This window comes from Hypanus sabinus, chromosome 3 (genome assembly GCF_030144855.1).
Source record: "Hypanus sabinus isolate sHypSab1 chromosome 3, sHypSab1.hap1, whole genome shotgun sequence".
NCBI lineage: Eukaryota > Metazoa > Chordata > Chondrichthyes > Myliobatiformes > Dasyatidae > Hypanus > Hypanus sabinus.
The window spans coordinates 50743573-50874458 of NC_082708.1; the positions used below are offsets into that span (position 1 = coordinate 50743573).

At 40.1% G+C, this 130886-nt stretch overlaps 3 protein-coding genes across 6 annotated transcripts in view; 1 reads left to right on the plus strand and 2 right to left on the minus strand.

Annotated features, from left to right (window-relative positions):
* Positions 1–49399: 49399 nt before the first annotated feature.
* aasdhppt (aminoadipate-semialdehyde dehydrogenase-phosphopantetheinyl transferase) lies at positions 49400–111680 on the minus strand. The gene is made up of 6 exons (XM_059964310.1): positions 111402–111680; positions 101818–102043; positions 81357–81478; positions 74583–74744; positions 58354–58431; positions 49400–57260 (listed from the first exon to the last, which is right to left on the minus strand). Exons 1-6 carry the CDS (start codon positions 111591–111593, stop codon positions 57102–57104), a joined length of 939 nt encoding a protein of 312 aa, XP_059820293.1. The 5' UTR covers positions 111594–111680; the 3' UTR covers positions 49400–57101.
* A 101-nt stretch (positions 111681–111781) lies between these two features.
* Positions 111782–121529, plus strand: msantd4 (Myb/SANT-like DNA-binding domain containing 4 with coiled-coils). Of its 3 annotated transcripts, none has more exons than XM_059964313.1 (3): positions 111782–111798; positions 113888–114353; positions 116175–121529. In XM_059964313.1, the coding sequence occupies exons 2-3, from the start codon at positions 113889–113891 to the stop codon at positions 116781–116783; spliced, it is 1074 nt and encodes a 357-aa protein (XP_059820296.1). In that variant the 5' UTR covers positions 111782–111798; position 113888; the 3' UTR covers positions 116784–121529. The 3 variants fall into 3 exon arrangements, with proteins under 3 accessions (XP_059820296.1, XP_059820295.1, XP_059820294.1); XM_059964312.1 differs by having other exon boundaries at positions 111795–111872; XM_059964311.1 differs by lacking the exon at positions 111782–111798 and adding an exon at positions 111887–112627.
* An 8312-nt stretch (positions 121530–129841) lies between these two features.
* Positions 129842–130886, minus strand: part of LOC132390758 (glutamate receptor 4) — a 232903-nt gene continuing 231858 nt past the window's right edge. For both annotated transcript variants that reach the window (XM_059963307.1, XM_059963308.1), the window contains exons 15-16: positions 130870–130886; positions 129842–130522 (exon numbers count right to left, since the gene is read on the minus strand). The exon at positions 130870–130886 is cut by the window's right edge and continues 118 nt beyond it. In XM_059963307.1, the coding sequence (XP_059819290.1) occupies positions 130358–130522; positions 130870–130886 (182 nt within the window). In that variant the 3' untranslated portion in view covers positions 129842–130357. The remainder of the gene's footprint in view (positions 130523–130869) is intronic.

Below are 130886 nucleotides of genomic sequence, written 5' to 3' on the forward strand. Positions count from 1 at the left end.
TATGGTGGTGAGGGGTTACTGCACAGGACCGAAGAAAGCTGCAGAGAGTTGTGAAATTAGTCAGTTCTATCATGGGTACTCGCCTCCATATTGTCCATGACATCGTCAAGGAGCGGTGCCTTAGAAAGGCAGCGTCCATCATTAAGGACCCCCATCACCCAGATCATGCCCTGTTCTCATTGCTACCATCAGGAAGGAGGTACAGAAGCCTGAAGGCACACACTCGGTGATTCAGGAACAGCTTCATCCCCTCTGTCATCTGATTTCTGAATGGCATTTTTCTGCAACTTACTAAATATACAATATACGCCTTTGATGGTGGGTAGACTGGTGCTGGTGATACACCGGGCAGGGAATGTTAACAAAATAACTAAGGTAGGCAATTTGGCTTCTAATGTGGACAGCAAGCTCCCAGAGACAGAATGAACGCAGAAAATATCTTTTTTGGGACAAATGTTGGTAATGAAGAGAATGCTTGCAGCTTTTCCTCCAAGTGATGCCTTCTCATCCACCCGGCTGGCAGACGGGGCCTTGGCTTAACAAAGATGGTGGTGATGACAGGGATGGGCTCCCCACGTCAGCCCACGGCCTAAGCTCGAACCTCTGGAGTGGGAATTGAAGCCGCAACCAAGCTTTGGACGTGAGTGCGCCCCCTTCCTGACTAAAGGTGGGCGATGGTGGGGCTTTGAGGCCAAGGCCGATGGCCAGTGGGACCTGGCTCCCTGTTGGAAGTGATGGGAGTGGCCATTTGCAACAGGAAGGTTTGCCCTCCATTCGTCCTACAGAGCCTGCAGCTGATATTTATGTAACCAGAAGATCTATGGTTACTGCTGGGGTATGAGGTTGCCCATGGCCTGAGCGAACGGTGCACCAGACACAAGGGGATGAGCTGCCTGTTTCTGCTTATTATGTTCCCTATGCTAAATTTTCAGCTTCTTTCTCCACATTTTCTTCTGATACAGGAGTCCATTCAGCCTGTCAGGTCTCTGCTAGCTCACAGAACATCCCATTCCTCACAAGTTTTCCCTGTAATCTATTCTCTCCCAGATTCCACCACTACGCTACACACTAGGGGTAATATCCAGCATCTAAATACCCCATCAAAGGTCCACAATAACCTTTATCCTCCTTGGTCAAGTAATGCAGTTCCCACCCCCTGAAATTCAATGGCACTACCACTACGGAATCCCCCACTATCAATCAGGCGCCAGGTTAGAATCAGGGACGAGAAAACCAGCAGACACTGGAAATACAAGCAACGCATGCAAAGTGCTGGAGGAACTGGGCATTTCCATAGACGCTGCCTGGCCTGCTGAGTCCCTCCAGCATTTTGTGCGTGTCGCCAGGGTAGCGTAGCAGCTGGTGTGACGCTATTACAGCTCGGACTCATCCTGGGAGTGCAGAGTTCAGTTCTGGTGCCATTTTGTAAGGAGCCTCTGCATGGCCTGCCTGTGGAATGCGAGGGTTTCCCCCGGGTGCTGTGGTTCCCTCCCACAGTCAAAGACATACCGGGCATGTTATTGGTCATTGTATGTTCTTCTGGGATTAGGCTGGGGTTAGGGTTGCGGGGGCAACATGCCTCGAAGGGCCTGAAGGGCCTACTTCACGCTCGGTCACTAAATTAAACAAATAAGTACAATAACAATCCTCTTGGGGGCTCCCTGGATTAGACATACAGAGTGTTGCTGCAGGGACAGGACATAGCCTGGGAACCCTGTGGGGATTAACCCACTTCCGATTTCCCCAAAGCCTGCCTTCCGTCTTCAAGGGCCAAGGCGTGATTGTGATGGAGCACCCCCCACTCACCTGGGACCTAGCAGCCCACCTGACGGGCACGCCACCCATAACTACTCACTCCCTCCCACCACCACTGAACCCACCCAGTGCTTTACACCATCTGCAGCAACTTGCCAGACCTCCTTAGACAACAACTTCCAAACCTTCTACCCCTACCAGCCCAGACAAGGGCAGCAGGAGCACGAGGAACGCCACCACCTGGAAGTCGCCCACCATCCTGACCTGGAAATTTATCACCGTTCCTCTATCGTCCCTGGGCCAGTCTTTAAAGTTGGAAGTAAATTTTATTATCAAATAACATATATGTCACCATATACAACCCTGAGGTTTATTTTCTCGTGGTCATAATCAATCTGTGGAATAATGACCACAACAGAATCAGTGAAAGACCGCACCACCTTGGGCACATAGAGTGCAGACGACAACAAACTGCAGATACAAGAAGAAAGAAATGATGATAGTAAATTAATAGGCAATAAATATTGAGAACATGATATGAAGAGTCCTTGAAAGTGAGTCCTTTGGTTGTGGGAACATTTCAAAGGTGGGGCAAATGAAGTTGAGAGGAGAGCCTGATGGTTGAGGGGTAGTAACTGTTCTTAAACTGGTGATGTCATAGACCATACAGTCATAGTCATAGACCACTACCGCACAGACAGGGAGTCTTTGGCCTCTCTACTCCATGCCAGCCTTGACTGAGTTGCCTAGTTTCATCTCCCTGAACCTGGACCATATCCTTTTTTGCCTATCCAAACTTTTCTTAAAGTTTACAATTGAACAAGCATCCACCAGCTCTGCTGGCAGTTCATTCCGCTCCATTACCGACGACTGAGTGAAGCAGTCCCCCCTCAGATTCCTGTTAAGCATTTTCCCTTTCCTTCTAAACCTATGGACGCTAGTTCTAGTCTCACCTGAAGTATATAGAACATAGAATTTATAGAATTTACAGCACAAATCTGGCCCTTCTGTCTACAAGGTTGTGTTGACTTTTTAACTCACTCCAAGGTCAGTCTAGTCCCACGTAGCCCTTCTTTACTCCATGTATCTATCTAAAAGTCTTTAAATGTCCCCCCCCCCCCCCCGTGTATCTCTCTCTACGATTACTCCGGCAGTACATTCACACACCTTCTGCTCTCCACGTGAGAAAAAACTTCCTCTGCCATCTCCCAAAAAGTGCAGAAATTCTCCCTAAAAGTATTGTGGACTTTCTGGAAAGATTGAGTGAGCTAGGGTTTTTCTCTTTGGAAAGGAGGAGGATCAGATGTGACTTGATAGAAGTGTTCAAGACAATGTGAGGGACAGATAGCATGGAGAGCTTGCAGCTCCATCCCAGGGTGGAACTGGCTAACATGAGAGGGTATAATTTTAAGGTGATTAGAGGGAATGATAGAGGGGATATCAGGGAGAGTGGTGGGTGTGAGTATATCACGCTGCCAGATGTGGAGGTAGAAACTCCACTTTTTTTTCCCCACTCAGAGAGTGGTTAGTGCATGGAACGCACTGCCTGAGTCAGTGGTGGAGGCAGATACACTAGTGAAGTTTAAGAGACTACTAGACAGGTATATGGAGGAATTTAAGGCGGGGGGTTATAAGGGAGGCAGGGTTCAAGGGTTGGCACAACATTGTGGGCCAAAGGGCCTGTACTGTGCTGTATTGTTCAATGTTCTAAAAAGGTCCATTAAGGACACTTAGAAGCAACATCCTCTCCAATTTTTTAAATCTTTATTTATTTATTTATTTATTTATTTTTTAACAGCTGCACAAACCAACCATTGCTTTGAACTGTATCCCAGCAGACCAATCCCAGCACATCAAGCCCACCACACCTGGGACTCTGGGTGCAAGGCCAAGACAATGCAGATGAACACTTTCCCCGCAATACTAACAAGAGCGATGCTATGGTAGTTGTTACAATCACTATGGTCACCCTTGTTTCTGTACAGTGTGACAATGTTGGCATCTTGCATGTCTTTGGGGGGGGGGGGGCATGGCCTTTCTCCCAGCAAAGAAACAGAAGCCGGTGCAGGTGATGCAGCAAAGCAGGTTTCCCGCTCTTCCGTTGGGAATTCCATCTTTCCCTGGGGCTTTCCCACCGGTGAGAACAGTCGATGGTTTTGCTGAGCTCCTCCATCAATGGCAATGCATCAAGCTCTTCCAGGACTGGCAAGTCAGGCAGTGCCTCCGGGGAGCGTCGGCCACCACATTCCAGGTTGCATACCACTTCAGCTCTACCCAATGTTCAAGCTGCTTGCTCTGCTCCACTTCAATGGGGCTGTCTTGATGGCTGAAGGGCCAATTGCTGACTTGATGCTGCCAAACATCCCTCTTCTATTCCTGCTGTTGGCAGCTGATTGGATTTTGCTACATATTCAGCCAGTAGCTGTTTGCACAACGTCGGGAAGTTTGCTGTACCTTGTTTCTAACAGTCCGACCTTGAGCAGGCAACGCTGAAAAAGGTATCACAGGTGCATAAGTTCATTGACTGTCATAAAGCAAGGTACATGAGTACATGAGTTGGGATGTTATGTTGAAGTTGTATAAGACATCGGTGAGGACTAATTTTGAGTATTTTGTGCAGATTAGCTCACCCCCTGCAGGAAGCTTATGAATAAGCTTGGAAAAGTGCAGAGAAAATTAACAAGGATGTTGCTGGCACTTAAGAGACTGAGTTATAGGGAAAGGTTAGGAATTCATTCCCTGGAGTGTAGGAGAATGATGGGGGAGTTGATAGAGGTACACAAAAGTATGAGGGGTATAGATAGGGTAAATACCAACAGGTTTTTCCACTGAGGTGGGGTGAGACCAGAATGAGAGGTCATAGGTTAAGTGTAAAAGGTGAAATATTTAAGGGGAATCTGATGAGGAGCTTCTTCACTCAGAGGATGGTGTGAATGTGGAATGAACTGCCCCTGGAAATGATGGATGCAGGTTTAGTTGCAACATTGAGTAGAAGTTTGAATAAGTATGTGGGTAGCAAGGGTACAGAGGGCTACGATCCAGCAGCTGGTCAATGGGACTAGGTAGAATAACAGTTTGGCACAGACTAGATGGGCAGAAGGGCTCAGATAAGATCTTCCCCCATTCTACTCCATTCCTGGAATTCCTATTCACTCCAGAAAATGATGAGGGGTATAGATGAGGTGAATGCCTCCTCTTACCTACCCCTTGAAAAGTCCCCTCTCAGGTGCATCAGGACATTGACTCCGCACCATCACCAACCTCATCAACTCTGGATATCTCCCATCCACTGCCACCAACGTGATGGTTCCCTTACCCCATTTCTACCTCCTACCAAAGATCCACAAGCCTGACTGTCCAGGTAGGCCCATTGTCTCCTGCTCCACTGAACCCATGGCTGCATGCCTCAAATAAGTATTGTCCCCTATGGTTCAGTCCCATCCCACCTACATCCATGACTCTCCACACTTCACATGAATAGATCTCAGTGATCTCTTCAACAATGTTGTTTCCTGGCCCTGATGACCTCATTCTCACTTAGGATGATCAGTCCCTGTATACATCAATCCGCATCAGGAAGGCCTTAAAGATTTTCGCTTCTTTCTAGGCAACAAACTCAGACAGTTCCCCTCCACCACCACCCTCTTCCATCAGGAATAATTGGTGCTGACACTCAACAATTCCTCTTTCAGCTGTTCCTATTTCTTCCAAACTCAGGGTGTAGCCATGGGGACCCAGCTATGCCTGCTTTTTCATTGGCTACGTGGAGCAGTCCATATTCCAAGCCTACACTGGTAATTGTCCCCCATTCTTTCTCCTCTACATTGATGACTACATTGGTGCTGCTTCATGCACCCATGCAAGAGCTCAATAATTTCTTCACCTTTGCCTCCAGCTTCCACCCTGCCCTTAACTTCGCTTGGTCCCCTTCTGACAATTTTCTCCCTTTTCTCAATATCACTGTCTCCATCTCCAGGGACAGATTGTTATCTTTTATTGACCCTTGGACAATCTACAAGCGTGTACATGTGTGAAAACAGCTACTTTTTAAACAGGGCGGCAATCGAGTTTTTGAAGGCAGAGTTTTGTGGCAGTTTTTCTGATTTGAAGAGTGACTAATTAGCCTGTAGCAGTGCATATAAAGAGCTACCTTTCAGTCAGGTCTACGTTCAAGATTTAAAAAGCAGAGCGTGTGAAAAGAATTACTTTTATTCAGGGCGGCGATAAGGATTTTGAAGGCAGAGTTTCGTGATAGGTTTTCTAACTTGAGAGAGATGGATTCATTAGAAAGGACCAATAAGAATAATTCAAGTGCAAGCAGGGTAGCCATTGTTTTGAAGTGCCAGTTTTTAAGAGAGGCTTTTGGTCATTGGGTTTAGGTCAGATCAGGTCTGGGTGAGGTAAATCGAGTAAGTCACTCTCCCTCTGTCTTTATTTGTTCGTTATCTGCTAGGGCATAGTAGATTAATGAGAATGGCTCCATGGTCAGTGTTTTTACTCTGTGTGCTGCGAGGGATGTGGGAAGTCTGGGAGATCTCCAGTCTCCCAAATAAACACACCTGTATCAACTGCACCATTGCAGCTCCAGAGAGAACGTATTAAGGAACTGGAGCTGTAGCTCAATGACCTTCAACTCATATAGGAGAATGAGGAGGTGATAAACAGGAGCTACAGGGAGATAGTCACCCCTAGGCCGATGGAGACAAATAACTTGGAGACCGTCAAGAGAAGGAACAGAAATGCATAGTCATAGATTACACCTGTGGACCTTCCCCTCAATAATAAGGATACAACTTTAGATACTATTGAGGGGGACAACCTAATGGGGGGAGCCACAGTGACCAGGTCTCTGGCACTGAGTCTGGTGCTGTGGCTAAGAAGAGCAGAGAGGTGAAGAGGACTGTAGTGTTGATAGGAGATTGCTTAGTCAGAGGAACAGAGACAAGGTTCTGTGTGCACGATAGAGACACCCAGATGGTATGTCACCTCCTTGGTGCCAGGATGTCGGATCAGGTCCATGGCATTCTCAAGAGTGGGGGTGAGCAGCCAGAAGTCTCTGTGCATATTGGCACTAATAACATTGGTAGACAAGGTGAGATGATCCTGAAGAGAGATTTTAGGAAGCTAGGTTAGAAAGCTGAGAAACAGGACCTCCGGGGTGGTAATCTGTGGATTGCTGTCTGTGAGACATGCCAGTGAGGGTAAGAATAGAATGATTTAGCAGTGAATGCGTGGCTGAGGAACTGGTGCAGGGGGTGTGGGTTCAGATTTATGGATCATTGGGATTTCTTCTGGGGAAGGTATGACCTGTATAAAAGGGATGGGCTACACTGGAACCTAAGGGGGTCCAATATCCTGGTGGGAGATTGGCTAGAGTTGTTTGGATAGGTTTAAACTAACATGGCAGGGGGATAGGAGCCTGAGTGATAGCGCTGAAGATGAGATAGTTAATTTACAGACAGGGTCAGTATGTAGTGAGACTCCAAGCAAGGAAAGGCTGTTGATAGGGCAAAATTGCAGTTAACAGGATGAGTTGCAATGTAAAAGGTGGATGAAATCGAACTGGGTGAATACAGGACTGAAGGTGTTGTATTTGAATGAGCTCAATATATGGAATAAGGTAGATGAACTTGTAAAACAGTTACAGGTTGGCATGCATGTATGATGTTGTAGGTGTCACTGAATCATGGCTGAAAGAAGATTATAGCTGGAAGCTTAATGACCAACGATGCACATTGTATCAAAAGGATAGGCAGGAAGGTAGAGGGCGTGGCATTGCTCTGTTGGTAAAAAAAATACTGAAATCAAATCATTAGAAACAGGTGACAAAAAGCCGGAAGGTGTTGAAACATTATGGATAGAGCTAAGGATCTGCAAGGGTAAAAGGACACAGATAGGAGATATATAAAGATCCCCTACCAGTAGTAAGGATGGGGGAAAATCAAGTTGGTGCTTGATTCCAGAAGGGGGAATTTCTTGACTGCCTACGAGATGGCTTTTAAGAGCAGCTTGTGTTTGAGCCCACTAGTAGATCAGCTGCTCTGGATTGGGTGTTGTTCAATCATCTAGAATTGATCAGAGAGCTTAAGGTACAGGAACCCTCAGGGGATGCGATCATAGTATCATTGAATTCACCCTGAATTTTGAGAAGGAGCACCTAAAGTCAGATGTACTGTTGTTACAGTGGAGTAAAGGGAGTGACAGAGGCATGAGAGAGAATGGCCAGAATTGATAGGAAGAGAACACTGGCAGGGATGGCACAGAGAAGCAATTTGGAAGGATATATACTTCCCAAAGAGGAAGAAGTATTCTAAAGGCAAGATGACACAACTGTGACTAAGAAGAGAAATCAAAGCCAACATAAAAGCTATAGAGTGGGCATATAATAGAGTAAATATTAGTAGGAAGTTAGATGAAGCTTTCAAATACCAAAGGAAGGCAACTAAAAAAGTCATTAAGTTAAAGATGGCATTAATACCATTAAAGAGGATACCAAAAGTTTCTTCAGACCCATAAAGTGTAAAAGAGAGACAAGAGTGGATATCGGACTGGTGGAAAACAATGCTGACAAGGTAGTAATGGGGGAGAAAGAAATGGCAGATGAACTGAATACATATTTTGCATCTTCTTCACTGTGGAAGACACTAGTAGTATGGAAGAAATTCCAGATGTCCAGGGTCATGGAGTATATGAAGTCCCTTTACTAGGGAGAAGGTTCTTGTGAAGCAAAAAGGTCTGAAGGTAGATAAGTCACCTGGACAAGATGGTGTACACCCCAGGGTTCTAAAAGCGGTGGCTGAAGAAATTGTAGAGGTGTTAGTCAGGACCTTTCAAGAATCTGGAATAGTTCTGGAAGACTGGAAATTGCAAAAATCACTCCACTCTTCAAAAAGGGAGAGAGCAGAAAGTTATACACCAGTTTGTCTGATTGGAGAGATTGGCAAGACGTTGGGAGTTGATCGTTAAGAATGTGGTTTCAGTGTATTTTGGAGGCACCTGATAAAATAGGCCACAGTCAGTATGGTTTCCTCAAGGGAAAATCTTGCATGATTAATTTGTTGGAATTCTTTGAAGAAATAGCAAACAGGATAGATGAAGGAGAATTGGTAGATGTTGTGTATTTGGATTTTCAGGAGGCCTTTGACAAGGTGCCATGCATAAGGTTACCTAAGGTTACCTAACAAGTTATGAGCCTGTGATATTATAGGGAAGACTCTGGATCGAATAAAGCAGTAGCTGACTGTCAGGTGGCAAAAAGTGGGAATAAAGAGAGCCTTTTCTGGTTGGTTGACGTGGTGTTCCACAGGGATCTGTGTTGGATCTAGTTCTTTTTACGTAATACGTTAATGATTTGGTTGATGGATTTGATGGCTTTGCTGCAAAGTTTGCATTGGAGATGAAGATAGGTGGAGGGGCAGGTAGTTTTGAGAAGGTAAAGAGGCTACAGAATGAGACAAATTAGGAAAATGGGCTAAGTAGCAGCTAATGGAATACAGTGTTTGGAAAGGCATGGTCATGCATTTTGGTAGAAGAAATTAAGGAGTTGACTATCTTCTAAATGGAGAGAAATACGAAAAAACTGAAGCACAAAGGAAGTTGTGAGTGCTTGTACAGGATTCCCTAAAGGTTACTTTGCAGGTTGAGTCTGTGGTGAGGAAGGCAGAGGCAATGTTCACATTCATTTCAAGAGGCTTAGAATATAAAGGCTAGGATGCAATGTTGAGACTTTATAAAGTGCTGGTGAGACCTCACTTGGTGTATTGTGAGCAGTTTTGGGCATCTTTTCTTAGAAAGGATATGCTGCAATTGGAGATGGTTCAAAGGAGGTTCATGAAAATGATTCCACTTTTGAATGGCTTGTCGTATGAAAAGCACTTGATGGTTCTGGGCCTGTATTCAGTGAAATTAGTAATGACCTTAATGAAACCTATGGAATGGTGAACATCTTTGAAAGAATGGATGCTGAGAGGATGTTTCCATTGGTGGGAGATTCTAAAACCAGAGGACGCAGCCTAAGAATGGAGGGGTGTCCTTTTAGAATGGAGATTTCTTTAACCAGAGAGTGGTGAATCTGTGCAATTCATTGCCACAGGCAGCTGTGGAGGCCAAGTCTTTGTATGCATTTAAGGTAGAGGTTGATAGACCTTTGACTGGTCAGGATATGAAGGGATACAGAGAGAAGGCAGGAGACTGGAACTGAGCAAAAAAATTGATTAGCCATGATGAAATTGCAGCGCAAGCACAATGGGCCAAATGGTCCAATCCTGCTCCTATGTCTTATGGTGTTATGGGCTCTCACAGCTTGCTGACTCTTGTCTCCTCTCAGCCTGTCATTTGTAAAAATGTCATTCCCTTTTCTCAGTTCCTCCATCTCCGTCGCATCTGTTCTCAGGATTAGGCTTTCCCTTCCGGAATGTCTGAGATGTCCTCCTTCTTCAAAGAACATGCTGTCCGAACCTGCTTTCCCTCCATGTCACAGACCCACACTCAACCCCATCTTCCCATTGCCATAACAGTTATTAAACTCCTCTTATTCCTGCCTACCTCCTATCCCTCCAGTATAACGTGTAACCTTGGACGTTCAGCTCCCAACTACAATCATCCTTCAACCATGATTCAGTGATGGCCACAACATCATACCTGACAATCTGTAATAGCGCAACAAGATCATCCACTTAATTTCTTATACTACGCACATTTAGGTACAACACCTTGAGTACCGTATTTGCTATCCTTTCTGATTCTGCATCCCTAATGTTTTGATACTCAGCCTGTTGGCTGCAACTAAGTCCCATCACCTGCCTGCCCTTCCTGACAGTCTGACCGCACGCTATCTTTTTTACCATCTGTTCTAGCCTGATTCCCTTCACTCCGGTTCCTATCTCCTGCCAGGTTAGTTTAAACCCTTCTCAACAGCTCTAACACATCTGCCCGCAAGAATATTGGGTTCAGGTGCAACTCGTCACTTTTGAACAGATCATACCTGCCCCAGAAGAGATCCCAATGATCCAAGAACCTGAAGTTTTGCCCCCTACACCAACTTCTCAGCCACATATTTATCTGCCAAATCATCCTGTTTCTACCCTCACTGGCATGTAACATGGGCAAAATTCCTGAAATTACTACCCATGAGGTCCTGCTTCTCAGCTTTCTACCTAGCTCTCTAAATTCTCTTTTCAGGACCTCTTTGCTTTTCCTTCCTATGTCACTGGTGCCACTATGTACCAAGACATCTGGCTGCTCCCCCTCCCTCTCCAAAAGGCTATGGATGCAATCTGAGACATCCCTGACCTTGGCACCTGGGAGGCAACACACCAGCCGGGTGTCCCGTTGATGTCCACAGAATCTCCTGTCTTGTTCCCTTCACTATCGAGTCCCCTATCACTACTGCTCCCTTCTTCTCTATTTTTCCCTTCTGCATCACATACCCTTGCTCAGGGCCTGTACCCCTTCACCATGCAATTCCCCCAGGAGGTCATCCCCCAACAAAAGTATCCAAAGCGGTATACTGGTTTTTGAGGGGAATGGCCACGGGTGTGCTCTGCTCTAATTGCCTATTTACATTTCCATTGCTCCTGACAGTCACCCAGTGACTCGCCTCCTGCAACCTTGGAGTGACTACTTCCCTGTAGCTTTGATCAATTATCTCCTCACTCTCCCGTAGAAGCCAAAGGTCATCTAGTTGCTGCTTCAGATCCCGAACACAGTCTTCAAGGAGCTGCAGCCGGATGCACTTCACGCAGATGGAGTTCCCTGGGAGACTCTGGGTCTCCCAGTTCTCCAACATCCAGCACGAAGAACACAGAACCACCATTTAAATGGCGATGACAAGGATGAATCTGTGGCATTTATTACCACAGGCAGCTGTGCAGGCCAAGTCATTGGGTATATTTAAGGCAGAGGTTGATAGGTACTTGATTAGTCAGTGCACAAAGGGATACGGGGAGAAGGCAGGAAATTTGGGCTGAGAGGGGAAAATGGATCAGACAAAAATCGAGCAGACTCTGGGCCAAGTGGCTTAATTATGCTCCTATATTTTAAGGTCTTATGTTCTGTTTTAACATTCCCTCATCAGTATTCACTGAGAGTTTATTAGTGAAATGTTGGCTCTTGATAGGTAATTTAATTGAGATTTACAGAATTTTATATTTTGCTGTGAGACAGTATCTTTAGAAGAGGAATAAAAGAAATTATAACAACATCAGAGAAAGATTCTCTGGAGCAAAGAGAAACTTTTGCTCTCAAACAATTAGTAGCAGCTTTTTATTGCAACTCCAGTTGGGACAAAGAAAAGTTTGATATTTCTAAGGAGACAGAAACCAACCCCTTTTTATTGGGCAATAAAATAATATAATATCCTATATTAGCCATATAGGATATGGCTAATCCTATTTGCCAAATTAGTTATGTAAGTTTATATCCTAGTGACTGGTTAAATTTTCTTAAATATATTGAGTGTAACAGACTCCACCACCAGGTAACAAATTTCAAATATCAACCATTCTTGTTAATCTTACTTGCTTCTCCATCCTTCTTCACTATCTATCTACAAGTACATCAGTTTTCATACTGTCTACAAACTTGTTAATCATAGCCCCTATATTTTCATCTAATTCAATTATACAGACTGATACACCATCAATAACTCACTCTGAGACGCAAGGCGAGATATCGGCTTTTATTGACTGGAAGAAGGAACAAGCAGTGAGTGACCACCATACTACATCCTGGAGACTGAGAGGCCGGGCTCAGGCCTTGATCACCTTTATTCAGGGGTCTGTGGGAGGAGCCACAGGAGCAGTCAGCAGGGGGTGTGTCCAGACAGGTGTATGTAGTTCACCACACAGACATTATAAACAACAGTGGTTCCAGAACAAATCCCTCTGTTTACTACTTGTTACAGATCTCCAATCAGCTGAAAACCCATCCACCAATAGACTTTGCCTCCTTTTACCCATCCAATTTTGGATCCAGTTTGCTAATGTCATTGAGAATCATTGTGCCTTAAACTTTAGGACCATCTTACTCTGTGAGACCTTGTCAGAACCCTTACTAAGTTTCATGTAAACCATGTCTCTGCCCTCATCTATTATACTAATCAAAAAGACTGTCAGATTTAGACATAATCTGTTCTGCATACACATCAAAACCCAATTCACCCCTTTCCACATGAACTTAAGTGCTGTCCTTCTGCAACAACCTCTCAAGTACAAGTAGAATTGTCATTTAACTATACAGGAATACCCATGAATACAGCCAAATGAAACAGCATTATTCCGGGTCTAAAGTGCAAAACACAGTAATTTACACATCATGAGGCATATATAGCACATATAAGATAGCAGTAAAATACAGTCACACAAAATATGTAGTCCAAATCCCCGAGTCCAAAAATGGTGCAGCAGTCTGCAGTCGAACGCAGTACGGCTTGCCTTCTGCCTAGCAAACACTGAGGCGCAGCACCGACTCCAGCTTGGACACCACACCACACCTCCTCCGGTGAAGCAATGGACTCTGACTCCTCTCTCCTGGGCAGCTGTAAACAGGTGATACACTGTGGCTTAAGACCTAGTTGTCACTACAACAGTGACCATGCAGGCCCTCCACCAATAAACAGTGAATCAGACTTGTAGCATTCCACACTAACAATATCTAACAGGGTCTTGCGATCACAAGTAACTAAGATGATCATTCACTGTTAGACTGCATATCTTCTTGGTGCTCTGAGCCGATGGTTTAGCCCTGCAGTACTTCCAGGTTTTAATGTCCAGCTAGATCTCGTGATCATAAAACAAAGTTTAAAAACCACCTTTGGTTGCCCCATAGAAACTGCTGTGTCTGAGTTCACTGCCATCTTACCCAAGGTCTAGTACTCCCTACTACTGACATTCGGCTCACTAGCCTGTAGTTTCCATGCTAACCTCTACTTGTAACAAGGGGACTACATCAGCAATTTTCCAGTATTCTGATATCTCACATGTGGCTAACATCAGAGCCCTAGCTAAGTCCTCAGATGCTTCCATTAGCAGCCTGGAATAGATCTTGTCAGGCCTCAGGGATTGATCCACCCTAATATGCTCCAATATTTCTAGTACTTTATCCTTCCTGATACAGACCAGCTTCAAACTGACATTATACCTCTCCCTTAGCTCAGCAGTCTCTACATCATTCTTCCTGGTGAATAATGATGTGAAATATCAGTTTAGCATTTCACTCATGTCACCGGGCTCTGTAAGAAGATAGTAAGAATGAGAGGATTAATCTACAGTATATACACAAGCTTTAACTGACAGTGCTCTTGGGGGAAATTCAGAAACTTGAAGCCTCCTGACTGAACTGCACTTTCCCTGAACACTGTAAACATATAGCGTGAATTTTATATATTCGCAACATGCTCTAAACTGTCAAGGTTCCTTTGGTATTTCTCTGGCAGCTGGTATGGATTGGATGGACCAGGTGGCCTTCCACACTCCAAGAAATTAATGAAAGTGTGAAGTAAATAATTACCTTTTTGTGAACTACTGGCCTTGTAGTTCCCTTTAAGGAAGTCACCTCTGCTTTTATTGTCAAGATCTCTAGATACAATTTTGTATCTTGCCCTGTTGCTTTGTCATTGCTATTTTTATTCCTTGTAAAAATGTGTCCCTGAAAAACAGCAAGCTGATAGAACCTGGTTTTGCTGAGGAAATCATCTTTGAAAGCACACTGACATTGGAATAAATATCTACAGAACTATCCCTGCCCGGTACCTTCAGAATCTGGGTTAAAGCAGAAAGCTCTGGTTGAAATGCATATTGTGATGAGGAAGTTACAGGAAGGCATGTGGTAATCTTTGTTTTGTCTGATCAAAGGGTCTATGGAGCCAGAGCATAGTACACAAGTATCAGTCGCAATGTGGTATGTTTTATAAATGCTATAGGAAATGTAAATGCAAGTCTTGATAGATCCAGTTCTTCAGCAGTACAGTTAATGACTACTCCAGAAGTAATGATTTTGTGTTAAATGTATAATGATTTAATTTAGTACACAATAAGTAATTAAATTATTAAAGCAGAAAGTTCACTGACTTTTACTAGAATTCTAGTGTTTTAAAGAAAGTATAATTATGACATTAAGAATACAAATTCAAAGATTCACACACCCTAAACTAATGTTCCATGAGTTTGTATATCTACACATAATCATAATTTCAGCTCTTGATTTCATTGTACTGAAATTTCTCTCACCTTTATTTTGTTCCACAGCTCGAGCTATTGGAGCGATTTGAACATATTTTAATTAATTTTACACCTCAATGTAATGCCTCTCGGTACTTTGTATTAGTTCCGGATTCTACAAGAATGTAAGTAACTGCTGTATATTAATAACACAAGGTATTAAGTCTTGAAGCAATTTTTTTTATTGTACCCATTTGAGACTAAAAAAAAATCAATCCTTTGATGCAATCTCTCTGACAATTTTCCTGAGTCCATTACAGAAGCACAAACAAAGGAACACATGGACTCAAAGATACCATTATTTTTCACATAGCTACAGCGAGTACATTTAGCATGCCAAATTGTAGATCTTTGGGATGTGTGAGGAAGTTGGAGTATCTAGCAGAAATTAGTCAACGAGGGAACATGTACATTTCAAACAGGTAATTTCAGAGATCAGGTCTCAACCCAGTTGCTGGAGTTATGAGGCAGCAGCTCTACTAACTGTACCATTCTGCTGTCCCAAGGATGTCCCCAGCCATTTGCATTACCTTCAAATCTCTTCATAACCTTGGCTAGCAAAAATCTGATACAAATTTATAACGATTAATTAGCACTATTGCCTTTGTATGGGACTAATTTTTTATGGTGTGTGTGAAGAAATGTTTCCAAACTTTGGAAGCATATGATTGTTAATGTTACTTCACTGCCCTTGACAGCTGCTCACCAGATCAACAACCCTCTGCCTGTGCTAATTATTCATTTCAAAATGCTCCCTGCCTTCTAACATCCAACTAATTGCAATAATTTGCATTCAGTTCCACAGGCTTTACTTTTACTTCTTAGGAAGAACTTCATCAAATTTGTTCTTGAATGCATGAACCTTTCTCACTTTACAACTTTAGTTTGGGTTAGCACGTTCTTCTAGGCACTGGTATAATTGAAGCACTTGAAGCAGATGGGTACCTCATACTGCCCAATCGAGAGGTTAAAGATAACAGTGAATACTCCTGCCAGTTGATCAGCACAGGTTTTAAGCACTCAGCCAGGTACCCCATCTGGGCTGGAAGCTTCTCTTCTGAAAGATGCTCTCACGTCAGCCTCAGAGACTGAAATCACGGAATCACTGGGGGCTGCAGGAGTTTGTGAAGGTTGCTCCATGTTTTGATGGTCAAAGCAAGCATAAAGGGCATTGAGCTCATCTGAAAGCAAAGTCTTGTTGTCACCCATGTTGCTTGGTTTCACTTTGCAGGAGGTGATAGCATTCAAGCCCTGTCACAGCTGTTGAGCATCATTTGATCTGGTATTGCCACTTCGCATACAAATGGCTTCCAGAGGTCATACCTGGACCTCTTGTCCAGGTATGAATCTATACGCCCATTCATTGTATTCATCCATTGAGTTGCATTGAATTAACTTTATTACTTACATCCTTCATATACGTGAGGAGTAAAAATCTTTACATCTCCGTCTAAATGTGCAATGTACAATTTATAGTAATCTATAATAATTAGTATGTACACCAGGGCAGTCAATATAACACAGAAATACAGTTGAGTCAGCACGAGTTAATCAGTCTGATGGCCTGGTGGAAGAAGCTGTCCCAGAGCGTATTGGTCCTGGCTTTTATGCTGCGGTACTGTTTTCCGGATGGTACCAGCTGGAACAGTTTGTGGTTGGTGTGACTCGGCTTTCAAATGATCCTTTGGGCCCTTTTTACACACCTGTGTTTGTAAATGTCCTGAATAGTGGGAAGTTCACATCTACAGAGGTGCTGGGCTGTCTGCACCACTCTCTGCAGAGTTCTTATATTGAGGGAAGTACAGTTCCCATACCAGGCAGTGATGCAGCCAGGCAGGATGCTCTCAATTGTGCCCCTGTAGAAACAGCAAAAGGATAACTAGGAAGAGGATAGGAACACTTGAGAATAAAGGAAGGAATGTGTAATTGAAGACGGAGGGTCTGGGTAAGATCCTAAGTGAGTACTTTGAGTCAGTGCTTATCGAGGAGAAGGACATGGTGGGTAATGACATCAGTGGGGAGCTTTGTAATATAAGGCTCCTTAATTTGGGATTAAGAGACCCTGCCTCCTTTATGAACTTTAAGGTGGAAAAATCCCAAGGGCCTGACAGGATAAGTCCCAGGTTATTGAAAGAGGCATGAGATTACTGGAATTTTGACCAAGATCTTACTAGCCTCTTTAGGTGAGGTCCTGAGGACTGGTGAATAACCCATGTTGTTCTGTTGTTCCTGAGGGGAATTGGAGATAATCCTGGAAACTCTAGACCAATGAGTCTTTGCCAGCTTTCAGAGAGGTTCCTCTAAGATTTATTTGCATTTGGAAATCCATGTCCTAAGTAGGGACAATTAGCATAGCCTTGGGTGGGGCAAGTCATTGTTATACTAACTTGATCGAGATTGTCGAGGTGATTGAAGGTAGAGCTGTGGATTTTAGTAAGAGGTTTAACAAGGCCATAGAATAATACAGTACAGAGTCAGACACTTGGCTCAATTATTCCACGTCAACCACCGTATTCTCCATGCTAGGTCTAATTGCCCATGTTCAGCCCATAACCCTTCAAGTCACCCCCTCCCCTCCAGGTACCTACTCAAGTACCTCTTGCATGTTGCCATTGTACCCACTTTGACTATGTGCTCTGGCAGCTCATTCCAGTTTATTACCTGTTGTGTATAGATGTTACTTCTCAGAACTCTTTATATCTCTCCACCCCTGTATCTGTGCCCTCCAATTTTGGACTCCCAAAATATGGGGAAAGGTCTATGACTGTTCAGCTTATCCATACACCTCATGATTTCATAAACTTCTGTGAGGTCACCCCTTATTCTCCTGTGCTCCGGGGAATAAAGAATTGGCATGGCCAACCTTTCCCCATAACTCAGATCTTCTAATCTAGGCAACTTTCTCATAAATTTCTTTTGCATTCTCTCTAGCTTGGAAGTGTCTTTTCTATAATTGAACAAAACTGTCTGCAATACTGTAAGTCTGGCATCACCAACAACTTGTATAAGTGTAACCTAATGTTCTTACCCTAAACTCAATGCTCTGTCTGATAAATGCCACCATGTTACATTTCCACCACCATGTCTACATATGCGGCCTTTTAAGTGAACCTGTCTACCTGTACTTCCAACTCCCTCTGTTTCACAACATTCAACTGTGTCCAACCATTTATTGCATAGGTATCAACTGGGTCTGACTGCTCAAAAGAGTATTGATTCATGCTGTTTGTCATTCCTCAGTCTATCTCTTAACTGATCAATATCTCTTTGTAATTCATTGTGAAGCGCTTCAGTATCAATATGGTAGGCTTATGCAGAAATGAAGATGCATGGGATTCATGATAACTTGGCTATTTGGAGTCGGAATTGCTTTGTGCATAGAAGACAAATTGTAGTGGTGGATGGATCTTATTGTGGCTCAAGGTCCAAAACCAGTGGTGTCCAGCAGGGATCTGTACTAATACCTCTGTATTTTGTGATACTTAAAAATAAGCTGGGTGAAAATGTAGATGGGTGGCTTTGTAATTTTGCAGATGATAAAAAGCTCAATATTGTGGTAACATAGAAGATTTTGCAAAGGATACAGCAGAATATTGATCAGTTGGAGATTTGGGCAGAGAAATGGAATATGGAGTTTAATCTGGCCAACTGTGATTCGATGCACTTTGGGAAATTTGTACTGTTAATGGCAGGACTCTTAGGAACTTCGATGGCCAATCACAAACCTCTGAGACTGGCTGCACAGGTCAATAGGATGTCCAAAAAAAAAAGGCATATGCCTTGCTTGCTTTTATTAGTCAAGGATCAAGTTTAAGAGTTTGGGAGTTATGTTGCTGAGTTATAGAACTTTAGTTAGGCAACATAGGGAGCATTGCATTCAGTTCTCATACCCTGTCATAGGGAGGATTGGATGCAGAAGAGGCTTAGCAGAATGCTGCCTGGATTAGAAGGTATAACCATAAAGGAGAAGCTGGAGCAACTTGGGTTGTTTTCTTTGGAATGGCGGAGGCTGATTGGAGACATTAATAAGATTAGGAAGCATGGATAGGATGGACAGTTAGTATCTCTTTCCCTGGATTGGAATACCCTAATACTAGAGGATATGATTTAAGTTGTAGGGGTTGAGCAGATGTGTGGGACATGTTTTTTTTGTTAATACAGAGAGGTGGGTGCTGAGTATCTGCTGCTAGGGGTGGTGGTAGGTGCAGATACTGAAGTGGTGTTTAAGAGGGTTTTTAGATAGGCACAGGAGGCAGGACTTCTTTTCAGAGCGGGCAGCGTCAAGCGGGCAGCGGAGTCCGTGGAAGCAGAGTCCTGGGCTTTGGCTAAGTGGGCTTCGGCATAAGGGGACTTCGGCATAAGGGGACTTCGGTAAGCTTGTGTGATTGCTCGCTGAGGGGAAGAAGGTAAGGTCGCTCGGTGCTTTTTAGACATTCTATTAATCCAGTTCAGGTATGGGGGAGACAGTCAGAGCAGTGGTGTGCTCCGTATGCAGTATGCGGGAAGTCAGGGTCAACACAGTTGTCCCTGATGACCACACCTGCAGAAGGTGCGTCCAGCTGCAGCTCCTATCAGACCGAGTTAGGGAGTTAGGGAGTTGGAGCAGGAGCTGGATGAACTACGGATCATTCGGGAGGTGGAGGCAGAGATAGATAGGAGTTATCAGGAGGTAGTCACACCAAAAAACCAAGAAGTAGGCAGATGGGTGACGGTCCAGAGAGACAGGGGGAGCAGGCAGAGAGAGCAGAGCACCCCTGCGGCCATTCCCATTAACAATAAGTATACCGTACTGGATACTGTTGATGGGGATGACCTACCAGGAATGAGTTGTAGTGGTCCTGCCTCTGGCACAGAGGTTGAACCCTCAACTAGAAAGGGGAGGAGGGAAGAGAAGCGAGCGATAGTTTTAGGGGACTCTATAGTTAGGGGGGCAGATAGGAGATTTTGTGGGGCAGATCGGGAGTCTCGGATGGTATGTTGCCTCCCTGGTGCCAGGGTCCGGGACATCTCAGATCGGGTGCAGGCTATTCTTGAGAGTGAGGGCATGAACCCAGATGTAGTGGTCCATGTAGGGACCAATGATGTAGGTAAGGTGAGTGAGGGGGTCCTGCTTAGAGAGTTCAGGGAGTTAGGAGTGAAGCTGAAAGGCAGGACCTCCAGGGTGACAATCTCGGGATTGCTACCTGTGCCACGTGCGAGTGAGGTGAAGAATAGAATGATTATGCACATTAATACGAGGCTGAGAGCATGGTGCAGGAAGGAAAGGTTCAGGTTTTTGGATAATTGGTCTTTGTTCCAGGGACATTGGGATCTGTTTCGAAGGGATGGTCTACATCTGAACCGGAGGGGTACTAACATTCTTGCAGGAGTATTTGCCAGTGCTGCTCGGGGGGGTTTAAACTAGATGTGCAGGGGGCAGGGATCCAGATCCAGAGGGTTGGTCAGAAGGTGCATGGGGTTAAATGTGTACAAGGTTTGGGTGATCTTGAGAAGGTCATCAAAATTCAGGGTGCAATTTGCCCGATGGAAGTTCAAGGAGCTGGGTTAGGTACAGTAGACAGTGTTTTAAGCAAAGAGAGGAGGAATGGGCTAAGAATTCTATACTTGAATGTGCGTAGTGTCAGAAATAAGACAGATGAGCTTGAAGCTCAGATGAAAATGGGGAACTACGATATTGTTGGGATAACGGAGACATGGCTGCAAGGGGATCAGGCCTGGGAATTGAGTGTACCAGGGTATACGTGCTATCGTAGAGACAGAAATATGGGAAGAGGGGGTGGGGTGGCCCTGTTGGTGAGGAATGAGATTCAGTCCTTAGCAAGAGGTGACTTGGGAACAGGGGAAGTAGAGTCTGTGTGGATTGAGCTGAGGAACAGTAAGGGTAAAAAGACCCTAATGGGTGTTGTGTACAGGCCCCCAAACAGTAGCATGGATATTGGGTACAAGTTGATTAGGGAGTTAACATTGGCATGTGCTAAAGGTAATGCAGCCGTTATGGGAGATTTCAACATGCAGGTGGACTGGGAGAATCAGGTAGGTGCTGGACCCCAGGATAGGGAGTTTGTGGAGTGTCTAAGGGATGTATTTTTGGAACAGCTTGTGCTTGAGTCAACCAGGAATGAGGCTATTTTGGACTTGGTGATGTGTAATGAACAGGAATTGATAAGTGATCTTGAAGTAAAGGAGCCATTAGGAAGTAGTGATCATAACATGACAAGTTTTTATCTACAATTTGAGAGGGATAGGGGCAGATCAGAGGTGTCAGTGTTGCAATTAAATAAAGGAGACTACGGAGCCATGAGGGATGAGCTGGCCAAAGTTAAATGGGCAGATGCCCTGGCAGGAAAGACAGTGGATCAGCAGTGGCAGATATTCTTGGGCATAATACAAAAGATGCAAATGCAGTTCATTCCAATGAGAAGGAAGGATTCAAAGAGGGGGAAGGGGCCACAGTGGTTGACAAAGGAAGTCAGAGATTGTATAGCATTAAAGAAAAAGAAGTATGACAGGGCTAAGATGAGTGGGAATACAGATGATTGGGAAAGTTTTAAGGAACAGCAGATCTTAACTAAAAAAGCAATACGGAGAGAAAAAAATCAGGTATGAGCTCAGTCTAGCCAGGAATATAAAAGGGGATAGCAAAAGCTTTTTTAGCTATGTGAAGAGAAAGAAGATAGTTAAGAACAATGTTGGCCCCTTGAAGAATGAATTGGGAGAAATTGTTATGGGAAACAGGGAAATGGCAACAGAATTTAATGCATACTTTAGATCTGTCTTCACCAGGGAGGACACAAGCAATCTCCCAGATGTATGGATGGGCCAGGGTCATAAGATATCAGAGGAATTGAGACAGATTGACATTAGGAAAGAAACTGTGATGAGTAGACTGGTAGGACTGAAGGCTAATAAATCCCCGGGTCCAGATGGTCTGCATCCGAGGGTTCTAAAAGAGGTGGCTCAGGAAATTGCTGATATATTGGTAATCATTTTCCAATGTTCCTTAGATTCAGGATCAGTTCCTGAAGATTGGAGAGTGGCTAATGTTGTCCCACTTTTCAAGAAGGGAGGGAAGGAGAAAACGGAGAACTATCACCCTGTTAGCCTAACGTCAGTCGTGGGGAAGATGCTTGAGTCCATTAGTAAGGACGAAATAGTGGCACATCTAGATGGCAGAAACAGGATTAGGCCGAGCCAGCATGGATTTACCAAGGGCAAATCATGCTTGACTAATCTGTTGGAGTTTTTTGAGGGTGTAACAAGGATGTTAGACGAGGGTAAGCCAGTAGATGTTGTGTATCTAGATTTTCAGAAGGCATTCGATAAGGTGCCACATAGGAGATTGGTGAGTAAAATCAGAGCTCATGGCATTGGGGGCAGGGTTTCAACATGGATAGAAAACTGGTTGGCAGATAGAAAGCAAAGGGTAGCAGTGAATGGGTGTTTCTCAGACTGGCTGGAGGTGACTAGTGGGGTACCACAGGGCTCTGTATTGGGACCACAGCTCTTTACGATTTATGTCAATGATTTAGATGAGGGCATTGAAAACTATATCAGCAAGTTTGCTGACGATACTAAACTGGGTGGCAGTGTGACATGCGAAGAGGACGTTAGGAGAATACAGGGAGACTTGGATAGGCTGAGTGCGTGGGCAGATACTTGGCAGATGTCATTCAATGTGAAGTTATCCACTTTGGAAGCAGGAACAAGAGGGCAGAGTATTGTCTGAACGGTGTCGAGTTAGGTAAGGGAGAAATGCAAAGAGACCTAGGAGTCCTAGTTCACCAGTCAATGAAGGTGAATGAGCAAGTGAAACAGGCAGTGAAGAGGGCAAATGGAATGTTGGCCTTTGTTACAAGGGGAATTGAATACAAGAGCAAGGATGTTCTTTTGCATTTGTACAGGGCCCTGGTGAGACCACACCTGGAATATTGTGTACAGTTTTGGTCTCCAGGTTTAAGGAAGGACATTCTGGCAATTGAGGAAGTGCAGCGTAGATTCACTAGGTTGATTCCTGGGATGGCAGGGCTGTCTTACGCAGAGAGATTGGAGAGATTGGGCTTGTACACGCTGGAATTGAGGAGATTGAGAGGGGATCTGATTGAAACGTTTAAGATAATTAAAGGATTTGATAGGATCGAGGCAGGAAATATGTTCCAGATGTTGGGAGAGTCCAGTACCAGAGGGCATGGATTGAGAATAAGAGGTCAGTTATTTAAAACAGAGTTGAGGAAGAGCTTCTTCTCTCAGAGTTGTGGAGGTGTGGAATGCACTGCCTCGGAAGACGGTGGAGGCCAATTCTCTGGATGCTTTCAAGAAGGAGCTGGATAGATATCTGATGGATAGGGGAATCAAGGGATATGGGGACAAGGCAGGGACTGGGTATTGATAGTGAATGATCAGCCATGATCTCAGAATGGCGGTGCAGACTCGAGGGGTCGAATGGTCTACTTCTGCACCTATTGTCTATTGTCTATTGAGGTACAAAGATTGGAGGGAGATGTACGTTGTGTTGGCAGGAAGGGTTAGTTCAGCACAACATTATGGACCAAAGGGCTATTCCTCTGCAGTACTCTTCTGTGTTCTATGGAAGAACTTCAGAACTAAGTCATTGAGGTTTTGGCTACGTGTAATGCAAAAAGTGAAAACTCTTCCTCTTTTTACTTTGACCTCAAGGATTTTATTATAAAATTAGTACATTAGTTGAAGAAAATGTTCATGTTTACTGGGGCCTGACACCTCTCCTGAAGCAGCCATACGCAAAGGTTATCGTCAGTACTCGTATAATCTTTAACAATCGCTTCTGCACTCTACCTGGGGCCTTGTACATATTCTGCCCTGGGCCTCCACACAGCTGAAGACAGCTTGAACGACAGTGACATCAGGGTTGTTGGGACTGAGTGAGACCCTAGCCTAGGAGCAGCACTGCACATTTTTCACATCTTGTGAGGAAGTTCCTGCTGGTCATGCTGTGGGAGTGTTCCATCCACTTTATCAGCTTCTCCTTTACCTCTGTTTTAGAGTATAGGGTCATGTGCATTCTTTTAAAGGTTGCACAAAGTTTCCAGATGTTCAGTTACTTGAACCCATTCCATATCAGATCTATGCCAATGATTGCGAATGAAAATGAGCTGCCCAGGAGATCTGTATGTAGAGTGGTCTGTGAACCCTGTACATTTTCTCAATTTCTGCATAAATACGAGTAAAATGCAATCAGATCCTAAAAGTCCTAAAACTAGATAGAGCCCAAATAACTAACAGAAAAAAAGCTTGTTTATTTATTTGAGAAAAATATTACATGTATTTGTTGGAAAAAGCATGTGAACCTCTACAAAAGCTACTTGGAGTCAGAGGTTTCAATCAATGAGATGAGATTGGAGGAGTGGGTTGTAAAGATGCCCTGCCCTATAAAAAAAGACACACAAAATCAGTTTACTGACAGAGCCTGCTCTTCTCAAGAAAGAGCTGTTTATGTGTACCATGCCTCAATCAAAACAACTTGCAGAGGACCTTAGAAGAATTGTAGAGAAGCATGAAGCTGGAAAAGGCTACAAAAGCATTTTTAAAGACCCAAGTGTTCATCAATCCACAGTAAGAGAAATTGTCTACAAATGGAGGAAACTCAGTACCCTTGCTACTCTCCCCAGGAGTGGACATCCTGCAAAGATCACACCTAGAGCAGAACATGAAAGGAGGTGAAAAAGAACCCAAGGGGAACAGCAAAAGACTGGCAGAAATATTGAGAACTTGCTAAAGTCTTTGTTTATGTGTCCACTATGATAAAAACACTGAACAAGAATGGTGTTCATGGAAGGACACTACAGAGGAAACCACCGCTCTCCAAAAAAAAAACATTGTTGCACGTCTCAAGATTGCAAAATACCACCTGGATGTTCTACAATGCTTCTGGGACAATGTTCTATGAACATACGGGACAGAAGTTGAACTTTCTGGCAGAAATGCACATTGCTATATTTGGAGGTAAAAGGGCACTGCACACCAACACCAAAACCTCATGTCAACTGTAAAGCACGGTGGAAGGAGCATCATGGTTTGGGGCTGCTTTACTGCCTCAGAGCCTGGACAGGTTGCAATCATTGAGGGAACAATGAATTCAAAATTGTATCAAGACATTTTATAGGAGAATGTCAGGGTAGCAGTCCGTCACCTAAAGCTTAATAGAATTTGGATAATGCAACAAGACGATGGCCTGAAAGACAAGAGTAAATCAACAACAGAATGGTTTAAAAAGAAGAAATTTCAACTCTTGGAATCGTCAAGTCAAAGTCCTTACCTTAATCCTATAGAAATGTTGTGTAAAGACCTGAAGCAAGCAATCAATCCAAGGAAGCCCACCAACATCCCAGAGTTGAAGCAGTTTTGTAAGAAGGAACTAAAATTCCTCCAAGTTGATGTGCAGGACTGATCAACAGTTACCAAACACGTCTGGTTGAAGTTATTGCTGTATTATTGTTGTACATTAGGGTCACACAGCAGTTAACAAAAGCAAAGGTCCACAGACTTTTCCAAACAATACATGTAATATTGATAATTCTTCTCAATAAATAAACAAACAGGTATGGTTTTTTGTGTTATTTATGTCATTGGGTTCTCTTTATCTGGTTTTAGGACTCGTATGACGATCTGGTCATATTTATGCAGAAATAGAGAAAATTCTGCAGGATTCACAAACCTTCTAGCGTCACTGTATGTTCCCCTGTGAATCGTGAGCAAAAAGCATTTATTTTTTAAAAAGGAATCAGAGTCATTACTCATTTTGAAGAAGATCCTGGTTATTCTGAATTCACTGCCTCTACAATTAATATTTTGTTTTACCAATCGCTGATAAACATTCCCTAACTACTCTGTTAAGCAGCCCTCCATCCACATTCAATAATGCAATTACTTCCAGGCCATACAAATGTCTGATCTGAGCAGAACAATAACGGACTTTAACCCTCTGAGTATATTGTAGATATCAAAACCCAATCCCCAAAATAACCTAATATCGAATACAATCTACTTTTTTTTGAAAAACCTGCAGGTGTCCTCCCATTTTAAAGGTCTTGATTGTTTTTTAATTATTTGTTACCCTGATGCTACTGTTCATTTCCAGCTGGTGAAATGTTATTAAAGACATTTGTAGCACTTCAGTGGGAAGTTGCAGAATCTAAAGGTTAACATATATCCACAATGTAAAAAGGTCAGTTACAGTTCTCCCAACCCTGCACAGTTCTCCCAACCCTGCAAGGGTTGCTGTCAGTGCCAGCATTCATCAGCTGGCACAGTACTATGACAATAGCATAGATGATTTCCTTAACGTGCAACACACATTTGTTTGGAATATCATAGTGGTTAGCACGATCGCTAGTGCCAAGAATCAGCGATTGGGGTTCGACTCCCGGTGCTGACTATAATGAGTTTGAATGTTTTCCCCACGACCATGTGGGTTTCCTCCAGGTATTTCAATTTTTTGATTTCCTCTCACGTTTTAAGGATGTACAGTTAGGGTTAGTAAGTTCTGAGCATGCTGTGCTGACACTAGAAGCATGGTGACACAAGGGGGCTGGTCCCAGCACGATCTTCTCTGATTTGATGCAACGTTGACAGCTTACTGTAGGTTTTGATGTGCAAATAAAGCTAATTTTTAAGGGACTGCAGAGACTGGAATTGTGAGCAATGCAATCTGCTGAAGGAATTGAAGAACAGCTGTGAGAAGAAATTACTTATTGATGTTTATTAACATTTTAACATTTATTAAAAATACTTGAATTTTGTGACTCAATGAAACCTTAACATAATTTTAGACTGGAGAAAGTTAACACTGCTTGTCGAAGAGGGTTCTTATGATGTCTTCTGATGAACCTTTGTCTCTCCTTCCACAGATGGTGTCCGGCCTTGATATTTACAGTATTATATTCTTCTTCTTCCTCAAATGCCATTTAAATATCAGTTTAAATTGCATGATTCTTCTCTAGGCCATGTTTAAGAATCCAATAAGAAAGAAAGCATATTAGTCTGATCGATACTGAATCAACATGGCATTGGCTTTCCAAAGTTGTCATTTGTCCTGTCCATTGTCAAACAAAGGAAAAGGAAGGAAATGAAAAGTACTTTGATTTGCATTTTATTACCATCGTCGTGGCTTTCCCTTGAGGTAAAGGCTGATGGTCTTCGTTCCGTTGATCTATTTAGTGGCCCACAGAGCGAAGACACCTGTGCGTGTATTTGTTTAACGTGTATTTGATGTTGCACTCCAAGAAGCACACAATACTTCACAAATCAACTAACTGTTTCCAGTGGCATGGAAACCACGATGATTGGAGCTGATGGATTTGTTGCAGCCTTCATCCGTCTTTACAGCCGTTGAGCTCAAAGTAACTTCATCCGCCTGTTCCACCGTTGAGGTCTTGGTTGGACTGCTTTTTTTGTCAGGGACCTCACCCTCGACCTTATCACCATGGGTGACCCTACCAGGAGCATAGCTCCAGACGGCATCGCTCTCGGGATCTCAGGACCACGACAAGCTTCTCCACCACGCCAAGGTGACAATCCACGGAGAAGATTTTATTACCACACATCATGTGAACAGATTACATAGGAAAAAAATCTGTAAATGAGTTACCGACAGCTTAAAGAGATATCAGAATCCTGTGGCATTCCAAGATATTGAAGCATTATTTGCTTTGTTTGTTCACTATGTAGAAATCATTAATGCTAATAAAGAAATGTCTCTTTATTCTGACCTTAGAAAAATGGAAATGTATAGCTTCAGTTGTAAATTTAGATTTCACTACACTATTATGGAACTCTGAATTATTGCAATTCCATTTAGTTGATTAGTGCAAAGACAGAGAATTAATTAACAATGGTTGAACTTTTGATAACCTTGTAATATTGATGTTGGTGATATAAAACAGGTGATAAACTCAAAGGAGCTTCCTTTTGTTCCCTTTCTACTTGAATTTCATTATGTTAAGCAAATCGAATGCATAATTCTGTTTTGATGTCTGAGGATTGCAGGCATCATACTCTTCTGAAAAGTATGCTCAGTGAAGAATTGGTTTTCGCTCAGTAGTGATTCTCCCATTGCACTTTAGATGTGCTGACACCTGCGATGTCTTCAAATGTGGAATGATCTCCTGCAAAATTTGGAGTAGTGGAGGATTTTGTTTGCACTCTCGCTGGGGGGAGGGTGGTAGAAGTCATACTTTATCTTTCCAAGTGGATGAATTGCATGGAGTGGAAAAACATCAGGATCAATTTTCAGGCCTAGAATCAGCACAATGTAAATGATATTTCCCCAACCGTCTGGGCAAAACCAAGAAGTTAAATTAATGAAGAGCTCTCATTATTAATTTCCTACCTATGACAATCCAGATTGCAGCATTGTATATTATAATCTTAAATGTAGTGCTTAATATCCCAACAACAGTACTTCAAATCCTAAACTTTGTTTCAATACTTGCTCTTAAAATAATTCCAACAGTAAGTGCACAGCAGGTTTATATCTGTCACAGGTACCATATGTGAAACAAGGAGTTATCAACACGGACTTTCATCTCAGCAGCAAAGGGCAGTCAATCTCAGTCTTGCTGACCCTAAAGGAACACATCCATCAAGTGATTCAGTGGGCTTTATAGTGCTGATTTCCCTGTTTCCCAGCAAATCATTACCTGGCAAGACATTGAACTATAGCAACATAAATGTCATCCAACAGGCTGAGCTTTTAAACGAAGAATTCTGACATCCATATAACAAGAAAAATGTATTCATCATTTTAGAGTGAAATTTGAACTTGCTCAAACTGACCCTCCATAAACTTCAGAAATTGAAAGTTTAATTATTTTCAAACTCCTTGAAAGTGGGGACAGAGGTGGACAGGGTGTTGAAGGAGGAGTTTGGCACATTTGCCTCGATCAGTCAGAATGAGTGTAGATGTTGGGATATATTACACCTGTAGAAGATGTTGGTAAGGCTGAACTTTGAGTATTGTGTACAGTTCTGGGTGCCCAGGATATCATTGAATTAAGTGGAGAAGACAAGGATGTTACTGGGATTGGAGTGCTTGGGTTACAAGAGAAGTCTAGATGGGCCAGAATCTTTTCCCCTGTGTAGGAGGGATGTTGTAAGTGGAGTAAAAAATCATGAGGGGCATCGATGAGGAGAAAATAGCCAAAATTCTCCCCCCATCCCCGTGCAAGGAAGTCCAATGCTAGAGGACATCGGTTTACAGTGAGAGGGTACAGAATATAAGGAACCTGAGGGGCAACCTTTTGACACAGAGTATGGCAAAGATTTGGAACAAGGTGCCAGGGGAAATGGTAAAGGAGAGTTCAATGACTTTTAGATAGGTATATGGATAGGAAAGAGGGATATGGACCAAATATGACTAGCTCAATTAGCCAACTTGATCAGCATGGACAAGTTGGGCAGAAAGGCATGTTTCCTTGTGTTGGACTCTATGGTGATGATTCAAATTTTTCTCAGCAGATTTCTATGTACGTGTGTAAAGTTAACTTTTCATGATGTACAACATTTAAATGTTCAGCCGTAATGATGATGGTGCACTGAATTTAGAAGAAAAAAATAACTATACCTTTTTTTTGTGTACACAGAGAATGGTTCACAAAGAGTGAAAGTTTACCTTACATTTGTGCCATTTGCACCACCTATCACTACAAGATTACACCCCATGGGTGAGAATGGCTTCTCTATCTCTAACTAGCAGTAAGTTACTGCATTTAACTGTTAATGTGCAGATACCAGAATTTACCAGGTTCATTAGTGACAATGAATGTTCCACTCTCCATTAAAACTTCAACCTCCAGGCCATTAGTTCAGGTGGATGATTTATTAGCGTAAATGTATTTACTTGGAGATGCTGCATGGAAATAGGCCCTTGCGGCCCTTTGAGCTGCACTGCCCAGCAACCCCCCCCCCCCAACCCCCGATTTAACCCTAACCTAACCGTGGGACAATTTACAGTGACCAACTAACCTGCTAACCGGAACGTCTTTGGACTGTGGGAGTGACAATACCCGGAGAAATCCCACACATTCTACAGGGTGGATGTACAAACTCCTTACAGAGGACACTGGGTTTGAACACCGAACTCCCACGCCCTGATCTGTAAAAGCGTCACGCTAACCACTAATGGAAAATGTTAAAAATGTAGCATGTTTTAACAAAATAAAAGCTGGGAAAGAAGTGAAACACCTTTTACCAGCATTTCTAAAACCACGGCTCAATAGCCCCTTGCTAACAGCCACTGGACTCAGCAGTGAGAAAGCCATCTTTCTCTGACTCTACATCTGGGGTCGGTATGGCTTGGGTCCCACCAAATCTGGAAGGCCGCAACCGCTTTGCAAATACCACCCACATGCAATTAACCATTGGCAAGAAATAACAGATTGTACATTGCATACAATTATAAAGAAAGTATATTTACAAATTTCAGCTCTATCGAACAGCTAGTAGGAAAAAATAAATGACCCATTACAGTTCAAATCTGCACTTAAGTTGGAACTCATGTTGAAGTTGTCTTTAACTCACGTGCTGTGTGAAAGCACACACCACCTTCTGAACATCGCTCAAAATCCATCTCGAACAAACTGGCTCTCCTAAGGGAGTATTAGGCCTTCCTCCTTGAAGCCACTGTACCACCAGGATGGCATCCTCAGCCATCTTCTCCCAGCTCCCGCCAAAAAGACCTCAACCCGCACCAGTATCTGTCACAAAATCCCCTCTGCCCAGCTTCCTCTAGAACCTTCTTCCAATTCCACATCCTGATTGGCTGACCCGACATTGCCAATTTGAACATCACAGCCCCTTATCGTTAACTGAAGCCCAAACAATCAGCAGAACACACTGCTTCAACAGAAAACTATTAAATGGCATACCCTACAACATTAGCAGTAAAATCTTAACCAGGGTATTACAGAAGGAAGAACAAATGGAAGTCAGTGATTAAATAATATTTGGGAAAGATTAAATGATAAAAGGGATAATCATGCAAGGTAAAAGGCACTCTCAATTAAGCAAGTAAACCAAAAAACCTTGTGGAGCTAGAAATAACCGACAGCAGAACCATTATCAATAGCTGCAGTCTGAATATATTAAAAAAAGGAGTAAGGGCTAAGGTCTGAAAATGTAGTGATAAGGCCACAGTATGCCTAATTAGAAAAATGAGGCAGTGTTCCTCAGACCTTCATTGAGCTTTGTCACAGCAATATTAGAAATCAAAGGTCTTTCCATGACAATTCTAATTTGTCCGAGCTACATAATAAACTGAAGTTTTTGTGGATGACCAAGTGAATTTTAATAAGTTCCATCCCTTGTATCTTATCAATGACTTTAATAATTTATTCTCCTTGTGTAAGACTCCATTATGATGCTGCTGTTCAACCAGATGAAATGTCTGATTTATAAATGTTACTGCCCCATACGGACTGCTTTATCTAACAGCCTTTTCCAAACATGGACCAAAGTGCTGAATTCTAGAGGTGAGTCATGAGTGACGGCCCTTGAAGACCACGTGTGACTGAGGCTGGCAACAAGGGGCTCGTGCAAAACTGTGGTCAGAGAGCAACAAGGGTTTGGAGTCATACATTGCACAAAAAAATGGTTTTGATTATAGGAGGGCAACTAGTACAGCCCCAGTACATAACTGATGATACACAATTTATGTATAAACTACACTGCGACTGATTGGCCTAGGCTACTCTGACAGCATCCTCCCAAACCCACCACTGAATAGAAGGTCACCTATAGGAATGAACAAGAAGAAAGAAGAAAGCCTTAACTCTGGCAACACACACAAAATGCTGGTGGAATGCAGCAGGCCAGGGAGCATCTATAGGAAGAAACCCTCAGGGTCTCGGCCCGAAAATTCGATGGTGTTTCTCCCTATAGATGCTGCCTGGCCTGCTGCGTTCCACCAGCATTTCGTGTGTGTTGCTTGAATTTCCAGCATCTGCAGATTTCCTTGTGTTTGAGCCCTTAACTCCGAGTGGAGTCATCAGGATGCTGTTGTAACGGCGATTCTTTTAGCAGGCTTTCTTATTTTTACGAGGCCGAGTTGCTAGCTCAACGCTCAACCCAGCACGGATGGAAAGCGTGCAAGGGAGCCAGCTGGATTTGAACTCAGGAGCCTTTGCTCCGAAGTCTGGTGCTGATGCCACTATGCGACCAGCCAGCCAATAGGAATGATGCCTTCTGGATATCCCCCTCCTAGCTGCACACCAACTTGACTCAGTAATATTGCTTACACAAGAGATTCTGCAGATACTGGAAATCCAGAGCAACACACACAAAATGCTGGAAGAACACAATAGATGCAAGATCCTTCATCAGGAGGTGGAAAGGGTAAAGGGCTGCAGAAGAAGGAATCTGATAGACAGGAGGGTGGTCCATTCCTTTCTGGTGAGGCAACACTTCACCTGCAAATTTGTTGGGGTTGTCTACAGTATCCGGTGTTCCTGATGTGGCCTCATCTGTATCATGATTTTTCTTCCAATGATGGAAATTGGTCCCACCACATATTTTCTAATCCAGTAGCCCCCCAAAAAATGCAAAAACTGAGCAACTGAATATCTTGAGGGATTATTACAATGTAAAGCTATTTGAAATTGTGCAGCATTACAAGTTACTTGCAAGGAATTGAAGTGTAGGAGATGCAGGCAGCAAACATGACACTGCTTTTAATATTGACCCATCATTGCTGAATCCTTAAACTCTGTGCTGTAGCATAGATTTGTGCTGAACATAGATCAGTCCAAATTGGTAAGCATACAGAATATTGCACTTAATTTACAAAATTGTATGCTCAGTAAAATGGCTGAAATGTACTACAGAATTTCAACCATCAGCAGCGATAGATGTGACATTTCTTTAGTCAACAGACAATGGCAAAAAGCTCCATTCCTGAGATAATGTCCACATTACTTGGGTGTAAGCAGCTTAAACTTAAAATGATGGCCTACGAGACCAGAGATGTTCCTTTTGTCAGAAGAAAGGACATAAGACTATACCACAAAGGAGCTATATAAAGCAGTGACCTTGTCACAAACAGGAAATTTGGTTGAAAACAGAAACAGAATCTGCATAAAGTTGAACTCTGTTCAGATTGTGTAGCACTAGGTTTGGAGGGCATCTGCACAACCAAATGAGTACAACAATATTAAAAAATACAGTTAAGTTGGAAATTAGAAATGAACACACGTTTAGCAATAGATTAGGAAGTTTATTGGATTTAAAGGCAGCTGTGGAGTTGGTTTAAGGGAAATGTGAGATGTGCATCCCATGGATATAGGTGCAGTGGGAAACAAACTTGGTGGATTTTGGGGCGGTTGGAGGGGGAGCATTCTGAGTTACATAACATCAGGAGTGACAGGTACCATGCGTGTGGGGGCAAAAGGAGATGTGGGTTTAAATGCAGCCATACTCAAACTGAACTTGCAACCAGTGAGCTGATGGTCTGAGAAATGGGATACTGTGATTTTGTCATTTAAAGTAATATTGGATAGGTATATGGATGGGAAAGGAATGGAGGGTTATGGGCTGAATGCGGGCCAGTGGGACTAGGTGAGAGTAAGCGTCGGCACTGACTGGAAGGGCCGAGATGGCCTGTCTCTGTGCTGTGATTGTTATATCTGCCAACACGGTCAGTAATAGTTGATGGCTGGGTGAGAGCAGGCAGATGGAATGGGTGGGAGGGGAAGCCAGGGATGCAAGCGCGAAAGGACGAGAGTAGAGTCTGAGCCAGAAGTGGCTCACTGAAGGAAGGAAGTGAATGACTGATCTGTGCTAACACGCTGTGTGTGTGTGTGCAGTGGAACATGTACTCTAGTTGGACTCTTCACAGTGGATGTATTGTACTGGAGCATTGTGTACAGTTTTGGTCTCCAGGGTTAGGGAAGGACATCCTGGCTGTAGAGGAAGTGCAGTGTAGATTCACGAGGTTAATTCCTGGGATGTCTGGACTGTCTTACGCAGAGAGGTTAGAGAGACTGGACTTGTACATGCTGGAATTAAGGAGATTGAGAGGGGATCTGATTGAAACATATAAGATTATTAAGGGATTGGACAAGATAGAGGCAGGAAATATGTTCCAGATGCTGGGAGAGTCCAGTACCAGAGGGCATGGTTTGAGAATAAGGGGTAGGTCATTTAGGACAGAGTTAAGGAAAAACTTCTTGTCCCCGAGAGTTGCGGGGGTCTGGAATGCTCTGCCTCGGAGGGTAGTGGAGGCCAATTCTCTGGATGCTTTCAAGAAGGAGCTAGATAGGTATCTTATGGATAGGGGAATCAAGGGATATGGGGACAAGGCAGGAACCGGGTATTGATAGTAGATGATCAGCCATGATCTCAAAATGGCGGTGCAGGCTCGAAGGGCCGAATGGCCTACTTCTGCACCTATTGTCTATTGTCTATCAAGAATCCTCTCTATCAACCTATGTGGTAGTCAGTGATAACCCCACATTCAAAGGAAGCCACATAGTACTGAGTTTGGCAGGACAGGTGATGATATGATATGATTTATTTAAAGAGCAACATTATTTCTGGTAATTGGGATTTAACCTCCCTTCCACCCGGTTTTTGCTCTGCAGAATCACCAGGATAATTTCTCAGTACGTTGATTGTTTCCATGAGGCATCTAATTTTACTATCTTTCCCATGACGCTGGGCCACTGGGCTCCCCTTCCCCACCACTACTCCCCAACCCTAGGTCTCTCAGTCTCCCACCATTACCTCCACCTTCCTCCCACTCTATCTTTCCTGAACACCCCAACCCTCCCTCCCGTCTGACACCATCAACTTACTTCCTCCCTCTGTATTCAGCTCTAATCCCTGCTGTGTCTTCACCATTCCCTCTGACCTTCCTCTCTGTCCTCATAAAGGGCCTTACCTTTCTCTGTCTTTGCCCGCACCTCAGTGTGTTCTGCGCCTGCTATGACCTCTCTCCTCTTCGAACCTTACTCCCTCTGAACGCACAGCCATCCAACTCTCTCTGCATCAATCTCAACTTCACCATTATGCCCATAGACAAAGGAGGTGTTGTTGTAGTGTAACAGACTGACTTCCACCTTGTTGAGGCCCTGCAGCAACTCCCAGACACCTCCTCCTACTTTTCCCTTGTAAAGGACCACAATCGGGACCATCAGGCCATTGTCTCACGCACCAAGCTCATCAATTCTGGACTTCACCTATCCACTGCCACCAACCTTACCCCACGTTACTCATTTCTACCTCCTACCCAAGATTCACAAACCTGACTATCCATGTAGGCCTTTATTTCTGCCTGCCCCTACCCCACTGAATTCATGCCAACATCTCATATTCTGTTTGGGTAGCCTCCAACCTGATGGTATGAACATCGATTTCTCCAATTTCTCTATTTCCCTTCCCCTTCCCCACTCAGGCCCCCCTCTTACCTCTTCTCATCTGCTCATCACCTCCCGCTAGTGCTGCTCCTCCTTCCTTTTCTCCCACAGTCCACACTCCTCTCCTATCAGATTACTTCTTCTCCAGCCCATTACCTTTTCCACCTATTACCTCCCAGCTTCTTACTTCATCACGCCTTCCCCACCCACTTGGTTTCCTATCACCGAGCTTGTCCTCCTTCCCCTCCCCCCACCTCCTTATCCTGGCATCTTCCCCCTTCCTTTCCAATCTCGATGAAGGATCTCGGCCTGAAATGTCAACTGTTTATTCATTTCCACAGATGCTGCATTTTTCGGCATCTGGACAATCTCTTGCATGTATAATATTACTATACAGTAATTTCTGTTGGCAGAAAGACTCTCTCTCAATGTGAATATACTATGAAGTCATCCACTAAGGTGCATAAAACCAAGTTCAATGAAGCTTCAGATGGGAGGCTCTGTATTTATGCTAAAAGAACTGAAGGCCCAAGAATGGTCATAATTTTGTTTTTGGGTGATTTTATTTTCTTCTGCTTTACAGAGCAGATTAAAGAGAGTGGTTTGCCTGTGAATCCCAAACTGTTTCCAGTGGAACAGATGTCTTCAAGGGTGAGTCCAACCAGAAGACAATCTTCTTGCATATATTTAGAGCTTTTAATCAGTAATGAATTCCAACCCCCATTGGTCTTGCTGATGCTCCCATTGTGCTGGATCTGAAATCGAAGTATTTCTCTTATCACTGTGTCTCTAATGACCAACGTGGGGAATGGCAGTCATTTCGTATGCTCCTGGCTTGACTGACTATCTCCAGGTATTATGTCAAAGCACATAAAGATCAGAGTCCAGTTGCCCACAGCAGGACAGAAAAATGTAGATGTAGACAGCAAAACAACACAATGTAGATTTTATTTAAAGGTTTCAGTCAAAAAACATCAAAACATTGTGCAAATCACTTTATCAATAATGTTTTTGTTCTACTGTAAAAATATAGCTACAAGCTCAAAAACTGTGAGTTGCAATGTTTTTTTCATTCTGGTATCAGCTACACATTTGAATTTTTTTTTGTTTAGGTGCTATGAAAAATAACCCTCTAAAGACTAAATATATCTTGAATATTCAGAGGCAACGCATCATACCACAAGTGTCATGACAGAACCACCTTCGACCCCTGAATTTTTACTGCATTCTTGTTGCATATATAATCACCACCATTGGTCTAGCCTAGATGGGAGGAGAGTGTACCTATTTACCTCCACACCCACAATAGACTTGGGCACTTCTCTAAAAAAGGAGAGGCTCTAAATGTTCCTAGATCTTAAGCATATTTGGTTGGACAGTTCCTGCAAATCATGTGTTCTGGAGCCTGCTGTATGTAGTTTCCAAGTCATAGTCAAAGAAAAGTACAGAAACTGGCTCTTTGGCCCACCTGGTCCCTCAACACTAACTCCACAGCAAAGGAAGCCCAGCAGCGTCTCTACTTTCTGCAAAGACTGAGGAAAGTCCATCTCCCACCCCCCATCCTCATCACATTCTACAGGGGTTGTATTGAGAGCATCCTGAGCAGCTGCATCACTGCCTGGTTTGGAAATTGCACCATCTCAGATCGCAAGACCCTGCAGCGGCTAGTAAGATCAGCTGAGAAGATCATCGGGGTCTCTCTTCCCGCCATCACGGACATTTACACTACACGCTGCATCCACAAAGCCAACAGCCATTATGAAGGACCCCACGCACCCATCATACAATCTCTTCTCCTTCCTGCCGTCTGGGAAAAGGCACTGAAGCATTCTGGCTCTCACGACCAGACCATGTAGCAGTTTCTTCCTCCAAGCCATCAGACTCCTCAATACCCAGAGCCTAGACTGACACCAACCTACTGCCTTCTACTGTGCCTATTATTTATTGTACTGCCTGCACTGTTTTATGCACTTTATGCAGTCCTGTGTAGGCCTGTAGTCTAGTGTAGTTTTTGTGTTGTTTTACATAGTTTCAGTGTAGTTTTATATTGTTTCATGTAGCACCATGGTCCTGAAAAAAGCTGTCTCATTTTTACTGTGTACAGTACCAGCAGTTATGGTCGAAATGACAATAAAAAGTGACTTGACTTGAGTTGACTTGATCTGGTCCATACCAAACCATTGGAACTGCCTCGTCCCATTGAGCTGCACCCGCAACATAGCCATCCATATCTCTAAATCCGTGTACTGTACTGTACCTATTCGAACTTCTTTTAAATGTTAAAACTGAGCTTGCATGTACCACTTGCACTGACAGCTTGTGGCCTAGTAAACTTCAGAATCAGGTTTAATATCCCTGGCATATGTCATGAAATTTTAGTTTTGCAGCAGCAGTGCATTGCAATACATAATTAAAAACATAAATTACAGGAAGTATGTATAATATAAAAAAGAAAATTAAATTAAGTAAGTAAAGCAAAAAAGAGAGGGAAAATACTGAGGTGGTGTTCATGGATTCATTGTTCGTTTAGAAGTCTAATGGTAGAGGGGAAGATGTTTCTGAAACTTTGAGTGTGTGCCTTCAGGCTCTGATATCTCCTCCTTGATGGTAGCAGTGAGAAGAGGGCATGTCCTGGGTGATGGGGGTCTTAAATGATGGACACTGCTTTTGGAGGCTTTGCCTTTTAAAAATGTCTTGGATGCTGCAGAAGCTAGTGCCCATGATGGAGTTGGCTGAGTTTACACATTTCTGCAGCTTTCTCCAATTCTGTGCAGTGGCTTCCATACCAGAGAGTGGTGCAACCAGTTAGAATGGTCTCCATGGTACACTGCAGAAATTTTCAAGAGTCTTTGGTGACATACCAATTCTCCTCAAACTCTTTGTGTCTTTGTAATTGCATCAATATGTTGGGCTCAGGGTGGATCCTCAGAGATGTTGATGTCCAGGAATTTTAAACTGCTCATCCTTTCTACTGCTGATCCCTCGATGAGAATTGGTGAGTGTTCCCTTGGCTGCCTCTTCCTGAAATCTGCCATCATTGCTAGGTCATTGCTGCAACTCCGCTCCAACACATTGATGAATCTCGCACTTGTACGCCTCCACGTGACCATCTGAAATTCTGCCAACAATAGTTATGTCATTGGCAAATTTATAGATGTCATTTGAGCTGTGGCTAGCCACACCATTGTGGGTGTAGAGAGAGTAGAGCAGTGGGCTAAGCACACATCCTTGAGGTGCACCAGTGTTGGTTGTCAGCGCGGAGGAGATGTTATGTCTGCACAGACTGTGGTCTCCCAGTGAGGAAGTCAATGATCCTCACTGGAGGGAGGATCATTTTGGAGCTTGTTGATTAGAACTGAGGGTATGTTGAATGCTGAGCTGTAATCAATAAACAGCAGCTTAATGTAGGCATTGTTATTGTTAAGGCCAACTGGAGAGCTAGTGAGATTGTATCCACTATTTTGTGTGTGTGTGTGTGTGTGTGTGTGTGTGTGTGTGTGTGTGTGTGTGTGTGTGCGTGTGTGTGCATGCCCGTTAGTCTGATTTGCACCTTGGAAAGTTTCCAGGGTGCAAGGCCTGGGCAAGGTTGTATGGAAGACTAGCAGCTGCCCATGCTGCAAGTTTCCCCTCTCCATGTCACTGGTGTTGTCCAAGGGAAGGGCAGTAGGACCCATACAGCTTAGCACCGGTGTCTTTGCAGAGCAATGTGTGGTTAAGTGCCTTGCTCAAGGACACACACGCAGCCTCAGCCAAGGCTTGAACTAGCGACCTTCAGATCACTAGATGAATGCCTTAACCACTTGGCTACGTGCCAACACGTCCATTGTAGATCTATTGTAGCAATAGGAAAATTGTAGTGGGTCCAGGACCTTGCTTAGGAAGCTGATTCTAGCCATGACCAACCTTTCAAACACTTTATCATAGAAACATAGAAACACAGAAAATAGGTGCAGGAGTAGGCCATTCGGCCTTTCAAGCCTGCACCGCCTTTCAGTATGATTATGGCTGATCATCCAACTTAGAACCCTGTACCTGCTTTCTCTCCATACCCCCTGATCCCTTTAGCCACAAGGGCCACATCTAACTTCTTCTTAAATATAGCCAATGAACCGGCCTCAACTGTTTCCTGTGGCAGAGAATTCCACAGATTCACCACTCTCTGTGTGAAGAAGTTTTTCCTCATCTCAGTCCTAAAAGGCTTCCCTTTTATCAAACTGTGACCCCTTGTTCTGGACTTCCCCAACATCGGAAACAATCTTCCTGCATCTAGCCTGTCCAATCCCTTTAGAATTTTATACATTTCTATACGATCCCCCCTTAATCTTCTAAATTCCAGCGAGTACAAGCCTAGTCGATCCAGTCATTCTTCTTCATATGAAAGTCCTGCCATCCCAGGAATCAATCTGGTGAACCTTCTTTGTACTCCCTCTATGGCAAGAATGTCTTTCCTCAGATTAGGGGACCAAAACTGCACACAATACTCCAGCTGTGGTCTCACCAAGGCCTTGTACAACTGCAGTAAAACCTCCCTGCTCCTGTACTCGAATACTCTTGCTATGAATGCCAACACACCATTTGCCTTTTTCACAGCCTGCTCTACCTGCATGCCCACTGTCAATGACACCCAGGTCTTGTTGCACCTCCCCTTTTCCTAATCGGCCACCATTCAGATAATAATCTGTTTTCCTGTTCTTGCAAACAAAGTGGATAACCTCACATTTATCCACATTAAATTGCATCTGCCATGAATTTGCCCACTCAACTAACCTATCCAAGTCATCCTGTATTCTCTTAGCATCCTCCTCACAGCTAACACCACTGCCCAGCTTTGTGTCGTCTGCAAGCTAGGAGATGCTGCATTTAATTCCCTCATCTAAATCATTAATATATATTGTAAACAACGGAGGTCTCAGCACTGAGCCTTGCGGTACCCCACTAGTCACTGCCTGCCATTCTGAAAAGGTCCCGTTTATTCTTTGCTTTCTGTCTGCCAACCAGTTCTCTATCCACATCAATACCTACCCCCAATACCGTGTGCGTTAAGTTTGCACACTAATCTCCTGTGTGGGACCTTGTCAAAAGCCTTTTGAAAATCCAAATATACATCCACTGGTTCTCCCCTATCCACTCTACTAGTCACATCCTCAAAAAATTCTGTAAGATTCGTCAGACATGATTTTCCTTTCACAAATCCATGCTGACTTTGTCTGATGATTTCACCTCTTTCCAAATGTGCTGTTATCTCATCTTTGATAACCAACTCTAGCATTTTCCCCACCACCTATGTCAGGCTAACCGGTCTATAATTCCCCAGTTTCTCTCTCCCTCCTTTTTTAAAAAGTGGGGTTACATTAGCCACCCTCCAATCCTCAGGAACTAATCCAGAATCTAAGGAGTTTTGAAAAATTATCACTAATGCATCCATTATTTCTTGGGCTACTTCCTTAAGCACTCTGGGATGTAGACCATCTGGCCCTGGGGATTTATCTGCCTTTAATCCCTTCAATTTACCTAACACCACTTCCCTACTAACTTGTATTTCCCTCAGTTCCTCCATCTCACTAGACCCTCGGTCCCCTACTATTTCCGGAAGATTATTTATGTCCTCCTTAGTGAAGACAGAAACAAAGTAGTTATTCAATCAGTCTGCCATGTCCTTGTTCCCTATGATCAATTCACCTGTTTCTGACTGTAAGGGACCTACTTTTGTCTTAACCAATCTTTTTCTTTTCACATATCTATAAAAACTTTTACAGTCAGTTTTTATGTTCCCTGCCAGCTTTCTCTCATAATCTTTTTTCCCTTTCCTAATTAAGCCCTTTATCCTCCTCTGCTGCACTCTGAATTTCTCCCAGTCCTCAGGTGTGCCGCTTTTTCTGGCTAATTTGTATGTTTCTTCGTTGGAAGTGATACTATCCCTAATTTCTTGTCAGCCATCGGTGCATTACCTTCCCTGGTTTATTCTTTTGCCAAACTGGGATGAACATTTGTTGTAGTTCATCCATGCAATCTTTAAATGTTTGCCATTGCATATCCACCGTCAACCCTTTAAGTATCATTTGCCAGTCTATCTTAGCTAATTCACGTCTCATACCTTCAAAGTTACCCTTCTTTAAGTTCAGAACCTTTGTTTCTGAATTAACTATGTCACTTTCCATCTTAATGAAGAATTCCACCATAATATGGTCACTCTTACCTCAGGGGCCTTGCATGACAAGATTGCTAACTAACCCTTCCTCATTGCTCAATACCCATTCTAGAATGGCCTGCTCTCCAGTTGGTTCCTCGACATGTTGGTTCAGAAAACCATCCCGTATACATTCCAAGAAATCCTCTTCCTCAGCACCCTTACCAATTTGGTTTACCCAATCCATATGTAGATTGAAGTCACCCATTATAACTACTGTTCTTTTATTGCTAGCATTTCTAATTTCCTGTTTAATGCCATCTCCAACCTCACTACTACTGTTAGGTGGCCTGTACATAAATCCCACCAGCGTTTTCTGCTCCTTAGTGTTATGCAGCTCTACCCATATTGATTCCACATCCTGCAGGCTAGTAGATGTGAGTGCCACTGGGCAACAGTCATTGAGGCAGTTTACCCTGCTCTTCTAGTGCACTGGGAGTCATATGATTGTCGCCCATTTGAATCAAGTAGGAACCTCCAAATATAGCAGTGAAAGATTGAAGATGCCCTTCAGCACTCCAGCCAGTTGGGTTGCACAGGTTTTCAGAGCCTTACCAGGTATACCATTTGGCCCTGATGCCTTCTAAGGATTCACCCTCTTGAAAGATGTTCTAACATTGACCTCAATTTCTAAATTGGCACCAATACCCACTGGAATGGCTGCAGATATTCATTTTAAATAGATTGACAAAGTTCTATGAATAATAATCATTAATGATATATATGTAAGAAGATTCATTTAAAATTCCAGACATAAATTTAATTTGATATTTTGCATTAATTCCATTAAATGACCAAATTTGTTTAGTTTGCTTAGCTGAACATAGTATCCTGTCACTTTAATTTTCACTGGGGATTAGCACATACCCAAACTTATAAAAGAGCAAGAAGTATGCAATAAATAAATGAAGGAGCATTGAAATTGCTAAATAATTTATTTCTGCCTTTCAAGATGCATGTTTGTCCATCATTGTGTTGATTTGTTTCATAGCTCATGAGCTGATGTGGCTCAAATAAAATTAACGCTCTTGAAATACTCAGAAGGTCAGACAGCATCTGTGGGGGGTCGTGGATTTGTGTTTCAGACTAATGACCTTTTAACTACCTATATCTGTTCAGTCTTGTATTTTCTTCTTTTTATTACTTTTCAATTTTCATCATTAAGCTTCATTATTTCAGTGAAATATATTAGAAATGAACAAACACACAATGATGCATAGTGACAAATCAATTGAATTTTAACATGAGAATATAAAATCCTTTATTGAACAGTAGCTTTTGGGTAGAGTGACATTCCTTTGTGCATCTAAGGAGATGCAACAATTTTCTTCACTTTATGAGCACGAGGACCTTTGTTACTAATTCTAATTCATCCACTCATGATTTTGATTGTTGAATAATGACCTTAATAGGATATCTGTGGCCCTTTCTGTGACATGCCAATTCATAACATTGCCTTTTTGTCTTTCTGTGATTTTTTCTGCCATATAGTCTCTGTACTGGGGGCCAGAAAAGGCATTATAGTAATTTCTATTTGTGCAAGTTCCAAAACTTTTGCTGTCCACTTTTTAAATACTTCTTTACAAATGTTTGTTCTTGTATTCTTCATTATTGTATCCTAGTACCCATTAGTACTTCCTTCAACTAAATCTTCTTTTATCCTTCAACATTTCGTGTTCTAGCCCTTGAAAATATGAAGAAAACCTTAGCTGCAATAATCCTAATCTATGTTGTTACCAAAATATCCTTAGTATTATTTTTAGCCTTGAGTAATTCTGGTTATCTTGCAAAAACATCGGAACAAAATCCAATTATTTGGATGCTATTTTTTTACACCTCCAGCTTTCTGCTACTAACCCAAGAATCACATTAAAATACTGTTTGCAACTTCCCAGTGCTCCCCTAGTCAGTGCAATTCTGTAACTGAATAAATATCAGTTTAAGATAAAAAAGAATATCAAAGGTATGTCAATGTTTCCTGCTTTTTAAAAATTTTTTATTCAATTTTTTAGATAATTACATAGAATGAATGAATAATAGAATAATCATATGATATCAGCCCTCCCCCTCCCCTTAACCCCTCTCACCTTAACATCCCTATCTAAAAGAAAGAAAGAAAGAAAGAAGAAAGAATGCCTGGATATCTGAAGATCCCCACATGCTCCATGGAATTCAAAATAGCTTTTTAATATATGTATTTATTTCTTTCCCCAGATGACTAATAACTTGACCTTCAGAGCACCTATATATTTAATCCTATCTTTTGTAAGTAAGGGCGCCAAATTCTCAGAAATATGTTGTATTTAATCCAAGATGGCGGCATGACACAGCTTGCAGCGGCCACTCCAGAGCTGATTATCTGTTATTTGTGAAGCGGAGTGCCATGCGCAATCATAATTGGTTGAAAATGGACGTGGGAGCACAGAGGAACATCTGGAAATCTCCAGGAAGACCTTCTTCGTTGCTGCTGCTGCTGCTGTGAGGTCCGGGACTCTGCTGGGAAGAACAGGCCCCCAGTCCTCGGGGTTGCGTTGCCTATGGCCGTTGGCAGGGGCATCTTAATACGCACAGCAGAGGATGGTGCTCGGAGAAGCTGTGCCTAAGGGGATGATCGGAGGCTCGGAGGTTCGACGGACTCAGAGTCCGCTGCAGTCAGGTCGCTTTCACTGTGTGCTGTGCCTGCGAGGCTGGGTTCAACAGAGCTTTCATTGTGTGCTGTGTCTGCGAGGCTGAGTCGGGCAGTGCCGTGGAAGTCCATAGTGGGGGTATTCCCTTCTGCCGCTGGCGTGGGATGATGAGTCAAATCGGGACCCTGAGGACTTGTGGAATCTGTGTGGTGGTTTCTTTCGAACTTATAGTCTTTTAACATCTTTGGACTATTTTTACTGTGCCCATGGTCTGTTTTTTTTAATCAATTATGCTATTGTTTTGTCTGGTGGATTTGGTGTTCCTTTCCGGGAACGCGCTAAGATGATAGTGCGATATAAATACGCAGCAGCCTCTCTGGACTCTGAATTGGGGATTGCCAAATGTTATGTGGATTTTCTGGTGTAGTCTGTTTTGTCATGTGCTTTTGTGATATCATTCTGGAGGAACGTTGTCTCATTTTTTAACTGCATTGCATTTGTGGTTTCCAAATGACAATAAACTGAATCTGAATATTTATTTCTTATATTATAAGTAATTTTTTAAGAGGAATGCAGCTAAAAATTTCATTATTCCAATGATCCATACTTAAGTATGAATCTGATTTCCAACTAACTGCGATAGTCTTTTTGGCTACTGCCAATGCAATTTTTATTAATTCTTTCTGCTATTTGTTCAATTTAGGTTTCGGTTTTATCCCTTCGATATCACCTAGTAAAAATAATATTGGGTGATGTGGAAGTTGTGTTCCAATAATTTGTTCCAATAAAACTCTTAAATTTATCCAAATGGTTGAATTTCTGTTTAGTTCTCATAATTGCTTTTTCTGTTCGGTATGTCTGGAGCATATTATATTGAGGTTTCTTATTGACAAGTTGACTTTGTTTTTCTTCTGTCATATATCTTTGAGATTCTTTTTCTAATTTTGTAATCTCTTTTTCCAATTGATCTGTTTCTACCATACATTCCTTCTTAATTTTAGAAGTATAACTTATTATCTGGCCCCTCAAATATGCTTTCATCGCTTCCCATAATATAAATTTATCATCAACTGAATACGAGTTTGTATCCAAAAAAATTGAATGTTTTTCCATAAAATCACAAAAATCTTGTTGTTTTAATAATATTGAATTAAATCTCCATCTGTAAATCAGTTCCTCCTTATCCATCATCATCATTGTCATTATCAAAGGGGAATGATCTGACAGTATTCTTGCTTTATATTCCATACTTTTCACTCTATCCTGAATATTCATTGATAATAAAAAAACTATCCTTGAATAAGTTTTATATCTATTTGAATAAAATGAATAATCTCTTTCTCTTGAGTTAATTCTTCTCCATATATCAATCAAATTTAAATCTTTCATCAATGATAAAGTTAGTTTTACTACTTTTGATTTTATAATAGCCTTAGTTGACCTATCTAGAATTGGGTTTAGACAAAAGTTAAAGTCTCCACCTATTAATATTTTATCATGTGTGTTGGCCAAATTCAAAAAAGCTGCTTGTATAAATTTTGCACCATTTTCATTTGGTGCATAGATATTCATAAGAGCCCATAATTCTGAAAAGATTTGACAATGTATAATCACATATCTCCCTGCAGAATCAATTAATACATTTTGTATTTTAATTGGCAAGGTTTTATTAACCAAAATTGCAACTCCCCTCACCTTTGAATTAAATGAAGCTGCAATAACATTTCTCTTTAATTTCTGATGTTCTATCTCTGTTAAGTATGTTTCCTGCAAAAAGGCTATGCCTACTTTAATTTTCTTAATATATGTTAAAATTCTTTTTCTTTTCACCGGTCCATTAAACCCATTAACATTAAAACTTAAAAAATTCAGTAAATTAGTCATTGTTTTTAACAAGGTTACTCCAATCTATAACAGTACATAATATCTCAGCTCTCATAGTACCTTGGGGAATCTCTTTAAAATTCTCCATGTTGCTATGTGTCTCCCCCCCAATCATCCAGGCAAAGAAAGAAAAATAGAAAGATAGATTGTAAAGAAAAAGATAACAAAATACCCCCCTACTAATGTAAATGAAAAAAATCACATTACCCCCCTCCATTTTACGGGTCATGGCAATCGCCATGATTACACACGTGAATCCCGTAGCAATCGATCAGGAGCTCCCCCAGCTCCCCGTAACGAGAAAAATAATGTAAGAGAAGAAAAAAAAATAACATCACTACTCCTGACTAATAGTCCTCAAATTTTTACCTTCCTCCCCTTATAGCATATAATTAAAATATATTTGTATATCCTTCTACCCTTAAATATCCATCAAATCCGTTCCCTATCTCAGTCTTCATTTTTAATCCATTTCGCTTCCATAAATTCTTTGTTATGTCTAGTGAATATTTGAAAGTTCTTGTGCAAACTCCTCCACTTTCCGATAATCAGTAAAAATTCTTCTTTTTTTGTCATCCAAAAAAATTATCAGCATTGCCGGGTAGTGCAGTATAAATTTATAACCCTTTTCCCTTAAGACTTGTTTCACTGGGTTTCCTTCTGATGTCCAGGCAAGGATATTATTCTCCATCTTGTCCACTCTATCAATGGTGTCTCCCATTATTTCTTCCAGCTTTTTAATTTTCTTATCCATTTTCTCCTGTTTTTTTACAACCTTATCAAGCATAATCTTTATTGCTTTTAATTCATACATTATTTGTATCAGGACTTCTCTTATGTCTCCAGAAAGTCCTCCATTTTTAATTTCTTCCTGTTCTTCTTCTTCCTCTTTTTTCTCATCTGTGTTGTCCAGGGAATCTGATTCTGCTTCCGGTTCACTTTCACTTTCAGTTGCAGCTGGAACTTGTAGTTTGGATTGCACCTGTTTGCGCATGCCCAGTTCCTGCTGCTTCTTCTTAGAGACTGTTGATGTTGCCACAGTTTCCTGTTCTGCAAAGCCGGAGGCAAAGTGTACTTCGCCGAGAAGGGGTCCAACCTGAGTATAAGGTTCCGTCATAGTGGTTGGCCCTTTTTATTTCCCAACTCGTGCTGTCTTCAAAGTAGTAATTCTCTTCTGTTTCTGTTTAGGAGGCATACCTAAAGATAGTCCTGAGTAGTTTATAAGTAATTTTTAGAAAGTATTTACTAACTTTTCTTCACTTAAACATTATTTTGCTAGTTTTTTACGGGAGAGCTGGATTTCCACGTCTCGATCTTACGTCATCACGTGACGTCCCCCATAAGTTTCCTATTAAAATGAATACATGTACTGTGAAATTTAATAATATGATTGACATCATTAAGACTATTTCTGTCTTTTAGAATGAGAATAGCACAAACCAATGAAAGAAGGAAAGTGAATTAATTCTCAGTTAACATGACACTTAATCTGGAATAAGTATAATGTTACCTGTTCAGACCAAATAATTGATAGCTGTGCATCTAGGCATCTTTTATGACTTCTTGGGTGCTAATATTCTACTTTTAAAGCTTGCACTTGGGAAATAAAAACAGAAAATGCTGGAAGTGTTTGGCAGATCAGATAGCACCTCTGGAAAGAGAAACAGTTTATGTTTAAGTCAAAGGCTCTTCATCATAAATATTGTGTGTTTCCCTTTCCAAAGACACTGCCCTGACCTGTTGAGTAATTCCAGAATTTGTTATTTCAGATTTCTAGCATCTACAATTTTTTTTTAAAACTTCCACTGAATTTGGGGAAGTTCTTCACTACCCATCAGTACAAACCTTGTAGTGTGGAGGTACAGACCACAAGGCTATTTCAAAGTTTTTAAACATTCAGTTAAATAATAAATAATTCTCTTTAATCTGTTGTTGATTTCAATCTCTCATGAAATTCCATGAAATCACTGTAAAGTGAATTCCTTGATAATCAGGGTAAATTCTTACGTTTTTAAACATTTCTCTTCTGTAATACTATATCCATAGGAACCGAGGTATTTTTGTGAGTTCCAGTCCCAATCTCTTATTACAAGTTTTCAATTTGTCTTCTCTAGGACTTGTGTACTCTTTGTCCAGCATGCACATATGATTATTTTAGGGTGGGGGTATGTATATCATTTTGGTCTTACGACTATTATTGAACAACAACATTGGCTCTTTCTCCGTTTCAGGTACCGTTTAATCAAACTTAATAGGCAAAAATGAAATCTTGAGTTTAGAAAACAAATCTCCCCAGTTTTTAACACACCATTCTTTGTCTTCCATAATACTATTTTGTGACCTAAATTCGTATACCTTCAGTAGCCACTTTATTAAGTACAGGAGTGGAATAAGAACATAAGAAATAGGAGCAGGAGTAGGCCACCCGGCCCTTCAAACCTGCCCCACCATTCAGTAAGATCATGGCTGATCTGTCAGTAAACTCCGCTCCATCTACCTGCCTTTTCCCCATAACCCTGAATTCCCCCAATACGTAAAAATCCATCTTAACTGTATCTTAAATATATTTAGTGAAGTCAGTGTAGTCTTTTGCTGCTGTAGCTCATCCACTTCAAGATTCAACGTGTTGTGCATTCAGATGTTCTTCTGCACACCACTGTTATAACTTGTGGTTACTTGAGTTATTCTCACCTTCCTGTCAGTGTAAACCAGCCAGGCCATTCTCCTCTGGCCTTCGTCATTAACAAGGCATTTTTGCCCACAGAGATTCCACTCACTGATTGTTTCTGTCCTATTATCTGTAAACTCTAGGGGCTGAAAATCCCATTAGATCAGCACCCTGATCTCAAACCACTGTCTGGAATGTTTGAAAAACACAGTTAGACATTTAGATCACATTTCTTCCCCGTTCTGATGTTTGATCTGAACAACTGAACCTCTTGACCATGTCTGCATGCTTTTATGCACTGAGTTGCTGCCACATGATTGGCTGATTAGATATTTACAGTAACTAGCAGTTGTACCTAATAAAGTGGCTACTGAGTATGTTTTACCAGACTATTTCTGAAGCAATGTAGATTATTATTACATAATTAATCACTTTCTGATTGTCAATATTGTCCATGCCATGTTTTCAAGCAGATATGGAAAATACAGGACCATGTGCAATATTGAATACCAAACAAGAGAAAATCTGCAGATGCTGGAAATCCAAGCCACACACACAAAATGTTGGAGGAACTTAGCATGCCAGGCAGCATCGATGGAAAAAAGTAGAGTCAACATTTTGGGCTGAAACTCTTCGGCAGGACTCGAGGAAAAAAAACTGAGAAGTAGATTTAAAAAGTAGGGGTCGGGGGGGGGATCACTACCAAGTGATAGGTGAAACGTGGAGGGGGAGGGATGAAGTAAAGAGCTGGGAAGTTGATTGGTGAAAGAGAGAGAAAGCCATGGACAAAGAAAAACGGGGAATGGTGAGGGGGGAAAACTACCAGAGGGAGGCGACTGGGCAATGGGTAGCCAAGGAGATAAGGTAAGAGAGGAAAAAGGGGATGGGAAATTGTGAAGGGGGGAGGTGGGAACCATTACTAGAAATTTGAGAAATCGATGTTCCGCTGGGAGATCCCGCTTGTTCTGGCAAATAGTGCCAATCTATGCCGATATATAGGAGGCCGCACCGGGAGCACCAAACACAGTAAATGACCCCAACAGACTCACAGGTGAAGTGTTGCCTCACCTGGAAGGACTGTTCAGGGCCCTGAATGATAGAGAGGGAGGAGGTGTAGGGGCAGGTGAAGCACTTCTTCAGCTTGCAAGGGTAAGTGCCAAGGAGGAATTCAGTGCAGAGGGATGAACTGATCAAAGGATCCCTACAGAAAGCAGAAAGTGGGGGGGGGGGGGGGGAGGGAAAGATGTGCTTGATGGTGGGATCCCGTTGGAGGTGGCAGAGGTTTTGGAGAATTATGTGCTGAATGCAGAGGCTGGTGTGGTGGTAGGTGAGAACAAGAGGAACGCTATTACTGGTAGGGTGGTGGGAAGATGGGGTAAGAGCAAGCATGCGTGAAGTGGAAGAGATGAAGTTCAGGGCAGCATTGATGGTGGAGGAAGGGAAGCCCCTTTCTTAGAAAAAGGAGGACATCTCTAGCAGGGTGGGACGAGTTGTAGTTCAGGTAGTAAGTGTCCGTGGGGTTGTAATAGACATTGGTGGATAAGCTGTCTCTGGAGATAGAGACAGTGAGATCGAGAAAGGCAGGTGGCAGAAATGGACCAGGTGAATTTGCAGGTAGGGTGGAAGTTGGAGCAAAGTGCATGAAGTCGACGAGTTCAGCATGGGTGCAGTTATTGATGTAGCATAGAAAAGTGCAGGACGGTCGTCAGTGAAAGCTTGGAACACAGACTGTTTCACGTAGCTGACAAAAAGGCAGGCATAGCTGGGACCCATGTGAGTACCCATGGCTTGCCCCTTCGGTTTTAAGGAAGTGGGAGGAGCCAAAGGAGAAATTATTAGAGTGAGGACAAGTTCTGCTAGGCGGAAGAGTGTGGTGGTGGGGGGTACTGGTGTCCAGAAAAAACCTGAGAGCTTTGTGGCCTTCCTGGTGGGAGTTGGGAGTGCATAGAGACTGGACATCCATAGTAAAAATAAGATGATATGGGACAGGGATCTTGAAATCCTTGAAAAGATCAAGAGTGTGTGAGGTGACATGGATGTAGATAGGCAGGGAGTGATCTAGGGGGTATAAAACAGAGTAGAGGTATCCTGATGTGAGTTCAGTGGGGCAGGGACAAGCAGAAACAATGGGTCTACCTGGACAAGTGGATTTGTGGATCTTGGGTAGGAGGTAGAAATGGGAGGTGCCGGGTGCAGAAACTCTGAGGCTGGTGGTGGTGGATGGCAGATCACCAGTCAATAAGGTTGGTGATGGTGTGGGAGACAGTGGCCTGGTGTTCCTTGGTGGGGTCCTGTTCGAGGGGTAAGAGGTGGTGTCTGGTAGTTGGCACTGGGCCTCAGCAAGGTAGAGGTCAGTCTGCCAGACTACTACAGTACCCTCCACACTTACCTGCGTGTTTGATGGTAAGGTTAGGATTGGTGCGGAGGGAGCGGAGAACTGAGCGTTCAGAAAGAGTGAGGTTGGAATAGGAGAGATGAGTGTTAAAGTCTAGGCAGTTAATGTCCTGTTGGTGGTTAGCAATATTGACTTGCTCTGTTTTAATTTTTTTCTTGCTACTCATTGGGATTTCATCCAATTAGGGTGTTACCTCTGGAATTCTTCCCCAGAATAATTCCTCCTTCTAAATCTACAATTGATGAGGACATGCGTATCAAATTTGCTATTAAAATGCACAATAGCTAAATTATTTAAAAATATACAGTTGCAAGAAAGTTTGTGAACCCTTAGCAATTACCTCGTTTTTGGCATTAATTATTCATAAAATGTGGTCTGATCTTCATCTAAGGCACAATAATCAACAAACACAATCTGCCTGAACTAAGAACACACAGCAATTGTACTTTTCATGTCTTTATTGAAGATTGTTTCATCATTCACAGACCAGGCTGGAAAATGTATGTGAACAATTGTATTTAACTAGGAGAACCACCTTTAGCAGCAATAACTTCCATTAAACATTTCCTGTAACTGCTGATCAGATTTGCACAATGGCAAGGTGAAATTTTAGACCATTCCTCCATACAAAACTGTTTCAGTTGATCAATATTTCTGGGATAACTTGCACAAACATCCCTCTTCAGGTCATGCCACAGCATCTCAATTGGGTGAAGGTCTAGACCAGAGGTCGGCAACCTGTGGCTCCAGAGCCACATGCGGCTCTTTGATCTCTGTGATGCGGCTCCCCGTGGTTTGTTAGCTTTTGAAATGTAATTCGAAATTTGAAGATTATGGTGATCTTGTACTTTGCGGAGACACCGTTTCCTGGCACATCCGAACAATTAGCCACCGTTCCGACTAAGGGAGATAGCCTACGGGGGTTTGTGAGTACGTGTCTTTTGGAGCATCCGCGCCCATGGGGACGGGTTGAGGGAGGCTTTAAAGCAAGGCTGTTCGAATAAAGTTACCTTTGACTGCAGTCTTTATTTTAGCGCTGCGTGTAGCGCTACATCGCTACAACGTGTTTTTTATCGCTATTAATATACATCACAACTGCCAATGCCTGACACCCGCCAGTGCGCGCTTTCTTTTAATTCTTCGATCCAAGGTAGGCTACCTATGTAGTAACCTTCAACCCAACGTCTTTTTTTCGGAGTTCAAAATGTTTTTGTTGCATGCAGAAATGTAATTTCGTTTTCTCTGCAGGAGTTCATCAATTTCAAAAATGCAACACATTATAGTTTGTTTATACATAGCATAAAGGCAAAAAAAACCCGTTGTATGCAGTGTTATTTCGTTTTGTGGCTCCCAGTGTTTTCTTTTCTGTGGGAAATGGGTCCATATTGGCTCTTTTAGTGGTAAACGTTGCCGACCCCTGGTCTAGACTCTGACTTGTCCATTACAAAACACAAATTTTCTTCTTTTTAAACCATTCTGTTATTGATTTACTCTTGAATTTTGGATCATTGTCTTGTTGCATCATCCATCTTTTATTAAGCTTCAGGTGATAGACAGCTACCCTGACCTTTTACTGTAAAATGTCTTGATACAATTTTGAATTCATTGTTCCCTCAACAACTGCAAACTGAATAGGCCCCGAGGCATCAAAGCAGCCCCAAACCATGATGCACCTTCCACCATGCTTCACAGTTGGGATGAGGTTTTGATTTTGGTGTGCATTTCTGCCAAAAAGTTCAACTCTTATCTCATCTGTCCACAGAATATTGTCCCAGAAGCGTTGTGGAATATCCAGGTGGTCTTTTGCAAACTTGAGACATGCAGCAATATTTAGTTTTTGGATAATTGTTTCCTTTGTGATGTCCTTCCATGAACACCATTCTTGACCAGTGTTTTTCTTATAGTGGACACATGAACAGAAACTTTAGCAAGTTCTGGAGTTGTCTGCAGGTCTTTTGCTGTTGCCTTTGGCTTCTTGTTCACCTCTTTCAACATTGCATGTTGTGCTCTTGGTGTGATCTTTGCAAGATGCCCACTCCTAGAGATAGTAGTAAGTATTGAATGCCCTCCATTTGGAGGCAATTTCACTTATTGTGGATTGATGAACACTCATGTCTTTAGAAATGCTTTTGTAGCCTTTTCCAGCTTCATGCATCTCTACAATTCTTCTAAGGGACCCTGAAAGTTTTGATCGAGGCATGGTGCACAGAAACAGAACTTTCTTGAGAAGAGCAGTCTCTGTCTTTTTTTTTTATATAGGGTAGGGCACCTCTACAACCCACAGCTCCAATCTCATCTCATTGGAACACCTGACTCTAAATAGATTTTGTAGAAAGTGTTACTCCAGAGGTTAACATACCTTTTTTTTTAAAACTTAGACTGTTTGTTTAAATGTGTATTCAGTTCTGACGAGAAGTAGTACATTATTAGTTCAGGCAGATTGTGTTTGTCTATTAATGTGACTTAGATGAAGATCAGACCACATTATGAGTAACTAATGCAGAAAACCAGGTAACTGCAAAACATTCACAAACTTTTTCTTGCAACTAAATTATAAAACACAAGCCTAAATCCAAAATTTAGATTTTATATCCTGATATCAATCTGCGGTAGTATAAAATGAATGCTTTCAGACATTGTGGCTTACAATTCATGTGAATTTTTTTTCTCCAGTTACTGTTCACAAATAATTGCTTTGTGATTGTCACCAGCAGGAATGAACATGGCTTTAAAACAAGATGCTGACATCAATGCATGACATTACTTCAAGATTACAGCCGAGAAACACTCTAATAGTCTGCTTCAGGTCTACCTAAAGAGTGACAGCAGACTTTGTCAGATGCCATAACAATCTGAGTCAGAAAGCTGGATTTGGTAATTTGGGGCATAATGAAAGGTCACGTTGTGTCAGTCTGGAGTGATATTCATTTGACAGGTACAAGCTACAAAGAAGTTGCATCGTGGATGGTCACAACATTAATCATTTGTTACTGTGATATAGAGAAATGATAAAATGTTAGTAAAGTAACATGTTATTGGTGTTTTACTAAATCCCAATTTATTTAACTTAGTAGATATACTGATTATGCATTGGGATAATGCATACAAAGTGCAGATTTGGATAAAAAAATACAGTAAATCTTAGCAGTAATCTACCAGATGAATATATTGACCTTGATAATCACGCCTTAAGAGGAATGTGGTAGTACTAACTTTATTAAAGCACAATGTTTATGCACATTTGTGGTTATTTAAAATTAGCTAAGAAATCAAAGGCCACGAGAACATTTATTTGAGTGAGTTTCATTGGTTGCTTTGAAATTCCTGATGTTAGAGCTTACTAATTAAAGCAGAGATAAATAATTAAATTAAAATAACACTATGCTATACAGATTTTCTTCCACCTTGTCCATTTTATTTAATTTATCTGGTTCTGGGCTTCCCATAACTTAAATTATAAGATGGATAAGTAATGGATATCTGTAAAATACTTTTTTAAAATGTATTAATTTCTGTTTATGAATCATTTTTGCTCTGTAAGTAAACTGGAATTGTACTGGGGATATAGACCATTATTAAAAAGCAAGTTAACTGGGCATAAAGAGAAATAACTGATCAGCTTTGCAACTAAATAGTTGAACATATCAAGAATTTTGAATGCTTCTGAATATATAAATGTAGCTCAATTTCCTTGAGCGACTAGACTGCAGATGCTGGACTCTACAGCAACAACAATCTGCTGGAGGAACTGAATGGATTGAGCAGCATCTGTAGGTGGAAAGGTATGATGCTGGATTTCTATCCAAAACATCGACAATTCTCTTCCTCCCACAGGTGTAGTTTGACCCACTGAATTCCTCCAGTAGATTATATATTGCTTAAAACTTTAATTGCATTAAGTAAATATAAACTAAAAATTGTAAATTATTCATTAATTACCCTTGTCCCTGAGAGCCATTTGTCTTCAGTGAAATGAATATATTCACTATTCCTATATCAGAATTCATGTGGCACACACCCAGCTATTAGATTAGTCAGCTTTTATAGAAGGCAATCGCAGTAAGCATGCACTCCATAAACAGTCCACTTTTTTCATGGCTAGCAAGTTCACTTCAGAAGAGGGGACTGAACCTGGGGGCACATAGCCGTATAGCATAGAAACAGGCTCTTCAGCCCAACTCGTCCATGCTGACTGTGCTGCTCATTTGGCCCATAGCCCTCCAAACCTCCCCTATCCATTTACTCATCTATATGCTTTTTAAAAAAAATGTTTCTGACAGACCAACCTCAGTCACTAATTTTGGCTGCTCATTCCTTCATGTGAAGAAGCTGCCCCTCCCTTTTAAATTTTTCACCTCTGATCTTAAACCTATGTCCTCTCTTTTTAGTAAACCCTCCGTTGTGGAAAAAAAAGTTGTTGAGTTTGCCAATGTTTTGGCTAATGCATATGTAGGAGAAGAAAACTAAAATGTTAGTGGAAATTTCAATTACTCCAGTATATGGCTGAAGGAACAGCAGAAGCAGAACTAGTTACTGTCAGTGTAGGTAGGGCAGGATTTTGCCCCTATGTGATATTTATGAAACATTTAGAGGGTATTCAAAGGAAATTAAGTGGGCACTGTGTAAATGGCAGGGAAATGGTCAACTTTGAAGCAGTCAGTATTAAAGGGATAGTAAGAAAAAGAAAGTAAATATGAAAATTACCTGTCAGCTAAAAAGTTGGTTGGAATAAGATGTTCTGGATATCCTCTTACTCATTGTCCATAGATTCCTAGATTGGGATGTTGGTATAGTATTTAGCTTCCCTGGGAATAAGCATTACAATGAGGACTAAATCCACAACTGTTTCAAGGGTGAACAATGCAGAATGTTGCTATTGTCTTGTACAAAAGTTGCAGATGTACAGTCAGAATGATTAAAAGCAGTTTTCTTTCCCATAAGTGTAGTCCGTCCTTAAAAGGCTATTGGGCTGGACTTGGAGTAGGGCCTTGGACTTGGACTGCATTTGCTGCTTAGATGAGGAGCTGTGTCTTCCAGAAGCCCCTGACAAAATGTAAATTCAGGAAGATTCCGCAATGATTCTGAAAGGCATTTATAAACCACTGAAATGAAATAAAATTTAAAAAGGAAGGTAAGACACAAAAACTATAAGGACTCCAGAAATGGGAAATTGCTAGTTGAAGACTAGACAGTAAATTCAAAATTCATGTGGCAGTCCTTAAATTGTTGTATGGGATCTACCAGAACTTGAGAACAAGGACCTCATTACCCTGTATTTTGCATGTCCTTGTCTATTAATTTAACCACTCTCCCTGAAGCCTCTCTGCATTATCCCCACACTGCCACCTGGCTTTGTATCAGTACACATGGATACTTGTTTCATTCATCAAGTTTGGCACAACTTGGGTACCGATTCCTGTGGGACCCTGATGGTCACAGCCTTCCAACTTCAAAATAAGTCATTTACTTCTACTGCTTATTGTTTGTTAATCAGTTTTTTTGGCAGTATGTCATCCCTAATACCATGCTCTATTTAATAATCTTTCATGTGGCATCTTCTTATCAGTCATTTCTGCCTTTGATGTGCAATTCATAGAAGTTTCTAAGGAAGGGGAAGCCAACCTTTTTTGCGCCATGGACCAACACCATTAAGCAAGGGGTCTGGGGACCTCAGGCTGGGAACCCTTGTTCTAAGGAAACATTGGTTACCTGAAGTAAGTACACTTTAGAATACACCCCAGAATCTTAGAGGCATAATTAGTATTTTGAAATAATGTGGGTTCCTTCATGAATCATAATAAATTTTAGTTTACTTGTATGTATTTATTCTGTTGTTGTATACTTAATATTGATTGTAATACTGTAATATGTGCTTTACAAAAAGCTATTAACATATCATTATCATACATTTAGTCAGGAATCAGAATTTCAAACCCACCATCTTTGACAAAACCAGTAGGTTTCACACTACTACTTATAGTAATTAGTTATACTGGCATCTGGCGCTGGCGATTTGGTCTTTCTTTTTTGGCTTTAAAGTTGTTCCAGTACATAGGATCTTCTGGTGCCATTGTAATAGCTGATGACATTAGATCCTCATAAGTCAGAAGTATGAATTTGGATAGGTCCCCATTAATCTCTTGTACCTAAAGAAGCAAGAGTATTAACATTAAAGGTATGCACAGAAATTATATGATAAACTTCTAATATTAGTTGGTAAGTTGCATAGTATAAGATTTTCCCTCTCGTTTACAAAGGAGCTACATTTGCTCTGAATTGTTCAGCTGCACACGCATCAAAAGACCCTGTATGGAATGCACAAGCTGGGATAACACAGTAATTAATGAGCAAAAAAATGCAGAGAATGTGAGTTGTATTACCAGCCATCATCTTCCTTACAAAATACTAGTTACATTTAACAGAGCCCCATAATATGTATTGCACATGGATTTGTATTTTAAGTTCCTGGTGAAGGAACCCCCATTTATTAGATGATCCGTCCTTATCAATTAACTGTTGGATGCTACTTTTGGTAGAGACAATCCTTTCTTCACTTTCATAGTGATGAGAACTATTAAAATTTCAAAGTTTTATCATCACACAGCAGGTATGAGGGAATTTGAGGATAAAAAAGGTCTTATTCATTAATTTCTGCTTTATTTCATTTTCTAATTATCTGCCGACTCATTGCCTCATAGCAATGACTTCACTTGACTGCAAAGTTATCAGTGGAGATATTCCTCACCATTCTCATCAGGATCACTTCAGAGAGAGACCATTAAAATTTATAAAAATGTAGACTATTTTTAGATTTTTCCTCCTTTTTTTGCATTCGCTTTCCACTTATAACAACAGCTCTTGCCAGTACATTCTCACAATGACTCATTACCTGGAAAAGCAGAGGACCCTCAAAATATAATGAAAATTTAGAGTTCACAACTACTAATTTCAGACAGTTAAGTTTTGTGAGATGTGCTTATATTCCATTCCATCCCCTTTTGGTAATAAAAGTTAAACAGAATCAACAGCAGAATATACTTTGTTGCCTCAATTGCCAGCAAGCCTAATTCGCCATATAGAAAATTCTACAGAGAAGTCGAAGTGTAGTGCTCATTGTTAACTCTGATGCTTCTGGTACATAAAATTACATACATTTGTTAAATTACTTACTACTTGTAAATGTGTCAATATTAGGCAACATAGACACAATAGCCAAATAGCCTGTTGCATTATTATTACCTGCGCAGGGCATTTGCCAATGGAGTCTTCTTTGCCAAGTGCAACAGCAACATGATGATGATCATCCAGCATAGTTTCCTGGTTTAAAAAATACAGATCATGCTGTTAAGTGAGAAAAAGACATTAAAGTTAAAAGATTAATGTTGCTATTTTTCTGGACAAAAGGCATCTATCTCCTTGTAAGGTAGCCAATATAAGATCGCATTACATTTTTTATGTAACTACTCAAGCCTACAAATTGGACTGTTTGTGCCTGCTTTTATATGCAGATTGCAAGTTTTAACATGGTGACCATCAATATATGTGATACTGATCTCTGCCTAACCAGTAGAAAACAAAACAAAAATGTACAACATTTGGTCGTTAGTTTTGTAACAAAGAATGGACCATGCAGCATCAGCATTGAGACAGGAATTAAAGGAACCCAAACAGGATACTGAAACACAGCTGTCTACAGCTGCCTGTCTTCATTTCTAATGTTCTACAAACTTATTTATAACACAACATTGTTGGGTCTTAAAGAACTTACTGGAATTTAGAAGATTGAGGGGGGATCTTATTGAAACGTATAAAATTCTAAAGGGATTGGACAGGCTAGATGCAGGAAGATTGTTTCTGATGTTGGGGAAGTCCAGAACGAGGGGTCACAGTTTAAGAATAAAAGGGAAGCCTTTTAGGACTGAGATGAGGAAAAACTTCTTCACACAGAGAGTGGTGAATCTGTGGAATTCTCTGCCACAGGAAACAGTTGAGGCCAGTTCATTGGCTATATTTAAGAGGAAGTTAGATATGGCCCTTGTGGCTAAAGGGATCAGGGGGTATGGAGAGAAAGCAGGTACAGGGTTCTGAGTTGGATGATCAGCCATGATCATACTGAATGGTGATGCAGGCTCGAAGGGCTGAATGACCTACTTCTGCACCTATTTTCTATGTTTCTATGTGACTATGCCTAGCAGAGCCCCCTACTGCAGTCTCCACATTGTCATTAGCATAGGGCTCTGTGTGTCACTGATTTCAGAGATGAGGATAAAGCGGTGCTTTTTACAATGCTCTTCTGACAATTCCTTCAGGCTGAGAATTGCTTTTCATGATTTGGAATGGCAAATCTGAGCCAGTTCACATTTTAATACAATGACCAAGGTGAAAATTGCCCTAATCTATTTTTTAAACTTTTCCTAAATTTTTAATTAAAAAAAAAACTTTTGGAGGGATTCTGATTGGGCATTCATGCTGAATTGGTTCCACGCAATGCCCTTCAAACCCATATTGTCTCCACCAGCTGTGCTACCCGCTTCCCCTCTAACAGCACCCAACTCAGAACAATTGCAGCGGGAGCTCTGAGGTGCCACAGAATGTTACTGTAATGGGGATGAGGGTGTAGCAAACGATAGAATAGACAGAACAGGAAATTGTGATGTGTAGGCTTCTTTTACTTTGGGATACTGTGCTCGGTGGGAGGGGGATGCTTTAGTTGTTTAAAATCTACAGTAACAAGAGATGAAAGAACTGCATGTAACATACCCAAGCTTGACTTAAGTACAAAGATAAATCGAGGACACAGTCTGGGGACAAGCTGGGGTTGGAATTTAGATAGGTTGTAAAGGGGGACTAATGTAAAAAACAAAAGAATAACCCCCACTTTGGTTCAGAATAGAAATGCAGTGACTTATTCCGATGTTTATAGAGAAAACATATGTGAAGCACAAAGGTGGCACGCGGATGTAATTGGCTGAAATTGAATGCTAGCACTTAGTTTAATTGCTTGTGATTTGAACATATCCATCCCTAGAAGTGGTGCAGTAGAGGTCACTTGGAGGAAGGAATATCTATGAAGGAATACTGAAGAAAAATGAGGTGACCTCAATGAAATACAGTGGATCCTGGTTAACTGAGCAATTGATTGATCAGGGCAGCCACTTATTTGGGACAAATTGTAAAGACCAAAAACTAAGCAAGAAAATAGCTAGGATTCCCTTTGTTTATTTGGGACACTATACCCTTTAATTTGGACAGGAGACTTCTGTTTGTATGGCCGTTAGACACTGTGCTTAGAGCCAACAGGTTTTAAAATAGCATCTGTGGTGAGAAACAAACAACAGGACAATTCAGAACTGTTTTCCTCACTGTAGTTTCAAGCATTCAGGCTTGGAGATGTCAGAAACGGCTAGGAGCAAAAGTGAAACAATTTCACTACTTCAACAAATTAGGAATGAGAAAGAATTTGAAAGTATCAACAATCATCTTAAATGTTACAATGAAAATGAAGATCTGGAGGATTATGTGAAGACAGTCTATTATCTGCACTAGGGCAAAGAGACAATTTCAAATGAGGTTGGAGACAACATCGAATGTATGACAACTCTGACATTACTTCCAATAAAGCAAAACCCAATAGCATGAATGGCAGCGATGCTTCACCACCAGGTGAACTCAACGCCTTCTATGCCCACTTTGAAAGGGAGAACACAACTACAGCTGTGAAGATCCCTGCTGCACCTGATGACCCTGTGATCTCTGTCTCAGAGGCCAATGTTAGACTGTCTTTAAAGAGAGCGAACCCTTGCAAGGTAGAAGGTCCTGGTGGAGTACCTGGTAAGGCTCTGAAAACCTGTGCCAACCAACTAGCAGGAATATTCAAGGAGATTTTCAACCTCTCACTGCTATGGGCAGAAGTTCCCACTTGCTTCAAAAAGGCAACAATTATACCAGTGCCCAAGAAGAATAATGTGATCTGCCTTAATGACTATCGCCCGGTGGCACTCACATTGACAGTGATGAAATGCTTTGAGGGGTTGGTTATGACTAGACCAGAGGTCGGCAACCTGCGGCTCCGGAGCCACATGCGGCTCTTTGATCTCTGTGATGCGGCTCCCCGTGGTTTGTTAGCTTTTGAAATGTAATTCAAAATTTGAAGATTATGGTGATCTTGTACAATCTGAAAACTTTGCGGAGACACCGTTTCCTGGCACATCCGAACCGGCTCACAATTAGCCACCGTTCCGGCTAAGGGAGATAGCCTACGGGGGTTTGTGAGTACGTGTCTTTTGGAGCATCCGCGTCCACGGGGACGGGTTGAGGGAGGCTTTAAAGCAAGGCTGTTTAGTTCGAATAAAGTTACCTTTGACTGCAGTCTTTATTTTAGCGCTGCGTGTAGCACACCGCTACGTGTTTTTATCGCTATTAATATACATCACAACTGCCAATGCCTGACACCCGCCAGTGCGCGCATTCTTTTAATTCTTCGATCCAAGGTAGGCTACCTACGGAGTAACCTTCAACCCAACGTCTTTTTTTCAGAGTTCAAAATGTTTTTGTTGCATGCAGAAATGTAATTTCGTTTTCTCTGCAGGAGTTCATCAATTTCATAAATGCAACACATTATAGTTTGTTTATACATAGCATAAAGGCAAAAAAAACCCGTTGTATGCAGTGTTATTTCATTTTGTGGCTCCCAGTGTTTTCTTTTCTGTGGGAAATGGGTCCATATTGGCTCTTTCAGTGGTAAACGTTGCCGACCCCTGGACTAGACTGAACTTCTGCCTCAGCAAGGACCTGGACCCACTGCAATTTGCCTATCTCCACAATAGGTCAATGGCTCTCCACATGGCTTTAAACCACCTGAACAACAAAAATACCTATGTCAGGATGCTGTTCATCGACTATAGCTCAGCATTTAATACCATAATTCCCACAATCCTGATTGAGAAGTCGCAGAACCTGGGCCTCTGTACCTTCATCTGCAATTGGATCCTTGACTTCCTAACCGAAAGACCACAATCTGTGTGGATTGGTGATAACATATCCTCCTCATTGACAATTAACACTGGCGCAACTCAGGGGTGTGTGCTTGTCTCACTGCTCTACTCTCTATATACACATGACTATGTGGCTCGGCACTGATCAAATACCATCTATAAATTTGCTGATGATACAACCATTGTTGGTAGAATCTCAGGAGGTGACGAGGAGGCGTACAGGAGTGAAATATGCCAACTAGTGGAGTGGTGTTGCAGCAACAACCTGGCACTCAATGTCAATAAGACGAAAGAGCTGGTTGTGGGCTTGAGGAAGGGCAAGATGAAGGAACATACCAATCCTGAGGGATCAGAAGTCGAGAGGGTGAGCAGTTTCAAGTTCCTGGGTGTCAAAAATCTCTGAGGATCTAACCTAGTCCCAACATATTGACGTAGTTATAAAGAAGGCAAGACAGTGGCTATATTTCATTAGGAGTTTGAAGAGATTTGGCACGACAACAAATACACTCAAAAACTTCTTATAGATGTACCGTGGAGAGCATTCTGACAGGCTGCATCACTGTCTGGTATGGGGGAGGGCTACTGCACAGGACCGAAAGAAGCTGCAGAGGGTTGTAAGTCTAGTCAGCTCTATCTTGGGTATTAGCCTATAAAGTACTCAGGACATCTTCAGGCAGCGGTGTCCCAGAGAGGCAGCATCCATTATTAAGAACATCCAGCACCCAGGACATGCCCTTTTCTCACTGTTACCATCAGGCAGGAGGTACAGAAGCCTGAAGGCACACACTCAGCAATTCAGAAAGAGCTTCTTCCCTTCTGCAATCCAATTCCTAAATGGACATTGAACCCTTGGACACTACCTCACTTTTTTTTTTAATATAATCTATTCAATGCACATATACTGTAATTGAATTACTTACTTATTTATTACTTACATTTTATTTATTATCATTTTTCTCTTCTATATTATTAATCGCATTGAACCGCTACTGCTGAGTTAACAAATTTCACATTACATGCCGGTGATAATAAACCTGATTCTGATAGGTGTCTACGTTTATTTTGTTCATTTACATCAAAAGAACAGCAGTGTACAATGGATGGATTCTTCTGTCAACAGTTAATAAGAACGAATGTAGGTTTATAGCATTCTATATTTCATTTAAGTAGAGAATTTGTAACTCAGTTAAAGTGTATATTGTCTTTATTATACCTTTTTAACTATTTCCATGAAATTACAGTTAATTGCTGCTTAATTGAGCCAAAATGTATAGTCCTGATCATTTCCAATTTACAGGACAAAATGGAAACTTGACAAATTAGGTTCTGTGAGGATGCTTTACCTGGTGAGGATGTCGATATCCAGCCTTAGGATAAGGCATCACCTGACTTTAAGCAGATGAACAGGGATCTCTTTCATTACAAGGCTGTTGATCTTTTGAATTATTTATGACAGAAGATTTTGAATGGTGAACGACGAGATGAGAGGGAAAGTTTTGACTACAGCGGAAATTAAGGGTTATGGGGATTGGACGATAACACAAAGTTCACAGTAAATTTATTATCCAAGTACATGTGTCACCGTACACTACCCTGTGCTTCATCTTCTTGCAGGCATTCACAGTAAATACTAAGAAACACAATACAATCAATGAAAAACTGCACACAAGATGGCCGATCTATGTGCAAAAGACAAACTACAAAAACAGAAAAAATATTAAGTAAATAAGGAATAAATATCAAAAACATGAGATAAATCCTTGAAGGCGAGCCCATAAGTTGTGGGAACATTATAGTGATGGTGTGAGGGAAGTTGAGTGAGATTATCCCCTCTGGTTCAAGAGCCTGATGATCAAGGGGTAATAACTGCTCCTGAACCTGGTGAAGTTGGTCCTGAGGCTCCTGTACCTTCATCCTGACGGCAGTAGTGAGCAGAGCGGATGGCCTGGATGGTGCTTTCCTGCAACAAGACACCTCATAGATGTGCTCAATGGTAGGGAGGGCTTTTCCCATGATGGACTGGGCTGTGTCTACTACTTTTTGTAGGCTTTTCCATTCAAAGGCATTGGTGTTTCCATACCACACCGTGATGCAGCCAGTCAGTATACTCTCCACTGTGTATCAATGTAGCTTGTCAAAGATCTAGACGACATGCCAAACCTTTGCAAACCTCAGAGAGTAGAGGCACTGTGGTGCTTTCTTTGTAATGGCACTTATATGCTGGACCCAGGCCAGATCCTCTGAAATAGGTAACACCAAACAATCTAAAGTTGCTGACCCTCTCCACCTCTGATCTGCTGATGAGGACTGGCTCATGGACCTCTGGTTTCCTGCTCCTTTAGTCAATAATCAATTCTTTGGTTTTGCTGACATTGATTCAGATTCAGATTATTGTCATTTAGAAACCACAAATGCAATGCAGTTAAAAAATTGAGACAACATTCCCCCAGAATGATATCACAAAAGCATATGACAAAACAGTCTACACCAGAAAACCCACATAACGTTTGGCAATCCCCAATCCAGAGTTGGGAGAGGCTGCTGCGCATTAACATCTCGCTACCGTCTAGCGTGTTCCCCGGAAAGGAGCTCCAAATCCACCAGACAAAAATAAGACCAAAAACTAAAGCTACAAGACCTGCACAAAACTACATAATTACAACATATAGTTACAACAGTGCAAACAATAGCATAATTGATAAAAAAAAACGAGCACAGTAAAAGTAGTCCAAGATGCCAAAGGACCGCAAGTTCAAAAGAAATCAACCCAGTTTCCACAAGTCCCCAGGGTCCCAACAGACTTGCCATCCCACGCCGGCGGCAGAAGGGAGTACCCCCGCTATGGACTTCCCCGGCGCCACCCGACTCAGCCTTGCAGACACAACACACAATGGAAGCTCTGTCAAAACCAGCCTCGCAGACGCAGCACACATCGAAGGCGACCTGAGTCCGTCGAACCTCCAAGCCGACGACCATCCCCTCTGGCACTGCTTCCCCAAGCAGCATCCTCTGCCGAGCGTATTAAGACAGCCCTGCCAACGGCCATCGGCAACGCAACCCCGTGGACCGGGGGCCTGTTCTTCCCAGCAGAGTCCCGGACCTCACAGCAGCAGCAGCAACAAAGATTTCCACATCCGTTTTCAATCGATTATGATTGCGCACGGCACCCCACTTCACAAATAACAGATAACCAGTTCCAGAGTGGCCACTGCAAGCTGCGTCGCGCTGCCATCTTGGATTTCTATTCATTGAGAGGTTGTAGTAGCACTATTCAGCCAGATTTTCAATCTCCATCCTATACTCTGGTTTCAGATGGTGCTTCCAAGTGCATGCAACAGTTTACTGGTAGTTGGAAAGGCAAGAAGTTTGCTTGTAAGATTACGAATAAACACTTTTTCTGAAGAAAATTATGGTAAACTACCATTGCAAACGATGAAAAAGCAAGCAGAGGCGAAGCAGATTCGAAGGATGAGCCGTGCTGGTGCATCACAAAGCCAAAGCACACCATGTTCAAGATGAGGTTGCAGATGGAGTTGGTATCACTGTTGGGAGTGGGTGATTTTAAGAGGAGTCGATGCGGAAGAGTTTCGATGCATGTTCGCCTAACCCGGTGTGAGGTTAGATTGCTCAATGCGTAAGACAATTTGGTGAAATCGACAATGGCTTTGGGCATCTTTATGGACCTGTACTTCAAACACAGCAATTCTACTGATGTTACAAGAGACTGCAGATGCTGTAATCTGAAGCCAAAAGCACACTGCTGGGAAACTCAAAAGATCATGCAGCAAAAAGGATAGTCAACCTTTTTGACTGGGACCCTGAATCAGGAGTCTAATTGTCAAGCAATAGCAATGCTTTGAATTTCAAAATGATAGGGGATGACCACAAATGGTACTTGCTATGTATCAGACTATACTTAAACACTTAGGGTCTTGCTGCACGTAGGCATGCACTGCTTCATTTACCAAGGAGAAATCAATGGAACTGAACATTGCACAATTTTCAGCACTGATCTTATAAAAGGACAGGTCATTGATGAAACAGCTGATGATTGTGTGTGTGTTTTTGTTAAATAGTGATCTGCTTGAGGTCTGTCTTAAATCAATCAAGAGCTTTTCCTCCCTGATGCCTACGGACTCATTTTTCTAGAGACCTTGATGCCTGCCTTATTGGCAAAGTGTCATTTTCATCCTACCTCTGGAATTCTGCACTGTCAATTCCTGAATATTTCATCAATATCAAACACTGATCATCTCTCAGTCCAGTTCAACCTGGAATGGCAACGTGCTGTCCTTGACCAATCGAACTTACAAAGTGGTAAAGTCAGCTCAGTCATGAATCTTTCCAAACTAGTCTATTTTCTATCCTTGACTCCCTTTACTACATGGATAGCTCTGCATTTCAGCAATCCATGTTATTTAAGCCTCCCCTTCCCGTTATCCTCAAAAGCTTTCTAAACTAATAGCTCCTTTATACTTCTGCTCACTTTTTTGGACTTCTGTGATGAATCAATTTCTGTGTTAAAAGCATTATTGTTAATACACAAAAAATACCCTAAGTTCTGCATGTTGAATTAACCATTTTGCATATTTTGGAGAGATATGTGGATGTATTAAAGATCAAAGAATGGAACAAAAATCTATATTTAAATCTATCTAAAATTTATATCTATCTTTAAAAACTGATGACATTTTCAGCTTTTTCTCTTAATAGGTGCCCTTGACTAGTATGTCAACACTGGCTTACATGACTCACAGCTGACTTATTAGCCTTACAATTTTTTAAAATCTAATTTTTTAAAAACTATTGTTGTTATGCAATCAATGACCATGCTACTGAAAAATAATGCAATAAATGGTGCTTAAACATTTCCTTTTACAAGTTAACTGGGTCAGAAAAAGTCACAAACTTAGCTAGCTCCATCATGGGCACTTGCCTCTCCAGCATGGAAGACATCTTCTGAAGGTGATACCTCATAAAGATGGCATCCATCATTAATACCCCCCACCAGCCCATCACCCAAGACATGTCCTCTTCTAATTGTTATCATCAAGGTGGTGGTACAGGAGCCTGAAGACACACACTCAACATTTTAGGAACAGCTTCTTCCCCTCCGCCTTCAGATTTCAGAAAGGAAAGTAATCCCATGTACACTACCTCACTATGTTTTTTTTTCCCACTCTTTTTGCACTAATATATATACATTTCTTATTGCAATACATTAAAAACTAAATTGCAATGTACTACAGCCACAAAACAAATTTCACAACATACGCCAGTGATATTAAACCTGATTCTGAGAGTGTTTGTACTTGAAAACAATGATAAATTACACATCCATTCTACATCCAATTTCAGTCCTAAACACATCTCCCATGGCAGCTTCCTTAACCCTTATTTTCTCAAACTTCAGAAACTATTACTCCATTGTTTTTCACTACCATGGTCTCCTCCAGCCACAGAAAATACCCCTTCATTCCCAATTATGGCTTCTTTTCTTTTCCTCCGTGTTCAGCTCAGCAATATTGTTCATAAGCATTCAGCCACCATGACAAAATATTCCTAAGACTTTTTTTCTCTGTTCTTTAGACCCACATCTCTAACCACTCCTTTATTAATCTAGCTTGTATTTTTTCTTCTGTATGTATGTCTTTAACATGTACTTGGACAGTTTCTTGTGTTGAAAGTATTAAGTACAATCTCTTTTTGCTGTAGCCAATACTTAAATGTCAAAAAAAAATCAAGCACAGTTACGTGTTTTGCACCGGAAGTCTGAGACAAACAGGTGATTTATTTAGTTTCTTTAGGAATTATGAATTTTAGTAATTTCCTGCATTCAGTGGAGGGGAAGGGTTCAATATTTAAAATAACAAACTGTACATCAAAAATTACTAATCATTAGCTAGCCCCCAACTTCCTACTTCAGCTAATGCCTGTTCCATGTGCCTCCGTGCAACAAACTGTTGCTATGACAATTCTATTCCTTGTTTTGAACTAACCATTCCCTGACACTTGCATGGATTGAGTATACTTAGTCAAATTATTTGCATTGAAATTCAACTCAAATTATATGGTTGGATCGAACAACCACGACAATTGTTGATGTGCAGGGTAATGATTCCTGGAAGTTACCTTTTTGCCCCATACGAAAAAGACATAGGAGCAGAATTAGGCCACTCAGCCCATTGAATCTGGTCCAGCATTCCATCATGGCTGATTTATTATCCCTCTCAACCCTGTTCTCCTGCCTTCTCCCTGTAACCTTTGATACCCTAAATAATCAAGAACTTATCAACCTCCACTTTAAATATACCCAATGACTTGCCTTCAGACATCTCTGGAAATGAATTCTTAAAAATTCACTACCCACTGGGTCATCTCCTCGTCTCTTTTCAAAATGAATGTCCCTCTATTCTGAGTTTGTCCGCTCTGGTCCTAGATTCATCCACTGTAGGAAACATCCTCTCCACATCCACTCTACTTTGGCCTTTCAATATTCAATAGGTTTCAATGAGATCTGCTTCTAAACTCCAGCAACGACAGTATCAAACGCTCTACAAGTGCCCGCAACAGTCCGTACTGAGTGCATTCAACGCAACACCTTCTGTCCTGTATTCATCACCCCTACATTTTGTCCCCATACTACACTTCAACTCATCCCACTGTCATTTTGCCCTCTCACCTGCATGTCCTCACAGCCTCACCACACACATTGACTTGTCTACCAATTACCCCATCCTCAGCTCGATCACTCTGGTTCCCAACTGCCCTGCCAAATTAGTTTAAGCCCCCACCCTAAAAGCTCTAGCAAACTTGTCTCAAGAATATTGGCCCCCTTTAGGTTCAAGTGTAACCCACCCTTTTTGTACAGGGCATACTTTCCTCAAAAAAATCCCTTCAGGATCCCTTCCTTTTTTCTGCCTACATTGGTTGCACCCATATGTACCACAACTGTTCATCCTCCCCCTTTAGAATGCTGTGGACCTGATTTGAAACATCCCTGACCCTGGTACCTGGGAGGCAACATTATTTCAGGGCATCTCTTTCATGCCCATAGATGCTCCTCCAACAATGGAATCTCCTATCACTACTGCCTCTTCTCCCTCCTTCTCTTCTGAGCCACAGAGCTACATTCAATGCCAGAGACCCTGTCACTGTGGCTTTCCTCTCAGCAGTATCCAAAGCAGTAAACTTATTATTGAAAGGAAGGGCCACAGGGGTACAATGGCTACCTATTCCCTTCCCCCCTCCTGACAGCACCTAGGTACCCATCTCCTGCAGCTTAGGGCTGACAATCTCCCTGTAGCTTCCATCTATCTGCTTGCAATGATTGCAGTCCACCAAAAAGTTCCAAAAGGGTCTGAGCTCTTATTAAACTTCCCAATGGCTCCACGTAACAAGTGGCTACTTGTGGATATCTGGAAATTCAGCTGTTTTGTCCGTGTCGACCATGACTTTATCAAGGTAGGCGGCTTCTTGTCCTGCCAGAACCCGCAATGAGCAGTGATGAAGTTAATGACATCTCAGAGCAACACTGATGACACTTCTACCACAGCTAATGACTGAGAGTACAGTAATAGAAAAACAAGTGGACAGATTAGTCTTGCTTTTATTGGGCAATTTTTCACATTGCTGGGCAAATGTGAAAATTGTAGCTGCACTGGGTCAACAAACACACTGCTCTTTTTGTGTAGGTGTTTCCAAAATTACACAGCGTAAGCACCAGACACCAGTGGATTCTTGATTGAAATACCCCAAACATAAAAATTCTTAAGAGGATTATGGAGATCATTGTTGAAACACAAATAGGATTCATAACATTACATGTTGGGATTATGAAAGTTAAGTATGGAGAAGTTATTAAATTTTTACTAGTTACTGATTAGTCTGCAAACTATACACACCATCTAAAGGAGAATTATAATTCTGAAACTCGGACTTTTTTTTAGAAATATAAACCTACATAAAATCAACTTAATTGTGGTTTTGTGAGAATCATTTTAAAATATTGGCAGAGTAAATAGTATTTGTTCAATTTAATGGCAAATCAGTAATAGTAAACAGGTAATTTCTTAACACTGGAAGAATCAATTTAAGATCAGAATTTTTTTATCATGTATTTAAAATGTGGAATACACTGACCAATTGCTTTTAAGACAGATTTTACAACAGTTTATAAAATATAACTTATTACATTAATAGAATCAAATGACATGCAGGTAAAGTATTAAGTTTTTGAATTAGTTATCTTCAGTTGAACTGGACAATTGTCCCCCACCCACCCCATCCTAAAAATCTTGGGATTCTGTTTTATTAACTTTGTTACCAAAAGAATGGCAAATCTCCTAAATTGTTATCAATAGAGTGACATAAATGAATGGTGCGGGTGATGTACATTGGAAATATACTCCTATCTTCAGCAGATTCACTTTCATAAATTAGAGCTAGCAATATTTAGATATAGCAATAAAATCAATTAATTCCAAATTATTGAAGCACTATATTTAGTTACAACAGGCAAATGCCTTTCAATAGTACTAACACAGAATAACAAAGAAATTTCAGGCTTTCTTGCATTAGTTTATACTCATTAGTGATTGTTGAACAATGTTGCCTCCCAGTAAATCACAAACTCAGTCTCAAAATCCACATGTTTTCAGATCTCTTTGGCTTTGTTCCTTTCTCTAAACTCTTCTATCCTCATAACCCTGAATGACACCTAAATTCCTTCAACTCTAGATCACCCCCAAATTTAATTGCTGTACCAACACCTCCAAGTGCCAAGACTGGGAGTTATGGAGTTCACTCCCCAAATCTCTCCAACTGGTTTTCTTTTGTCCTTTGAAGTATTCCCCAAGAGCTATCTTTTAGTTAACATAGAAACATAGAAAACCTACAGCACAATACAGGCCCTCCGGCCCACAAAAGTTGTGCTGAACATGTCCCTACTTAGAAATTACTAGGGTAACCCATAGCCCTCTATTTTTCTAAGCTCCATGTGCCTATCCATCTTAAAAGACCCTATCGTACCCGCCTCCACCACCGTTGCCGGCAGCCCATTCCACGCACTCACCACTCTCTGCGTAAAAAACTTACCCCTGACATCTCCGATGCATTCAACAGCAATAATTTCTGTTGAACTCTAATGTTATATAAATGTTTCTGTGCACTGTCTTGAGGCATTTCACAAAAATAAAGTGTTTCTACAAATAACAAGCTGTTTTTATTTGTTACTGATCAACAAGGTGATTGGCTGATAAGAAGCAGCTTAGAATCTGCTTCACATTTACACTTGATGGATCTACTTGAAAGCTTGTGTATTTTTTAAAACCACTTCTCAAGAACTACAGCAGCTAATATTAACTGACATTTAACATTAAATTAATCTTAATTTAATGCTTTCACCTTTGGAAATTCTTTTAAAAAAGCATCATATTTGCAGTGGTGTTCATGGTGAATAAGATTAATGACTAGTCTTTGAAAATAGTGCAATAGCATTTTCAAATTGCTTGAAAAGTCATGGACATGCCTTTGAAATACTCAAGTTACTAAATAAAGCTTACACCTACAAAAATATTAAAACACCAAATAGGACACAAAAATTCAAATAAATTATTTTACTTGTAGTGAACATTCTAAATGTGATTTTAAATTATCTGATTTTCTTATAATTACATCAAATAAATCAAAGACAATTTCTCAACCTAATATGATTATCATAGCCAGAAGACAGAAAATGTCCACAGATGCGAAGTAAAACCTTTTGGTGAATATTTGATGCCTTGTACATTTGTTCCATGGAAATATCAGTCAATTTGGCTCCTAAAGTGTTCTACATCAGTGTAGTGAATTTACTTTAAAAGAACCACTGTTCAAATGGATTGGAGTCATTTAGGGATGGCTGATATTGAAATTTTTATTTTGCTTTATTTTCCTTGTACACTTAAGGCATTTTTGTTTGGTTGCAAATTTTCCTTGTGCCCGACAGCTGAAATTAAGTTCTGGCCCTACTGTAATATCTGCAACAAAAGCAAGATGGGCTTTCAGCTATTAACCTTTAATAACAATTTAACCAAATGTTACATTTCCAAGCTTGTGGATGATATCAAACTATGGGCTTGAGTTTGGAGAAGGATATAGAAGGGATTTCAGTGGTTGCACTAAACAAGCAGAGTATTTCCTGTAAATTATGTAAAGATTTCTTGTAAATTATGTAAAGATTTTGTAATGTTGATGTTTAAAGGGACCAAATTGACCTTGTACTTGATTAATTGACAGTCAACAAGTAGATACAGGAAAGTGAATAGTCTGTTGGATTTGATAATGAGGTTATAGCAATTATGGAGGCCTTGATGAGACTGCCGCTCGATTACACTGCACTATTTTTGTCTCCAAATTTCATCTAACAGCCAAATTGTTATAGAAAATTCAAATATTCTCAATCCTTTTAAAAATATGAAAGAAAGAAATTACTGGTAACTTGTATTCATGTAGCTAATCACTGGAAATGATTACTTATGAGGATGGTTTTAAGATCCATTTCTATGCGTTACACAAAGGAATTTTCCAATTTGTGCTCAATTTAACACTGAGGATATGTTCCTTAGAGGTGGAGTGCTATACGGGGCCATTATAACATTACGTAAATGGACATGTGTGCCTGATTTATAAAAAAAAATCGAAGCCAAGATATATATTATTTTATGTATGCACAGTAATTCGTGGAGTGACAAACAGGCAAATAGACCTAACCTGTACGTCAGTGGGGCAGTAACCCATCACAGCAGCAGCGGAGGGAAGTAGGTATTGGTTACACCCTAGAGGAGGGACCAGGCTGTGGGTTCTCCTCTAACTCTGGCTTCTTCTTCATGTAGGTGTCGATATTTGACTGCCCTTTCTTAAGTTTCCTTTCATGAAGCAGTTTTCAGAGGCAGGAAATCATGCCCAGAACACCTCTCTTTGCCTTATTGCTTCGCTCCCAGTCAGGGTCATTATCGATGAACAGGTCCATGATTTGTGTTGCTGTTACTAGGAACTTTGTGGCAAAGTTTCTTTCTTGTGTTTTCTCTTCCCCATCATTGTCCTCAGATTCACCCAGGATGCGTTGCTCTGCCAAACCTTGAAGCTCTTTGATATTAAGGGTCTTGCTGTCTGCACTAGCTGCTTCACCAGAGATACATATGCCATGGAGGTTACTGCGCTGTTTAAATCTATCAACCAACCTCTGCTTGCTGTGAATATTACTGATGCTTGTTGTCTTTTCCATTATTATCAGCATCAGGAAAATGTTTGATTGAGTTTGATCATCCATCCATCCATATATTTAGCCTATTTTCCATTTTTTTCAAGCAAATGGTTCCTTGAGTGAGTCACCTTCGTTTATGATAGCTGTGAGGTCATCGCTTTAGAAGTTTTTATCTTGTCTGCATTTTTTACATAATTGTTCTGATTGTCGATGTAGCCAATTTCAAATAGGCACCAACATCAATGTGACACTCACCAGCTTTCAAATGTCATATCACTTGCAGTTTCACGTACATGCTAATACTTTTTCTAGACATCACAGATGTACTACCCTCAATGGAAGTTGCAGACTGTTTTCCAGACAATATGGATGAAAAAAATAGAATGACCTGGCGAGGGAGCAAGAACATTTACACACGCAGGGGAGGCAGAGTGTGATTAGTTGTGAGTGGCTCAGAGCATATGTAAAGTGCTCTCATTGGCTGATTGAATGTTTACTGTAATGGCAGTCTTAAGTGTTGTTTAGAATGAGTTTACTATTTAAAAAGTTTTAATAACAAATGAAATAACCGTTGTAGCAAATCAGCACTAGGCTGGGGCGCGTTATGCAGTGTCCGAGTATGCTGTACTACTTTAACGACAACTTGCACTTATAAAATGTCTGTGATATAAAGTTAGGAACATTTTCTATAGGAAGTTTCAGGGAAAGAATGACTGTCAATGATGTGGTAATAAGAGAGGTAACTGAAATCTTTTACAATGTGGGACATTTGTATGCAGTTTTGAACGTGCAGGCTTAAAGGAGGAGTTTGTAATGTTTAGGTTCAGGATGAGTAAAACACAATTTCCTTTTGCCTCAGAAATGACAGAACAGAAGTGAGCAGAGCAAAGTAGTGAATTGTAGGAGGAGATAAAGATCACTTGCATTGGGCAAGAAGAAACTAGGAGGAAAACAGGACTCAATAGGCTTGGTGAGTACAGTGAATTGGGTGCAAGATGTAGAATAGGATATAGACAGCAAGGTTTGGATGAAATAAATTTACACTTATTTCTACAGCTGATGGTAGCTGCATGGCTGCAGATAGTAAAGAAAGAAAGTATAGTTTAGAAGTATCACTTATAAACTATTGAATAAACAGTGCATGAGGGAGAAGAAAAATCGAGCTAGCAGACACAAATAGTGAGCATTTTTAACTAATATTGATTACTACTAAAGTTATGTTATTTTACCTCAAACACCCAGTCTTCTTCCTGCTCTCCATCCAAAAACATTACTGTCTCCTTATAAATCTGGCCTTCTTCCAAATGTAATGGTGAGACATGGAACTCAATCCTCTGTAGATCAAAAGCAACTCCAACTCCGATTGCTTTTATAAAGCTTTCTTTCAAAGTCTGAAAATGAATTGAAACTATCAGATTGCATTTTAATTTGATTTGTTTCAAACTTAGAAAATAAATTCAATAGTCGCCAAACTTGGTGCAAAAGTGCAAAACAACTTCTTATAGTAATAATTATAAAGTAACCATTATAACATTGAGACCAAATTCTTTGATAATTATGTCATATTACACGAGAGAAAAAGCTGAACCAGAGAATCTATAGTATAGAACATCCCACTGTCAGAAATTCACCTCCATACAAAACCGTCGGCATACATGCCTTCCTCTAACTCCATTAGTCTGTTCTTCTGGTGTTTTATTGTCACATACTCATCTAGCTTTTCCTTTTAATGCATCAATGCTTTTCATCTCAACTACTCATTTTTTATGGCAGATTCCTGTTCTTTCCCCTGAATTCTTTAATGCCATTAGCACCCTTTATTTTACTTTCTCCAACAAATACCCATCGATCCTTTCATAATTTTAAAGACCCTCCACAGCATTCAATTACCTAAACATTGAGCTTGTTCAGGGTTTCTTGATAAATGTACACCATCTGTTCCGATAGTATGCTTTGCAGAACCAGTGGAAAAGGTGTTTAAAAATAAAATATTCTTCTCATAATAGAGGACAGAGATATGGACACCATTCCTGGTGTGGCATCCAAGTTCAACGTTTTTAATGCACAGGATGCAGCAGGAGGCTAGGGGTACTTATCATTATTTGCCATGTTTTATGATGTGGGTGATCAGTCTTTGAACATAATTGATCTTGGCAGGGGTACATATAGCACAAGGGAATCAATAAACATTTTACTATTAGTCTGGTGTAGAACAGGACCGCTCTCCTCCCAAATGTGACTGTCTTTCACTGTCGCTGAAGAGCTGTAACATTACCCTAATCAAAAAAAGGGCAAATGAATAAAAGTGACTAATTAATTAAATGTCAACTGAGGAAACTCAAATTTAAGTTTGAATGGTGATAATATACTTTATAAATCATACTTTAATCAAGGATAGCAGAGTAACTATGATTGTCAGCCATTTTGAGGAAATGAATAACTTGATATAGATTTTGCAGATCTATGGAATAATTTTCAGAAGGCACATGACAAGAAAAAGTACATAAAAATAAATGTAGTAATACAGGCCAAAAATTGCTTAAGGGGTGTGAAATGATAGGGATTGATGTATGTTTGACTTGGAAAAGAATGGCAAGTGGAGAAGCAGAGAGATTAGTGTTGATTTCCAAAATAAATTATTCTGAGCTTGATTTGGTTGTGAATATAGCAAAGCAAGAATCAAAATTTGCTGCAAGAAGTTGGCAAACACACTTGTCTGCATTGAATTCCTCTGCCGTTTTTCAGACTATTTTTCTAGCTGATGCCAATCCCTCTGCAAGCCATGATAACCTTCCTCACTGCCCACTACACCCCAATCTTGGTGTCATTCACAAATGTGTTGATCCAGTTGACCACATCATCATCAAAATCACTGATTATAGATGACAAACAACAAAGGACAGCATGAATCCCTGTGGCACACCACTAGTCACAGGTTTCCAGTCAGAGAGGCAACCCTCTAACTACCACTCTCTGGCTTCTCCCACAAAGACAATGTCTAATCCAATTTACTATTTTACCCTGAATGCAGAGCGACTGAACCTTCTTGACCAGCCTCCCACGTGGGGCTTTGTCAAATTGTCAAACGCCTTTCTGAAGTCCGTGTAGACATTCACTGCCTTGCCTTCATCCACTTTTCTGGTAACTTCCTCAACATGACCTACCATACACGAAGCCATGTTAACTATCCTTAATCATTCCATGTCCAATCTATTCAAATACTTATACATCTGGTCCCTTAAAATACATTCCAATAACTTTCCCACAAGTGATGTCACACTCACTGGGCTATGATTTCTTGGTTTCTGTTTAGTATTTTTTTAAATCAGTGAGACAACATCAGCTATCCTCCAATTCTCTGGCACCTCTCCTGTCACTAAGGATGTTTTAAATATCTCTGCCAGGTCTCGGTAATTTCTACACTTGGCTTCCACAGGGTCTGAGGGAATACTTTGTCAGGCCTTGGGGATTTTTTCACCCTAATTTGCCTCAAGGCTGAAAACATCTCCTCTTCCTTAATCTGTATAGGGTCCATGACCTCGCTGCAGCTTTGTCTCACTTTTATAAAATCTGTGTCCGACTCCCGAGTAAATACAGATGCAAAAAAATCCATTCAAGATCTCCCTCTTCTTTTTTGGCTCCATGCATAGACCATCATTCTAATCTTGCAGAGGACCAACTTTGTCCCCTGCGATCCTTTTGCTCTTAATGTATCTGCAGAATCCCTTCGGATTCTCCTCCACTTTGTTTCCTCGGGAAACTGCATGTCTTCCTGATTTCTCCCAAGTGTTCCCTTAAATTTCTTATTCTCATTTGTTCCTCCCTGCCTACATCTACGATGCACCTCTTTTTCTTACCCAGGGTCTCAATATCTCTTGGAAACTAAGGTTCCCTAAACATGTTATAAAACTTTTATTCTATACAGGCTTTATACTATCAAACTTACACTTTTGAAGACGTCCCACTTACCAACTACACCTTTGCCAGAAAACAATCCACACTTGCCCAATCTTTTCTGATACCATCAAAATAGCCTTTCTCCAATTTAGAATCTCAACCCACAAATCAGACCTACTGCATCTATTTGTATACTTACTTTGAAACTAATGGCACTGTGATGATAGCTGCAAGTCTTCCCCCACATAAACTTCTGGCATCTGTCCTGTCTCATTCCCTAACAGCACGTCAAGTATTGCACACTGTCTATCTGGGACTTCTACATATTGATTAAGGAAACTTTCCTGAACACAGTTGACAAACTCTATCCCATTTACAGTATGGGATTTCCAATCATATGTGGAAATTAAAATACACTGAAAGTAAACAGTAACAAACTAAACCAATATTTGGTGTGACCACTCTTGGCCTTTAAAACTGCATCAATTATTTTAAGTACACTGTTGTGCAGTTTTATAAACTGGTAGGTTGTTCCAAGCTTCTTGGAGAACTTGCCACAGTTCTTCTGCAGACTCCGCTGCCTCACTTGTTTCTGTCTCTCCAGGTAATCCCAAACAGCCTCAATGATGATGAGATCAGGGCTCTGTGGAGGCCATTCCATCTGTTGCAGAACTCATCGCTCTTTTCGCTGAACATAGTTCTTTACGACCCTGGCCATGTGTTTGGTGTCATTGTTCTGCTGCAGAATGAAGTTGGGACCAATCAAACATCTCCCTGGTGGTATTGCATGATGGATAACAATCTGCTTCTACTTCTCAGCGTCAAGGATTTCATTAACTCTGATCAGATCACCAATTCCATTTGCAGAAATGCAGCCCCAAGCCTACAGGGAACCTCTGCAGACATTCAACCATGCCTAACTGTTGTCTGCAGACACTCAACCATGTAGTATTCTCCAGCTTTTCTACAGACCAACTGTTTCTCGTTTGAGCTAAAAATTTCAAATTTTGACTCTTCAATCTAGAGCACCTGCTGCCATTTTGAAGGAATGGCTTTTTGACAGCAACTGTTCTACGAAAACCACTTTTGACAAGACTTCTCCAGATTCCAGAGTGTCTTCTATGAGCTTAGAGCTGATAGCAGTGCTAGACTTATTCTGATTTAGAAGGGGTGTCAGTCTAATGTTCGTCTTGTGTGCTGTACTCAGTTTCCATGGGCAGTCACTGTTTAATGTCCTCTTTCTTTTTTCTTTTTCAATCTTTTTATTGATTTTCATATATACACAAAAAAATAACATAGTAATAAGTAAGTTGTGAAAACAATAGACTTGAAATCACATTGATAATAAGATAACAATATCCTACTAAACATCAACAGAAGAGAATACCTTAATCAATCAAGTCCACATGATTATATGAAAAAAAAAACAAAAATAACCATTAAAAAAGAAAAAAATATATTAAAAATATGTGAAAAAAAATATATAAAAAAAACACTAAACTAAACTAGCCTGGGCAATAATAACAGTTTACAAGTATATGATAGTGTCAAAGAACTCCGGAACTCCATACCTGAACATGAATAAGCAGAGAAAAGGTCTGGAAAAGGCCAAATTAATTCATATGAAAATGTCTAATAAATGGTCTCCAAGTTTCTTCAAATTTAATTGATGAGTCAAAGATAGTGCTTCTAATTTTTTCCAAGCTCAGATAAGAAATAGTTTGAGAAAGCCATTGAAATGTGGTAGGAGGATTTACTTCTTTCCAATTTTGTAATATAGACCTTCTGGCCATTAATGTTACAAAAGCAATCATTCGTCTGATTGAAGGGGAAAACTGATTACCATCTTCATTTGGTATGCCAAAAATTGCAGTAATAGAATGAGGTTGTAAATCTATATTCCAAATTGAGGAAATAGTAGTAAATATGTCCTTCCAATAATTATGTAAAGTGGGACATGACCAGAACATATGGGTCAATGAGGCCACTTCTGAATGACATCTGTCACATTGAGGGTTAATATGAGAATAGAATCGAGCAAGTTTATCTTTAGACATATGAGCTCTATGTACAATTTTAAATTGTATTAAAGCATGTTTAGCACATATAGAAGAATTAACCATCTGCAAAATTTTTCCCCATTTATCTGTTGATATGTTATATTGAAGTTCTTTTTCCCATTCTTGTTTAATTCTAACTGATATTTCTGGTTGTATCTTCATAATCATATTATAAATAAAAGCTACTAATCCCTTTTGACAAGGATTTAAGGTAAAGATCAAATCTGTAATGTCCACCAAAGTTGAATTAGGAAAAGATGGTAAAACTTTATGCAAGAAATTTCTAATTTGTAAATATCTGAAAAAATTAGATTTAGGTAATTCAAATTTGTTGGAAAGTTGATCAAATGACATCAAAGTATCTTCAAAAAAAAGATCACGAAAACATTTTATACCTTTCCTTTTCCATATGTTAAAAGCTTGATCTGTCCAGGAAGGTTTGAAAAAGAAATTAAATAAGTCTGTTTAATGTCCTCAATGTTGTACCTTTCCTTGTGCTTCTTCAGAAGAGCTGGGACAGCACATCTTGAAACTCCTGTCTACCATGAAATTTGAGAATCAGGTTTATCATCACCAGAATGCTGGAGGAACTTTGGCACGACCCGAAGAGTCATGGCCCGAAATGTCAACTGTATGTTTTTCCATAGATGCTGCCTGGCCTGCTGAGTTCCTCCAGCATTTTGTGTGTGTTACTTGGATTTCCAGCATCTGCAGATTTTCTTGTTTATTATCACCTGTGTGTTGTGAAATTTGTTAACTTAGCAGCAGCAGTACAATACAGAATATATAAAGAAAAAGTAGTTAATCAAAGTATATTAAATAGATTAAAAAGTGCAAAACTGAAATAATATAAAAAAAAACGTGAGGTTGTGTTTATGGGTTCAATGTCCATTTAGGAGCCGGATGGCAGAGAGGAAGAAGCTGTTCCTGAATTGCTGAGCGTGTGCCTTCAGGCTTCTGTACCTCCCTCCTGATGGTAACAATGAGAAGAGGGCATGTCTTTGGTGATGGAGGTCCTTAATAATGGACGCCACCTTTTTGAGTCACTGCTCCTTGAAGATGTCTTGGGTCCAACAAAGGCTAGTACTGAAGATGGAGCTGACTAATTTAACAATTTTTGTAGCTTCTTTCAGTCCTGTGCAGTAGCCCCTCCCCCCATACCAGACAGTGATGCAGCCTGTCAGAATACTCTCCACAGTACATCTATAGTTTGAGTTTTTTTTTTAGGTGAGAAACCAAATTTCCTCAAACTCCTAATGAAATATAGCTACTACCTTGCCTTCCTTTTAGCTGCATCGATAGGTTGGGTCCAAGTTAGATCCTCTGAGATTTTGACACCAAGGGACTTGAAACTGCTTGCTCTCTCCACTTCTGATTCCTCTATGAGGATTGGTTCGTGTTCCCTCATCTTACCCTTCCTGGTCCACAATCAGCTCATTCGTCTTACTGACACTGATTGTAAGGTTGTTGCTGCGACATCACTCAACTAGCTAGTAATTTCGCTCCTGTCCGCCCTCTCATTTCCATCTGCTCACTCTTGCGCAGGTGTAAGATTTGATGATTTGAAGGCTAAACTGACAAATCTACCACACCTTCAGCTTTTACTTTGGTTGTCCTTCATCCCGCTGATTCCTTCTACACTAGTCCGTTTCAGTTCAGTTCATTCAATGTGATTTGTCATTGATCATTAGTACCTGTTTGCAGTCTTTGTTTAGTTGTGTAATGGGCTGCATAACAACAAGGTAAGTAACGATCAGTTTATTTGAAAACTGGTCTATTAATTACTGTGTTACTTTAACAAAATACAAAAGTTTCCCTGTATCATTTGAATTCGGAAAATGAATGTTTGAGAATTTAAAATTTGCACTTTTCTACTGACGCCCTAATGCGGAAGACAAAAATAAACATCTAAAATAAATTTAAAAATATAGAGTGCCCAAGCCTTTTGCAGAGTACTGTACATGGTATAATCACTGCAAAATGTGGAAACATATTTTCATTTATTTGTGTTGAAATTGGCTATTTTGTTACTTAAATGAAACATACCCAGTATCTGTGAAACATGTCCAGTTGTGACCATTCATCACCTGCCATATTGATGGTATTCCATTCGTGAACTGTGAACTGTCTATTCATAATTCGGAAAAACTCTGCCACAGAGCTGCTACCTAACAAAAGAGAATCCTCCAATCATTTCACCATATTTTTAGCAGAGGCAAAAACAACCTAAAGAAACTTCTGGTGGAATGCAGCAGGCCAGGCAGCATCTATAGGAAGAAGCGCTGTTGATGTTTCGGGCCGAGACCCTTCGTCAGGACTAACTGAAAAGAAAGATAGTAAGATCTGAAAGTAGGAGGGGGAAGGGGGAAAATGCAAAATGATCTGCAAATTTCCTCGTGTTTGCTAAAGAAACTTCTAATGATTTTCCCCTGTGTGAACTTTTTTGATTTCCTTTCTCATTCCTCATAACAGCACATTAAATGCTGAATTAAAAGGTGTGATGTTATTCCAAAATAACATAAAATTCTTACCATATTATATAGTTCACAATATGGTAGATATAAAGAACAATTCATTTATACAGTAGAGATTACTGAATTTATCTATGAACTGAAATATTAGTCCAAAAGATTAGGGATGTCAATGGGATATTTGTTTTGTTAAGTAATCTACACAAAGCAGGATGGTCCAGGTAAATGGGCTTCTATTGCCTCAGTGTGAAAAGTAACTGGTATCTGCAACATGTCTACTGTGCAAACTTTTCTGTTACGTTTTTGTTCCTTGTAACAACACTTAATACTAAGTCATGAAAAAGTTAATTCCATTCTAAAGTTATAATCAATTTTATGGTTAGTTTGTAACTCAACTTCACTTGCCCCATCACTGAAATGTTCCCACAATCTAAGGACTCACCTCGTACTCTATATACTTATTGCTTATCTATTAATATTTTCCTTTTTGTATTTGCAGTTTATCATCTCCTGCAATCCAGTTGAATGCCCAAGTTGGTGCGGGCTTTGAATGATTCTATTTGGTTATTATTTTATTATCAATCTTTTGCGTGTGGCAACAATAAGGTTAATCTCAGGGTTGTATATGGTGACATACATGTACTTTGATAAAATAAATTTACTTTGAACTTTGATTTCTATCATTTAAATTGGATTTCAAGTCTTCACTTTTCTCTTTTTAAGCCATATGATTATTTGTTTATACAAATCAATATTTAGAGGTACTAAAGCTGGAGTAAAGAAAACTTTAAAATATTAAACCACACCAATTTTTTCATGTTTTAGTCTAAACCTACAGTATATACACAAAATACCAAGGTGCAAACAAGAGTTTTGAAAGTGAGAATATCCGTTTTGATGACACCAACTTTCAGATATCTGTTATCCAAGATGGCTGAACAGGAGGGAAATATATAACATTATTAAATGGACTAGCAGTGATCTGCAGATTGAAAATGACTCCATTCACTGGGCTTGATGTAAAGGATAAAATTAAAGAGAAACCTTATACTGAACATCAAAGTACAAACAACATAAAATCTGAAGGTACTTCATCTTCCAAAGAGGGACATTGATTTGCTAATGATTGTAGCATTTTCTACAAGCACCCTTCATATACAACACCAAGCTGCTTTGTGTTTGTCAAGATGATCTCCCAAAACCCTGACATATGATTTTTGGTATCATGTACAAAGAACTTTCTGGCTAAAGGTTAATATGCTAAAGTCAAATAATACCAAGGTGAAAGTAAAGGAGTGAAAAAAAAAACTCCAAGATCTAGAACATCCTATCCGCTTCACTTAAAAAGTTATCTACTATTAATTTCAAAAACTGTATAAAGAATGTGCATTTGAATACATAGCCTGAAAGCATAATAAAGCACAATAATCTCTTAGTAAAACTTGCATTACCACAGAATATAAACCTGTTCAAAGATGCAGGAGATGAGTAACAATCACATTTTCAATGCTTACAATCATGTACTTAGAGTTCTTAGGTCTAATTATTTAGCACCAATTGCTTGCAGATTTCTGAGGAGCTTTAGTTAGTCAGAGTTAGAAAGCACAGAAACAGGCGAATTTGTGCCCACGTTAAGACTCCATTTATTCTAATCCCACTGTATACTCATGTTCACGACAATTCCCACTAGATTCTGTTTTGCTACTTGCCTTTAGGGGCAATTTACAGGCGTTTGAATGTGGGAGGAAACCAGATTGCACAGGGCACACCCACATGGTCACAGGGAAAACGGAGGATGAGCGGTGACCTGATAGAGGTGTACAAAATATTGAGAGGCACTGATTGTGTGGATAGTCCGAGGCTTTTCCTCAGGGCTGAAATAGCTAGCACGAGAGGGCATAGTTTTAAGGTGCTTGGAAGTAGGTACAGAGATGTCAGGGGTAAGTTGTGTTATTTTAAAAAACGCAGAAAGTGTTGAGTGCGTGGAATGGGCTGCCGGTAGCAGGGTGCCGGGGGATACGATAGGGTCTTCTATGCTTTTAAAATGTGTAAACTCCACAGAGACATCACCAGAGGTCAGGACTGAACCCAAGTTCCTGACCTCATGAGGCACTTCTACTGCCTACACCATTAATTAGCAGCTTGTTTGATTGCAAAGTTTGTTTACCAAATCTGAACATATTTGTAGAAACACTTAAATGAAAATTTCAGCATGCTGATATTACATATAACTTCTTAGATTACTGGCTTAAAATGTACAATGTTCCAAATTTAGCGAATTGCAAGAATGTGTGATTATTTTATGTCTGAGGATCATTAGAAATTGTATTTACCCAAAGTGAAATCGGCAAACACAGAAATATTCCAATAACTTTTAGACTTTCAGAAATTACAGTACATCTTCAATAAATTGCAGCCCCAAAATTCCAGTTAGCTGTTTAAGTTGAATGTTAGCTTCATAGTTGGAAACTGTATTTTCCACTTCCTATAGGGCAAGTGGAAGTTGAATGAATAGACATTCTGCATTTCTGTAAGCACAGCAGCTTGAGTAATTGTGAAATGAATAGCATCAAATAAAATGAAATAGTCTAATCAAGTTATAATTCTAAATTCAATATCATTTGACACAGAAGGGATAGCAAGTTTGATGTTGGCGGATAAAAGAAAAAAAAGCAGAAGTGATAAAAGTCTGCACTTTTTAAATCCCCAACAACCAAATCCAAAAGAATAAAATATTATATTCGTAGGAGTTATTTGTCACTGCCAAAAGGACTGGCTGACAACAGATAACAACTGTCAACTTAAAACACTTTAAATGATTTGGTTTAAAGTGGCAAGTTCATTTTGTATTGTGACACATGATGCAGCTGATGGGGGTGTTTGAGAAGTTATTAGTGCAGCAGTTCACCTTTGACAACAGCTTTGCAATTAATGGCCCAAGCTGTTGCATTCGCAGGCAAATAACTACGCTTTAAGTGACTTAGCTACTTTTAGAACAATTTTTGACCTTAGGAAATAATTAGTTCCCAGAATCCTATCATAATTATATAGAGGATTGGGAGAGTATGTATATTGTCAGGAATTGGCCATCAGAAAACAGTCAGAGTAGCTGGTAACAGAAGGGGTACTATGGAGATCAGTGCTGGGGCTTTAATTACTTACTACCTGTACTGTAGCCAAATTTACAGATAGATCCATTAGCACATTGCAAGGAGTCTCCAAAAGTGATATTAAAAAAAAGTTGAGTGGTCAAGAAATTGGCAAATTGAGTAGTTTGTGAGAAAATGTGAAATTATTCATGGTACATGGAAGAATGAAAAGCAAATTATTTAAATTGACATGATAAAAACACTGGATGTTCTACGAGTCGGTGGTGGCCAGTGCTATCATGTTTGCTGTTGTGTGCTGGAGCAGCAGGCTGAGGGTAGCAGACACCAACAGAATCAACAAACTCATACGCAAGGCCAGTGATGTGGGGGTGGAACTGGACTCTCTGACGATGGTGTCTGAAAAGAGGATGCTGTCCAAGTTGCATGCCATCTTGGACAATGACTCCCATCTACTCCATAATGTACTGGTTAGGCACAGGAGTACATTCAGCCAGAGGCTCATTCCGCCGAGATGAAACACTGAGTGGCATAAATCGTCATTCCTACCTGTGGCCATCAAACTTTACAACTCCTCCCTCGGAATGTCAGACACCCTGAGCCAATAGGCTGGTCCTGGACTTATTTCCACTTGGCATGATAAACTTATTATTATTTAATTATTTATGGTTTTATATTGCTATATTTCTTCACTATTCTTGGTGCAGTTGTAATGAAACCTAATTTCCCTCAGGATCAATAAAGTATGTCTGTCTGTCTGGAGTACCAAGGGATCTGGGGATACTAGCACCTGAAACAAAATAAAAATTAGCATATATATGCAACAGGTAATTAGGAAAATGAATGGCATATTGGCAATTATTGCAAGGAATGCAGAGTATTAAAGTAGGGAAACTTTGATGCAATTTTTCAATATATTGGTGAGACCTAGCTGGAGTACTTGGACTCCAAATTTAAGGTGGGATATACAAGAAAGTAAGAGATGGGAGCAGTAAGCTATCTGGCCCATTGAGCATGCTCTGCCATTCAATATGGTAGATCTGGCTGTAGACTCAGCTCCACCTCTGCCTTTTCCTCATAACCCTTAACTGCCCTAACACACAAAAAACAATCCGTGTCTTAAATATACTTGATGAAGTAGCCTATACTAATTCCTTGGGCTGTGAAAAATTTTCTCCTCCCCTCCATTCTAAACCTGCACTGCAAAATCTTGATCCATGTCCACTAGTTCTAGACTCACTTATCAGTGGAAACAACTTTCCTACCTCTATCTTATCTATCCCTTTCATAATGTTATACGTTTCTATAAAATCCCCTTTCATTCTTCTGTATTCCAGTGAATACAGTGTCAGGAAACTCAACCTCCCCTCAAAGGGCAAACCTCTCATCTATGGAATCAGCCTAGTAAACCTCCTCTGTACTGACAACAAAGCCTGTACCGTATATTCCATTAATTGTGCCATTGGTTAACTGGGACAGCTGTTTACTTGGGCCAACTCTTAAAGTACATAGCTAATGGAGAAAATAGCTGGGATTCCCTTTGTTTATTTAGGACACTGTACCACTTAATTGGGACAGGAGACTTTTGCCAAACTTTCTAACTAGCACCAGATATGTGCACTTCTGGCTTCAAGCATTCAGGTTTGGAGATGCCAGAAACGGCTGGAGGCGAAAATGAAATGATTTCACTACTTCAAGTTAGTGACTACGAAAAAATTGAAGGTATCAACAATTATCTTGAATGTTACAACAAAAAAAAAGTGTTGGGGGATGTAATCATCAACAGCATTGTATGAAGGTAACCCGTTACCTGCACGAGGTGCCTGCACTGATTTTGTTCATTTATAGTCAAAACAGCAAGACATGGATGAATTCCTCCACTGATAAGTACTAGGAATGAATACAGTTTTATAGTACTGTAGTATTGGTAGTTTCCAACTTGTTCTGTATTTCATTTAAGTACATAATTTGCTATTCAATTTGTTTTTTTAAATATCTTTTTAACTATTTCTATGAAACTTTGGCATATTGGGACAGCCAATTAATTGAACCAAAATCCACTGATCCCAACGTGTCCCAATTAACTAGAATCCACTGCATATTTTTTCTCAAGGAGACCAGAACTGCACAAAGTCCTCCAGATGCAGCATAGCCTTCCTGCTCTAAAATGCAATCCCTCTGGCAACGAAGGCCACCATTCCATTTGCTTTCTTGATTGTTGCAAACTAACATTTTGCGGTTCAGACACCAGTACTCCCAAACATCTGCAAAACAGCATGCTGCTACCTTTTGCTATTTAAGTTATAAATTTGCATTGAGCTATGACTGCTGAGGGTCATAACTCTAGAATTGTCTAGGCCATACATCTACATGTTCAGTTGTTTTAGGTGGACCATTAGACATAGAAGCATAAATAGGCCATTCAGCCATTGCGTCTGTTCCACCATTCGGTCCTATTGATTTATTTTCCCACTTGACCTGATTCTGCTGCCTTCTCCCCATAACCTTTAATGCCCTTACTAAAGAAAATGTGGAGGAGACAGAACACAGAACAGTGCAACCCCTTCAGTGCGTGATATTGTGCTGAACTAATTATACAATGTCCATATCCCTTCATTCTCTGCATATTCATGTGTCCATCTAAGAAACTTCTAAACTCCTGTTGTATTTGCCTCCACTACCAAGACCTACATATACACACACAAACATATACATACACACAGACACACGCAGTGTGGCCACTTGATTTGATATGTCTGCTAGTTAATGCAAGTATCTAATCAGCCAATTACGTGGCAGCAACTCAATGCATAAAAGGATGCAGACATATTCAAGAGTTTCAGTTGTTCAGGTGGGGAAGAAATGTGATCTAAGAGACTGGTTTGGAATTATTGTTGGTGCCAGACAGGGTGGTTTCAGTATCTCAAACTGATCTTCTGGATTTTCAAGCACACTGCTGTTTACTTAGAATGGTGCAAAAACTGAAAAAAACAACATTTGGTGAGAGACAGTTCTGTGGGCAAAAATGCCTTGTTAATGAAAGCAGTCAGGGGAGAATGGCCAGACTGGCTCAAGCTGACAGGAGGGCAACAGTAACTCAAATAACAACAGTGCGCAGAAGAGCATCTGAGTGGACAACACACCGAACCCCGAAGTGGATGGGCTGCAGCAAAGTGGCCACTTTAATATGTACAGATAGCTCTCAGTCTTAGAACTTCTATCAGATCACCCCTCAGCCTTCACTGCCACAGAGAAAACAACCTGAGTTTGTTCAGCCTCTTCTCTAATCCAGGCAACATTTCACAAATCTCTTCTGCACCCTCTCCAAATCCATGACATTTTTCTTATAATACGGTGACTGAAATTTAATCAAATTGAATTCAATACTCTAGAAGCAGCCTAACATTAATCTGATAAAGGTGCAACGTAACTTCCCAGCTGAACCTCAGAACCTGGCAGGCATGTCATAAGCATTTTTACGCCCCATCTACTATGCAGCCTCTTTCAGTGAGATGTGGACTGGAACACCAAATACCTTTGTATGTCAGCACTGTTAACAGTCTTGTGTACTGTCCCCTTACATTTGATCCCCTCATCACCTCACACTTGGTTAGACTAAGCTCCATCTGCCATTTCTCTGCCGATCGGTGGCCACTTAGGCCACTGACTATGTTTGTGGTTTTACACTGCCGTAGCTTATCCACTTCAAGGTTCAATGTGTTCTGCACACTACTGTTGTAACTAATGGTTATTTGAGTTGCTGTTGCCTTGAGTTAACCTGACCATTCATTAACAATGAATTTTTGCTCACAGAGGTATCACTCCCCATCTTGTTTTTTTGCACCATTCTCTATAACTCTGGAGACTATTTGTGTGTGAAAATCCCAAGAGATCCGCAGTTTCTGAGATACTCAAACAACCCTGTACGACACCCACAATTACTCCATGGTCAAAGTCACTTAGATCAAAGTTATTATCAAAATACATACATCACCATATATAATCCTGTGATTCATTTTCTTGTGGGAATTCACAGTAAATACAAGAAACACAATAGAATGAAAGACAGCATCCCACGGGACAGACAATCAAAGTGCAAAGACAACAAACTTTGCAAATACAAAATGAAAAAAAGTATAATAAAAATAAAACAAATAGAGAACAAGAAACAAAGAGTCCATAGGTTGTGGGAACAGATCAATGATGGAGTGAGTAAATCTGAGTGAAGTTATCCCTCTGGTTTAAGTGCCTGATAGCGGTAGGGTAATAACAGTTTCTGAACCTGGTGGTGTAGGTCCTGAGGCTCCTGGACCTTCATCCTAATGGCAGCAGTGAGCAGAGAGCATGGCCTGGATGGTGAATTCCTCGATGATGAATGCTGCTTTCCTGTGACAGATCTCCTTGTAGATGTGTTCAATGGCGGGGAGAGCTTTGCTCGTGATGGACTGGGTCGTATTCACCTTACTTCTTGCAGGCTTTTCTGTTCAAGGGCATTGGCACATGCCAGGCTATGATGCAACCAGTCAATATACTTTCCATCTCACATCTATAAAAGTTTGTCAAAATTTTAGCTAGCATGCCAAATCTGCACAAACTTCTAAGAAAGTAGAGATACTGCCATATCTTCTTCATAACGGCACTCAAGTGATAGACCCGGGACAGGTAACACTGAGGAATTTCAAGTTGCTGACCCTGTCACACGTTTCTTCCCCATTCTGATGTTTGTCCTGAAACACTCAAGCTCTTGACCATGTCTGCATGCTTTTATACATTAAGTTGCTGCCACATGATTTGTGATTAGATATTTACATTATTGTGGAGGTATATCTAATGAAGTAGCGCGCATGCATGCATGTATACCTCATATGTGGCTAGAGGGACAAAATTATCTTAGTTAAGTCGCCAGTAAATCCCATGCCTCTCAGTAACCTGTGGTATACCCCCTCAGGCTTGATGGACTAATCCACTTTAACATCCTACACTATTCCCTTTATCTCAAAATGCCCTAGTATATGAGCACACTTCACACTGATCCCACTATCTTCCACATCCTTCTGCTTAGTAAATTACAAAGAAAAGTACTCATTTTGGACCATCCTCAAAACATCTGCCTCCACACAAATGTTCCCTCCTCCTTGCTCTTGATGAACAGAATGCCTAGTGAATTTGAATTAAAATGGAGTAGAGAGAAAAGTAGTGTGGAGACCATATACAGTGTGGATCAGCCATCATCATAAAGAGCGCTGGAGCAGATTCTTTCTTCTCTTTCTGCATGTTTGAAGCCACATAATCGCTATTACATATTCACTGTTAAGTGAACTATTCACCACACTAGAAATTTCTACAGACGGAACGAAAGCACAGTTTGTGTTGAACAATAGTAGATTTGTGGTATTGAAATAATTGGAAATTAAGATAATAAGTATCAGACCCATTGGACTCTTAAAGGCTCAAAATGGGGAGCAGGAGGGTTTATACAGTGAGTCACTTCTCAATCATCCATACCAAAAGTGGTTTTCCTCTCCCTTGATGTCACGTGGAACAATGCTAATTGTGAGCTATCTGCCTTGCTTTCTGACATTACATCAGTCATTGCATGTCAAAAATAATTCAGTTGTGAGGCCCCGCAGTATCTCAAAAAGTACCACGTAAGCAAGTCTGCAAAAAGAAAAAAAAAATCAGTTATACTTTTATTTCAATTACCTACATATTTTAAATGTTACTTCAGAGGAAATATTGTAGAATTCAATCCACAAATCAACTTCAAAACAGAAGGCAATTTCAGTTCATGTTGTTTAATCAGGATCCTGACTTATTCTGCAGATTAATTAAAGCTGCCTTCCATGATTGCATCAGCTTCAGTATATTGTAATAAGAAACAGTTTGACTGCAGCTCTGCTGTCTACAATTCAGTCAGGCAATAAAGATTTGAATAAGTTACTACATCCTGCAATTAAACCTCACCAAGATTTATTGCCCTTCAAATAGCTAACAATGTATTTACTGACCAGCATAAAATATTCTTTGGAAGAATAGCTTGACACCAATATTGTTTTGCCTACAACTGTGTGCCAAGCTACTGAACCACCCGTGGGTATCTTTGGGGAATGCATGCACATATTTCTCTAAGATGAGGTAAACACCTAAATAAAGTGAGAGGGAGGAACATTAATAAGAACCTGAGAGACAACATTTTCCACACAGGTGGCCCATACAGCTTATGGAATAAGCTGCCAACGGAAGTGCTTAAGGCAGGTACAACAACACCACTTAAAATCTTTTTGGACAGGTAAATGGATATAAAAGGTTGAGAGGGTTATGGGTCAAAACTGGGTGAATGTTACTTGTTTAGATGAGCATGTTGGCTGACACAGATGAGATGGACCAAATGATCATTTTCATCCTTCCATAAAAAAACATCCATAAGGCATAGGAGCAGTATTAGGCCATTCAAGCCCATTAAGTCTGTTCCACCATTCCATCATGGCCGATCCCAGATCCCACTCAACCCCACACACCTGCCTTCTTGTCATATCCTTTGTTGCTCTGACCAATCAGGAAATGATCAACTTCCACTTTAAATATACCCAAGGACTTGCCCTCCACTGCAGTCCGTGGCAGAGCATTCCACAAATTTACTACTCTCTGGCTAAAATAAGAATCCTTATGTCTGTTCTAAAAGGTCACCCCTCAATTTTGAGACTGTACCCACTAATTCTGGATACCTCCACCATAGGAAACATCCTCTCCACATCTACCCTATCTAGTCCTTTCAACATTCGGTAGGTTTCAATGAAATCCCTACCCCCCTTTTTTACTAAATTCCAGCAAGCCCAGGCCCAACGCTCCTCATATATCAACCCTTTAATTCCCAGAATAATCCTCATTAACCTCCTCTGCACTCTCTCCAATGACAACACTTCAAGTCAAGTCACTTTTATTGTCAGTTCAACCATAACTGCTGGTATAGTACACCATAAAAACGAAACATTCCGTAAATGTTTTGAGATATGGGGCTCAAAACTGTTGACAATACTCCAAGCGCAGCCTGACTGTTGTCTTATAAAGGCTCAGCATTATCTCCTTGCTTTTATATTCTATACCCCTTGAAATAAATGCCAACATTGCATTTGCCCTCTTTACCACAGACTCAACCTGTAAATTAACCTTCCTGGAGTCTTGCACAAGGATTCCCAAGAACCCCTGCACCTCTAATCTTTGAACTTTCTCCCCACTTAGATAACAGTCTGCACTACTGCTCCTTCTAACAAAATGCATTGTTATATATTTCCCAGCACTGAATTCCACTTGCCTCTTTTTCTTGCCCATTCTCCCAATTTGTCCAAGTCCTGTTGCAATCATATTGCTTCCTCAGCACGCCTACCCCTCCACCCATCTTCGTATCATCCGCAAACACTGCCACAAAGCCATCAATTTCATTATACAAATCATTGACAAACAATGTGAAAAGTAGCGGTCCCAAAACTGACCTGAGGAACACCACTAATCACTGGCAAGCAACAAGCAAAGGCCTCTTTTATTTCCACTCACTGCCTCCTGCCTGTCAGCCATTCAGCTATCCATGCCAGTATCTTTCCTGTAATACCATAGCATTTTATGTTAAGCAGCCTCATAAGGCACCTTATCAAATGCCTTCTGAAAATCCAAGTAAATGACATTCACTGCCTCTCCTTTGCCCACCCTGCTTGTTACTTCTTCATTGAACTCTTAACAGAACTCTTAACAGGTGTCACATACCCTGTGACCGGGTTAAAGAATCAGCAGAAATGGAAAACGCATTGGAGTCTGGTATTGCTATAAACTAATAGCGTTTATTAGTAAACTACGCAATACTGTATTATAAATGCAAATATCTTTAACAGGTTAGCAATGATATATCTGTACATAAGTGTGGAAATAGGAAAACCAAGCTTCTTTAAGTCTACGGGTAAATGAATACAGTCTTATGATAGTGAGTAAAGTTTAGTTCAGTTCGTGGTATTGAGTTTAGTAGAGTTGGAGAGAGAGAGAGATAGATAGATTTGTAATCCAAGGGCGTATGTTGTGAGAAGGCAATTATGTAGATATTCCAAAATATAAATATAAAAATAGATATTTTATCCTCAAAGTTGTTCCACTCCACACACGAACATCACCGACAGTGATCTTCAACGAATATCCTTTCAACACAAGTAGTACCACACCCGAATTCAGCTACAGGTCATCCCAAAGTGGTGGCCACAGGATACTGGAACAAAATCCACGTACGGACTATCACCAACAGTAGCTAATCACTGAGGTACTATCTTCAAGTGATAAAACTACCAACCCAGACTAGAGTTATCACACGCAGGTAGATTCCACAAGGTTACCCCAAACACACAACTGTGATGGTCACTTATCCAGTTCCACGACATACGAAATAACTCCCAACGGTGAGTTGCCACAGGGGTGCCTGTCTACAGTGAACTACCACACCCAAATAAGGGTAACACACAAATGGTAATCACAAAGGTTTCCCCCTCACCAGAGAACCCACTCCTGTGGATTAACTACGTGACAGTCACACCTTCGTATTCGAATGGAACTCAAACTCACCCTTACGGGCTACTTAGGACAGAGTCCAAACAATGATCTCTTTGTCACTAGGTTTCTTCTGTTTCAAACCTTCCTCTCCCCTCTTCTCTTCCTTTAAAGTCAGCAACTGTGACCATAAAACATAGGCGACCGTTCTTCCGTGGTGGAATTATCAACCCAGGCCAGAGTTGCATAAACAAATTAACTCCCCATCGGTCACATCTTTTCTGCACTGCAAGAGCCACTGATCAATTTCTCCGAATCAATCTTCCACAAACCCACCTTCTTGTGGGCACAACAAACTCATCCAGTGTCCGAAACTGTGTGTCTGTCTGTGCGTGAGCAGAGCTGGTTTTTATCTCATGTTGGACAACCGCAGTCCATCAACCTGCTCCGCCCTCCCCTCTCTGCGGAAACTTTAACAAGCAGACAAGTGTCCTTGCAGAAAGGTAAACAACTTTCAGAGAAACCATAATTTCAATCTTTCGAACAGTTTCAGTCTCCCTCTCTCTCTCACTGCGTTGGACACCTCCCTCTCTCTCTTTGTAACAGCTCAAATAGTGTCCAAAAGCCAGTCTCATTCTCCCAACATTTTAAAGTTATTGTCCACAGAAAATATGAACCCTAGGGGTACGTAACACAGGCAAGATCTCCCTTTACAGAAACAATGTTGACTTTGACTTATTTTATCATTAGTCTCCAAGTTCTCCAAAACCTCATCCTTAATAATGGACTCCAACACTTTCCCAACCACTGAAGTTAGGCTAACTGGCCTATAATTTTCCTTCCATTTGCCTTCCTCCCTTCTTAAAGAGTGAGTGGCATTTGCAATCTTCCAGGACCAGGCCAGAACCAAGTGATTCTTGAAAGATCATGAGCAATGCATACATTATCTTTTCAGTCACCTCTCCCAGGACTCTGGAATGCAGTCCATCTGGTCCAGGTGACTTATCCACCGTAAGACCTTTGAGTTTGCCTAGCACTTCCCCTTTGCAATAGCAATGGCACTCACTCCTACTTCCAAACACTCAATGACCTCTAGCACACTGCTAGTTTCTTCAACAGTGAAGATTGATGTAAAGTATCCATTAAGTTCATCTGTAATTTCTTTATCCCCATTACTACCTCAACAGCATCACTTTCCAGTTGTCCAATATCAACTCTCACCTCAGTTTTACTCTTTATATAACTAAAAAAAACACTTTTGGTATCCTGCTTTATTTGGTTGGCTAGTTTGCCCTCATATTTCATCTTTTCCCTTCTTATAGCTTTTTTAGTTGCCTTTTGTTGGGTTTTTAAAGCTTCTCAATCATCCAACTTCCCACTTGCTTTTGCTACCTTATATACTCTTTCCTTGGCTTTTATGAAGTCCTTAACTTCCTTTGTCAGCTACGATTGCCTACCCCTGCCATTTGAGAACTTCTTCCTCTGTGGAACACATTTATCCTGCACCTTGTGAACTATCCCAGAAACTTCAGCCATGTGGGCTCTCATATCCTTATACTAACAGATTTTACAAATCCAACCCATCAACCAATCATGTTGAATACTATTTGTACCTGACTTTCCATTACCATCTCTGATAAATAACTCTGAAGAATAACAGTCAACTGAAAAAGAGATAAAATATCTGATTTAGGCCTTCCAAGATGGACCATGGATCAGATTCAAAATAGGGCTTGGCCACCGTGGCCTTCAATTTGCCAATGGAAAAAAAGACTGCACTAGCCCTGACTGAATTCTACATAATGTCCTTTTCACTTGTGTAATGGTAATATGGTTAAGGTAGGTTCTTCCCTCAGGGGTATCAGAATGGTACAGTAATCTTAAACTGGGCAATTAACTTGCTCCAAGGTAATGACACACTTGCTGAATGTTGATGTGCATGTTGTACATGAAGTATCTGAAATACATTCCAAAGGACATGAACGAAGACCTGGTGTAAAACCAAGGTCCTGCAAGGTAATGATACAATAGGATAGCCTGCTTGTAAAGATATAACAAAAAAAGACAGCATTGAGTACATGAACTCACTACTTGATTCTGCAGCTGTTGCTTAGATCTAGAGCCAGCTCCTAAGGCTTGGATCTTCTAAATTATCTTGAAAGTTTATCTGATTGTTCAGTCAATCTTGATCTCCATCTGTCAGCACAATTGAAGTACAATGTAAAGTCAAACATGGCGTGGACCTGGATTCACCTTTGCTCATTTACCAGTTTTGTTATTCCTCTTCCCTTGGTAAATTGAGTATAACCAACCTAGATAATTGGCATCACAAACAAGAAAATCTGCAGAGGCCAGAAATGCAAAGCAAACAGTGTTTTTAGTGTGTGAAGGAACTCAGCAGCCCAGGAAGCATCGATGGAAAAGAGTAAACCGCCCTGATGAAAGGGCTCAGCCCGGAACGTCAACTGTTTACTTTTTCTCCAGGCATGCTACTTGGCCTGCTGAGTTTTTCCAGCGTTTTGGGTGTGTTGCTAATAATCAGCATAAAAAAAATGAGCAAAGGAAATTAGTGATGCAGAGGAGGTTGAAAATTAATTACTTGAGAGCTGATGTTTCAGGACTGACTGTAAGATGCAACAGAAATTGAGAGAAGGCCTCAAGTGGGATTCGACTAACTGAAAAAAATTCCAATAACACATTCAAAATCAAAGGCATTGATTAAATCATTCAAAATCTCCGTACTCTATTATTGTCACAATGCAATTAAAACTTAATAGCTTAAAAAATCTTGCCATGATTCATTATTTAAAATCATTCAACAGCTCTATTATATTCCTTTAGCACAAGAGATCAGCTTTGGTCTAGTCATCACCGTCCTGTGCTTGAATGCCTCACTGGTTATTCTTTCCTCAATCAGAAGTAGACACCATTACCAAAGTAAGGTCGGATCACTATGCATTTTATTCGCACCTGTCTCAGATCTTCCGTCCATTAGAATTCTCAATTGTCAGGTCTCTCAAATTCAACCAGTTTGTTTTAATGCATTTCAATTTTGTTTTATTTCACTGTATAAACTACATAATAGAAGAACTGTGTTCTGCAAACTGGCAAACTTTACCTATTGCTGTATTTTGCACTTTTTGGGCCCAAACATAACTACAGCTCAGAGGCACCACCTTGTGGAATCTGTTCATAATTACTGAGGGAATATTTTAAAATTTTAATGGCAATGATACCAACTTATTAAGATTCAAACTACATTTAATGGAATGCATGATACTACTTGCAAGCAATTTTCTTCTTGCTTTTGAATTACTCTTTCCACCAAGCTACAAGTAAACCATGCAAATATAAAAGTTTTATAGTACAACACAGGAACAGACCCTCCAGCTCAATGCTTGAGCCAACAATGATGCCAACCCAAACTGATCCCATTCAGCTGCAGGTGATCTAAAATTGCTCCATGCCTTGCTTGTTCATGTTCTTACCCAAATACCACTTAAACGTTGCTATTAAATCAGCCTGCACTACTTACTTTCGCATTAAATTTCAGGCACCAACCACTGTGTAAAAAAAACTTGCTCGAATCTTCTTTGAACTTTCCCCCCTCTCATCTTAAAGCTCTGTTCTCTAGTATTTTTGAGATTTCCCCCACCTCAGGAAAAAAAGACCATCTACCCTATAGGTTGCCCCTCAGCCTCCAGTGCTCCAAGAGAAAACAAACTATTTGTCTAACTTCTCCCACTAGCTCAGGGGTCAGCAACCTTTACCACTGAAAGAGCCACTTGGACCCGTTTCCCACAGAAAAGAAAACACTGGGAGCCGCAAAACCCGTTTGACATTTAAAATGAAATAACACTGCATACAATGTTTTGTTTTGCCTTTATGCTATGTATAAACAAAATATAATGTGTTGCATTTATGAAATTGATGAACTCCTGCAGAGAAAACGAAATTACATTTCTGCATGCAACAAAAATATTTTGAACTCCGAAAATAAGACGTTGGGTTGAAGGTTACTTTTAAGTAAAATACTCAACGTCTATTTGAGTCCTTCTTGTATTTATGAAAAACGCTAAACTTAAATTTGCCGCCAGCAGCAAACCAAAAATAACGTCAGCCAGCTGTCAACCTGAAAAATAAAAGGACTATTTCACTGAACAATGAAAACATATGAATATACGTAAAATAATAGGCAATTAAAATATTTATCATACTTGGTCAGGTTGACTCACACCTGACAATGCAGTCGTATTCGGTAGGGATGGATTGATGCTTAGGGGAGTGACCGGGAAGGATAATGTGTTTTTTTCCTCTCTGAACTCACAGAAGCGTTTCCCAAATGATGTTTGCATTGCGAAGATTGCAGAATGTAAATACTCCGAATTTATCATGTCGTGACCTTGTTTGAACTCTCTCAAATTGGGGAAGTGAGACAATGTGCCTTTCTGTAAATCTCTGGCAAGCACTGTCAACTTGCGCTCGAATGCCAAAACATCCTCCAACATGTGCAGGGCTGTGCGTCCTTTCCCCTGAAGAGCTGTGTTCAGCGTGTTCAGGTGCACTGTCATGTCTACCATGAAGTGTAGCTTTTCCAGCCACTCAGGCTGTTCCAGCTCAGGAAAGGTGAGCCCTTTGCTGCCCAGGAAAGTTTTCACTTCTTCCAGACACGCGACAAAGCGTTTCAGCACCTCCCCTCTGGACAGCCAGCGATAAAAACACGTTATAGCGGTGTGCTACACGCAGTCAGTAAACTGCAGTCAAAGATAGCTTTATTTGAACTAAACAGCCTTGCTTTTAAGCCTCCCTCAACCCGCCCCCCCCATGGGCGCGGATGCTGCAAAAGACACGTACTCACAAACCCCCGTAGGCTATCTCCCTTAGCCTGAACGCTGGCTAATTGTGAGCCGGTTTGGATGTGTCAGGAAATGGGTCGCCACAACGTCTTATTTAGATTGTACAAGATCACCATAATCTTCAAATTTAGAATTACATTTCAAAAACTAACAAACCAACATAAAATACATTTTAATTAAATACTGACCAATTATTTCCCAAAGCAACAGGGAGCCGCAGCACAGACGTAAAAGAGCCACATGTGGCTCCGGAGCCGCGGGTTGCCGACCCCCGCACTAGCTAATGCCCTCTAATCCAGCTGACATCCTGGGGAACCTTTTGTCACAACTTCGATGGCTGCCACAACATTCCCATAATGCAGCAAGAGGAACTGCACTCAAATCATTTATCAAGATGTCCCGGCACTGATCTTTGCAGAAAAATAACTGGTTACAGACCCCTAGTCAGAGTAACACCTCTTCACCACTAGCCTCTGTCTTCCATAGGCAAGACAGTTTTCAATTCATAGACTTAATCTTTTGAATCAGGCTTCCCTGATAGACCTTGTTAACAACTGAAAGCAAGTTGCTGTGTATATGTGTACTGTGCTACCCTTAATTAATTTTATTCACCTTCAGGCTAGTCTGATGTTTACATCGCATGGAATCGTAAGAGGGATAGCTAATTAGATGTATAACTGGCTTGATGGTAGAATGCAGAGTGTGAACATCAACAGTCTGGGCGGCCAGACTACAAGGGTCAGTGCTGGGATCTTAGTTGTTCATTATTTATACAAACTATTTGGATGTGAGTGTACAAAACATGGCTGTAAGTTTGTGAAAGATACTAAAACGCATGGTATTGTGGATGGGTTTTCAAAAATTACAGGAGGATATTGATCAGCTAGGTTATTGGGCCGAAGAGTGGTAAATAGTTTTCAATTCAGTTAAGTGTTAAATGTTGCATTGTGGAGAGTCAAACAGCGTGGGAGCCTGAGCCTGAGCCGTGCGGAGTGCCGTGGAACACAGGGACCAAGGAGTTAGCACGCAGGTAGACAGGTTGGCCAAGATAGATTCAACTTGCGGCCTTCAGTCTGGGAATTGTTTGAGTGTGGGAACTTTATTGAAGTTATACAAGATGGTGAGACTATACTTGGTGTATTATAGTTTTGACAGCTGCTACTGAAACAACATCTTTAGATTAAAAAGACTGCAGAGAATGCTTATGAGGATGCTGCCAGGACTCAAGGCCTAAATTAAAGGGAGAGGTTTGGCAGATTCGTTTTTTTTATAGCTTGGAATGTAGAAAAGTAGATAAAATCATGAGTGGTATAGATACGGTAAACAGTTTTGTTCTCAGAGAAGGAGAACTTAACAACTAATGGGGACAGGTTTCAGCTGAGAGGTGAAAAATTTAAAAGGTACTTGAAGGGCAACTTCCTCGCAGAGGGTGGTGCATATATGGAATGAGCTGCCAAAGAAAGTAGTTGCGGCAGATACAAAGACAACATTTAAGACATTAGGATAAGAATGTGGGTGTTTAGGGATGTAGGCCAAATGTAGAAAATGGGACTAGCTTGGTAGGCAGCATGGTCAGAATGGATGATCTGGGCTGAAGGGGCTTGTTTCCATGCTGTCTGGGACCTCAAGTCTGTAAGACATGGCCTACCCCACACAAAGCCATGACACCATCGTTGCACCTCAAATCTATTCACCTTAAGGAGATCTTTGTAGCATCCTTTTCACCTTTTGGTTCCCTGCAGAAATTAGTCTCAATCTTATACCTGCTACATAAATATAGGCCTTTCGGCAAACTAAATTATGCCCATATATATACCAACCACTTGCCTGCACAAATTTGACATTAAAGTCAAGTCTATTGACACATGCAGAGGTACATGTAAGCACAGGAGCAATGAAAGACTTACTTGCATCTGCATCACAGGCATATGGCATCATATAAGCAGCATTCACAAGATAAATATTAATTAAGCACAAATTATACACAATTAGAAAAAATAAAGCCCATTTTAGTGCAAAGAGATCAAAATAGTCATAGTGTTGCTGAACTGTAGTGAAAAACATTGTCTCATTTTTACTATGTACTGTACCAGCAGTTATGGTCAAAATGACAATAAAAAGAGACTCGACTTGAAAAATAGCCCTTCGCAGCTGCAGTAAAGTGTATTACAAACATAAATTAACAGATAAACTTAATTTAGCAGCAAAACTAAACAAAAATCCAAAACTACTGCTGCCAGCCTGCGACTGCTATGGAGTTGTTATACTTGCATGACATCATGCTGCCCCAGTTCCAATGTTGCTCCAAAGTCAAACCCCTTATTCGATCCTTTATTAGTAATCATACAATCTTGAAGAAACGAATTTAAGTATACCCAAGCGTAAGCTCAGCAATATTAGCGTCATCTCAGCAGTCAGCAAAATATACGACCTTCGCCAGTCTCAGGCTACAAACTGCCTGAAATAAGCAATACCCCAATTCATGTGATTAGTTAGCATACTGAATGTGTAGCACGATACAATGTAAATAGATAACAGACACATGGTTCCTACGCCTAACTATACATAACTTATACAAGATGAACAGAACACTAATGTAAGTTGAGAGAAAATGAAATGCTATACTATTGAAATAAAAAAATAAAAATACTAAATTTGATTACTATTCTGCAATGAACTCTTTATATCAATTCTACCTAAATACATCAGTGTGGTTCACCTAGTGAATGGACGCAAGGTCCTCAGTTTTTGTTAATTTATTTACTATTTAAAAAGGTATGAACACTAAATATCAGAACACAAAACACTAAATAACAGAAGAATGGAGAAAAAAAGGATGGTATGTAAAATGCTGCAAATTCAAATGTAGATCAGGCAGAAAGAGGATTTAAGAGTCTCAAAGAAAATGATGTTTTTGCGAAAGCAATTTTTGAGCTCCACATCACATTTAGCAACATGGATACTGTCACAAAACTACTTTGTTCCTCACACGTCATTTTCTGTACAAATCACAAATACAATTATTACATTACAAATTTGACAACAAAATTCCAGAATTTTTTCAGGAACTTCCCAACTTAAAGCAAATTTGATTTAAAAGGCAGTCATTACTCAGCAAAGGCCAACTAGAACTCAATTTCCAATTAATATTAAACAGTATTGCACCCATATTGTACTGTGTTAGCACTTTTACATTTGTGTGCTATAGCACTTACTTTTTATTCGCAGTTATCTTGTAAATAACACTATTCTTTTGCACTTCTAGTTAGACGCTAATTGCATTTCATTAGCTTTGTATCTGTACTCAGCGCAATAACAATAAAGCTGAATCTAATCTAATCTATAAAAAAGACGAGTAGGGGTGCCAGAAGAATAGAAGTAAATGTTTACTGCCTACTAGGAAATGACGAGGAGAATATGGAAAATTTCCTGAGCTAATATGATTTAAATCTGTGCCATTCCTCCTGTAAATTAAATTTCATTTATCTACTCTTAAGCACCATTAACTAACAAATAATTTGTCTTGAGAAAATATCCTAAAGTTTCTTACCTGGAAATTCAGTCTTCATGATATCTACACCAACCTGCAAATCAGAATCTGCTGCCAGAACAGTGTAATCTCCTTGATGTGAAATATTGAAGTTAAAATTTGGGATCATGTCAAGGACAGGATGGGCTAGAAATGGCTTTCCTTTGGCTGTCCGTTTTAATTGGATTTCATTCCAAGGTATCTTCAGCTTTTCAGCAATTAATTTCCTGATCAGGAGATGTCCACTCTAAGAAAATAAGTGAAGAGAAGCTGTGTAAGTGATGTGGTAATGGTGACAATGCTGATGATGGAGGAGCAGAAACTGTTCAACTGTACAGATTTTAGCAGAATGGTACTTATTTCACATTATAATGAATAGATCTAGTCGGGACAGCACCTGGTCCAGCTTTAGAGTTACAACTATCTTCTGATATTCAGCTGAAAGTGACAACATGAGCAATTTACTAGAAAACTATCAACATCTATGGAATAATAGCTAGAAAAATATTCTGAATGATCACATTTTTCCTTTTTATTCCACATACTGGTTCTAAATGTTATGTCAATACTTCTATCAGTAATGACTGCTCCACTGGAATGAAAATATTCCTGGATGTTGTAATAAAACAGTAACAGTTATATTTCAATTGATTTTATTCCCTGAAAAGGTACTTCTCAGCATAGCGATTGAAATATTTCTGCATGATGAGGAATGAGTGCATTCATAAGATACACTTAAAGGATTTAAAATATTTTTAAAAAGACTAGCTTTCATTAAGACAAAGCATTATTCATAATTCATCATTGAACTACAGAATTCCATTTTCAGTTCTAAAGAGTACCAGGGCAATCAAAATTATTGTTTATTTAAAATACAGACATTGCTGTTGTGCTGATTACATAAGTTAATTAATGATATGGAGGTCTACATCATATAAAAACAAAGAAAAATAGCATAAGAGGTTCAGAGACATTCTTTTACCCATTTGTTTGAAGCAGTTTAATTAAAAAAACTACACAAAATAATGCTAAAATTCATATTTGCATGGAATCAATAGAACACTTTAATTGCTTAGGTATACTTATTAAGACATAGGAAGCTTTTGTTGTGCAGGGGAAAATTGCTAGCATATTATTAACTATCCCCATTATACACCAGTACAGGAGACCATAGTACTCCATAAAATCTTGGTTTTATAACCATATAACATTGAAGGTGGGATATACTTAAATTAGAGATAACTCAATTTTCCCAGATGATTCTTAGGATGAAATGATTGAGGAGATAGAAATGGAAGATGAATTAATTGAAATATACAGGAATCTGAAGGACTTGTCAGGGTGAATGTGAATTCAGAATCAGAATCATGTTTACTATCACTAACATGTTGTGAAATATCAATAAGAGTAAACAGTTGACCTTCTGGGCTGAGACCCTTCATCAGGACTGGGGAGAAAAGGGATGAGAGTCACACTAAAATGGTGGGGGAGGGGAGGAAGCAGTACAAGGCAGTAGATGAAACCAGAGGAAGAGGGGTGAATTAAAGAGCTGGGAAGTCAAATGGTGAAGAAAGATGAATCTGATACGAGAGGACAGAAGGCCTTGGAAGAAAGGAAAGGGGAGGAGTACCAGAGGGTGGTGTTGGGCAGTTAAGAAGATAATTTAAAAGAGGGAAATGGGAATGGGGAATGGTGAAGGGGGAAGTAATTACTCAGGACTCTCCCTTTATCATTTACCATTCTCTTTTCCCTCTTATGTTGATTTCCAGCATCTAGATTGTCTCGTTTGTGTTATGAAATATGTTGCTTTGCAGTACTACTGTACTACTACGTTGCATTACATAACTATAAATTACAATAAGAGATGTATATGAAGTAATAGTCTGCAAACCCTGCCAGAGGTGATGTGTATCCAATTTCATCTCTTAACTTCAATTGGATTTTTTTTTAAATAAATCCACTCTTAAAATAGCCTTCTGTAATTCATATCTGGACTTCTTGTATTGTTCTGGATTACTGGTCTTGAATGCCACAGATCTGGCTCTCAGTTGGCTATAAATCTCCTGCTTCATTCATGGTTTTTGGTGTGCGTGCCCAGTATGTTCTCAAAGGCACACACTCATCCACACAGGTCTTGATGAAGTCAGTGACAACTACACAGTATTCATTCAGATTTGAAGGTGAATCCCTGAATATTGTCCAGTCCACTGACTCAAAGCAGTCCTGTAACCACTCCTCCTCCTCCCTTCACTGTATCTTCACGATCCTCACCACTGGTGAGAACTTTAGTGCCTGCCTGTATGCCAGGGTAGAAGTATAGCCAGGCAATCAGACCTACCAAAGTGTAAGTGTGGGATGGTATGGTATGGTAAGCATTTTTTATAGTGGTCAAGTGTGTTGGCTCTTCTGGTTCATGGGGGAAAAGATTGGTGGTAGTTGTTCAGAGATTTCTTCAAGCTGGCCTGTTTGAAATCTGATAGGAAGGCATCAGGAGGTGCCATTTCATAACTAATCATCATGGTGCTCAACTCCTCCAGTGCCTACCTGATGTTGGCCTGAGGTGGAATGTACACTGCTACCTGGATATCAGTGGAAAACTCCCTTGGCAGGTAAAATGGATGGCAGATGACTGCTAGATGTTCCAAGTTAGGGAGCAGGATTGAGACAGAACCTCTACGTCTGTGCACCATGTGTTAATTGTAAAGCATTTTGCACCTCCTCTACCTTTAAAAGATCCAGTTATTCTGTCTCTGTGGTGAATGATGAAACCCTTGGGCAGTAGCACTCCATTCAAAATGGTGGAGGTGAGCTAGGTTTCCATGAGGCAAAGCAGACAGCAGTCTCTGATATCTCTGATACTGCAATCTTGCTCTGAGGTCTTCAATTTCTTTTTTTTTAAAAAGAGACCGTACATCTGCCATCAGGATAGTCAGAGTGTGTCTTTTCAATCATACCTGTAAGCCTCCATACTTCCTTTTTGTACAATGGAAACCATACTTGTGTCTTGAGCCTGTCAATTTTGAGAATCAATAGATTTTTTAATGGTCTTAAAACGATACTGCTTTCTGAAGTACCCACAGTTGTGATCATGGATTTCAGCTGCAGTTGATATAAATGGGAATATTTGAAAATTCCCAAAGGAGTTGCACTCAAGAATCGCCACTTATCAGCGCCATCTTTCTACACTATCTTGGTTCAACTTATACCTAGAGGACAGTTTGACAATAATGTGTTGCTGTTTCATGGTGGAGCTCACAGGAAATGTCTTCTTTACAAGTGTTATGAATCTAGGAATTCCCTATTGCAGAGAATTGTGCAGATTGAATTATAGGATTATATTGAAGTTGGAGATAGATCTTAGGCTTTTAGAGGAGTCAGGGGTTATGGAGAATAAGCAGGAAAAGAGATGAGGTCAGCCAAAATCTTACTGAATGGTTGTGCAAACTGGAAAAACTGTAAAGCCTTGTGCTTTTTATGTTCTTAACGGCAAAAAGCAAGTTATTACAAAAGAATCAGAAAAAAACTGGAAATAGTCAATAAATCATGCAGATGTGTCAGCTAACATTGAGTTTTAGAGCTTCCATGAGAACAAATGAAAGTTATTCAACTTGAAACACTGAACTGAATTACACTCTCCACATTCAGTGGTTCTGCAGGAGAATGCTGGCTATATGGCATTCCAGGTCCAGGACATCTTGGAATTCCAGGTGTGCATTAAAACACTGAAGTCTAAAATGTCCTTTTAAGTTTGAATCCTCTGCACCTGCATTCACACCCAACTGCTGGACTACCAAATCCAACAGTATAGTGATAATTTGCAGAACCAAGTCAATGACCCTGGGAATACTGCAGAGTGCTTAAGCTATTTTAGCTTAAAACATAAATTACTATAATATGTTTGATTTAATTTCTTAAATATTATTTGAATTAGTTAAATCTATTGATTATTTAAAATATCTCTGACTAGTAGGCTCTCTGGGGTTGGAGCTACCCAAGACCTACTTACAGCTCAGGGGTGGATGGTCACCTCATTCCATCCTCCATATTGAAAAAATGAAGGCCAGGTGAGCGAGCACAGCAGGGAGGTTCGGACACTAACTGGTCCAACATGATTTGGCTCAATACTTTCCACTGTTGAATCACAGAGTCTAAGAAAATATACAGACATTGATACAAAAGGTTGAATGCCCAAAGTTTGCTAAACCAGAACTACCTAACCTAAACCCATTTTCTAACACACAACTGTTTTGGAACGGTCATGGGTTTTCAAGTGCACATCGAGTATCTTTTAAATGTAACAAGGGTTTCTGCTACCCTTTCAGGCAGTGAATTTCAGGTTTCTAATCATTACTGGATGAAAGAAAAAAAAAAATCCCTTGAATCCTTTTATCAATGAGTTTACATATATGCCTCCTGGCCTTTGAGCCCTCTGCGAAGGAAAATTGGTCATTTCTTTTGAAATTCAGTTCTTCCCATTTACTCTCCATAGACCCCTTAGAACTTTATACAGCTTAATTAGATTTCTCCTCAGTCTCTGCCATTCCAAAGAAAACTACCCAGTTTTGGCAACATCCCAATCAGTTCCCTCTGCTCCCTCTCTAATGCATACACATCCTTCCTGTAGAATGATTATCAGAACTGACATGCAGTACTCAAACCATGACCTAACGAACTTATTATTTTGTCTGATCCTGTCTCCAATCAGCTTAATAATATTATTTTCATTCTTTATTCAAACTTTCAGCACCGATAGAATTTTGGGTTTATACATATGTACTGTACTTCAGAAATGAAACCATGGATTCCTTTTTCTTACAAGCAGTGTGAAGTTCTGATTAACTAATTACTAGAGACGGGCAGCTAACAACTACTTTTCACTATTAACTAGACAAGCAAAGGCAGTCTATCAGATTTAAAGCACAAATTACCAAGGATAAGACTACTACAGCAAAGTACTTCAGTCCATTTTATTCAACAAAAGGTACTGATTTTAAAGAGAAATATAATTCTATAGAGAAGCATCTTACCTGCCAATATCTAAGTGGTTTCTTACAATAGAATGCAATTATCCAAACACAGTAATTCAAAACCATTAGAATTGTACTGTATCACTTAACATGACAATTCCATTTTCACACAGAATTCCTAATAAGAACTGAGATTTTAATTTTGATGCCTGGAGCATTTATTATAAAGAAAATAGGTTTAAGCATCTGTGCTTTCTTTTTCCCTGTTTTTGTCATATTATCAGAAAAAAATACTGCCACTGAAGACAGAACAAAGATACTGTACATCTGAAAAATAGAATATGCTGGGAAATACCCAACAGGTCAAGCAGTATCCCCAGGAGGAGAAACAAAATGAAATGTGATAACTTGTCATTAGACTAATCATGATGAAAGATCACCAACATGTATTTGTCTCTCTCAATAGGAACAGATTTTTAATCTATTGGTCATCTAACATAACCGAGTTAGCAACTTTCGTGCAAAATTTGTCAGCGTAAAGTGTAATTATATATAAAGCTAGGATGCTGAAGACTTTTGCATAGTACTATATATTGGTTAAAATAGGAAGATGGTTTAGAAACAGAAATAAGAGCTTTGTACTAGCTCAGCAGGATTAAATGTTATTTGGTAACTGTAAAGACATATTACAATACTATAAAATAAAAGGAACTTTCTTGAAATAAAAAATATTCAATGTTTAATTCGTCCACTGTGCAATAAGATCATGGCAGATCTGATCTCAGCTCCACTTTCTTGCTTATTCCTCATAAGTTTTAACTCCCAGTTACAATAATAATTGACTTTACCCTCAAATTTATTCAATAATTCAGCCTCTGAAGCTCTTGGAGGGGGGGGGGGGTGGTAGTGAAGATTCACAATCCCTCAAGAGAAGTGAGTAATGATTACTGGACTCTCTTGTGAGAGCAGTCAAGTTTCTTTTGGTTTATGACAATGTTACTTATATGAGATAATGGACTTCTGCACCTACACTGAAAGACTCTCTTACTAGCTTCCCACTGTCAATTATATTCTTGACCATTAACAAAACTGGCTCCTTAGCAATGACCTTCTAAATTAGCTAAACGATTCATTGAATATAACTCTTCCCTCTTCTTTACCAGATGACAATAAATGAGAGTCAGAGAGCAATACAACATGGATTCAAACCCCACAATCTAGCCCTAATTTCCTGTATTAGGACCATATACCTCTAAGCCACAACCCTCACGTATATATCCAAGAGCTACTTCAATGATGCACTTTTATAAATTGCTGATAGCAAGGGTGCCAACACTGATCCTGCAGCACACCACTAGTTATTAGTCTCCATACTGAGAAATAACCTTCAACCAGCACTCTGTTTCCTACTTCTAAATTTCAACCTACCTGACTAGAACAGAATATAATGGGACCTAACCTTCCAAACCAATTTACCAAGCAGGACCTTGTTAAAGGTCTTGTTAAACCCATAGAGACAATATTCATTAACTTACTTTCATCTACCTTTCTCATTACATCTTTAAAAAAGTTCTAAACAATTTGTCAAACATAATCTGCTATGCACAAAGCAACACTGAATTAAGACTCCCACTATCTAAATCTTGGCAGATCCTACCCTTCACAATCACTAATGTCAGGTTGACAAGCCTGTAGTTCTCTGGGTTGTCCATCCTACCTTTCTTAAACAACAGAATGACATTAGTCACTTCTCAGCCTTCAGGAACTTCACCAGAAGCTAAAAATGAAACATACATCTTCATAAGGGACTCCATACTTTCTTCACTATCCTACCACAAAGTCCAAGGATGCAGTTAGTCAGGCCCTGGGGATTTATCCACCGTAATGAGCTGCAAGCTCAAGTACATCTTCCCTGGTAAAATGAATGTTCTCCAAAACATCTCTACTTGTTTCCTCTCTCTTGAGTAACCAAGATTTTCTCCTTGGTAAACTCCATAACAAAATATTCATTAATATTTCCACCCATCTCCTATGGCCTTAGATGTAGGCAGCCCTAATAATCTCTAAGGGGACTTAGTCTTTCCATAGCCATCCCTTTACGCTTAATAATACTCTTAAGGGGTTTGCCTTAACCTTGCCTGCCAGATCCATCGCACATTTTCTTTGTGCCCACCTGATTTCATTCTCAGTTACATTCTTAATCATTTTATAGCCAAGGGATTCAGTCACCCCAGACATCCTAAACTCAATGTAAGCTTCTGTCTTTTTCTTGATTAGAGCTTCAATAGCCCAATAGCCAGGGTTCCCAAAATCACCAGGTGTACTCTTCACCCCTCGACTCTTGACACTAGTGAAGGCCTCCCACTTGACATTTATTCCTTCCCCCTGAAACAGGCTCTCCGAATTGACCTGATAAATCTTCCCTAATTTCCCCAAATTAGCCTTGCTCCAGTTTAGGATCCTAACCTGGGGACCTGTACAATCTTTTTCCATCACATCTTAAAACCAGTAGAATGCTGTTCACTAGTGATAAAGTGCTCTCTGACTGCTACTTCAGATACTATTCTGCCTCATTCCTTAAGACGAGGTCTGGTAATGCACCTCCTAAGTAGGGCCCTCTATATGTTTTATCCTGTACACATTTCCATAAGACATAGGCCTATTAAGCCTACACTGCCATTCGATCATGGCTAATTCATTTTCCCTCTTAATCCCATTATCCTGCTTTCTTCTCACAACTTTTGACACCCTTACTAATTAAGAACCCATCAACCTCTGCTTTTTTTTCTATTTCAAGAAAGCTTCTTTTAAAGTTATATACTATGTATTATGCCTTTCCAGTTACCAAATAACACTCAGTACTACTGAGCTAATACAAAGCTCTTATTTCTATTTCTAGCCACCTTCCTATTTTAACCAATATATAGTACTGTGCAAAAGTTTTAGGCCAGAAGGGATGTGAGCAGGTTACTACAAGACAACATAATATGCATCAAGTTCTGAAGGAAATTAAAAGCTTATTGGAGTGGAGAAATTAGTAAATCAAAGTAATTTGAGTAACAGGATGAGTGCAACTTATTGACAAATACTCTTACAACCTTTTGTCCAAAGTCAGGGGACTTCAATAAACAAACATTGTACCCTCTGTACAACTGAAGTTTTCAGTGACTGTTAAATATTGCCAAGATGGCAGATCAACTGATCCCGGCCTTCTCATTTCAAACATCTGCTGAGTTCTACACTCCACAACTTTATTCCCTTCAGATCTTGGCTATCTATATCCTACATTAACTTGATTAGATTAGGAGATTTAAATTTTTTTTTATATACATCGTTGATTCCTCTGAAACTGGCACATTAAGCTGTCAGTACTGACTAACTGTAGGTAACTGAAACTAGAGTTGTCACCCCCCATACATGTATTGATATTGTCAGAGGTTAAAGGCTAACAATCTGCCATGATGGTATTAGTTATGTATAATGGATCTCATTTGACCAGAAGTCTAAAGCCATCCCTTTTCCACCATCTCGTCATTTTATTTTGCTCTGCTCTTCCAGTTTTTAGCATGTTACCCTTGAAATCCTGCTCCCTAAAATCTGCATGCTGCAGGACATCACCCTTCCTCTAACAGCACCGACAGCAATGTGACCCTCACTCTTGCCCTTGAGGATGTTCTGCAGCTCTTCAGTAAACTCCAATGGGGAGAGAACACTTTTCAGTCACATCTACTTACAGAAACACATCTTGTTTCCATAACAACCAAGACCCTCATCACATCTGTGCTATCATTTCTGATGACATACAGATCTACCACCTTAAACAATAACTGTTTCTCCTCCCAGGAAACCTGAGTATTTACAGCCTCTTCTGATGTAGTTTAGATTACCAGCATCTGCAATTTTAAAATGTCTTCATATAACATTGCACTCCCACTCTCCTTCCCTTTTGTGCAGCTGAGCCATTCGTGATGTCAATGTGGAGAAGACTTTGCTGAAAATGCCGTCATGATTGACCAAGTGCAGTGAAAAATGAATGTTATCTCACGTTAGTGGGAAATAAAGCAGAAGATATAAGTTGCGACGTTAAAATCTCAAAAGCAGAAAAAGAAGATTCGGGAGGATGAGGATAAACTACATTATTGGAAGTACAGAGAAGAAACAACTTCGGTTAAGTCCAGTTGGAGGAGAAGTCTAATTTGAAGCTGCACACAACTGCAGTATAGATAACAGGCATTTGTCAACAATACATAGAAAATAGGACGTTTGCAAAGCCAGGCAGATTCTACATGGAGAGATTCAAGTTTGAGGACAAAAGTCTAGCCGATGCTTTATAACGCATAAGGGTCGAGAAGCGAGGCTACTTGGTAAACTGTTTATTGGGAATTGGATTAAAAAGCAGAACTGCTTTATGCTGACAGACACAGTTAGGATCCATATACGTAGACTATGGTTCATTTTCACGGTTTACCCATCGGTGCAAACATCCCAGATGACAAAATGTAGATTTAACTCTCGACCTCAGCATGTACCGGGCTAAAACTATACCCACGTCATCCTGGATACCGGCGCATCAATGTCTGTGCCAGCAACCCTGTACAGAGTCCCCACTACCACCGGCTTCGTGGCTGCTGCAGTTACCATGGCGGCCTTGGCGTCTTTGGCGAAGACGAATCTGTCGATGCGCTCTCTCTCCTCCTCTGGTACACTGCGAGCTGCCAGCAACCACTCGGAGCAGCGGGGTTGCCAGGAGCCAAAGCTGAAAGCCCAGCGCACTCGCTCCATCTTCCAGCTGAGCCAGGCCGCCGCCGCCGCCTCCTTACACAATCTCATGCCCTTTAGGGCCAGCCATTGCCCAACGACTCCGCAACAACCCCTTCAGCACCGCTCCATTTGCACCCTCCGACCTTTGTTCCGGAAGGAGCGTTCAAGGGAGAGCTGACCAATAAGAAAATGGAGGCGGGTTCTAAAGCGGGGCAATGCGGTTTGATTGACGGGGAGCAACAACCAATGGGCGCGGGACTGTGGCCAGCCTGCAGTGAGTGTGGACAGGTTCACCTCCGTTGTTAGGTCTTTGTATTGGGAACGTGGACGCCGCCGTCATTCCCTCAGGTTTACTTTGAACATCTTGTAGTTTAGCCACCAGCTGCTTTTATGTGTGATTTTGTGTTTATTGGATTGATGGTGTGCAGGTTTAAACAGTTTCCTATTACTTTCTCAGAGGATTTGCCTCGAGATACTTTATAGGTTTCACCTATTGTTGTGTTTTAATGGCATAGTGGCCTGCTTTGCTTGTTCTGAAACGTGAACGTTGTCTTTAGAATTGATTTTTGGTATGTTAAACTCCAAATGTTCCAGTGCAGATATACGTGGAAATAATACAAGAGTTGCTCATAAGTAATCTTATGAGAGAATTATAAATTATAACTTTAGTGCCATTTTCTCCATGTTTTGAAGGTTCGATGATTTTCAATTGTTATACTCATTGAGTGAAATAATAAACAAGATGTTTGCTGGAGGAAAAAAAGTTAATGCTTCATATTCATGTCATTTTATTAAATCAGAGAGAGTTTATTTATCTAAGTTTAGGGTTCTGGAAGGAAACTGAAGGTAATTGGGAACTGTTGCAGTAGAGGTGAAGAGGCTTTGGGTAAGGCAAGCTGGGGTGGGGGGGGAGCTGATTTGCCTACACCTTATGTTTTATGGTTTTATGGGAGTGAAAAGAAGAAATAGAACACATTTTTCACAACTTAGGGGTCAACTTAGGGATCAATAATTTAGGGGTAAATAGGGGGTAATGTGATTAAATTAGAAGCCAAGAGAAGACTTCTGTTGATGCTTGAAGAGATCTCTCTTTGGACAGTACGGTAAAACTTTAATGTTTATAACCATGCTGGATTATGCACACAGATCCTACAGTAGGGTTTGAACCCATGTTTCTTAGCTCAGTGAATCCACTCATTGTTCCAGTTCAGAACACTGACCTTAAGTCCAGGAATCTAGGCACATAATCTATGCTAAGATGTTTAAGAACCTGATATAGACAAACCACATAGGCATACATCAGATAAAAATGTACTTTTCCCCTTTGTTCTCCACTTTACCCTAATTAAAAGACTCTAGTCTCTATAGGCTTCGTACATAACCCAATAAGCAGAGCACCAGTGGCTTTTGGCATCATCTGATTTTGTGATTATGAGGAATGCTAACTTTTTTACAGTGTTTTTAAAACTTGCTTTGATAGCGTTAAAGAAGGGAACTCTAAAGTACCTCCACATATCAACCCTAGGTTATTGCTGTGTTGAATCATAATTGTTTAAGCATAAGGAGTACCAACTCCACACTGGCCAAGCTAAGGCAGTCTTACTGTAATCAGATTTTGACTTGTGCTTCGTTGTTCTTATTCAAGACACACAAAATGCTAATGCTGGAGGAACTCAGCAAGTCAGGTAACGTCTATGGAGGGGAATAAACAAATAAAATTTCAAGCCAAGAACCTTCATCAAGACTTACTCCTTATTCCCTCCATAGATGCTGCCTGACTTGCTGAGATTTTCCAGCATTTCATGTGTGTTGCTCAAGATTTCCAGCACCTGCAGAATCTCTTGTGTTTATCAATCTTATTCGTCTGTTCAGTCTGAAGCAAATACTGTTCAATCTCAATTTTCTGTTCAATGATGAGATAATCTAGCTGAGTTGGTTCAAAGTGCTTACATAGGGATGGCTGCAGTTATTGGATGAGGAATGGGTGAGTTACTGCATTGAATTGAATGGGAGCTGAAGTACACAATGGTAATTTTTCATTACCTGTTAATATATCACATGAGATACCAAGCCGAGGTGCAAGAAGTATCTTTCAATATTAAATCTGAGCTTGTATTCATCTCCCAGGATGTGGAGATAATGACTGCCTTGATACAGCGCTGCTGATAGAGAAATGGCATGCTTACTGGAAATACGAATTGATGTTCATAATTTCATAATTTGATTAATGTTTATAAACCTGTTTCTGCATTTATGAGCTTGTTTCAATTGCACATCTTCTAAAGCAATGTATGAATTTAAAATACCAATTTGTCCAAAGAAATCACTACGTTCTTTAAAATATTGTTAAAATATTGTTTTAGAATGAAACAGTTCAAGAGGAAGAGAAAAAGCAACTTTACATTGAAAGAAACTGAAATCTTACTGAAGGAAGTGAAGGACAAGAAAGATATAATATATACACAGCAACATGATGCAGTAACCAATGAGTTAAAATGGATGGCTTGGAAGGAAATAGCAGAAAAAGTCAGTGCTGCAAGTTGCAGTGAACAACGTACTGCATATGAAGTGAAGAAGAAATATACTGATTTAAAGTGTTATTTAAAGAAAAGAGGGAAATGCTTAGACAGGATGGAAGCAATAATGACTGACTGTAGCCCTACTTCACTACATGGCTTTAATGACAATGTTTTTAATGGCAGAAGATCCTGCCATTTTGAAGATTCTCTATTGGTCAACGAACCCACTAGATCTGTTTGTGTAATAAAAGTGGAAGATGCAGGTGACTTAGAAGAGGAGGAGGAAGAGCAGGAGCCACAAAATACGGAGGTTTGTCCATTACTTATTACGACATGTTCGAAGAGAGAGTGTGAAGGGCTTGGTTTCTGACATATATGTACATTTGGGAATGTTACTGCTAAGAACCATTTGAAGAGTATCTTTGTAATTGAGAGATCTGAACACAATTGAAATAACATTCATTTAGAAGCATAGAAGTGTGCATGTATTTCTGAACTGCCCATGTACTCATCAACAAGAAGGAAGCATGAAAGTATTAACCAGAGGTCTGGAAGTTATCAATCACTTGCATTCGATTTTTATGACTTTAGACAAGTCAAATGCTTTTACGAAGAAAACCAGCCAGATGATGAACTTTGCAATAACTTTAAGTTTAGAATTATCCTCTACAACAAGGTGGCACAACTAGTAAAGCTGAAGAGCCTGTTTTCACACTGTAATTCTGATTCTTTTAACTTTGAATAGCAGGCTGTGCTTCAATAAATTGCTACAAGTTTACATTTTGAGTTCTAAGAATTTAATGCCAAATTCAACCGCTGTAAATATTTAAAAAGCATTACCATTGATAAATGTTCTGTATTTAATTTAATAACTGTTTAAAATTTAATATTTTACATGTACACACTATGTAGATTTACTTGTTTGTGGTAACTTAAGTCATTGCTTTTCCGAGTGGAGACCTGATTCTGGAGTGGGTTACTATATCCACTTTTGTACAGTCTGGTACATGGACTGTAGAAAGAGTTATTAGTGGCTTGTTTGGATAATCCATTTGTTTGAAGTGAGTTGTCTGAAAAACTGAAAACCACTGACCTAAATGAATTCTTTAAAGAAAAATTATGTCTGGATGAATCTAGCAAAGACAACGTTTATTGTCCATCATTAATTGTCTGTGATAGCATGCTAGTAAGCTGCTGCCTTGGACATTGCAGGCAGCACAGATACTCCCACAGATCCTCTGGGTAGATTGCTCCAGATTTAGATCCATTGTTGATGAGGACATATTTCACCATCACATTGGGATGCATGTTAAAGGGCAGGTTGCAATTTGTTATTTCTGCACTGGAGAAAATGTCTACTCTGACAATGCCTCCCATGATTTCACAGTACTTCTTTAGGTCACTCCTCAGTCTCTAGCACCCAAAGAAAATAATCCAAGCTTGTCCAACCTTCTCCTATAGCTGATGCTGTGTAATCTAGTCAACGTCCTGGCGAACCTGTGCTGCACTTTCTCCAAACCCTCTATGTCCTTCCTGTAATATGTCAACCAGAACTGCACACAATATTCCAAATGTTACCTAACCAAAGTTACTTATTTAATACCTTGACTAATGAACACAAGTATGCTATGTGCTTTCTTTATTCCCCCCCCCCCCCACCTACTTGTGTTACCACTTTCAGGAACATCCCAAGATCCTTTATACATTAATGCTGCTAAGGATCCCCTGTTAATTGTATACTTTACTCTTACATTTGACCTTCCAAACTGCAACACCTCACACTTGTCCAGGTTAAACTCCGACTCCCGTTTCTCTGCCCACAGGTTAATATCCTGCTGAATCCTTTTACAACCTTCCTCATTGGCCACAACTACACCATTTTTTAAGCTGATCATCCCGTCCGTGCTTTCATCATATCTGTCACAAACAGCAGAGGTCCTAGCACTGATCCATATGGAAAACCACCAATCTCAAAGCTCCATTCAGAATAACATGCCTTCACTACAATCCTTTTCTATAGGCAAGCTAATTTTGAACCCAATCCACCTTAGTCTCCATGGATCCCATGTGTCTTAATCTTTTGGATTTGCCTATCATGTATATTTTAAAAAGTATTTCTTTTCTTTTGCAGATTAGAAACATGGAAGAAGAATCTGCTGTCATTGCAAGTTCAATCCCTACTACGCAGGGATTGGAAGAAATTGAGAACCTTTCTGAAGTGGAGGGACATTCTTCACTCTCTGATCACCCTGCAGCATGGAATTGCAACTCTGATTCACTTTTCCTTATGGAGAAACAGCGGTTAGAACTGGAGAAGCAACGTGTGGTACTAGAATCCGAAAGACTGCAGGTAGAGAAAGAGCGTTTGCAAATTGAAAAAGAAAAGTTACGATACCTGGATATCGCAAATGAAAGGCTGCAGTTGGAGAAAGTTCGGTTGCAGCTGGAGAAGGAGCGTTTGCATCTCAAGAGAGAGAAATTGAAGCTATTGACAGTGCAGGCCAATAAGTTATCACAAGAGAATGAATGTAACTCACTGACTGAAAATACAACTTTAAAGCCCATGGATATTGATGCAGAAAAATTAAAATTGGAAAGAGAAAGATTACAGATGAAAAAAGAAAGACTACAGTTCTTGAATATTGAGACTGAAAAGCTGCAGATAGAGAAAGAACGTCTGCAAATTGAAAGAGAACACTTGCAGTTGCAAAAACATTGCCAAAAAAGTAATTCCATTTAATTATTAGCATATTGTTTTTCAACCTATATCTAATCTAAATTGAATTTTGCATCCTATTGAAGTTACTTTTTGCAGTGTTATAGAAAGTTCCTTACAAATGCCGTCCCGCAGTCTATTTTTATCTGTACATTTATGAAGAATTAACATGTATATGGTTAAAAATTTTATCTCTAATTTTGTGACCTCTTCAAGTCAGACCAAACCTTAACATGCAGCAAAGACACACAATATAAACTGTTAAATTTGGATTTGAATTTTGACTGCATTTGTTTAAATTGTACTGATATATGAATTAGTGTTTACTGGAAGGATCCTTTTAGTCTAATTTTATTTCTTATAATTAATCTCCATAAAACATTGGTCTTGATGTTAATAACTCTTCAAAGGAATTGTAATCAAGCTGCTTGTGCACTGCTGGTTTACTTTACACTACCTCGAAGACCTAAATATTTTGACTCACACGTGTTTTTGTTGATTGAGGTAAGCTTTTTAGCTAGTGCCTGAAATTATACTTCTAACAACTGCTGGCCCTGTCTACAAGGAGTGTAAGAGATGATGTACCATAGATGTGAAATATTTCTGGTAGCTTCTATGTTGTTGCTCCTTTTTGTCCTTCTTGTAACAGTGAGCTTTTATTACATTCAATTATATTGATTACTTCATTGAAATTAATTCATTAGAAGTTCTGAGATTTTATCTGTGCTTGCCATATTCAAACACAATTCCAGTGATACAGCTCAACAGATTTTAGATAGGTTTCTTTCTTGTCTACCCTGTGTGGATTCAATGTCAGGGCACGGAAATGAAAAATGTGAAATGCTGCATTGTGATTCCTCAAACTATATTAATATGACAATGGCAACAATCTAACTCCGTCACCAATCCGGCCAAAGGAAGTTGGAAAATTTAGGTTTGATCTTTCAAAACACTAGTAAGAGGCTTTCCGTGCATGACCTTATTGTATTACTGTTCTTAAACTGTGTTAAACAAGTGATCATGTTCTTTTTAAAAGATAATAGGGTCATGGTAACTTAGAGTTAGGGAGAGAAAGAATTGGCTAGATTTCATGTTATGTTATTTCCATTGAAAAATGTTTTCATGTGACTGCAACTTTACAGTTAGTACAAGCTACCTTTAGCTGCGGTTTTGACATTTACCTCTGTTTACTTGGAAGTTAAACTGGTAAAAGAAAAATCCTTTTATTTTATGGTTCAAATATCATAGCATTTCAGTTTCTAAGTATGAGTTCATTTGATTAACTCATTATTGGTAGTTTATAAGTTTTAATACAATATATTTGCACAGTAGATAGAAAACCAAAGCTGCATATTATTAGAAAATTTGCACTGTGCCTTTAGTAAGTTGAGGCATTGTGATAAATAGACTACTGCCCTCTTTTATTATATCTCATTTGTTTAAATTATAATCCAGCCTTCAGAATAACAAAAAGTGTGCTGGAAATTTTCTTGATTTGAGATTTCAAGTGCTGGTTTCAATAAACTATTGTTCAGTTTTAACCATTTTCATCCAATTCCTTAGATATATTTTCTGGAAGGAGGCAAGTTTACAAGTAGAATTAATGATAATTATATCTGTATCCTCCCAATTTATATGCCATTGCAAGAAATTCAATAATCTTGTGTTTGCAAATCTGTAGTAAATATTTTTGTTCTATCTAAATAGTATTTGAATGAAAATGAGATGATAAGATATGGCTAATGTACATAGTTTTAAGAATACTGTGAATTAAATTAAACTTCTAGTTTTCTGCGTGCATAACTTCTGATCTAAATAAAAAATTAAGGAAAATATCAGAAGTACTTGTTGGGTACCAAAGGGAGGACTAAGATAACACTTGTATGATGTATCAATGAACATGCACTAATGTTTTACTTTACTAACAAAGGGATAAAATTTCGTTTTTTGTTACTTGCACTAAATGGGCCAAATAGTATTGGCTGTATGTTTTGAATATTGCTCGATTTCATATTTAGTGTAAGCAACCAAGGACAGATTTCTAGGTCAAAGAGTTTAAAATCGTTTTTCAAATAACCTTCATGTCTTTGGTAATGTGTGGAAATAGGTTGTATAAATAAAATGGTTAAATTAATTTATCCTAGACTCTTCAGTTTTCTTAGGTTGTGAAGGGAAGTATATTCTTTAGGAACCTTGGCCTGGATACTACTCAGGAAAATGCAATTGCCATATTACTCAATCACATAAAATTGCATCTCATAGAGCTGTTGATTGAGTACAAAATTTGGTTTCATCTCACATAGTTTCTTATGTGAAAAATGGCCACTGCAGCAAGGCATTGGTTCAAAGGATCAAACATCGTAAGGGCCTGATATTATGTTTAGACTTCCAATAGAAAAGGGAGACTATTTAGGGGAAAAAATAATTAGTACATTTCAATTTATTATACTGACAGACCAATGTACTTACTTTGCTTTTTAAATACAAGTTACTTTAAAGTCCAAATAAGTGATTGTAGTGGCGACTGTAGCCTTAATTATATGCTTGGAACTGAAAATTTTATGACCTAAATATTGAGTATAATTTTCTACCAATGGTCTCAAAAGATATCCAGTAAACCATGAATGCCGAAATTCAGACAGTTCTATTAGTGGTTATAGTTGTTATTTACACAATTTAATTGTTCAAATTCTGTGAATCCGTAGATTTAAAAAGAGATATTGTTGCACAATGTTATCTGATTGGTGAACAAATCCTAAAATGGGTTCATAATTTCATTATAATTTTTTAAATGGCTTTTATATATAGTGCCAGATCATCCTAAAATGGTTTCTGAATATTTCCAGCCAAAAAGCTAGTCTGGTGTTGCACAAAGCCATTAAGTCCAAAAAGTACCATTCAGGTTAAATTCCCATTCTGTGATATTAACTGAATTAACAGATGGGTCATTATTTTGACTTCATCACTTCAGAAATAGAACTGTCCCTGCTTTTTTTTTTCCTGGTTACTGGTCAAAATCCCCTGCAATGAAATGTTTGTGGAGTTTTGATGGACTTCATGGTTATTCCCCTATGGTCAGAATAGCTTTCAATTATCAGGTGCTATTTGCTTCTAAAATATGCGGAATATTATCCTAGTTACAGTCTGAATGGGGAGTAGAGAAAAAAATATTGACCTGGACTGTATTGTCTTTTACCAACAGTTCCAATTAGAATTGCTGGCTTTAAGTTGTTATAATTGCAACTTCGACTTCAGTGCATGCGCAATCAGTGTGGAAGGCTATAGATGTAGGTAGCAAAGCTAAACGGAATTAAGACTAACTTACGTTTTACTGCTGATTTAGCACCAGCTTTGCAGCCTATCGGGCATTTTGCAGACTCGGCCTCTTTAGGCCCACCTACCATCACTATGCCACTGGGATCCAATCTGCTGAGAGAGGGTGACATAGTCCTCCACATCCAGCCAAGTACATGCAAATGAAGGTTGGCTATAGTACTGTTTCTGGTTGGGGCACTAGACTCATTATATATATTCTAAAATCAAATAAATTAAAAAAAATATATGTACTACTGAAGTGTACGTGTTAATTCTAAATACATTCTAAAATTACAAATAGTAATGTCAAATTTTGATATCTTGTATCAATTTTTTTTTCCTGTAAGCTTCAATGTTCGGCCCAACAACATTGCACTGGTTTGTAATTTTGACAGTAGTAGAACCTGCAATCACAATTTATTCAGGAAATTATCTTTTATGATCACCTTAGCTACTAAATCACACAGATACATTTGTGTCCCATTTTTCATGATGACTGTTATCCACAAGATAAATATTATTAAAAGGAAAATGTTTCTGTTGGCTAGCTTACCAAAAATAAAGCTGGTATTTTGTAAGAAAATAGTATCTGAGAGAAAAAAAATCTTCTGAATGTGTTTCTTATTAAAGTAGTTCTATAACTAAGAACATGACATTTGGAAATTTAGTTACTAGTGGCATAATTTGTAATATTTAAATCAAAATAAAAGGAATTTTCAACCAACTTGTCCTTGGAGCCATGATTTTGTTTGCATGGATATTGTTGTTAAACTAAGAATATCTGGTTGGTGCTGTACTTCGCTTTTTAAATGGTTGTCAGTTATTTTATATTGAATTCCTATCGGAAAATGTAAGAACTTTATTAAGGAAACTCAAAACATATTAATTTTTAAAAAAACAAATGAACCTGTAAGAGATTCTGAAGTAAATTTACATTAAAATTTCTATTGTAATATTAAAACATCTGTCCAGACTTCCCAGTCAGAAACGAAGATCAAATAATTGAATGTTGGAAATAAAGCAATTGGTGTATTCTCAAAGCCTGAATTGAGGTATTAAGAACATTTTTATTTCATTAGTCAACACAATATGTGGAAGAATTTAAGACTCTTTGGATATGTAGGGGTCAAGCTTGTGAATGTTCCTGAGATATATCTGAAGTCCTTGCAAGAAGGAGGATTGCACCATCGGTTGGAATGCGACTAAAATGTTGTGATTTAGTTCAAGGTTCAAAGTCATGTAATGTTCTTGTTTGTTGCAATCTAGTTCTAAGTTCAAAGTCATGTTGTTTGTTGCAATCTAATTCTAAATTCACAGTCAAGCAATGTTATTGTTAAGTGCTTTTAGTTACGTATGCTGTGTCTATATAATGAAGCATGTCTGAAAACTAAGCAGAGCCCCCAAGCACCGCTTTTAGGTAAAGCGTGATATCGTGTATAAATAAAGTCCTTTAGTCTGAAACAATTCTCTGAGTCGGTCTGATTTGTTCTATCTGCTCCTCCTGGGATTTATCCGCAACACAATATTTTGTGCATTTTCATTAATTGGTGCTCTAATGAAGAGAGTGGATCTAGATTCAGGTTCAGATTTATTTCTCACCTGTACATCAAAGCATGCAGTGAACTGCATCATTTGTGGTAACAACCAACATATCCAAGGATCTGCAGAGATTGCGAGTGTTTCCACATTCCTGTGCCAATGTAGCCTGTACACAGTGTTCGGTAGCAGTAACAATAACAACAAAATAAGACAACAGCCACAAAACAAGCCCCTTTCCCATCTACCCACTCACACAGACATGCCTCCAACCCTAGGACAGGCTGCGTCCTTGGCCTCAGGTTCACCGGCATCGGGCCACCACCCTCCATTCCCTGGCCTGGACACAGACATTGGCCTTTGACCTCCAGATAAGCTGGCCCAGGAACTTTGACCTCCGGGCTTCTACCTCCAGACTCGCCGAGCCTTGGACTTTACCAATCTCTAATATCAAAAATGCACATTGTGTTTGTTATCATTGGACTTAATAAAGTTGATAAATGAAAAGTTTGTATTAGTAAAAAGGAATTTAAAGAATTGTGGCTGTCAGCTTTAATTAGCTGAAACTCCACTTGATAGATCCAATGAAAATCCACTACTTTATAAGCAATACACACAATTCTGGAGGAACTCAGCAGACTGGACTGCCCGGCCTGCTGAGTTCCTCCAACATTTTGTGTGTGTTGCTTGGATTTCTGACATCTGCAGATTTTCTCGTTTACGATATTTTATAGATTTAGTTTCCAGTATATAAATAACTTGATAGATAAATATAACTCAAACCTTTGGTTATTGTTACCTTCAACCATTGTGCCTTGAAGGGAAAGAGATCTGCTAGTTTTGCTAGGTTTGTGGCAGAGTTGCTCATGATCTGTGGTATTAGTGGGCCTGTGACCCTCACTCTAAGCTAAATATTGGTCTGTGAATGTGTGCCAGGGCAATAAACAATGCAGTTCATTCGGATTCTGCACCTAAAAGTCAACTTTGTCACAGAGGGTGGTGAGTATATGGAACGAGCTGCCGGAGGAAGAGGTAGAGGCAGGTACCACAGTACCATTTAAGAATAGGTCCATGGATATGAGCTCAATACAGAAAGTTTGGACTGCATGAATGTGCACTGTGGTCAGCATGGACTGATTGGGCTGAAGGGCTTACAGCTGTGCTGTACTTCTCTATGATGATGACGAGCACCAATTTGACATGGCTGTCTGAATGCCACTGGGCCATTTCTCATATCACAGAAGTAGGTTACTCATTCCTATTGATTCGATGCTGACACTCAGAGCATCCTCCTTTCTCCCATTTATTGTGTAACCTATTATGTTTCATGTGCCCATCAACTTCCCCTTAATTTCACGTCCATTATCTAATGAAAAATTTACAGTTGCCGGTTAGCCTACTAAGTGGGTGACATCTCTCTGTCCCTTGTTATTGAGACAAGGGTAAACTATAGTTTCTGTTAGCTGCCAATTATAGTTTCTCTTTGGGGGCTTTGCTGAAATGAGTGGGGCAGGGGGAGAGGGGGTTGATACTTTGCTGCTGCTTGCTTTGATTTGGGGTTCGAACGTTTTTCTGTTGTTCATTCTTCTGGGTTCTTCTGTTTTCATGGATGTCTGTGGAGAGTAAGAATTTCAGGTTGTATACAATTTACATTCTCTGATCATAAATGCAACCATTTGAACCAATATGCCTTTGGAGATATTGACTACAGGTGTTGCAATCTGGACCAAACAAAAATTATTGGCGGAACTCAACGGGTCAGGCGGCATCTGTATTTGGAAAGGAATGCTTGACGTTTTGGATGAAGACCCTTCACTTGGATTGAAGGAGAGGAGATAGTCAGTATAAGGGGGGTGGCATATATGATTGGCATATAACATCAAAGTCAAGGGGGGGGGAGATAGTAATGGAAGCTGGAAGGTGATTGATGGAGGAAATAAAGGGCTTTATATAATGGAATTTGATAAAGAAAAGAAGATGTAGAAGAACCAAATATGGAGAAGGGAATAGGGGACTCTATGGAGGAGTGTGTAGGTGATCGGCAGGTGGAGTCAGTTGGGGGAGGGAAGGGTGGTAGAGATGACTTTGGGATGCAGAGGGAAATGAGAAACTCAGTCCAGGAATAATGTGGAATCTTCACATTCAGGGCACATTATTGAGTTTCCAATTGATGTACATCTTTAGTATTTTTCTGCTAAGCACAGTTTTATTAAGTTCCAGTTAAGAATGATCTTAACTACAATTTCAGTGCATCTTCCAGTGACTTGGCTATGTCCGTATTTTGCTTTTGAATATCTCTGCCATGAGAGTGAACTGCATCCCACGACAGAATCAGTGCTAGTGTTGATGGGCATCTCAAAAGGCTTTTCTCAATCTTTCTACCTGTCTCTCATCTTCAACAAGTCTCCTGCTGGAATGCAACTAAGCTGCAGAAATGAGAAACTATTCAACCTATGTAACCTCCAGCCCAGAACCAAGGTCGCCCGAATATTATTCATTGAGCTATAGAACTCAGATGACGTTTGCATATCTTCAAATCAAAAGGCCAATTTCCAAGTCATTGTTGATACATTCACTGAAGCCATATGAGAGATTGGGTCTTACACTAAGTATCAGCAAGGCACTGATTCTCAGCCAACCTATGCATGGTGTAGTCACTCCCTCTAACGATAAAGATCAATCATTTCGAATCAGGTGCCTTGCCGTTTGCCGTGGGCAATCATGTCTCTCCTGGCCCTCTGAATTGTAGTTGTTGCCTCTCCTGTTTCTAACCAGGAGCCTCTGCTTCTTCTTCCTTCCAGCTTTCCAGTTGTAACTGAATGTTCTAACATCTCTCTTCGCATGATGTGTCCAAAGAATTTTGAACGCTGTTTTCTTATTTTTTAAAGTAATGTACGTTTTGTTTTCATTCTCTGTAGAACTGCTTCGTTGGTTATCCTGTCCATATATGATATGCATAGTATTCTTCTGAGGAACCACATCTCTGCTGCGTTGATTCTTTTTTCCATTTGTGATGGTCCATGACTCGCAGCCGTACATCAATGTAGGAAGAATGTAGCAGCTGAGAGTTCTAAGGCGGATGTCAAATGCTATTTTCTTGTTTGTTAGGATGTTAGTCATTTCTGTAAATGCTGTTCTTGCCATTGCTATTCTTGCTTTTATGCCTGCTTCACATTTGCCATCAGATGTTACCCATGATCCAAAGTACTTGAAATTGTGAACTTGTTTCAGGATTTCATTTCCCTACAGTTTGGGGTATCAGCTTTCTTTGATATTACCATTACTTCAGGTTTCTTTTTGTTCAAGGTTAGGCCAAGTCTTTTGCTCCCTGTGCTGATGGTAGATAGTAGTTTCCGTAAATTTACTTCGCTGTTTGCTGTCAGTACTGTATTATCCGCATTGCCAAGGTTGTTGATATTGTAAACTCCTATACTTACACCAGGTAGGTCTTGTACGGTTCACATGATGTTTGCACTGTACAGGGAGAGCAGGTCTGGTGATAAAACACAATCCTCTGATTCCTCACTTTATTGGCTGATATTCACCAATCTCGTTGTCTATACATATGGCAGCACTTTGTTTCCAGTACAGATTCCTGATTATTCTTAGATCTTTTCCATCGATATTACAAATGTATGTAATATCTTTAAGCATTTTTATGATGACTTGGTGTTTCACTGTGTCAAAGGCTTTTGTGTGGTCAATGAAACAGAAGTATAAGTCTTGTTGTACTTCTATTGACCTTTTGATAATATTCTTGAGAATATAAATTGCATTTGATGTTCCCTTGCCTTTGACAAAATTATACCATTCTTCATTGATCTCTGGTTTAATTTTGTTTTTTAATTCTGAGCATGATGATTCTAAGTAGAATTTTTGTGAGGTGGCTCTTTAAACTAATTGTTCTGTCTGTCCACACTCTGTTGCACCTGGTTTCTTTGGCAGTGCAATGAATACTGTCTTTAAAAGATCTTCTGGTGCTTTGCCACTGTTGTATATTCTATTCAATAAGATTGCTAATTTCTGTATACCAAGATCTTCTAGCGCTTCATACAGTTCAAACTGAATGTTATCTGGTCCTGATGATTTCTCCTTTCACATTTTCTTCATAGCATGTTCCACTTCTTCTTCAGTTTTGCTGGGCCCTCATTGTTGTTGCCAATATCAAAGCTGTCCTTTCGGTCTTTGTCTTTGATGTAATCTGACCATCTTTGCATTATTTTTCCTTTTTCCATAATTTTAGAGCTGTCTTTTGCTTTTATACATCCTGTTGTTACCCCGCTTTTCTTTCAATTTGTGACCTCTTTGATCTCGTTGTGCATATGTTTGCTGTTGTTGGTCTTCTGCGATTGTTCTATTAACTCACATTTGTCCTTAAGCCACTTTGCTTTTGCTTCCTTGCACTTAGTTGTTATCTGTGCATGCAGGGATACATAGGATTCTTCGTTTTCCTTACATTTTCTCCTTTGTTCCATAAGATTCAGAATTTCTTCTGTCATCCATTTCTTTTCAGCCTTTTTCTGTTGTTTGGGAATCACCTCTTGTGCTGCTTGTGTTATGCTGTCTCTGAGGGTTTCCCATTGCTGTTCTATAATAGTGATGTTTTGTAGAGCCTCAAATTTGTTCTTCACTGTTATTTGGAATTCATTTTGATGTCACTGCTTTTTCTCAAAAGTCCCAAATTCAGCCTGGCTCTACTCTTGGTCTTTTAAGCTTTCTGAGTCTCAGGTACATCAGGCTGATTATTGGTACGTGATCACAGTAGCAGTCTATGTTTCGCATGATTTTAGAGCATTTCTATACTTTCTTCTTATAAGCACGCAATTAATCTGGTTTCTGGTGTTGTCCCCTGGCCTCTTCCATGTCAATAGTTTTCTCGGGTGTTGCTTGAAGACGGTATTATCATTTATATAATCTTTTTCTGCCACCCATGTAGCTAGTCGTTCACTTCTCTCACCTATGCAGTAATGCCCAATATTGTCCTTGTCCCTGGTCTTGCCTACTTTTGCATTGAAGTCGCCTTGAATAATGGTATTTTCTGAGCTCTTACATTGTCTTAATGCTGTTTCTAATTCATCATAAAATTGATCGATGTTTTCTTCATTGTCAGTGTTGTGCAATTGCTCAGCAAAAAGGTGTAAGGCGCTCCTTCCGTCCGATAGCCTGCAGGTCACCCTTGGACAAGGTTTAGCCTCCCAATCAGGGTCACGTGAAGCCATGGTTTGCAGGCGGTAGATGGTTTTACAAGCAGATTCTACAATTGGAATTTATGGTTGAAAAACTGAAAACACTGGGCAGATGAATCTGCTGATCAATGGCCAGGTTTCCCATCCAGTATGGACACTGCAACTGAAGAAGGCAACAGGAAACCACTTCAGTATTCCTCCCTTGTACAATCATGAACTCAAGTCAACTACGGTCTCAGTGCAAAGATGTGAATGGAGTCTTCACTGAAGGAGCCTCATCCGGTACAGGATCTCATGCTCTACAGGTGAACTTCAACTGTTATCCAGCGACTGTTGGCAGATTAAAAGCAAAGGAGATCTGACTAGCAACCTGGAATGCAAGAACCCTTAACCAACCTGGTAAACTAGACAACATCAAACAGGAAATGGAAAGGTTAATAATCAACATCTTGGGAATGTGCGAGATGAGGTGGAAAGGAGCTGGTAAAACAAGGTCAGGAGGAGAAATACATGAAAAAGGTAGAGGAATTATGTTAGATGAAGAACATGCAAGATCAATAAAAGGCTGTTGGACAATATCAGATCGAATGTTACTTGTGCAACTACATGTTGAACCTCTTGACATTAACATCGTTCAAGTTTATGCCCCAACAACAGACAGCAGTGAGGAAACTATCGATCAATCAATCATATGGTATTGGAAAATATTTAACACCTCCACATCTGAAAACCATCTCTCAACAGAGGTTGATATTGAAAATGAAATTCAATAATCTTAAGTGTACCAGCACAGATATTGGTCACCATAAGAAAAAACTTTTAAGATCGTACAAAGCTTACATTGTACCGGGCAGCAGAAAGTACCTCAAAGTACCGGTGAGATAACCAGTAATTCTGTCCTCTCAATATCCTCCAAATCCTTTGGCAGGTTAGGAAACTAACATCAATGTCACTGAGGTCATTATTACTCACTGAGCTCTGGTGAGTAAGCCATGGTACTTACACGCCTATCACCAGACTCCTCAAACAGACATTTGGTTCTGCCTCCGGGTGGTTACCAGTTGCTTCTAAAGAACACTTGGGATGGCATCTGAAACCATGAAGCCATTTGACACATGCTCAGCAGAACGGGGGGAAGGAGCATACCACCTCTAAACTACCCACCCATCCTCTGGAAAGGTCTGTGGGTCTCACATTGACCCCCACCAACCAGCTCAGAGCCCACACAACAGGACTGAAAGGTGGTCATCTCATTCTCAAGGTAAAGGCCAAGAAAAACATGTTAGCTTTAACCCTTCCATCTTTCAACAGTGTATGTTGAAAGCTGACTGTGTCGGCCACCTTCATTCTCAACAACAGTGCTTAATTTGCTTTAGAGTGTTTTACATTACAAATATTACAAGTGAAAATATTACAAAATATTATTAGTTCTGTTGATTCATGATCCTGATAAGTTTGCATGAAAGCAGAAATGCAACTCAATTTTGAAAAAATGTTTATGAACTCCGCACTCATCCTTACAACTACTGAAAAAACAAGTCATGAACTCTGAATTCTAGAGTTCATGGAGTCCCTGGGTCACAGAAGGCCTTACTTGTGAAAATCCAACTTTATGCAGCTTCTCTCAGACTCTGCCTACAGGAATAACACTCGAACCTCTGGGAAACAGAGCAGAAATCACCCTTGGGAAACCCAATGCCTTCTCCATTCTGTCCTTCAGGTAAGTGTCAAATGTTACAAACACCAAACCGCATCTCATTAGCAGAACTGCTTATTAAACTGCAGATAGTTTGATTGATGGATCAGCTCCCAACCCTTCTCCCCCCTGTTACCTCTCCACCCATTCAGACACACGCTTGTCACAGTTCACTTGCTGTGGACAGCTCCCACCCCCAATGTTGTTCTTCCCCAGTCCACTCTTCCAAATCAATCCTGAGTGCTGTTGACACTAAGGATTTCACTGTATGATTTGGGTCTGGGGCAGGTGGAGGGAACTATTTCCTTCTGATTTATGGAAAATTCAGATAACAGACAGCCCTCAGGATTGTAAACCAAGGAGCCTCGACATTGTGAATTTTAATAATCCACGGTTTCAAAATCTCAATTGTGCAGAATTTGGCTCAGCAGGTGATGTTTGCCACACTACTTTCCCATTAGCCAGGATGATTCCTGCACTCCTTTTTACACACCTGGGTTCATGTTATGTCTTTTGTCTTCCAATTGCCTTGATTTTCATGCTCCCTTGAAACCCACCTGGTTCTGTTTCCAATATTCCCTTGAGATTTACTGGATTCACTGGAACAGATGTCATTCTATTGTGTATAAATTATTGGTCCTCAAAAACTTCATCACGAATAATAAATCCCTGCAGCTCAGAACAAGGCCATTCACTCCACTCATTACCTCAATTCTTGGGAAGTGCACTTCCCTCATTTCCTATTGTCATACACTTCCCTCACCATCATAAATTTATTCAAATCCCTTTGGAAAGTCACTGTTGAATTTGATTCCACAACCCATTTCAGGCAGTGGATTCCAAACAATCATGCATTCACGCGTTAAGTTTGTATGTAAATATGAAATAAAATATTCCATGTAGCACCAATGAGGTGTGGATTTTACCAACATTCTAATATTCAGGGAAATATAAGAATTATTCAGTTTTATTCATTTTAGTGGGTACAAAAACACAATTTATTACACAGTACAATATTTTGTTTTGACTATACATTGTAGACTGAGGTGTAAACTAACATTCCCTTTCAAGTTAAACATATGGCAGTTTGAATTATGCAATATTTGTAGTGAATGAAATGGAAACATCAAACAAGAAGACAACATTTTCTCTTCATTACAAAATTATTTTATACGTTAATAAGGTGTGGCATTATTTTTCTATATTGCAACAGAATCTTCCCTAAATGGTTAAAAAAAGATTTTTATTTCCACTACTGATTTTTTTTCTCATTAACATACTTTCATTAAAAAGCAAGCATTTTGTTCCTTTCAAAAAAAACTTCCCTTTTTAAAGAAAAAAGATAACATTTGCAGTAAAATTTTCACAAATTTTACATATTTATTATTTCCCTTTGCGTTTCCACTGTTTGTTTTCCAGGATGAGTGGTTCACTCCTCTTTACTCTATGGATAATCTGAAACTTAGACACAGGCTAATATGTTCATTAATTGCTATTTTCATAATGTGTCTCAAGACAAAAGCCAAGTGTGATTTCTTCTAGCAATGGGACCTTCACATCTGGATTTCTACTGGTAATGATTTTGTTTCCTTAGTGGCATATATTTCTTCACGTTTTTAGTTTCCTTGTTCTGCAACCTTGATGGAATTTTCCTGATGTCAGGTCGGTGTTGGGCTGTTTTAACCATAGCTCATGCACACTTTTTCCTAGTTATCTGTTTCAAGCAAGTTCTCTCCCATCCTGCTGTTAGCCTTCACTTTAGGTGAGGATCCTTGCAATGTGGTCACAATCTGTGCTGCTTTCGCGTTAGTCACAGAGACTGTTGTCTATATTTTGTTTTAAGGCACTCAAATAATATTTGGTTTTTATGGTAGATCTGATGCTACTATAGCCAATCCCGGGTTCTGTCTAATGGTAGGAACATTGTGCACAGCCTTTGAGCAGTCTGGAGTTAATACACGGCCATTTTCTCCAACACTTCCAGTTATGGATAATCTGGCTTTGTTTCTCATAGCTTCTGAAAAGGTTAGCTGAATTGAAAAGAAAGTAGTATTATTTAACGATCTTATTCTGGTAGGAGCAACAACAAAACACACTAAACACAGTCATTCTTAGCTAGGAAATAAGCAGGTGAACACTGTAACATCCTCTTACATTTTTTTTATGACCAAAGCTCAATATGTAAGCAAGCAGTACCATTAGACATCATACCACAACACTTCATTACAAATGCATCACCCACTTTATTAGGCCCTAAATCCTACCCCTAAATTTTAACACTTTCGGTTCCATATACGTTGTAACCTTCTCTATATGTTGCTAAATTCTGGGTATTCTGCGAGGAAGTTGGATTAAAATTCTGTGTACTCTTTGCCACCTTCATTCTCTTCGCCT

Bases quoted from the DNA above. Each gene is read 5' to 3' on its own strand.
- aasdhppt (XM_059964310.1), bottom strand. From the start codon at position 111,593: ATGAGATTGTGTAAGGAGGCGGCGGCGGCGGCCTGGCTCAGCTGGAAG. The intron at 102,044-111,401 runs GTAACTGCAGCA...TTATTTTCTTAG, and splicing joins AAGACGCCAAGGCCGCCATG to AGTGGACATCTCCTGATCAG. The intron at 81,479-101,817 runs GTAAGAAACTTT...CTCTTTTGTTAG, and splicing joins CATGAAGACTGAATTTCCAG to GTAGCAGCTCTGTGGCAGAG.
- msantd4 (XM_059964311.1), top strand. From the start codon at position 112,596: ATGCTTGAAGAGATCTCTCTTTGGACAGTACG. The intron at 112,628-113,887 runs GTAAAACTTTAA...ATATTGTTTTAG, and splicing joins ATCTCTCTTTGGACAGTACG to AATGAAACAGTTCAAGAGGA. The intron at 114,354-116,174 runs GTTTGTCCATTA...TTTCTTTTGCAG, and splicing joins AGGAGCCACAAAATACGGAG to ATTAGAAACATGGAAGAAGA.